The sequence below is a fragment of the Dendrobium catenatum genome, unplaced genomic scaffold, assembly GCF_001605985.2.
Source record: "Dendrobium catenatum unplaced genomic scaffold, ASM160598v2 original_scaffold_86101, whole genome shotgun sequence".
In the NCBI taxonomy this organism is placed as follows: Eukaryota; Viridiplantae; Streptophyta; class Magnoliopsida; order Asparagales; family Orchidaceae; genus Dendrobium; species Dendrobium catenatum.
The window spans coordinates 18,074-126,687 of record NW_021404542.1 but is presented as its reverse complement, the minus strand read 5'-3'; the positions used below and the strand labels follow the sequence as shown (position 1 = coordinate 126,687).

General features: G+C 34.6%; 1 protein-coding gene across 1 annotated transcript; it reads left to right on the top strand.

The window, feature by feature from the left end:
• The first annotated feature begins 15,444 nt into the window (after positions 1 to 15,444).
• LOC110104178 (putative vacuolar protein sorting-associated protein 13A) lies at positions 15,445 to 107,700 on the top strand. The gene is made up of 26 exons (XM_028691902.1): positions 15,445 to 15,713; positions 18,734 to 18,837; positions 21,573 to 21,707; positions 21,785 to 21,835; positions 34,067 to 34,161; positions 34,257 to 34,374; positions 34,587 to 34,688; positions 34,760 to 34,948; positions 35,027 to 35,187; positions 40,753 to 40,923; positions 56,478 to 56,570; positions 56,930 to 57,248; positions 57,349 to 57,453; positions 57,529 to 57,624; positions 57,717 to 57,784; positions 68,670 to 68,790; positions 68,884 to 69,084; positions 69,181 to 69,381; positions 84,046 to 84,155; positions 87,307 to 87,403; positions 87,486 to 87,581; positions 106,164 to 106,328; positions 106,417 to 106,491; positions 106,574 to 107,038; positions 107,125 to 107,472; positions 107,578 to 107,700. The coding sequence occupies exons 1-26, from the start codon at positions 15,617 to 15,619 to the stop codon at positions 107,611 to 107,613; spliced, it is 3,819 nt and encodes a 1,272-aa protein (XP_028547735.1). The 5' UTR covers positions 15,445 to 15,616; the 3' UTR covers positions 107,614 to 107,700.
• The last annotated feature ends 914 nt before the right edge of the window (positions 107,701 to 108,614 follow it).

Sequence of the window (108,614 nt, the reverse complement as noted above, 5' to 3'; positions counted from 1 at the left end):
AAATTTGCAGGCATCAAAGTTAGTATTAACATCATACACTAATCTTGAAAGCAATGGCGTGTGTTGATGTGTTAGAGATGGCAAGCGATGAAGTTGACATACATTAGCACTTGTGCCAACAACATGCATCGACCTTGTGGGTGTGGTGCGTGACAATATTTTTAGTAATAATGGGCAACAAAGTTGAAGGCGTCTACATTGATATTGATAGTGTGTATTGGTCTTGCAAGAAATGATGTGTGTTGATGCTATTAATAAGTGCATGTGATAAAGTTAATGGGCATTAATAGTCTTATCAATGGCATGCATCAATATTATAAGTAATCTCATGTGTCAACATTGTTGACAATTGTGGCAATAAAGTCATTATTAGAAGGTAGTAAGGTGAAATGCAAATGGTCAATAGTTGTCAGAAAATTGTGGTCAGGCTACAGAGATTTGAAGATGATAATCAGGCCAATGTGATCAAATGATGATAATTGAAAGAAAATATGATTGCAGATTAAAAATGATATTATTTCTCATAACTGGAGGATCACACATAAGTGATAAACATGAAATATGGAGGATGTATTCTATGATAGAAGTTGAAATTTTCTTGAAGCATTTGATTTTTTTTCAAAATATTAATTTAGATATGTTTGGTCATTTTTATTTAAGAAAAATTTTGAAACTAAAAAGTATAAATTTTTTTGTTAACATTGGGAATGGGAGTATGTATCAATAGTATGCATTAGCCTTCTTGATAATGGTGTATACTAGTGTTGTAGACAATGGTGGGATAAGAAGTCAGCAAGCATCAAAGTTAGTATTAATAGCATGTATTAACCTTATAAACAATGGCGTGCACTAATGCCTTAAGAGATGGCAATCTATGAAGTCAACATACATTAGCACTTGTGCTAATAACATGCATGGACCTTGTATGTGTGGTGTGTGTCAATGTTTTTTAGTAACAACACACAACAATGTCAAAGGAGTCTACTTTGATATTGATAGTGTGTATTGGTCTTGCTAGAAATGATATGTGTTGATGTTATTAATATGAGCAGGCAATAAAGTCAATGGACATTAACAATCTTATCAAAGTCATGCATCAATATTACAAGTAATGTAATGTCTCAACGTTGTTGACAATTGTGACTATGAAATTGCGATTAGATTGCAGTAAGGTGAGGCAGACAGTAGATAGTGGTCAGAGAATTGTGGTCGCACTACATAGGTTTAATTTGTGGATTATGGTCAGGCAAATTTGTTCAAATGATGATGATTGAGCACACTATTTGCTTTGATCATAAGCATTCAATATTTAGAAATCATTTGATCATTCAATTAATACCATTAGTTTTTCAATTAAACTTCAAGTGCTTAGCCTAGGCTCATTTAAGCTCATATAAGAACACTATATGTGTCGTTGAGACATTCAATGTGGCTATAATTTTGATGAAAAGGGGTTTTACATGATTATGAAATTCATTTAAAAATTTGTTAATTCAAACATTACATTGTGATTCATGCTTAATCAAGCAAAAGTTTTTTTATGAATTATTTAGAATTATGCATTTTGCTTTCGAAAAGTTTCAAATAATTATACGCAAGTTACAGGATTCATGGTTTATAGAAAATTATTTCTCTAAAATTATAAGTTTCATTCTCATAATTTAAGGTTTATTGCCCATAATTTAAGAAAATCATTCACAATTTCTTAGGGCCAATCATATTAGATTTTGTTGTAGATTATTATTTATTAGCTAAATAAATTGCTATTTTAAAAGGTTCTTACTTAGATTATTAAAACCAAATTTTATATTAATATAAATATCTTGCTCATTAAAGTAATAATCTTAACTCCCATTCATAATATGGGATATCATGCAAATCTCTTTTTTTTCTCTTGGAGAGAAGTGATTAATTTGAGCCTATTTAGATACCTTTTTTGCTTGCTTAGTTTCCTGCAAAAAATTTTGATTGAGCTTAGAAAATGCTCATTTTGCATGTAAAATTATTTATATAATAACTGTCTTCATAGGCCAATCTCTTAATGACTCTACTCTGAACTCTGTTCAGCACACATCGTCATTCTCACAATGCTTTTTTTCAACAAATACTGACCAAAACACGCGCCATCTTATAATATGTTCTCCAATAAACTCCATCCAATAGATTGCCACACGTTCACCTATGAATCTTGTATGAAAGATCATGATGCCTTATGTTCTTTTTTGTCAGATCAATGGAGATGTTACAAGTAGTTAAAAACTCCATCCTCCTTCGGCCATCAAATAGATCGCTTGATGACCCCTATCTTTTGCACAAGGCATTGGACCTTTTGATTCTTGAGTTCACATTTAAAACCTTAGTTCAAACCAAGGTTCAAATCTCGGTTTGAATCGGGTTCAAACAAAGTCCAATGCGTTTAAATTTGATCTTGTTCAGACAAATTTCAAATAAGGGGAGCAATTAGTGAATATAAGATGTTTTTTTTTTTTTTTATTGTAGGTAACTTTGCTTAAAGTGAACTTTTAGGCATATTACTCGAAGAAAATAAATTATTAGCTTATTTATTTAATCACGTGCACCATGAAGCATATAAACTCCAAAATTTCTTTTAATTTAATAATGATTTTATTACTACATGTTTGTCTTCAATTTTTATTTTTTTGAAAACATATATTCGTTTGTTATGTTTTATAATTATATTGCTTTAATTTTTGTTTATTTGCTTTCCATTAAACACCAAGAGTGTGACACACGTGCACTCAGACAAACATCACACATATATGATTTCTTATTAGACATTACGTCATATATGTTCAATCCAAATTTATTCATGGGTGATACCTGAATCTTACATATAAGACTGACTACGAAAAATAGAGAGCTAGAATGCGAGAGAGCCAAAGAATAAGAGAGAATTTTTTGCAATTTATTACTCAAAAATAGAGATGTAGCGTAGGCTTGCCTTTTGGGAGAGAGATATTATTACGTGCGGAGTCCGGACATAGACAACTGTTCGGATTTGTGATTGTGAATAGTAAAAGCACAATTATTGTTCATCATTAAGCTTTTATTGTTCAATCATGTATTTTTACAGTTCACAGTCACAAAATTGAACGGTTCTATGCGTCCAGACTTCGCACGTAATAATCTCTCGCCTTTTGGCCCCATATTTATAGGTATGAGTAGATTCCAGCCTATACTAAAAAATCATATTAAAAAGATAAATACATGAATAACATAATAAAATCTTACCATATAAAAAATATGTTAATTATATTAGATATGCATTAAAGTTTTTATATATAAAATGAGCTCATATATAATAATCACTGTTTGGTTTAGTCCAATCTAATTGACTCCCTTTAGCCAACTTGTTTGACACTAACTAAGGATGAGAGATTTCAGGGATACAATATGTTTCTAAAAATCTAAACTAAAGTTTTGCTAATATGTTTCACTTTTATGTTGAAAAGTAATTAAGATAATTGTCATTAAAATGTATAGCAATATTAAATGAGATCTTAGAAAGCCTCAGTAATTACTAATGTGTATAAAACTATATAATTACTATATAATTTTGAGTAATTGAGTTTGTACTAATCAACTTATGGGTAATTGAGTAATGTACAAATTTAATAGTGTATTAGTTCCACAGTCCTTGCGATAAGGTACATGAAATTAAATAATTTTACAGTATTGAATATATTTATGAGGTCAAGAATAATAAAGTTTCATATGTCCATTAGGTATATTTAAACTTTGATTTTGAAAATAAAAAAATAAATAAATAATTTTCCAATATATAATATAATATTATTATATTACTGATTAAATTTATATTTCAATTTCTTAAAATTCATAACTATATAAATCTCATTAACGTTAATTTAAACTAGTTATAATTAGTATTATCTAATGTTTCAAGTAATTCGTAGAAGTCCAAGCATCAAATCGTAGAAGTCCAAGCATCATTTGATGCACAGATAAGTTCATAAATGAACCAAAAAGTCAATCTAAATTAGGGGTGCAATCGAGTTAAGCTAACTCGTTAGTCAGCTCAAGCGTGACTCATTAACGAGCTCGTGAGTCGAGTTTATGGAGTTTTGAGCTCGTTGGATTATCGAGCTCGAATTGGTCCTCAGGATGCTTGGCTCGATTAATCGTTGAGCTCAAGTGCAAAATCATAACTGTGAAACTGCGAAAGGCAAAGCAGAAGATGGAATCGCGATGCGGGAGGCGGAATCAGACTACGGGCTTGGATGCGGAGGATAAGCTCAAACCCCAAAATTGCCCCGTTTGACGAGCTCATTTTCAATTACACAAGCCTAGTTTGAGCTCGACTCGAGTTCGAGGTCGAAATTGATTTGCTCGACTCATTTGCACCCCTAAAGTAAATAATATCCTTCAAATCGGTCGTAATACACTGCCTTCAAAACTTTCTTTTTTGGAAATAAAACTCTCTTTTTAATGAATAACAATATTATCTCTCTCTTATCCAAAAATAAAACAATTAAAAAAAAAAAAAGATGACCACAGAGCGCTATCCACGTAATTTTAAATTATTAGTTGTATTATCTAGAATACATAGTCTTCTGTACCTAAAGCCTCCACCACTTCACATGAAAACACAATTATTGAGTTTTTTTGGGGATTTACATACATACATACATGCCACTTTATAATACTAATATTCAATATTTAACACCATAAACTTAAATATTTCATATATATCACTCAATTACAAAAATAACATCATAATTACCACTCCGTCTCCCCCAAGCCCACTCCGTCTGCAACAAGCCCTCACTCCCGCTAAGATCTGCTCCTCTGGTGAGGTTTTGACGATGAACTCCTCGCCAATGTCAAATTCTCATTTATGGGTGAAGAGAGATACAACAGGATCCGATGAAAAAGCTCTTCATTTCGTTCGTATCGTTTCAAAGCTTCCAAATGAAAAAGAAGTCATTCATGGAGCATTGGACAAATGGACAACTTGGGAGACAGAATTTTCGGTTGTTGCAGCTGCGAGGGTTCTGGAAATTCTTTGAAGGAGAAACCAATGGTTAAGAATCATTCAGGTGAGCAAGTGGTTGCTAAGCAAAGGCCAAGTTCTCACTATGGGAACATACGATAGTTCTTTTGAAAGGGATGGAAGGTTGAAGGAGGCAGAAGAATTGTTTAGGATGATTCTGCAGAGGCACACGAGATTGGTCTTGAAGTGGCTGTTGCAGACAGTGAGGCTGGGGGAGACGGAGTGGTAATTATGATGTTATTTTTGTATGTGAGTGGTATATATGAAATATTTAAGTTTAGAGTGTTAAATATGTAATATTAGTATTATAAAGTGGCATGTATGTAAATCCCTCCAAAAAAAATCTCGAATGTAACGCCTCTATTTTTTTTTTTCCTTTGAAATTCAATAAATTTGCTCAAACTTTATCTGATAGAATAAATATATAAAGCAAAATATTAATTTCAAATAATTTACTTTCTTATAAGCAACTAAATAAGCTCCGTGGACTTTAGAAATTACAAATTAAATTAAAATCTGTCATATTTAGTATTGCATATATTTTTTCTATAATTAATAAATACTTTTCTTGAGAATTTGAATAAATTATGATAGTTTTTACGTGTTAAAATAAAGAGGAATTTGGATATAAATATTTAAGTTTTAGAATTTATATATCTAATATATAAATATTTATATTTATATAATATTTTGGTGTCTAAATGGTAAAAAAGTATATATGAAAATTAAAAAAGCCGTCTTTTATTTTATATAATTTAATATTAATGATCGTTTTTTTTATATTAATGATAGTTTGTCCATCTTTTATAATTAGAATATTACATAATTAAATATAAATATTTTAATATTATTTATATAAAAATAGAAAATTCAGTAATTTGTAAATCTCCTAAATAAAATTGGGGAAACAGAGTGGGGGCACGTGCACCACACATCAGATGAAGTTTTTTTTTTTTAATACTTTTCGTTAAAAACTTTAAATATTTCACGGTCATTATTTTAGTTGCACGTGGACAATGTCTCCATGTGGCAACGTTAAATGCTGCCACTTGGCCGTATTAACCGACTTAATAATGCTTTGAGTCGTCCAAAGAACCGCCCCGCGCCGGAGTCTAGAGCAAGGCTGGCAAACATCCATCTTTTCGCCTAAAATAACGAAAGTGCCCCTTCCAGTCCTTTCTAATATCGCCGCCTGAATATTTTCACTACTTAAATTAAACAATTATTTAGGATTTTTGGGTTCAAAATTTGCTATGTGATGTACTGATGGTAGTGTAAATTTATTTTAATAGGCTCAAATGTCTAAATTTTTTTTTTTAGTTGGCTCAAAAAAGTATGCTGTATAAAATAAGATATAACAAAAATAATATGTTTTATAATATTTAAATTTATTTGAAAAAATGTTAAATAATTATTTTTATTTTGACTTGAAATAAAATTATTATACCAGAAAGCTCACAAATGATGGTGGCCGTAGTCAATGACGGAGAACAATTAATGGTAGTCGTTGATGGTCAGCGGTAACAACAAAGAATTTATGTTCTTGGGTCAAAGCTTGTTTAGCTATTTGTTTAGCTCAAACAATTACAGTATAGAATAAGATATAATATAAAAAGTAGTATATTTCTAAGTATATTTCAGAATATTTAATATTATTTGAATGAATGTAAAATATCAAAAATAATAAAGAAATGTAAGAGGAAATCACACCACCAATGGCGCCTGAAGTGCATGAGAAACAGGCATGGAGGCAAATTTTTAGAATAAAAACGTGGAGGAGATAGGCTTGACTGAAAGGAGAGCCGCTAGTTGTCACACCCCAAATAAAAATTGAAAGGATTATCTAGTTCATTATTTTAATCATCTATGAGAGATGTATAAATTATTAATATAAACCAATATATACAACAAAAATATTTAAATGTCATCAAATTTATATTTACAATAGCAAATGTGATCACTAATAATAATTAATCTATCAATAGCTTATGACTAAAGAATAAAAGAAAATCAAGAATAAAATCAAAAGAAGAACTTGAAGATCTCAAAGAAATTTTTAAAAAAGGAGCATACTGTTAAATAAAATTAGTAATTAGAGTGTAATTTGGCGGAGGCCGATCACAACTTTACAGCTGATCATATATAAGTATTAGTGCCCTTCTAAAAGAAGTTATGCACAACATATGAGGGTTCTTTTAGCTATTTAAAGCGTATTAAAAGCCTTAAAAAAAATAAATGCCAAAATTCCCTTCAAAAGGAATCAAGTAATAGGCATAAAGGCCTAAATTTATTTATACAATTTAATTATCAAATTTAATTGATTAAAATAATTTTTAATCAATCAAATTTATTTTAGTTAAAAAGAAATAAAATTTAATTGAAAAATTTTCTGATTTTTATTTGTTATTTGAATTTTTTTTATGAATTGATAAAATTTTACTTTTTTTAACTTAATTATTAGTTAATTAATAATGAATTATCATTAAACTTCATTAACAAATTTTATTTAAATTTGAATAATTAATCTCTGAATTTTATTGAAATTTTTATGTATTTTTGAATTATATTTAATTAAATATAAAATAAATTATTTAATTAATAAATTAAAATTGAGTTTTTTTAAATTTATTTAAATTGAATTAATTATTCTCTTATTTTGTTTTATTTTTATTTAAATATACTTATATTTTTAATTTATTTTATCTTTAATGAATTTAATTAATTAATATTTAATTAAATTAATTAAAATACTTATTAAAGTTTAATTAAATTAATTATTTTTGAAAAAATAAACTCTGTTTAGTAATTTCATAAAAGATTTGTATGCATGCAATAAAGCCAAGGTTTATTAACGGCGAATCTTCAAAATATAAATTAAATACTAACCTTTGGCCTTATAAATTAAATAATTATTAAAATAAGGCTTAAAATAACTCCATGAAAATTACTGGATGTCATAAATATGCCCTAATTCATCCCAGAAAAATTTATGCTCAATAAAGGATTTTAAGAAAATAATATAACTAAAATTACTCTCTAAATATTTAGTATTTTGCCCTGATTTTATTTTTAAATGAAAGGGGGTTTAATTATGAAGAAAATGATATATTACATTTAATTTTTTGTTAAGTAATTAATTTACTATGATTTTTTGAATGTTTTGTGATTAAAACAGATTTTAATTGATTAACTTTATGTCAAATCAGTTGAATGATTGATTATGGGTCTTTTCTTTTCTTTTTTGGGCCATTTAATCCATTTAAGGCCAGCTCACACATATAGACTCGAAACTTAGACCTCTTAGGTGGAAGCCTAAGCGCACAACCAATAGGGCAAGGAGAGTTGTGTATTATGGATCATTATTGCACAGCGGTGCTTTAATTACCAATGATTGCGTCTCGAGAATCATTGATAGTTAATGCAAACGCGACAGCTGTAGGCCTTTTTAATGATGTGCTTTCCACTTAGCCACGCCAGCAGTGGTCACACCCCATTCGATCGAGCATGGTACGAGATGAATGGCCAGGGTTGTCTTAGACAAAAGACAGTGGCAGTTCTCATGCACAGTTTGAAAAACAAGGCGGAATAATAATATCTAAATCGTTGATCATGAGATCAACAATTCTAATTTTGTATAATTCATGCATAGGTTAGTTAAAACCCTAATGATGAAGAAAGCTTTGTTCTTAAAAAATAAGGAACCAAATCTTACGAAATTTTAAACAAAGCTAGTTAATCATTGAATGAACGATGGGGAACAATTTTCATAGTCTAAAATGCACTATTTTAAAAGCTATTTAAATCTAATCATTATGGACTAGGGTTTGATGTTTACATTAATCCAATGAGTCTCAGAGGTTGACCTTAGGTTTGTTTTGTTCCCTAGGACTTCTTTCACAATCCACTTTAAGAAATTGACGGTTGAAAAGGCTTGGATTGCAAGATTTAAGTCTTGGACAAACCTTGAGCTAGGTTGGTCATAAACTCACTGTCGGTAGCGTGCAACCGGTGGATTTTGGCTTGGGAAGTGTGAGGGAGATCCTTAAGAACCAGAACGATAAGAGAGCTCGGGCTTGGAGGTTGAGAGTAATGAGAGAGTATGCAAAACTTGAAACAATGTTTATTATGCTTTTGGCTCAATTCAATTGAATGGCTATGATTAATTTGGAAGCATTCCTTTATGTTTTACAGATGTTTAGGTAGTTATGAGGGCAGGCCAAAGGACTATACCAATGGACAATGATGTGGAAAGTTACTTTTGTCCTTACAAGCATATGGAGTGATTTGATTTGCTTTAGGATAATTCAATGCTTAAGAGCTAGTTTAGGAAATTATCAAGAGTTTCTAAAAGAATTTTTTAATTTCCATGAGGATTTGATTTGGAGGAAAAAGATTGCATGGGCCAAATTGACCATTTTAGCTCATTTAAGCTTTTTTGACCATTTGAACAGTCAACTTGGTTAAGGGCTGATGAGGCGGCAGATGGAACTACCATGGATTTAGAGCCATATAAATGGATTTTGCATGAATGAGCATGTGTGAGTATGGATTTGATCCAATTTCAATGACTTGACTTGGTCAAATCCACTAGAATTTGACTCAATAATGGCTTAGATTTGTTTATGCCATTGAATGGAGTGGTTATGAGGGTTTGATGAAGTTTGGAAAACTTGATTGGATTGAAGGTATTGAGTTGGCCCATATGGGTCAAGTTTGACCAAAACCAGGTTCAGTTGACCAAGTCAACTATTGACTGAGCTAAAGTGACCAATCATGAGCTTTTGATTAGGAGAGGTAATTAGGGAAGTTTGGTGAAGATCAGAAGCCATTTGGAGTTTGATTGGTGTGTAGGTTGGGTTGATGATCAGTTGAGCTAATTTGTGTTAACTCATTTGAGTCAGACGAGTCAATTGGTGGTTAAAGGGTTTATTGATGGATGATCTACCACCTAGAGCTCCTAATGAATGGATTTGAATCACGACTTGAGGTCAAAAAGGCTAATGCACTATACGAGATAGTGCACTAGACTACCTGGCTACATTGCAAAGAAGTAGCTATTCAGGTGGTTGAGGTTAATATAGATTGGATGATTGAATGTTGATTAAGTATATGATTGATTGCATATCATTGATTAAAGATTGGATGATTGAGGAATGATTGATTGGTTAATTATAAGGCTTGCTGGAAATGCAGGATGAATATATGATTGATGATTGATTGGTTCTTGGGGATTAAATATGTGATTGGGCATTTGTAGGTTATGGATTTGATTAATTGATTACATGCTATATGATTGAAGATTGATGTAGATTGAATTGCTTACTGGAAGATTGATGGGTTGCATGTGGTAAATGTAAATAATTTTATATTATATGTGCTAATTTTTTAGTAAAAATATATTATTTTAGTTGTACTTATGCAAAAAAATAAAGAAAATGAAAAAAAAATTTCAAGTATTGGTATTACGCCACGACATTGGACACAATACCGCCACGACACTATCATTGATACCACCGAAGCATCAAAAGTGGACATGGCGATGCCTAGTCTCTGTCTAAACAGCATCGCAGCACCGGCGGAGTCAACACCATAAAGCCCAATCTCTATCTGTACAACACTGCAGTGTCAAAAGTCAGTGTCACCAAGCCAAGGAAGTGTAACGTGGATGTCGTAGTGCTCAATCATTAGCAACATCGCATCACTATAGTTGTAACCATTTTAAGACATGTTCTGCAAGTGAGGTGACACGTCGATTCATTAAATAATGGGTTCATGTTAGCGAGCATTGCATCAGAGTAAACCCTTCATCGTTGTAGCGTTAGTTTATTTTATAGGCGTCATGGTGTACGTGTCTCGAGTGCCGCGGTGCTAGAATCCATTTTTTTTCTATGAATAACGCATTTGTAATGCTTGTATGAGAGTTCATTCACTCAATAAAAGTCAGACTTCAGATTGTTAGAGCATCTCTCTGAAATTTTCTTAAGAGTAACAACTAAGGAAATTCTGGGAACACTAGATCCACTTCATTAGAGTGTTTGGTCAGTGTTTGTGGAAGAAGTTATGTAAGTTCAAGGAGGAGTGTAGAGGAGATTATCAAACCATCTAGTGATATCTTTTCTTCTATACTTCATTTCTTTTATGCAATTAATGGAAATGTGTTTGCTTCATTTGTTTTTTATGTCTGATTAAATTCTCTAATTTTGAATTGATGATATAAATTAAATATGGAGTACTAATTATTTTTCTTAATCTTTAAAGTGATGATATGATATTTTCAATATATTAGATCTTCACTTAATGCACATAATATCCATATGTATAGTTAATATCAGATGTAATATGGAGCCTAGAAGTAGGTACCACAACAGGGGCGGAACCGGCTTTAATTTTGAGGGGGGGGGAGGGGGGCCTCTGTACCACAAAGTATGTTAGATTGGTATAATGCAAACATAGGCATAATGTTTATTATTAATCAACTTTATAGAAATGAATTGTCATAAGGAGGTAATTAACAATGCATGCCTTACTTACTCTTCTAAGATTTTCATATGGTGATAGACTATAGGAATTTAGAGCGAAATTGAGAGTGAAATGAGTTAGTTTCTTTCTTTGTCTCTTCACACTTAAAATAACGGTTGATGATGCATATGTTCTGAATAACATCACATTAAAAAAATATTAAGAAACATATTAATTTACATTTCATCAATCCAAAATATTTTATTCATGTAAGTGTATCCATTATTTTGATATTGATTTTTACAAAAGTGATTGAATCTCCACCAACACTTATTTTTATTGAGTAGAATAATTATTATAATTGTAGTAGACAATACTAGTGTTTACAAGTAAATATTCTTCCTCGTGGGATCAATATTATACTCTATCGTTATATTACTTGATTCGACACGTATACTTATGTACATTAAGTGTGGTTTCTATAATTTTTATATCAAAGAAAAATATTGTTTAGGGATAGATAGAGTTCTAAATTATATTCATAATTCTTTGGGTTAGTCCACTGCCCTAGTTAGCAGGCTAATGTGATTGACTGATTGAATAGATGATTATCAAATGAAGATTTGACTATATACTAGAAGGTGGTAGATTAGACGATTGCAAGAAATGTTAAGTGAATGTTGAAAGCTGGATAACTATCAATCACTAGATCAATAATTAGGGGTCTGGATAGGTCCTAATGGCCTCATACAAAAAATAAGGTTAACAATAATGACACTTGTTTCCTTCAATCATCTCCATGACATGTGTTTCTTATATGGTCATGTTGGGTATATTTGTAGCAATGTTAAATTGAATTTGGATATGATTGCTAATTTTTATGATCGCATTGTTACATAATAAAAGTTGGTTTATATATATTGTTTTCAATTTGAAGTATTCCAATATAGAAAATTTCACAATGTTTAAATAATAAATATCTTATTTTAAAATAGTAAATTATATTGTTGTTATTAATTGCATTTCAATATTATAATGCACATCATACCAAACAACACCAAGGTATTCAAAATAAAATGTTTTTTACTTTACTCTGCATATACGTCACCAAACATGAAAAATAATTCTCCTATATTTACTTTGCAGATAACCAAATAGCCTCAAAGTATACTAAATACACTGCATTTACTTTACACTGAATTCCTTTTTTAGGCAACCAAACAACCCATAAGTAAATTTGCCTTACATGCAATACTATGCATATGGATGCATTTTTTTCAATACAAAGTTTATTTATGTGAATAATTATTTAGGCAAGAACTTTTAAAGTTAAGTATGTTATGTAAGTTTGGGTGTTACCAAATATATATATATATAAGGAGTATTAATGGCCTACAACTTGTTATACATGCTCTGATCAAGTAAAAAAATTGAATTTAGAATAAATTTGCCCTACAAGTGTAGTTATATAAGTATAAATAAAAACTTTATATATGCATAAGTACGGACATATTTGAGTATGAGTATGTGCAAAGCAACTATTCTGGTTAGGTATAATAAATGACCCAAACTTTGCGAAATGATTTAATAATTACAAATCATAAATAACATGTGTTTTCTACTACACATGATGAGGATGCTCCTTATTATAATATAAATCATCAGATATGAGATTTATAAAAATTTTATGTGATGTAGCAAGGCGATGAGGTAGAAAAGTAATTAGCAGCAAAGATGCCCAAGATCTATGAGAGTAAATTGGATAAGTTTGATCGTGATTCAATTCAAGCATGACTAGTTGACAAGCTCGCTAGTTAGGCTTATTTTACTACAAGCGTAACATCGAGCTTATATATATATATATATAAACTTTGCATTGTTCGGCTTGTCAGGCCTCTCAATTAAATCCAACAATCCCATAATTGCCAATATGGAAAATAAATTCATGCTCACTCTTGATTCCTTGATGAAATCAAGCACTTGAACTATATGTTTCCTCATTTCAAATAATCACATTTCACTTCGGACTCTTAATGAGTTATGAAGGTGACAGTTGGTGATTGGTGGCCAGGTAAGCGTTGATGTAGATTGGCATTTAGCCAATTACGATGATGATAAGAAGGATTAAAAAGATATTTATCTCTATTGTACAAGACAACTTTTTTGTTAGATGTAATTATTTTTTAGGGAATAGCTTTATAGTCATGATTGTTCGTATTTATGAGTTCTAATTCCCTTATCACATTAACCTATTCCTTCTTTATCGGATCTTGTAGACTATCACATTGTATATAACACATCACCATAGTTTTTTTACTGTAAATTTTGACAATGGGGCACCGACAAAGTGATGGGGACACTTCTGTGATTCTAGTCATGCAAGTGCACTAATAAAGTGAATAAGAATAGTGTCAATCCCATGGGATACGAATGTCTCTAGTACTACCTACTCAAGCCAAAAAAATTGTACTACTAAGCAATATGAAGGTGAGGTTCTACTGCTACAAAAATTGCTAAAAAGATGAAGATAACCAGAACAAAATATATTTTGGACTCATGGTAATGAACTAAGTTATGTTTTTTATAAACTCATATAACTAGTTGTAAATCAAACTTTATCCTTAGATCACTATTGAACTTATAAGAGTGTGAAGAAAGGTTTTCACCTCACAATGATTATCTCCATAGTCCCTATAATCTTATTCATCCTATGTCTAGGCATGAAAGTTTTCTATTACAACTCAATATATTCATGTATCATATTAGGTTTTAAGTTCACACATGATCATTGCATGAATTAAATTAAATATAAGAGTAACTGAGAAAAATCATAAATAATTCACATGTAAGAGTTTATATTAGGAGAAGCACAATTTATTCCTATCATAACCCTAAAACAATGCTTTTAGCCAGTTGTAGAAATGATTTTGAATTATCATATTCCATTAATACCATGTAAGAAAGATAAAAAGAGAATAGTGGAGAAAATATCTCCCAAAAAGCGTATGCAAGTAATTCTAAACAACAAACATTTCTTGGATTGATCTCTTTTAAGTACGTCCACTCTCCACCCTCTTTTCCCACTCCCAAATGATATTTTGTTCCATTTACAGATGACCAACCACTCACTACACTTCACCTCCCCTTTCCCACACACAAAAAAAAAAGATTATTTATACTTAGTACACAAACTAGTTCAAACATTATGACGCTTTAAGTATTGGCACTAATGCGTTAATTTATTTGCAGAAATGACATAGTGCATAGCACAACGATGTCATTTTGTGGCACTTAGGCTCTTATTACGCTACAATGCTGGATGATGTTTTGTTGGGGCACTGGATTAATTTGCAAATTAATAGAAAGTTGAGTGCCACATTGTTCTCCTTCTCGCACCGAGGTGTTAAAGGTGATGCAACATTGTTGTCCTTGGTGACACAAAGGTGATGCAGCATTGTTGTCCTTGGTGACACAACGCTAATATCAACTTTAAATTTTAAGACTTTTTTCTGAGACATTTATTCACAACATCAATTAAAACATACATTTTAATTGAAATTTAATATGAAAAAAATCAAAATTTTCACTTAACACAAGGTAATATATCGATATAATAACAATTATGAACATTATCTCTCTACTTTTTTTGTGTTCATTTTAGGTGAATTGATCTAAATTAGTGCCAACTTTGGAGATCCACCAATTCGCTCGGATAAAAAAAAGGAAGTATTGTTTTGAGTGTTGAGATACATTGAAAGTAAAAATAAAAGCATCATATTCAGTTTTTAAGGAAATTTTGATTTTAAATATGCTATAAATAATATTTGCAGAGAAAGTCGATAGACAATGAAAAAAACCGCGAATAAAATAAAAAAGGTTATTTCTGTAATTACGCTCGAATAATATCGTTTTCTTCCCTCCGTGGGAAATATAGGAATAATTTCTTCAACCGGTTTCCCAAAACCGAGCCTCCCCAAAATCCACCGCATGGACGCTCTCTCTCTCCCTCGCCCTCGCTCTCGTTCGCTAGCTCCCTCGTCCACTCGAATCTTAGTTTTCTAAGTGCCTCGCTCATCTCGCATTGAGCATCGCTGCCGACGACCGGAACCCTAAACTGACGCAGATATGTTAGAGGATCAGGTAGCATTTCTCCTTCAGAAGTATCTAGGGAACTACGTCCGGGGCCTCAACAAAGAAGCACTCAAAATCAGTGTATGGAGGGGTACGGTCTTCTTTTCTCATTTCTTTCCCTTTTAATTTGGTGTCGAACAGGCCTGATGAGTTTGATGAGAGAACACGCGGAGTCATGTGCACCAAGGCTTCTTGGGATTGAAACCGAAATGATTGGTGTTCTATTTTGCCATTTATTTGGAACAGAATGATATTGTTCAGGTCAAATTTACTCTGACGTGATCGCGGGATGGTCTTCGCTTTGCTTGCTTCTACGGTTTCAACAGCTATTGGATTCTTATTGTTTTAGGGTGCTCTACTATTTCTGTTTCATACCTTGGCAGCGAAACGGATCTAACAAGTGATCTATGGTCCGGGGCTGCTTTTTCTTGTTCCTTGATATATAATAGTTGATGATGGACAGTAGACCTTACTCGTCACTTGCTTTTGAATTGTAAAAATGCCTGGTCTTAAAACTTGTTGCATCAACCCAATGGTCTGAAGTCTTAAGAATGATTTGCTGATTTATTTGAGAACTCTCACTAGGATGGTTTAGTTATAAAGTTTAAGATAAGTATTAGCAAATCTAAATATAATTAGTTTTCACTCGCTCGCTCTTCCATCTTTATGGTAGAAGATTATTTATCGGCTTGATTTGGTTAATACCAGCCAACATGGGTTGATAATCTTGAATAAGATTAAACGAGATCACACACTGAGAGGAGGTGATTGAATTTGTTTTATTTTTTTTAGTATTTTTAGCAAATAAAAGCAAGCAACAATCTTAAGTGCATAAGTTAAAATAAATTGCAAGAAAGTACATATGCAATGTAATGAAATTTGTCACTAGACAAAATATCATGATATTTATGTTGTTTTGCCAATCCTTGCCTATGCCCAATCCTACTCTCCTTTCTGAATTTGGATTCAACTACCCAAAGCATGCAGCTACAAGGTTCACTCATTTACTCCTCAACTTGGTGGATAAATTGTGACACCCTACACACTCTCCTTCTTATAGGCAAGTGCAACTCAATCTAATTAAAAACATGGCACACGCTAAGCCTTTTCAATTGCTAAGCAAAGGAAAATGAAACGAAACCATATATTTTACAAAATTTGATCTAATTAAATATTGCAAAAAAAAAAAAAAAAAAAAAGAGATGAAAACTTTATTCAATTTGACAAATGACTTATATCGCTTGTTAAAATTCATTATGGTTGCAAATGGTGTGACTTTTAGTTCTTAAGCTTTTAGAAATGATTCATAGTCTTTCGATAATGTGTAAAGGATTTTGCTAAAGGGGATTGGAGAGAACTTCAGGGCTTCAAAATTTTAATGACAGAAACATCAGTTTTTAAGCCTGCTAGTTTTCTTCTATATGCAGGCATATCAAACTCTTTTGAAAACATTGTAGGATTTATTAAATAATTAAATCCCACTTTCTATAACTTGTTGCTCTCAGCGGATGAAACACTACCTGTTGAGTGCAGTTTTCCCTTTATTTGGTGATGCTTGTAACACTGGGACTCCAATGGGGTTATGTCAGAGCGGATTTGGTAAGCTCTATTGTTGTGTGTTCTGGAGGTACGGGTAATGGGATATAATGTAATTAGATGAAAATTTTTACTTGTTTTGCAATATAATGAGTTTTTTTAATAAGTACGTCATATAATAATAAGTCACAATTGTTTACTTCTTCTCATTGCTCTTTTGTTCATTGAGTTATTGCTTGTTGGTTCTCCATTATCTTTCACTTGAGCTGTTGCTTATTGGAGGTTCTTCTCTTCATGTTTGCTCCCTTTTTTTTTCCGGTTGTTCTTATTGTTGGTGCTAGTTATATATATATTGGGATTTCAAAGAGTTATAAATTATTGCTATTGAAAATATCATTATATTTGCTAAAAATTTATTCCTTGATGTAGTCTTAATTTTTCTAATTAAATAATTATTTTATGCACATAATATTCTATTTGAAATACAACTCATGAACGCTCTAATTACTAAAAGTGTCGCTTTGCTGCTTTGTGCATCGAAAGGAAAAAAGAACCTTTATGCATTGCATTGTGTTTAATGCTTTACAAATATTGATTATGATATATTAGTTTGTATGTAAAAAAAAATGTGGCTGTAATGGTAGTAAAATTAGAAACTAATTTTGCATGAGATAATTTTATATCTAATCAAAATAAATTTGATTTGTAAAAAGTTAAAAAAATGATTGGTAAAAAGTAGCAGAATATTGATCAAATTAACATGAGAATTTTTGCAAATGCTTATTTAATTAATTTTCAACATAATTTGGATATTAAAAAATAATTTTGGAGTATTTTAGGATATTTACTAAATAGGTTTCCTGAGGAGAGCTAGAGCCAAGATGTAATCAAATTGCAAATTATAAATCTAAACTTCCTAATGGCTCTAATGACCTCAGTGAGACTTATTGAGCTCCAAATGATCTTTACTTGATGCCCTTGAGCTTGCCTTTAGTTTTCTTCCATTCCAAAATTTCGAGCCACTTGCTTTAAAATTCTTGCTAATTCTCAATCTTGAAATCCCTTAGTATAGGCATTTGTAATTTCAATCATATTTTGGTGTTGTCAACATACGTTCACATATATTTTGAGATCAGAATAAAAAAAAGATAAGGCTAGCTAGTGATATCCTCTTGCTACATTCAGCCCACATGGAGGAGTTGTCATTGTGTTGCTATTCTCAATTTTCTTTTAGAAGGCTGAGGATGATGGAGTGTAATTGGTCTCTTAACCATTTATACTGTCAGCACTTCTCTTCTTCATAGCTTCTTTGAGGCTACAAATACAGACTTTTAGTCTCAATTACCTTTTCATAGGATTTCAAGACTCTTCAGCCTGTCCATTAAAATAAGGAAGGCACAGCTGTTGCGCTAATGCAGTTATTAGAACCGTGTTGGTGAAACTATTGAGAAATCAAATTCATAGAAGTTTGTTAAAATCTATTATTCATTTTGCTTCTTTTGTGCTTTCTTATTTCGTTGCTTTTCCTCACTTATGATCTCATGTAATTCTGCTTTGTTTGAACTTTTGTTGCAGGCGATGTGGAACTAACCAATATGCAGCTCAAGCCAGAGGCACTCAACGCCTTAAAATTACCGGTGAAAGTAAAAGCTGGATTTCTTGGCTCTGTGAGGCTTAAGGTTTGTGAGATCTCATATACTAAATTGCACCACGATTTGCAGTTGATTGAAGTAATGTTGTTATGTTGTGCCTGTGTAAGCACCTCTGTTTATTTGAGTGTTGTCCTTAATCCTTAGGCCGCGTGAAAGTTATTTATTGTTTATGTTGAAATGGATTGGACTAGGTTATGATTTCTGAGTTATGCAGACAATTGAACTCCAAAGATGGGGTTGGGTTTGGGGTGCCACCATTTGGGGTTGGTCAGATCTCTAATTGGGTCTGTTTGAATAGTTCAACATATGAAATTATTCAATACTCACCTCAGCATTAGCTGTGAATGATGCATGCAATGGATATGATTGATCGAGGAAGGATGATCTTTGTTGCGTCCTGGAGTATTCGTGGCGGTAGAGAATTATAAAGTTTAGCGTCTTAGCGTTGTACGAAAATCCAACACACAAATAGATAAGTGAAAGAGGGTGTAGCATTTATAAGAGGCACCAGAGTTTTTACGTGGAAACCCCTGAAAAGGGGGAAAAACCACGGGGCATGGCCCAGTTTGAATGAATCCACTAGTATTTGCAGTTGATTACAAATGAGGCCCTTCTTAGGGAGAAGACCTTGGCCTGATGTTACAAATATATGCCATATAGAGCGCATTACATGGTGGGAGTTACAATAATCAACATAGACATGTTTGTTTGGTTGGAAGGGCCATTGCCGGCAAGAGACAGAGGTCAGAAAGACCGTTGTCTGGCAGGAGACCGGGGTCAGAAAGATCGTTGTCTGTTGATGGAGGTCGGAAGAACCGTAGTCAGCAGAAGCTGGGGTCAGAAAGACCGTATTAGGAGGGCGGTTCTTCAGGAGAACTCTCAGCGTCAAGTGGTGGCCCAGAAGAAGTCTGGGCGTCAGGTGGTGGCCTGGTGAGGGCCTTAAGTGGTGGTTCGGCGAAGCAACGACGTCAGGCGGTGGTCCGACGGAGATGAGGGCCTCAAGTGGTGGTTTGACCTAGCAACGGCGTCAGGCGGTGGTCCAGCGGAGATGAGGGTCTCAAGTGGTGGTCCGGCAGAGCAACGACGTCAGACGGTGGTCCGGCGGAGGTGAGGGCCTCAGGTGGTGGTCCGGCGGAGCAACGGCGCCAGGCGGTGGTCCGGCGGAGGTGAGGGCCTCAGGTGGTGGTCCGGCGGAGCAACGGCGTCAGGCGGTGGGTCGGCGGAGGTGAGGGCCTCAGGTAGTGGTCCGGCGGAGCAACGGTGGTGGTCTGGCAAAACTCCGGTGGTGGTCAAGGAGGCAAGGAAGCAAGAGCGATATCCGATCTCTCTCTTTTTTCCTTAGGCTTAGGGGTTCTTTTTTAAGAGGAGAGAGAGCTCTATTTATAGATTTCTGGAGTGACATGACCCGTAAATAGGTGAGAGATCAAGGGTAAATGGGGAGTAATCGGATGAACGGCCGATGTTGAATCCCTTGATCATGCACCGTTCTTTAGACATTTGAAGACCTTAATGATGTTGGAATTCGGCGATCTTGGGCTTGTTGGATTCGTCTCATCGAGCCGCTCGATTCGAGTATAAGCTTGTTATGTTTGGAAACCGTTTGGTAATCCAATTTGTGGTTTGAACCTTCCAACAACGCTTCGGGTCCTTGATACCCATTTGGGCTCGTATTGAGTCGAATTTGGTGTCTTTGGGTTTGTATTTCCGAGATACTCAGTTCGACTGTAAGTTTGCTGAAATCGGATTTCGGATGGTCTCCGAATTAATTTTTGAAGTTTCCAATTTGATTTTGCATCGAGATTCGCGCCTGATTAAGATAATTTTTTGACGACGTATCAATCGTAGTGTTGGATCTTGGCATTCGAGATGTTAACTTGAGTGATTGAGTTTATGTGGAGTATGAATGGTTGATGAGAACATAAATTATAATGAAATAAAATATAAGATGAGGAGGAGAAAGTTGAAATGGAAACGATGGGGCAAAGGAAGTCTTTTCATTAATTGTTGGTTGGCTTTGATATGTTGTCAATTAGGATAGTTGTTAAGCTGAGGAAGTCTGAAATGGTGGGGTGGCCTGGAGAAAGAAAGAAGCAAGTGGCAAAATGGCACATCGAAGATGTTCCTATGAAAGGTGGAAAATGATGGCGGCAGTTGGGGTATGGCTTTTTTATAGGACGGATGATGTTAGCTCAATGGTATTTTATTATTGGCAGCATTCGTTGTACGCAGGTGCAATGACAGTGGCTAGTTATGGCTTGAGTTGGGCGAAATTATCTGTTAGGATTGGTGCGATGGAATGATTGGCTCTTTGGTTTAATTGGGTGAAGGAAGACTGTTGGATTGAAAGCCAATGGTTCAAGTGCAACTGCACCAGGCAAAGTTTTTGATTTTGTATTGAATATTCAAACAAACTATTGGGCTAATTATTAAATGCAAATGGCTTGGCAGGGCGCTTAAGCTTGGATTATATTGGGTTGCGAGATATGCCCCTTCAATTGTTTTTTTGATATCATTAGGTTGGATATGATTCTTTGTTTATTTTTGTTTGACATTATTGATTTAGAAAATGTACATGCATTGTCAAATTGATAAATATTTAGTGACAAGGTGTTTATTTGAAATTAGGAAGATGTGGATTATTATGTAGATTTCATTTGCTAAGCATTGTGCTGGACAGCCCGTACCTCACCTGGAAGAGTACTGTTTTTTCTAGAAAAGGCTACTCATATAGCTGTTACATTAATGATATTGTGTCTATGTAGGTACCATGGAGCAAGCTAGGTCAAGAGCCTGTTTTGGTTTATCTTGACCGCATTTTTCTTTTAGCAGAACCGTCAACCCAAATTGAGGGATGCTCTGAATATGCTATACAAGAAGCTAAGAAAACTAGATTACGGGTGAGGCACTGAGCTCTCAATGCTGCATCTATTTTGTGATATCTTCTTATCTGATTTTACTTGTTTTTTTATTCAAGGATCTGGAAATGAAGCTATTGGAGCAGCAGCAGCAGTTGAAGTCAGAAATGGTGTCTCCTAACTATTTTTTATATTATTAGTGTTTGTAATGGGTTAGTGCTTAGATGCACTACTACTCGTGATATTTTATTTGTCTTGGATTTTTTAGCCCCTCCAATGCAGTTCTAACTTCTTTCTTGTTGATTATTTCTGACTTTTGATATGGTTGATTGTGGTCCCGTTGATTATTTAAATACTTTGTAAAAAGTTAAGCTCCAATTTCTCGTTTGTAATCTTATTTTTGGCAGTCAAAGTTAGGGAGTTCCTAATTGCATATGGTATGCCATGGAAAATAATTATATATGATTCATGTAATTTATATTTCAATAATTAGATCCACTTGGTATTGCTGCCTAGTTTATCTTGGAAAAAAAATAAAGATGACCTTTTTTTATAGGTTTAAATGACAATGTGCTTCTTAATAGGACACAAAGGTGAAAAATGATTCATGTAGCCGACTACACGTGGTGAGATAAAAATTTGTTGTTGTTGTATGGACATCAACTCAAATAATGTCAGTATGTTGGTATGGATGCCATTGTGCTGTTGCAAATCTCCAGTGAAGTTCTCATTCAAGTGGGAGTTGCTTCCCTATGAAGCCTATCCTTACAGAGGGAGAAATCTAATCAGAAGAAATGGTTGCTGGCAGGCAAAATATATTAAGCTTTAGATTGGCTAAGCAAGTAGTGGAGGACCCCGCCCAAAAATTCTTGGAAGAACATTGTTTAAATTGGCTCTTGTTCAGATCCATTAGTGTCCGTGACTTGAATAAGAGAACTGTTATTGGTAGGGTCATGATAAGTGGTATATGTACATATTTTAAAAACTGGAATTATTTTAGTTCACATTGATAAAATTGGCTGTTGTTCAGATCCATTAATGGTCATGACCTGAAATAAGGGAACTGGTATCATTAGTAGGGTCATGATCAGTGATATATGTACATATTTTAAAAACTGTAATTGTTTTAATTCACATATCACTTCCAGAAGAATGCTACCTACTTGCTTGATCAACATTTTATGATTATTTTGTCAAGTTTTTCTGGTCCATATTAATTCAAGTATGGTTTAAAGTCTGTGAAACAGGCTCTTAATTAAGATCCAGTCTTTTTTTTTGTTTCACCCTTAGCAAGCTATTACATTCTTACAAATTTTCACGGGATCAATGTATTCATGAATTTAGAGAGGGCAAGCATTATTAGTTATGACTGTCTGCTTAAATACACAACTGTACAATAATAATGTAGAAATGTAAAAAAAGAGGACAATTATATTTGAGTTGATTGACAAGTATGTTGAAGGGGAATATTTCTCGAAATTGCTTGATATGGGCTCTGAAAATTCACTCCCGGCCTCTCCGCCCCCTCTTTGTCAGCAAGTAGAGTTTTAACGAGTTTAGTTTTGGTGTGAATTTGTAGAAAGTGTATTGGATTTTAGATAAGATACCACTCAAAGATTTCTCCCAAATTTTGTGAGGACTTTAGTATCTGGGGTCTGGTTTCTCATATGGGTGCAAGCTCCCTATGGTTAACAACCCCTCCCGATTTCGAGAGAACACTTTTAATTAAGGCCCGTCGTTGGATAGACACGAAATACCCAATGTATAGTAGCAGCAATTTTAGGGGTTTAAAATTTGACTTGTGAAACTTTAAGATTTGAAATTCATTATAGTTTAATTAAAGGGAATGATGAGGGAATGATGACGGGCCCGATCAAGATTTCATGGTTATGTTGTCCCGGGCTGTCGTGGTTCCCAGTCTACTTAGTTAGAGGAGTTACTTGACCCAACTTGACCGAATGATCCTTATTGGCAACAATGGGCATTCTAAGACTACCATGTAGATTTGAGGTGAATGATTGCCTAAGAGGATGGATTTGAGTCCATCTTAGCTAACAAAGGGCTTTATGTTCTATCGATTGTAACATATTGATTCGTTACTCAAGGATTTAGAGCAGTTGAGAAACATATAGGCTCTGATCGTGACTATAATTTAGTGGTAGATCCACCCAGTAAGAGGGCTCCGATCATAACCGTTTATCTAGGTTGCATTTGGCTGTGAAACCACTAGTTAGAGGACATGTGCCACAACCTTAATGGTAACCATTGATTTTAGAATTAATCTTAGTGATATTCTTTAGACCTTGTGTTGAGATTAACTTTTAACACGACCATCATCAGAGTGAGAAAAATATCAGTTTAAAATATTTTTATTTTATACAAATTTGGAGGTATTTAAAAGGTAGAATTCATTCCAGTTGAGATTAACTTTCAACACGGCTATCATCGGGATCTATAGATAAATTTTTTTATTATTTGAACCTTATCGATTCTATTTATTTTCCAACAGAGGATCAGATTTTGCTCTTAATTTTCAGCATTGTCGTATAAATATTGGAACCCAGAGTATGTATTTTAAAATGAAAATGTATAAAGTTATCTATTTTGGTGAATTCAACAAGTATTGGTTTTGAGAGTATGTTTTTAGTAGTGAAACTTTCTTGTTAGAGGCCTTTGGGGATTAATGTGAACGTATTTAAAAAAAAAAACTCAGGTTAATTCAAGAAGCATCAGTCCGTAGAATGTGTTTTATTGAGTGAACATATATTATAAGAGGCCTTGAAGGCCTAATGTGACCATATAAAACTAAATGCTCTAGTTGGCGCTATGATTGTGCATTTGTTTGGTGGTTCAAGTCATGTTAACTTTGGTCCATTCAAAGAGGAGGATCAGACTTGAACTTTAAGTTTACTTTTGACCAGCACAATATTCTCAGGCAAGGGTTTAAGAGTGTAACACACTTGTTGGATCGCATGCATGTATTTTAAGTTTTGTTTTAAATGATATGTGTAGGAGTATAAGTGAGTCAAGCCGACTCGTAAGTCGGCTCAGGCTCGACTAGATAAATGGCCTATGAGCCGAGCTTGTGAGCTAGCGAGCAAAGCTTGATCAATCTCCGACTCGACTAGTTAGCTCGTGAGCCCAAAAATATTAAAATAAAATATACTTAAAATATATTAAATTTAGGATTTTAAGTACAAATCTATTAAAAATGTTTAATTTATGTCTCTCTCTTATATTAAGTGATTCTTTATTATTAATTTTTATGATTTATCATTTTTTTATTCATTTTTTATAATAATTGCTTAAATTATAATTATTTTCTCCCTTTCATAATAAATGAGCCGGATTGTGAGCTAGCTTGAACTAGTAAATTAAAGCCTGAGCTTGAGCTCAAACTAGATTAATTAATCAAAACTTAAGCCAAGGGTGATTCGAGCCCGACTCGACTCGTTTACACCCCTAGATATGTGTATGTATTTTAGTGTACTTGTATGATGTTTGTATACACTTTTAGAGCGGTAGATTTAAAATTCATTTATTATTTTTCAATCCTTATAGTATCTTCAGATGTCATGTGTGTGCATTTGTCACACTCGTTAGGACCCATATGGATACGTATGTTTGTATGGTGCATTTGCATGTTATATTTATATTTGTATCGTATAAATAATGCATTTATACGTTGCGTGGCTTGCATGCATAATATATTTATATATCAGATAGTGTATATGCAGGTTATACTATTGGACAATACTATATATGATGTATTTGCATGTTGCATAATACATGTACATGAAACCTCTATATATTATATAGTACATTTGCATAGTGTATTTGCATGTTCAATAATGCACTCATGCAACACATTTGTATGTCTTATAATATGTTCATACAATGTATATACATGAATTTCTATGCATTTTCACAGCACTTATGCATGTTTTATAGTGCACTCATGCAATAAACTTGCATATTCATAGTGCATTTGTGTGACATGCTTGCATGTATTTTAGTGCACTTTATCTGAGGCACTTGTGTTTTACTTACTGCACATGCATGATGCATTTGTATATTTAGTGTGCATGCATGCTGCTTTTATATGTTTGCATGATTGTTGGTGCATTTATAAAGTGCATTTGCATGGTTGACAGTATGTGTGCATGCTACTTAGTGCGCTCATATGATTGACGGTATACATACATGTTACTTGATTTATCTGTATAACGCGTTTGTATGTCTTTGATGTATGCGTATTATACAACTGGAGACTCATAAGAGACACCCCTTTTAGTGATTTGGTATATCACACGTACTTTAATGAGGGGTCGTGCAACTTATGGCATGTAACAATATGATATTTTGTTTCTTTTCAAATATAAGTGTTCACGAGGCCCATACGAGTCTCTTTCCTTTAATAGTTGACATGTACGCTACCTAGGGCACCCCTCCATTTTGTCAATTTGTATTTAAAGTTTGACTCAATGGTTCCCACAAAGGGATCACTCTTTTGGTTTATAAATAAGTAGCTTGATCCTAGTTCATTTCTTTGCACATTTCAATTCAAAGAGCATGTGTCGTTAAGGGATTTGAGTGTGTGCACGAGCTAGGAGCTAAGGGGAAACTCTAATTTGTGCTTGTGTTGGCTACCGTGCAATCAATTCTCCTACAAGTTCACGTAAGTCTTATTTTATTACATTTTGATTTTTGTTCATTTTTATTTTTCAATATTTAAAACTTAGGATTTCATGCCTTTCTTTAATTTTTTTGACTTAGGAGTTGGTTAGATTTCAATTTTATTTAAAATTTATCTTAGTCATTCATTTTTTATTGTAAATTTCAGTAGCTCCTTGGTGCCATCCCCTATATGGGTTTTCATCGGGGTGCTAGGCCTTCCCACCACTCTAAGAAAGTCATGTATGGTCAGTGTTGACTTCCAATAAAGGCAGGCACGAATACTTTATTTTTTCATATATAGCATATCTCTCCGCCTGTTAAGAAAGACAATCACAGGTACTTAAAATTTACTCAAAATAATGTTTCCTCGCCTACCAAAAAAGACAGTCACTAGTACTTAGAATTTTATGCATAACAATATTTTCCTTCCATTAAGAAAGTCGGTCACGGGTACTTGGGATTTATATACATAATATTGTTTCCCCTCCTGCCAAGAAAAATAGTTACGAGTACTTAATTTCACATTGCAATTTATAACTTAAAGCTAGTATCGGGGTTATACCTCAAATACACGGCACCAGAGGTGGCAATGGCGAGGCGACGACAATGACACCTGCAATGCATAAAAGAGGGAAAAATCATGTAACTACGTGGAAAAATCATCTTCATCATTATGTTAAATTTAAAGAATTGGGGAGGGAAAATGTTTCATTTTATTGCACAAAATTATCCCTGTTTATAGATCTATACAAGATATCTTATAAAGAAACAAATAATTACAGAATCATGCATAATTGCCCTAATATAATCCTTCCTAAATTAGCCACCCAAATATGGAAGGAGATCGGTGTGAGCCAGGTGAGCCTCCCATAGATTCACATCTTGGTCGTGGGGTCAAGAATCAAGGGACGACTAGGATTTAACAAAGATCAGCGTGATCCATGTGAGCCTCTCATGGATTCCCATCATAGCAGTGGAATCAAGTGTGAAGAGATGGCTGGGATTTAACGCTCCCCCTTAAGTTGGGGAATACAAATATGTTATTCCCAGCTTGATAATTTGTCCAAAGAAGGTAGAGTTATTAAGTCCCTTGGTCAGAATGTCTGCAAGCTGATCTTTTGACGAGACATGGTAAATGCATATAAGATCACTATGTAGTTTCTCCTTTATAATATATTTGTCCATTTCTATGTGTTTGGTCATGTCATGCTGAATCAGATTGTGAGCTATGCTGATTGCTGATTTATTATCACACTGTAGTTTCATGGGTCATTCCCACTTGAGATCTTCTAGAATCCTCCATAATAGCTCACATTATTCCCTATACCATAGCTCTATCTCTACTTCTATACTAGATCTTGCCACCACACTCTGTTTCTTGCTCCTCCATGTGTTTCCTCCAAAGAATGTGCAATATCCTGAGGTAGATCATCTATTTATTGGTGATCCTTTCGTAATCTGTATTAGTATATGCTTTTGGGGTTATTTCACAGTCTCTTCTAATGAGAATCATTTTACCTGGATTCCCTTTAAGATAGTGCAATATTATGTCTATAGCTTGCATGTGAATTTGCTCTGGATTTTGTTTGAACTGACTGTTCACGCTTACCACAAAGGCTATATCTGATCTAGTATGTGAAAGATAGATCAATTTCTCCACAAGTTTGTGGTAAGCTCCTTTATCTATGTCTAGGTTTTTCTTAGCTTTTCCCAATTTGAGATTTGGTTCTACTGGTGTTGGTGCCAGTTTATAAGCTAGTTTACGTATTTCTTTAAGATCATTAATGTATTTATTTCTGTTGTGAAATGAATATTCCTCTATCGGAGTGGACCACTTTAATTCAAAGGAAAAAATTTAATCAACTAAGTTTTTTGATATCAAACTTCTTGGCAAGACATTTTCTTAGAATCACTTTCTCCATTTCATCATTTTCAATCAAGATGATATCATCCACATAAACTAATAAAACTGTGACTCCCCCTGAGTATGAGTATGGTTCCCTTGGCTTTGTCGATATCCATTGAGTAGCTTAATTTTGAGAATCTTCTAAACCAAACTCTATGTGACTGCCTTAGCCAATATAGAGTTTTTTTTAACCTGCACATTTTGTTCCCCTCATATTTTTTATTTGAATCCTAGTAGAGTCTTCATAAATATTGCTTCCTCCAAGTCCTCGTATAGAAATGAATTTTTGACACCCAGTTGTTCCAGATGTTAGTTATAATTAATTGCTAGTGAGAGCAGGATCCTCACGGTGTTCATCTTGACCACAAGTGCAAAAATTTATTGTCAATGCCGTACGTCTGAGTGTATCCTTTCACTATTAATTTTTCCTTATACCTTTCCAGTATACCATCAGCTTTATATTTCATAGAGAACACCTATTTGTAGTTGACTGGTCATTTTCCTATTGGTAGGTCGGTGATCTCCCAGACATTGTTCTTCTTTAGGACATCCATTTTATCTTTCGTGGCACTTTTTCAATTTTCAGCAGAAAGACCTCAGAAATATTATTAGGAATATGAATATTATTTAGTATGACCATAAAAGTTTTGTGTGAAGGCGAGAAGTTATGGAAGGATATAAAATTGGTTGAGATACACGAGAGGTTTTTTTGGTGAACTTGTGTTTATCTCAATTTCAAGAGATGATTCAGATTTTTAGATCTGCTATGGAGCATAATTTGGAGTTGTACGTATGGAATTTACTTTTCCAAATCTCATGTTATCCATAATAGTTTTAACCTCAATTTCCCTTGCTTTGATTATAGGTTTAGGTTGATTGGTTTGAGGTGGAGCTGAAGGTTTAGAGGAAAGCTCACTTTTCTTAGTTTCAGTCTCCCCTTGAAGGGGGTTTGGTGAAATGGGATTTTTGTTCATTAAAAATAATCTCAACAAATACAAGGGTTTTCTTGGTGGAGGGGTGATAATACTTATAACCTCTATGGGTGGATGAATATCCGATAAATATATATTTGAGTGCTCTTGTATATAATTTTCCTCTATTTTGACTGTTAATGTGAACATAGGCAGTGCACCCAAAGATTCTAGGTGTGAGGTTGTTTTTGGTTAGGGAATTCTGGATAAAAAGAGGATAGAATATTCATTAGTATTTGTAGTCCCAAGATTGTTGAAGGTAGTTGGTTTATGAGATATGTGGTAGTTAGAAGAGCTTTCCTCCAGTAGAATTTGGGTACATTGTGTGGAATAGAAGTGCACGGGTGGAGGTAAGAAGGCATGCATTTTTCTTTCTGTTACTCCAATTTTTGATATGGGGTATGAATGTTGGAAGACTTATGAATGATACATTCCTTTTGAAAGTATGATGATAGAGTTTGGTTAAAGTAATATTTGGCATTGTCATAACGAAATTTTCTTATTTTTACCTCTATTTGGTTCTGGATTATGGTGTGAAAAATGGGAAGGATAGTGCTAACATCATATTTATTTTTGAGGAAAAGGATCCAAGAGACTCGAGTGCAGTTATAGATAAAGGATACAAACCAGTGGGGGCCCATGAGATTTAAGAAATTTTTGATAGTCCTTAGATATCACTATGAATAAGATAGAAGAGGGTATGACATCTATGATTTTTGTATGTAAAAGAAACTTGTTTATACTTGGCTAACTCACAAGTTTCACAAATAAAAGATTCTTTTTTCAACTTATAAAAAAGTTTTGGGTACACATTTTTAATGACATCAAAAGATGAATGTCCTAATCTAAAATGATGAAGCCAAATAATAGATTTTTTTATTAAATAGGGATAAACATAAAATAACCATTATTGATAATAGCGGATTTGTTCAGCTCTGCCAGGTAGTACAATCCATCTCTCTTCTTAACAAGTCCATTCTTCTTTCCTGATCTTTGATCCTGAAATAAACAACAAGTACGGTAAATTGGATTTGACAATTATAATCACTGGTAAGGTTTTGTATGAAGATTAAGTTTGTGGATAATTGAGGTACGTGGAGCACATTTTTGAGATTGAGGGAGGGAGATAAGGGTATGTCTCCTTGACTAGCTACTGTGGTAAGAGAACCATCATCAGTAATGATTTTCTTATCACTCGGGTAAGGATTGTAGTTGATGAAGTAGAAAGTGGAGTGTTATGTGATATGTGGCTCTCGAGTCAATAATCTATACACTTTTGTAATGTTTTCTAGAGGCACTTAATCCAATGAATATAGGAAACTTGTCTTAAAGTGCAAGAGAAGAAGATGGAGGCGATTTTTCAAGGGATACCAGGACTTGTTTTAGCTTATCAATATTTTTTTTGTTGAGCTCTCCGAAGCTAGATTGCGTTTTTGGATTGGGTTGACTTGTTGTAGTGTTAGCTTGTGATATTCCTTTTTTTCCACTTTGATTCCACTCCTTAGTTGGGGGCTTTTCATGTAACTTCCAGCATTTCTCCTTTGTGAATCTTGATTTCTTGAAATAGTTGCACCAAAGAGAGTTTGTTTTTAGGTTTTGAGGAATCCTTACATCTTTCATTTCATGTCTCTTTGGCTGTTACAATTGCTCAAATTTCAATAACCTTTGGTTCCAACATTACGCCTTATTGGTTTTTCTTAGCCCGAGTGAGAGAAATAGTCTCATTTAGTGAGGGTGCCTCCTCTTTGCCAAGGATCTAAACTCTAACATGGTCAAACTTCGTATTTAATCCTGCAAGAAAGTCATACACTATATTTCTCAATAAATCTTTTAGGATAGCGGCATCTTCTGGACATTTGGTCTCTATGCATTTGTAGTGATCAAGTTCTTGCCACAAACTTTGAAGGAGAGTGGCATATTTAGTCACAGTCTTGCTTCTTTGTTTTGTGCTTCTCATCTTGACTTTAATTTCAAAGATTTGTGCAGCATCTCGAGATTTTGAGAATGTTTACCTGGCGGCATCCCATATGTCTTCTGCAGTAAATAGGAAACATGAAAGTATCATTAGTTTTTGGAGTCATGAAATTCCACAATCATGACATGATCATAGAGTATGCTTCTTCCCATGCCCAAAAAATTAGGATCTTCTTTTGGTACTACCCCAAAGATGTGATTCATCTTTCGTTTCCCTTTCAAGTTGGTCTTCACAAATTAAGACCACTTCAAGTAATTCTTCCCATTTAAGCGATAGGAAGGTTGAATATTTTGGAGATCTCTTCCTTGGTGTACAATTGAGTCATCCATTTGGTCAACATTTTTGGTGGAATTTGCTTCAGACATTGTGGTGGCAAAGGGTAGCTATGAAGGCTATATCAAGCAGAGCAACAATGAAGTCTGCGTTGGTTATATAGATAGGATAATAATAATAAGGGAAGGCCAACAATGAATGCACGACAATAGAAAGAACTCAAAATTTTGGTAAAGACAATGAAGACTCATATGCCAGGTTAAATTTAGAGAATTGGAGAGGGAAAATGCTTCATTTTGTTACACAGAGTTATTCCTACTTGTATATGAATCATGCATAATTGCCCTAATATAATCTTTCCTAAATCATCCAAATATAGAGTGAGATCAGCAGGATCTAGGTGAGCCTCCCACGAATTTCCTTCTTGGCCGTAGGATCAAGTGTCAAGGGACGATTGAGATTTAACACATTAGCCTAATGTAAAATATTTGGGGTTGGCTTTAAGAATCCTACCCCTTTATTTATTACTTTTGAGTGCTATATGAATAGTTTCTACTTTTTCATTCATTTTTTGGCTTTACTTCTAGCCCCTTGACATTTGATCTTCTCCTTTTCCTGCCAATTCTGCTCACAGAGATTTTTCTAATTACCTTATTGGTGGATCTTTAGCCGGGCCAATGTTATCTTCCATATTGTCTTCATTGTGCTCTATTCCCACTATCTTTCTTGCCCCATCGTTTCTAGGTTTTCCAGCATTAATCATATAGCACATGAATATTGGTCATTAATAAGAGTACATGTTTTAGATATCTTGGATCTATTGTTCAGAGTGATGGTGAAATAGATGAGGATATTATCAGCAGAATTCAAGTTGGATGGTTGAAGTGGAGGAATGCATCAGGCTTGTTGTGTGATGGAAAAGTACCCCTCAAACTCAAGGGAAAATCCTATAAGATGGTGGTGATGCCTGCAATGCTTTATGGTGCCGAATGTTGGCCATTAAAAGAGAAGCATAATACTAAGTTAAGTGTGGCAGAGATGAGGATGCTCAGGTGGATGAGTGGCTTTACCCTTAGAGATAGGATACAAAATGAGCATATACGTGAAAAGGTTGGAGTAGCTCCAGTAGAAGATAATATTAGAGAGAGTCACCTTAGATGGTTTTGACACATAAAACGGCGGCCTTCTCATGACCCGGTTAGGAGAGTAGATGTATTATATTTGACTATATTAAGAAAGGTAGAGGCAGACCTAAAAAGACTTGGTTAGAAAATATTAGGAATGACCTTTCTTTATTAGATTTAAACGAGAATTTGACTTTTAATAGGACACAATGGAGAAAAAGGATTCATGTACTCGACCCCAAGTAGTAGGATAAAGGCTTGATGTTGGTGTTGTTGTATTTAGACATCTCAACTTGACAATATGTTCTTGTTATTAATGTCTATTAATAATAAAAATATTGGATGAGGGTTTGCTTATGCTAAGCTCTAGCATTTTAAATTTAGATTGGAAAATTTACCACATACAACACAATTTTATGCTAAATGAACCCCCTTAGAGTCTAAAGGTTTTCATTTGAGTAGATCTAAAGCCAAGTACATGTAATATAATTTTAGTAGTAATAGATCTAGTGGGGGAATTGTGATTTTGGGCGATTAAGTCATTAATAAGAGTATGGATTTTAGATATCTCAAAGTCTATTAGTAGAATTCAAGTTGGATGGTTGAAGTTGAGGAATGTATCGGGCCTGTTGTGTGATATAAAAGTACCCCTCCAACTTAAGAAAAAATTCTATAGGATTGTGGTGAGACTTGCAATGCTTTATGATGCAGAATGTTGGCCATTAAAAGAGAAGCATAAAATTAAGTGTTGTAGAGATGAGGATGCTAAGGCGGATGAATGGCTTCACTCTTGTAGACAGAATGCGAAACGAGTGTATATTTGAAAAGGTTGGAGTAGTTCCAGTGGCAGATAATATTAGAGAGAGTCGACTTAGATGATTTGATCACATAAAACGTCGGCCTTCTGATGATTGATTTGGAGAGTAGATGTATTAAATTTGGCCTATGTTAAGAAAGGTAGAGTTAGACCTAAAAACAATATTATAAATTATCTTTTTTTATTAGATTTAAATGAGAAATTGACTCACACAATGGAGAAAAGGGATTCATGTAGCCGACCCTATGTAGTGGGATAAAGGCTTGGTGTTGTTATTGTATGGACCCCCTCTTTCCACCCCTCTGCCCCATCATCTCTTCCTCCCTCCCATGGCTATGCTGTGAAAACATCCATTATGATGTCACTTTCAGAAAGGTAAGAATTCTTTTATTTGCAGTACCATTATGTTTTACCTAAAGTGTGCTTATATTCTATTATCTCTTTAGTTACTTTTGAAGGCTAAATGTTTCTTTCTTCATTTTTTTTTTAATGTCGTTCATACTGAAGAATGATTTATAATTATTATTAAAATAGGAGTATTTTGTTGCATCTTATTATTTAGAAAGAAATTAGAATGTCTTTCATATTTTATAGTATTTGTGCAACATTTGTCTCATTTTAATCGTGTTTGCTTAACTGGCATGTTTTACCATCAAAGAATACATCATGGCTGGGTTCGGTAATCAGTACTATAATTGGAAATCTGAAGCTCTCCATAACCAATATTCATGTTAGATATGAAGACCTGGAAAGGTTGCGATCTATTTTTTGTTTTGTATTGATTTATATACCCACACATACAAATTTGTTTCTGGGTTCTTAGAAGTTCTTACTGCAAATCTTCACAGCAATCCTGGCCACCCATTCGCAGCTGGCTTGACGCTATCTAGGCTTTCAGCAGTGACGGTCGATGAATCAGGGAAGGAAACTTTTGCTACTGGTGGGGCTCTGGAGCACATTCAGAAGGTATGTTGTGTCTTTTGTTATAGAACTTACAAAATTCTCTGATTGCTGCTTTTTAATTACTTTGTTTCCATGATTCTTTCTATGTTCTGAGATATTTTGGTATTATCCAAATTTGCTTCCCAAATCACTCTCCAGATGCTGAAGGCTTACTTTTTATGTGTCTTAGAAAAATGTGTTAGGGACATTAACATTAAGCATTTACTCTTTTGCAGTCTGTGCAACTTGATCGCCTAGCTTTTTATTTTGACTCTGATATTTCTCCTTGGCATATTGAAAAATCGTGGGAAGATTTACTTCCTTCAGAATGGAGTCAGGTATTGTTTTCATGTTAAGTGAATTTCATTTTTCCGAGTTTATGGATAATGTATTGGATCTTAATGTGTAGATATTTGAGCTAGGAGTTGGCAAAGCTCAATCATTTAGTGATGATCCAAGAGAGCATGATTACATTTTACAACCAGTGACGGGAAATGCGAAGTACACAAAGCTGAGAATAGATGAATCAAAAACTTCCGGACAAGCATTACAGCAGGCAGTCATTAATCTAGATGATGTTACATTATGCTTATCCAAGGTGCATTTCAAATAACTCTTGAGTTTTCTTTCCATTAATGCAGATTGATTTTTGATCATTCCTGGGTAAACTTTGTAGGATGGATTCAGAGACATTCTGAAGCTTGCTGATAACTTTGCAGCTTTTAATCAGCGGTTAAAATATGCTCATTATCGTCCACAAGTTCCTGTAAAATCTGACCCTAGAGCATGGTGGACTTATGCTTACAAAGTGGTAACTGATGAAATGAAGAAGGCGAGGTAACCATCCTCTTCTATGTTTTTGGCTTACAGTGCGAAACTTCCCGCTTCAGATGATGAAATTTAATCATGATTATATTTCAGGATGTTGGATCCCATTTTCTTCATTTTCTCTTGGATGCTTTGTATTATGCATTAAAATCTTACATGGCAACGTAAAATTTTTTGTCCATTTGTTTTGATTCTCATGTTAATGTAATATATACATGCAGAGATCATCTTTTAGAAGGCGCTCTTTATTTCATTTTTTTCTTTTACTGTAAAGTGATTTAGCTTGTTTGAACTTATGGAAACGGCAATCAACATTCAACTCTTCCATGATTCTGAATGCTTTAAGGCTTTCAGTGAATTGAATGGATTACGTTTTTAAAAAAAATTACCTGCTATCCTTGTTAAATATTTGTATATGCGCATTTAGAAGCCATGTATCTTTCTCATCAACTGTTTTTTGGGGACAAGTGTTATTTGTTACTGAAGTGCTGGTTATACCTTTGAAGCATATGGCATTTCTCAAAGTGTTTTGAACTTGAAATTTATCAGCAAGAACCGGTTTCTTTTCGCCATTTGCTATTGGAACATGTCAAGTTCCAAACTTTGTTGTAACCTTTTTGCAATATTTTGAAACGAAAACATTGTAGCATTGCTGTTGGTATAAGATTTCTTCCGCAGTCCAGATCTGTTATTTTGTAAGGAGGTTTATGAAGTTGGATGGTATGAGAAACAAGATGAAGTATGCGCAGTTCTTAATCCTTAATTTGTAATATCATAATCAGCATCATCATGAGCTTTATCTTAACTATTTGAGTTGGCTTTATGAATCCTCATCCAACCATTTCAATTGGGTGCTGCATAAAGTGTTAACTCTATTTTGCACAAAAATTTAACTTTTAACCATTATTAAGTTTGGTCAATGCCTATTGGTTCTTAATCTTTTCACATTGCTTTTATCTACCTATATTGCCGATGCATCTTCTACCCTCTATTTTGCATGCTAAGCAACCTAAGTTTTTAAATACTAATTGTATCTTCTATGTGTGCTCCCCTCCCTCTATGCATCCTTTTTTTTAATGAAAAACTTGGGATTAATCTTTCTCATTAGGAACAAGAAAACAATTTAGGAAGAAGTTACAAGGTGAAAAAAAGGCAAAAATTAACAGTGGATATAAGCACCTCACCAGATTTGAACTTTCCAAAAAAAGAACCGGGTTTGAGAAAAGAGATAAGAAATGATCCAATCATTGATCTAATGTCAAGTGATAGCTTCAAATACGTCACTCTTTCAGATCACGAGATCAGAGTCATAAATGCAGCCATAAACTTGAAGATAATCCTGAGATTAGAGCCATAAATATAACCATAAATTTGAAGATGAGCTTTATCATCTGCCACCTCTTTGAAGGATGGCATGGAGATGAGATCAGCTGGTTTATGATAGGAAACACTCGCAGATCTTTAAATATTTCCTATCAATCCTCAAAAAACAGCAAGAAATTTCCACAAATCCAATGGACAATCAGAGAAAAACAGGAATTTTATTGTAAGAACACAAACTAACGAAAGAAAATAGCAAGATACAGTTGATCCTCAATTTGAGAGGAGGATCAATCTCTCCCAACTCTCTACATGCCGCTAGAGCCCAGAAATCTAAACCTAAAAGATCTCAAATTTCAGCCAAATTCAAGATGCCCTAACCCTAGGAAAACTAGCTATTTAATGCATACAGTTCAAGGGAAATCTCTAAACAGTCCCTACATTCAAATTTTCCTCCTAACTGCCTCAAACATCCTTCTAAAATGGCTCCGTCAAACCCGGGCGGTCGGCTCCTACTTATAGGAAGTGGAAAACCTCTGCCGGTTTCGCCGGTAAGCCGGTCCTGTATGGACCGGTCTAACAATATTCCCCTCCCAAAAACCCACATTGTCCGCAAGTTGGAAAGACAACACCCTCCTTCATTTCTTCTTCATCACAAACGATAAGGACTTGAAGAGTTTGGTCCTTATACCTATGACCCGGCATATACCTCTTGTCACATCTAAAACAGAGCCCCTTCACCCTTTTCTCCTGTAATTCTGTTTCTATGAGCTTCTTGAAGTTGTCCCCAGATCTTTACTCCCACAATCTTCTCCTTCGAAGTCTCCTGAAGAGTATTTGATGTATGCTCTTTGGGTCCCATAAAGGTGGTGGTCCTCCTGTTCGGACCTTCTGAGCTGCTGCCTCCCATCACTCTCTCTAGATGCCTCTGATCCTCCACCAATTGAGCTAGCTCCACAACCTCTCTCAAATCACGAGGCCTCATTACTCTAACTACTACCTAGATCTCTGGTGTTAGTCCCTTCATGAAATTTCCCTCTAGCACTGTCTCAGAAAGGCGATCCAGTCGGCTAGCAAGGTACTTGAATATCTCATGGTACTCCGTTACTGAACCCTCCCGTGTCAAGGTGAAGAACTGCTCATAGAATTCTCCTCCTCTGCCAGTTCAAAAACATTATACCAAACAATCCTTGAACTCCTCCAACTCCGAATGGCTCGCCTCATGTCCCGCCATTGATACCATGCCAATGCCTTCCCTTCTAAGCACAGTCCTGACGCTGTCAATTTCTCCTCCTTTGTTAACCCGTTGACTACAAAGTATCAATCCGCTTTGTAGATCCACTAATGTGCGTCGTCATCCTCAAAGATGGGCATCTTCAGCTTTCTCACCTTCGGGTCACCTCCGTTCCCGAATCCTCCATAGTGATGCAAGCAAAAATTTGGGAAGGGCCCCAATTTTTGCAAGCAAAAGACTAAGACTTCCTACATAAAAGAAATACAGAAAATGCTAAAGAAACACACCAAATTCTCAAAAAGACACTTTTTTAATATAAAAATGACATTTACAACTTTGACTTACAAACGATATATAAACAAACATAAAAATAAAAACCTAAACTTGTTCTGCCTTGAGAAGAAGATACAGGTGAGGTGGATACTTGCGGGAAGAAGAATGAGGTTAGAAGCCAAGACGAAACATATGAGAAGCTCGCAAGCATTCCGAAGAAGAAGAGAAGAGAGAAATGGAACAAGCTCGCAAGCTTTTCCAACAAAACCCTTTAGGTTTTCTATTTCAAAAATCACATTATAACACACATTTTTTTTATTCCAAAACATCTACTTTTTATAGACCAAAAGAGGGCAGCTAAACAGCCCCTTAAAGCATTAATTGAACCTATTAGATTTAGGGAAATAAAAGGCCAACAGCCACCAAACAGCAGTTCCCATTTGGTACAAGAAACAGAGAAGAGAAAGTCATGGGAAACCAAGCAGGCAGCCACGGGAAACCAAGCAGGCAACCACGGGAAACCAAACCATCAAGGGAACCGATGAGCCAGCACAGAGAACAAAGGGCCAAGGCACGGGAAAACCAGCCAACACAGGAAACAAAGGGGCAAGACATGGGAAAACCAGCCAACACGCAAGGCACGGGAAAACCAACAAGCACAGGAAACCGAGAAGACAAAGGGGAGGAGAAGAGCAAGGATCACCTCATTGTGTGCTACCAACTGAGCACATAAATGAAGTAAACTTCAGCTCATAATGAGCTATCCATCAGCTCAAACATTAATGAGCTAAAATTAAGTAGATTTTCTAATAAATTAGCTCAAAACCAAGTAGCCAAAGGCCCAAACCGAGAGCACAAGTAGCCCAAGGGTAAAAAAAAAATTCTCATATTATTTTGACCCCCCCTGCATGCATCACATAGCCTCCCATTCCTCAAAGAGGAGGTGCCCAGGTGGCCACCAATCGTCATGCTCTTCCCTTCGACGCTCATACCCAAGTTCTTCCCCAAAATCCCCTATTCTTTTTTCAAAATCAGCACCCCGATGATCGAAATCATCCCCTCTCCTCATCTCTTCCCTAGAAAGTGGTTCTAGAGGAGGCAGTCCGTCTTCTCCCTCCAGGATCTCCACTTCTGGATTTTTCCTTTCCCTAAACGTGTTATAGTTCCCACCTCTTCCATGGCCGCCGGTAGTTTACTTTGCTTCCGATATCACTGATTTGGGTTTGGCTTCTAGCAATTTCTTCAATATTTCTTCCACCATGGCGAACTTTCCCTCCATTCTTTCATTGACAGATGCGATCAGATTTTGAAAATAAGTAATCTTCTCCTCAAAATCTGCTTTGAGTTGCACAAGTTCTCCCTCCAAAACTTCTACTTTCCTTCCGGCCATTGGTTCCCCTTAGATCGATGTGCTTTTATACCAATTTGATAGGAAACACTTGTAGATCTCAAGTATTTTCTATCAATCCTCGAAAAATAGCAAGAAATTTCCACAAATCCACAGATAATCAAAGAAAAATAGGAATTTTATTGCAAGAACACAAACTAACGGAAGAAAATAGCAAGATACAGTTGATCCTCAATTCGAGAGGACGATCAATCTCTCCCAAATCTCTAGACGCCGCTAGAGCTCTAAAACCTAAACATAAGAGATCTCAAATTTCAGTTAAATTCAAGACGCCCTAACCCTAGGAAAACCAGCTATTTAATCCATACAATTCAAAATGAAATCTCTAAACAGTCTCTACATTCAAATTTCCCTCTTTAACTCCCTAAAAAATCCTTCCAAAAGAGCTTCGTCAAACCTGGGCGGTCGGCTCCTGCGTACAGGAGGCGGAAAACCTTTGCCTGTTTCGCCCGACCGGTCTGACAGTTTACAGGATGACTAAGGACAAGAGATCAATCTATGCCTGATGACAACCAAACCAAGAGACACCATTTCCACAAATGCATCTTGGGCCTTGGCAATACCCAAAAAATTGAAACATTGAATTGTGAAATCTTGTAACTGAATGGTTGAGGATTCTGGAAGGCTGTACATGAGGCTTGAAAGAAGAACCAACAACACTGCATAAGAATGATTGGGATTAGATTTAAGTGAGGGACTCACCTAAAAGAAGGCTAACCAGCATCTCTTACAGCTTATTATAATCAATTTTTGGCTAGTCTTACAATTTGCACCCCCAGAAACAGAAGAAAAAAGATAAGCAACTAGGGGCCTAGAAATTAAAATTTATTGTTTGGCTCGGCAAAGAAGTAATTTATACAGTTTGTGATCTATATCAATATTATTTCTTGTTTTAAGTAAACTAATGCATTAATACTAGCGATTGATTCTTCTTTATCTTCTTGGCGGATATCTCTGCATGCTCATTAATCATAATATTACAACATGCTTCCTTTATCCTTTGTACTTGGTTGATTGTGTTGTTAACATGTGATGTTTATTCTCATCATTATTCTATGATTTTATGTAAAACGAATTCTCTATTACCAATTTCCTTGTAGATGATATACCTATACTTTCTTATTTTGCGTGATGCTACAAATATGTAGAGTTTATACTTGTCAATCAAGAATTGGGTAATTTGGATTGGCTTCTTTATTTGTATATAGGAGTTTCCTGCATTGTGTATCAAATTAATTGTATGAAGAAATGCGTGCTAGTCAAAACATATAAAAGCCAATTTTCCTTAAAAAAATATTAGCTCTCTTCCTCGATATAACATTCCACTAATATGGTGCAGTGGGAAACTCTCTTGGGAGGACGTTTTGCGATATGCAAGTATCCGCAAGAGATATTTGTCCCTATATGCTTCTCTCTTAAAGTCAGATTTAACCCGCTTGGTAGTGGATGACAATGAAGAGATTGACAAATTAGATCGTGAGCTTGACATTGATGTCATTCTACAGTGGAGGTAAATTGTTCTATCCTATGCAAAGCTTCAGAATAATTACCCATCTTGCTTGAAAACTAATTCTGATACTCAATTCTCTGAGTGTTTCTTTCAGTGATCTTTTGGCTTGAAAATTCATAATTAGCAATCTTCTGTTTGTAAATAGAATCTTTTAAGATGCTCCATATGTCAATTTGCAGAAAGATGCGCTTATCTTCAGTTTGGTCAATCTTACGCTTTCTTTTGCTGTAATGATAATGCCCCTTTTTTGGTATTGCTCACCTAGGCATGGTGTTGTGTTACAGTTTTCCAAATAAGTAAACTGGACTGTTCGATGTTATTTTCTTCTTCACAGGTTGGGTAGATGAATCCTCTCTCTCTCTCTCTCTCTCTCTCTCTCTCTCTCTCTCTTTGAAGGAATCCAATCCCAGTCTCCCATCTTGAGATAAGGAGCCACACCTCTGGGACAAATCCAGCGGAGGTTACCAAATCCTAGCTCTGATAGTTAGGCCTTTTTGAATTGAATATATATATATATATATAAGCCACCCATTTATTTTTTTTAAATCTTATAATATTGATAATGATTCAGCTTCAAATAGAGTTAATGTTAGCACAAGATTTGCTCAATTCATTTTTGACGGATCCTATTTAAACTTTAAAAAATCAATTAATAAACTATTACATGATGTTAATAATATGGTAAATTTAAAAGAATTATATAATAAATGTTATCTTCACATAAAAAGTTCTTTGTTTCTATAAGCTAAAGATAAAGATAAAAATATAAATATATATAGATTATATTAAGGGCCTACTTAGACAACTTTCTTACTGATTTAGGCTTCGTTTATGATAGCTTTCTTATTACTTCTTAAAGCAATTTCCTAATAAAAAATTAAAAATTTTATACTAAGAAACTACTTTAAGAAGCAATAAGAAAACCGACCCAAACAAAGTCTTACTTTTTAGACGGCAACCATAATTTTTTGTTAGCTGCTAATTTATCAAAACTTTTAAGAAAATTTTATGCTAGAAAATTATTATTTCCAACAATTATCATGAAAGTTACATTTTTATAAGTTATTTAATCTTTTAAATCATAGTAAGCTTAATTAAAATCATACTTAATTCAGCTTAATACGGTATAAATTCTATAGACAGGATTGGCTTCTGAGGGCACATTGTGGGCAAGACATTGCATTTGATGCAAAAAAGTTAACTGGCATGCTGAATGGTTGCAAGATATCTCTTGATGTCAGACACATTAATGTATTTTTCAATGCCTATTAAGATTTCCAAGTTTAGAGTATTTGACCCTTATGAAAATTGGAGTTGGTTGCAGTTCCATTCCAATTTACTTCACCCTTCGTTCATTTATACGCTAGGCTAAGTTATCTCCACCATCACCCTCATCAACTATGACAAGGAGGTTTTTATTAGGACTTTGATAAGCATAATGGCAAAGCAACATACACTTGGAACATGGTCATTGCTACTATCCTTAAAATCATAAATACAATAGAACTTTTCCATGGTATCCTTATTAGGTTCCATCCCTTGAGAAAATATGTGCTTTAGTATACTGTGTGCACGTGTCAACAAGACTCTGTTCCCTTGGTTTAGGCAGTAACTTTACTAGTTTTTGATGTCTAAAACTGCATGAACTCCAAAACAAGTTTGAATGACTTCTCCATAGGATGCACAAGGATGGGTAACATTTCCATTTGTTCTCCTAAGTTAATGAGAATTCTAGATATGGCCTACTTGTGTTATCTACAAATGAAATTGAATAATAAAGTTATCAAATCAATTCAGCTTGTTGGAGATGTACATATTGTGATGGTGAAAGTTTGAAAACTTATCCCATATATGATTTTGATGTTGGGATGTACGTCTTGGAAATTTCTTTCGTAGTGAGTTACCTTTCTATGATGGGAAAATGGGCATTAGCTTGTCCTCAAACTTCATTTTGGAAAACTTATCCTGATGACTAGTTGAAATGTAGTTACACTCAGAATTATGGTTAATTTATAATTGACAATTTGCTATGTAGCTACGGATATGGCGACACGGATACGACACGATACAGATGCGGGACACGTCAATTTTTAAAAATACAGGATACTGGTACGACGCTGACACAACATTATAATTTATAAATCATACATAAAAATTAAGAACACAATCAAAGCATAATATTTAAAATTACAAAAAAAAAAAAATGACAACAACATCATTTGTAGCCTTGTAGCTTATAATATCAAAATATAAGTAAGCATTAAATGTCTAGTACAACAACAAAAGCATAAACATAAATTATCTAGCACATGAAGTTTCAACTATTCAATAGGAATGATATAATTATCTTCTTCACTGGTTTGTCTTTGAACTTCTATATATATATATATATATTTTAACTTCTATATCATCTTCAATAAATATCATAGCTTCTAATTCAGGCTCATCAAGTGAAAGATTAGTAATTTTTAATATTTTCATATCATCAATAGACTCAAATCCATCTTGGAAATGAGAGAATCTTGCTCGCAACCGCGGAAGTAAATACGACACGTTTTTTTTTTCCGGATTTCTTTTGGTTTTTCAACGGTCACGCGTATTGATACGCATGTCCTTTTGAAATTAAATAGTATTTTAATTGGATGCGGCTTTGGCGTATCCGACACGTATCAGTGGAGTATCAGAGGCGTATCTGTGTATCGGATACAACACGCCTTCATAAATAGGTGTATCGGTGCAACATAGACAATTTGAAAAAGTCATTCAGATTTAATTTATCATCAAAAGAAGGCGCCTCAAGCTACGCCTCTTTCATTATGTTATCATCCATCTATTTTTCAAGTATCTTGAAGGCGCAACATAATAATGATAGTGGCTAAAAATTACAAGATATGATTACAAGCTTGCCAACTAGGTATCAATAATGATATGCCCTTATCATATAGTGCCAACCATACATATACATAAGAATGAGAATCCACTATGAATTTGCATGTTTTTTAATTCATACCTACTTGAATCCGAGGAGCTTGAATGTATTTGTAATCAAGATCATCTTTATAGTTGTCATATTTTATTCGAAGTGATCGAGGTGTCACAATGTAGTTTGGATCCACCTAGTTCAAATCTTCATGAGCATGACAAATTCTCCATGTAAGCAACTTTTTTTTGAATGCTAATTATGTGCAGCTTAAAAGGATTCCAAATAACTTTTAATATGCGTGATTTTCCCATTTATGAAATATTGTTGGGGGCTTATTACTTAGGGGCTTATTACATATTCAATGGCTCGTAAGTTCTCACGTGGCTTAGGTATTGAAAAAATTGTGATAGGATTTCTACTTTGAGTGGCCAAAGATAATATTTTCTTTATGTTCTCTTAATTAGGAATTAGTTGTTTACTTTTTTTTAGTTATTAATTTCATGATAGTTAACATGCAATAATCCCTCAAAGAAAGTTTGATTTTTTGATTGGCACGCTCTTTCTAAAATAATCCTTCAAGTTTGTACAAACCTGAGTATGATGAGTTGAATGAAAGTTACTTGTAACTTATATTTTTGGCTTTGTAGTGTTTACGTATTTGTTTTGAGGGTTAAATACAAAGCAATTCATCAATTTAAAAGTTTTGAGGATTCAACCTCTTCAACTTAGAGAGGATTCATTATATTTGTATTTGTCTTTAAATTTTTTTCTTTCAAATTTTCGTCTAGTCCACAATTTAGCTAATTACTTTGCATCAGTATGTCAACCTTAGAAAAATTTTCGTTCGAGTAGATGTAAAAATGATTACTTGGAGTATAATTTTGGTAGTAATAGATCTAATTGGAGGATTGTGATTTTGGGCGATCAAGTCATTAATAAGAGTACACATTTTAGATATCTTAGTTCTATTGTTCAAAGTGATGGGGATTTATTAGTAGAATTCAAGTTGGATGGTTGAATTGGAGGAATGCATTAGGCCTGTTGTGTAATAGAATCCCTCAAACTTAAGGAAAAATTATATTAGATGGAGATCAAACCTATAATGCTTTATGGCACAAAATGTTGGCCATTAAAAGAGAAGCACAAAATTAAGTGAGGTGTTGTAGAGATGAGGATGCTCTGGTGGATGAGTGGCTTCACTCTTGGAGACATAATGGAAACAAGTATATACGTTAAAAAGTTGGAGTAGCTCTAGTGACATATAAGATTAGAGAGAGGCACCTTAGATGATTTAATTAAGCAAAACGTCGGCTTTCCGATGTCTCGGTTAGGAGAGCAGATGTATTGAATTTGGCCTATATTAAGAAAGGTAGAGGTTTAGCTAAAAAGACTTGGTTTGAAAATAATAGAAATGACATTTTTTATTAGATTTATATGAGAATTTGTCTCTTAATAAGACACAATGGAGAGAAAAGATTCATGTAGCTGACCCATGCAGTGGGATAAAGGCTTGATATTGTTGTAGACCTTTGCATCTATATGATATTGTAGCACTTAGCCTCATTGTTTAAAATTGTGCAATATGAGGCTGGCCTTGAGGCCCGCCTCATCGCAATTCCAGTGAAAAAGCCTCGAGGCTTACGTCTCGAGCTTTTCTTATGAGGCTTACGCCTCAGCTTGGCTGAGGCCCGCTTTGAGGCGCGCCTCACCTTATTAGCGTGAGGCGTATGCCTCAACCGATTTATATATTTTTTAATTAAAACATATCTAAATCCTAAACTAAAGCCCCTTACAAATTATTTTCATGTTGTTGTGTTCTTGTTATAGTTGAATTTCAATTCTCTGTCATGCAATTTATCATTTGTCACTTTACGTCTTATGCAATTTTTTGTTTCATATATATATGCCAATTTGTTACTTCATAATCCAATAGAAAGTTAATATGTCATTCTTTAACATATTATTTGAGTATTATATAAAAAATTAATTTTAACATTTATTTTCATTTTACGCAATTTTTAGATTTGAGGCTTACGCCTCAAAACACCTTGAGGGTTATGCCTCATCTCACAAAAGAAAAATGCCTCAATACCTAACTACGCAATTTTAAACATTGCTTAGCCTTGCTTTTAAAAAAATCTATATCAAGCTTGACCAATATGATAGTTTGGGTTGTTGACAACATTTCTTCACTTGTATAAGATACCTTAAATTGTCTATTATTGATATATAAATTATTTCTGTATTACAAATTGGACTATCCTGTTAGCTATGTTTCATATAGCATTTGTACTTGTGTTTGTATTGTCTTATCAACATGAATATTTATGCGGTAGAAGTTGAGTATGAAAGGCACTGTGACCATGTGTGACAAATATGAAAGGCGCTCTAAACATGTGGGATAAATTTAACATATGTTAGAAATATAGAAATTAAGATGATTATTAGTGAAGTGAAATGTAAAAATTTTGTTTATATATGTAATCCAATAATGGTTAAGTTAAATAAAATATTTGTCAACTGTGACCAATGATTTAAATTAAACCAACTTATAAATTTTGGTTAAGGAACTTGCGTTCCTTTCTTGTCCAATGAACTCTATAGAGAATCCATTGCATAGGAGACTCTCACCTTCTCCAGAAAACTAGAGCAGTTGATGAATCTTTTGTAAGAAATCAAGCCATTAAATAGTATTATCAATTTAATTGAATTTTCTAGGCGTAATATGTAATTATATAGTAGGGTACATGAATTATAACATCTACTTTTGTGAATGTATTCATTGTTAAATTAAGACACAATTGCAACTCTTTTAATCAGGGACTGTAGATGGAGTTGTTCGTAAACTGCATCTTTTCTCTAGAAGTAATGCCAGTCGTTTTTTTTCTTGGTCTTCATAAGCAATTCTTTTAGACTTTAGATTGAATAGAATCAGTTGGCATCTTTTCTATGGAAGCAACTTTGCAGAACTCTATCTAGTATTGTGAATTGACTTGCTTGTAGTTGGCTAGTTTTGTGAATTGGCATTGCTTCAATTTGAAGCTCATTTCAAACTACAATTAGTCGTTGAATTAAAATGATGCTCATTAGTCGTAGATTAGTAGACCTATATTTTTTTCTAGAATAACTTAGCAGACCTCTATCTAGTTTTGCGAATTGGCATTGCTTTTAGTTGAAGCTCTTTTTGAACTACAATTAGTCGTAGAATTACTATGAAGCTTATTAATCTAACACTCATTAACCATGATTGAGATCAACTTTAGCAGAACGCCCACCACTATGTTGATAAGAAGAGAAAGAGGGTCCCTTTGTAGCATTTAAATTGTTGCCAAGTTCCATGTTTGATAACCAATTATTAAAATCTAGCTCATCTCATTCTGCCACAATGCCTGTTGCAGTGTCCTAGTTGTCGCCATATTGCGTGCTTTGTGCCCTGTCAATTCAGTTCATCTTTTCGGATTTGTCGCTTGCTTATTTGACTTTGGTGCCCTGCCGCACACAGTTGCACATGCCTTTACACATGCATTCGTTGCTATTAATGATCCCTCTTAAGCTGCCTTGCATTTTAATGACGCACTCTTTCCCTCTTACCAACGATTGCTTTCCTCTCTGGGAAATTTTGTTTCCTATTCTAGATCCATGCTGCTTTTATCCTCACCTATTCTATATCCATGCTGCTTTTATCATCACCTCTTTTAAGCTTCTCTTGCCAGCTCTCCATCGCATTGATCCCTCCTTGAATGTTCTAGTAAGAATGGGGCTTCTTCCATTTTTGCCTCCGTCTCTTGTGTTGATGGTTTTTACTATTTTGGAGGCTCCCACTATCATTTCTTCAAATACTGCCATTCTTGTTATCGTTCTTTTGCTTATATGATGGATGAATCATTGGGTTTAGAATTGCGTGCTTCCCATTTTGCCCTTTTTTCTTTATTACTTAATCAAGGCTGCATTCCTTGCAATATTAACCAACCATCTTCCTTTCTAGGAAATCATGAGCTTATCTTCTCCATGGAGGAAATCTCTTAGCTTGTTACGCCACTCTTTATATATTTTAGGCAAACTTGCATTGGCCAATCCAACTTGGATGCTATTTTTAAATTATTGTTTGAACTACGCTTGATGGGTAACTATTCTATGTAATTAATTGATTCTCTTCACATTATTATAAGAGTTTTTTTAGTTGCAAACTATATATAACTTTTCTCTATACATACGTACTATGTTAAAGGCTTTTTAATGTGTATGCTTAAGTGTGGTTTCCTCATTTCTGATATGTTTCCTCATTTCGGATATGTTCGTGAAACCACCAATTCACCCCTATATTAGTTGTTTTTCCTCAACTTCGATTGCATTTCAATCAATCTTTTTTATACTCTTGAGTTACCTTTGGTAAGCATTTACAAGTGGATGCTGCTACTGCTCGTCTTTAGAGAATTAGACAAATGAGAGCTAAGCTTGGCCTTTCCACGGTAAATGTCATTGAGTATATTCGTAAAAATATGGGTACATAGTGTTTGGAATAATTTAATTTATAAATCGTTAGCTTCTTCCTAACTCCTAAGTCAAATGAGAGTTCAATCAAGAAAAGAAGGGCTGTCAGCCAGGTAGACCTTAAAGAAATCAATCTTGAATGAAGGCTTGTTAAATTTGTCAAAAAGGAAAAATTCAGAAAAATCTGGTGTGATATCTTTTGAGTTGGACAAATTATAGTTACCTGACTTAATGTGCTGAATAAAGTAGCATTTTCTGTGCCAGCTAGCAATTATATAAAATTAGGAAGTATTGTTATCCATGTCTAGGTACCCATGCAACCTTAGACCTTTGGTGACAATAGATTTCCTTCTCTTCAAACTACTTTGAAAGCCATTTTTGGCCAAGGATCCCTTGAATCTTGGTGAGTGCAAGAACCAATTCAACCTTCTCTTTGATAGAGTTATGTTTAAAATCATATTGGTCTTTTATTCTGTAGAGATTATATGATGATGATACTTTTCTCAAAGTTTATCTTCTAATGAGTTTAAGCTTCTTGATTATGTAGTTGACCTGATCACCCGTGGGAGAAAACTTTTCCACTAATGATCGATCATTTCCTTGAAGCCTCTTTGCAAAACTATAAAATTGTCGACAACAAAAAATATGATGCAAGCAAAACTAGAGTAAAGAGACAAATTGGAGAACACCAGGACAAGACTTAAACCAAACTCGATTCAAATGTAGCTTGCAAATATTCAAACAAACTTAGGAGAAACAAAAGCCAAATCGAACTAAACAAAATAAAAATATAAAAACGTTATTCTCAGTATAACCGTCTAGCGGTCTCCTCACATGCAACGAAAGTAGGAAATTTAAGAAAATTGTGCTTAGGCTTGCAAACTAGGGGTGTCAATTATTGACTCGACTCGACAACCCGACCCGAAAAATTCGGGTTTGGGTCGACCCGTTTAACAAACGGGTCGGGTTCGGGTTTCAATTTTCAACCCATTTAAAAGACGGGTCGGGTCCGGGTCACCCGAAAATGACTCGAGCTAACCCGAATACGCCTCTGCCCGTTTCATTTTTCCCGCATGGGAGGGAATCGAGGGACCTCAGCGTCACGTCGCGTCGTCGCAATGCCAGCCTTCCGCGTCAGGCCTACGACGTCAATCCTGCATGCCTACACGGGAGTCGCCAGAGCGCGGGAGTTCGCCGTAGCGCGGGAGCACGCCTACGCGGCTACGCCTAAGCCCAGGTCGCGCTCGCGCGGACCGCGTGGTCGACCGGAGCGCGAGAGTTCGCCTATGCGGACCGCGTGGTCTCCGGAGCGTGGGAGCACGCCTACACGCCAGAGCCCAGGTTCGCGGGTCGGGTCAACCTGGTAACCCGCGCGGGTCGGGTTCGGGTTAAAATCTCTGACCTGTTTGACTAAAAGGGTCGGGTTCGGGTCAACCCGTTTACAGTTGGGTCAACTCGGGTCAGACCCGAACTCGACCCGTTGACCTGAATTGACACCTCTATTGCAAACCAAGGGTCCACCACTGCAAAAGAGTCCACGTCCCTTCCAAACTCCTCCGGCAAATGTCTTCAAATTTCAGCCAACATACACTTCCAAAGTTCAAGAAGAAGGATACAGATGGAGTGGAACTTGTGTAGGGAAGAAGAGGTTAGAAGCCAAGACGAAATAGAGAAGAGAAGAAGGGGATGGAACAAGCTCTCAAGCTTTTCCAAGAAGAAACCCTCAGGTTTTTTAGAGATTTTTTCTTAGATTTCAACAACCTTTTCCATGCCAAAACATCTCCATTTTATAGGCAAAAGAGAGGAACCAAATAGCCATAACACCTCCAACCAAACTAATTAGATTTAGGGAAATGAAAGGCCAACAACCACAACACAGCAGCCCCAACCCGGTACAGAAAACAGAGAAAAGAAGGCAACGGGAAACCAAGCAAGCAGCCATGGGAAACCCAACCAGCAAGGGACCCGAGGAGCCAGCACAGAGAACGGAACAGCAGCACGAGAAAACAGCCAGGGGCCACGGGAACAACAAAAGGCAAGAGGAAACCGAAGAGACAAAGGGAGGAGAAGGGGCAGTCCACTCCAAAATGAATCCAAGACATAATAGCATACCTTTTTGAAATAATGAGCTAGGAAGTGCAATAAATTCCCCAATCATTGAGCTAAACTTCAGCTCAAGCATTTATGAGCTAACACCAAGTAGAATCCACCATTTTTTAGCTCAACACCAAGTAGCCAAGGCCCACCCGAGAGCAACCACCACACCAAAACAGAAATCAGCAAGCAGCCCAAGGACGGAGAGGACCCAAAAGCCAGCAAATCCAAGGTTTTCCATGCCTAGCACATTCCTACCATGATTATTGGAAGCTCAACCATCATAGGATAGCTTAAAAAATATAAAAAACAACTAATATTGTTCAAAATATATTAAAACAAAATAAACTAAAAATATTGGATGCATCAATTCCCCCATGGTGGGAAAGTCTCATCTCCTGATGCGAAAGCTTCCACAACTCTTTTATAAAGCTATGGATGACGCTTTTCAAGTTCTTTTGCATCCATCCAAGTACAGTCCGTCAAGGGGCGATTTTTCCATTTTGCTAAGAACTTCATGTGTTCACCATGCCGAGTCTTAGTAGTTTTGACATCAAGAATATCTTCAACCTGTTCATTATAACTCAAAACAGATGTGGAGAGGTAAAGTTTCAAGTTCCACATGATCGCCAGTATTTCCTTCATATAAAGAAAGATCAGAAACATTAAACACAGGAGAAGGGCCAACAGTAGAAGGAAGATCCATAAGATAAGCATTTGAGACCAATTTTTTTAGAATACGAAATGACCCAAATTTCTTCCTGCTTAATTTTCCAAAAGTACCTACAGGAAATTGTTGGCGACGAAAATAAGCCATAACCAAATCTCCTTCTTTGAAATAAACCTCTCTATGGTGTTTGTCAGTATTAGTTTTGTACTTCACATTAGCCATTCGGAGTTTTTCAAGAACTTGCTGTTGGACAGTTTTAATATGGTCAAAAATTTCAGAAGCTTCAGCATTAATATTATTTGGCAAAGGCAAACAATTTCTATCTACAATGTGAGGTATAGGCTGGCCATAAATGACTTCAAGTGGAATTTTACCAGTAGAGCGATTGACATAATTATTGTAAGCAAATTCAGCTTGGGGAAAAATCAAATCTCATTGGGATGGTTTCTCACCTGCCAGGCACCTCAACAAGTTTCCCAAACTTCGATTTACAACTTCAGTTTGCCCGTCAGTTTGTGGATGATAAGCACTGCTGAGCTGAAGAGGAGTTCTTAATTTTGCCTAAAGTGTTCTCCAAAAATGACTAAAAAATCTAGTATCTCTATCAGAAGTAAAAGTGCGAGGAACACCATGAAAACGAACAATTTCTTTAAAGAACAAATCAGTAATATATGAAGCATCAAAATCAACTTCAAAAATGTTTTCAAAGTTTGGCAAACTAAGAATGGGAGATTAACTCATTTTTTTCTTAATGATTTCAAAAGTTTGTTCAGCTTGAGGTGTCCACTTAAACACCCCTTTTTTAAACAATCAGTAATAGGAGCAATCAGAGAACTAAAATTTCTAATAAACCTTCGATAAAAAGAAGCAAAACCATGAAATCCTCTCACCTCACTTATGCTTTTAGGAGTGGGCCAATTTTGAATTGCCTCTATTTTTATTGGATCAACTTTTATGCCCTCGGCAGAAACAATAAACCCAAAAATGTTAAGCTCGAAGTCATAAAGGAACATTTTTTAAGATTGATATACATCTTTTGTTCCCTTAGAGTTTGCAACACGTGTCTCACATGAATAAGATGCTCAAAATATTGAACACTATAGATCAAAATATACAACAACAAACTTGCCATAAAAGGTCTCAAAATATGATTCATAGTTCTCATAAAAGTGCTTGGAGCATTTGAAAGCCCAAATGGCATTACAAGCCATTCATACAAACTCTCTTTTGTTTTAAAAGCAGTTTTTCATTCATCTCCAGATATTATTCTTATTTGATGATACCCACTTCTCAAATCAATTTTAGAAAAGATTTTTGCACCGCTTAGCATATCTAGCATGTCATCCAATTTAGGAATAGAAAAGCGATATTTAATAGTGATTTTATTTATCGCCCTACTATCCACACACATTCTCCACATACCATCTTTTTTTGGAGTTAATAAATGATGCAATCAAAAATTTGGGGGAGGGACCCAAATTTTTGATCACAAAAAAACTAGACCTTACTAGGAAATAGAACATTACAAAACTTATAATAATTAGACAAATTAAACAAAACAAAACACAATTTTAATATTATAAAAACTATTACAACTTGGACACTTACAAACGACTCAAATGACTCTTACAAATGACTCTTACACCCCTTGCATAACATCAATAAAGCAGGCACATCACAAGGACTTAAGCTTTCTTTAATCAAACCATTTTCTAGCAAATTAGTCACTTGCTTAAAAAGTTCAGCATGTTCATTTGGACTCATCCTATAATTATGTAAATTAGGCAATGTTGCTCCAGGAATTAAATCAATGTGTTGAATATCTCTCATCGGTGGCAAACTTACAAGCAATTTTCAAGAGTTAAATCAGAAAACTCATCGATTAAAGATCGAATTTAAGTAGGAATTTGAAGCACATAATCAATTTCTTTTTCCAAAACCAAGTAAACCACATCAGAGTGTTTCAAATTATTCGTATTCAAAAGCAATTCAGGAGTACTTAATTTGACAACTTTGTTATTTTTAGCAGGTGAATCAGGCACATGTTTTTGCGGATAGAGAGTGAATTCCTTATTGTTTTGAATCAAATAGTAAGTGTTTTTCTCCTCGTTGTGAATAGTTTTGTTATCAAATTGCCAAGGTCATCCCAACAGAATGTGACAAACTTCAAGAGGCACAACATCACAAGTCACTTGATCTTTAAAAGACCCCCCAATTGTTAAGTTAACAACAAATTGCTTTGTGATAGGAACCTCACCTCCTTTAAACGAAGAAATTTTATAAGGTTTAGCAAGCGGTTTGGACTTTAATTTCAGCTTATCGACCATCAATTGAGATACAAAATTTCTTGAACATCCACTATCTATCATAAGAGTGCAGATTTTCCCTCCAACTGTACAAGTTATTTTGAAAATGTTTCTTCTATGCCACTTGTCCCCGTTATAAATTTTTGTTGTTAAGACTTGTCGGATTACCAAAAGTTCTTCTCCTTCATCCCCCTCAACATCAATTTTCTCTAATTCTATGTCATTTTCATTTTCAGATTCTTTTTCTTCCTGTTCCTCTACTTGTTCGTTGTTTTCAATGAAGTTAGTTCTTGGCGGGTTGTTTTTTCTACAAGTTGCAGAAAGATGGCCATAAAGCCCACATTTGTAGCATTGTCCGATTAATTTAGGTTGTTCAGGAGGCTTAGCACCCATAATTCCCTTTCCTTTATCCACATTTTGATTTTCAAAAAGTTTAGCTTTAGTACCCGATGTTCCTACAGAAGTTTGAGTTTGACTCTTAATCCCGCCAGTTGGTCGCCGCTTATAAGTTTCCGTTATCTTTTTATGACCTCTTTCTCATTGATGTTGTTTTTCAATTTTTAATGCCATTCGATATGCCTCGTCAACTTTTATTACATGATGCAAGTTCAGTTGATCATGAATTGTCCATTTATGACCGTTAATGTATCTTGAAACAGTTTTCTCTTCAGATTCGTCTAAATCATTTCTTGATTGAAGTTTGTAAAACAGTTCCATATATTCTTCCACATTTTGAGTTCCTTGTCGCAAATCATTGAATTCTTGAAATAGAGTTCGTGCGTGATCAGTCGATAAAAATTGTACTCTTATTTTTTCTTTCATCCGTTCCCAGTTTTGAATTTTTTCTTTACCACGCCTAAGTCTATTGTTTTGCAAATTTTTCCACAATGTAAGAGCATGACCATTTAATTTTAAGCTTGTAAATTTCACCTTTCGATTTTCAGGAATTTCTTTTCAATCAAAAAATTGATTCATTTTCTAAAGCCATTTGAGAAATAGATCAGGTTGCAACTTACTCTCAAAGTTTTGAACTTCAATTTTAATTCCAAAATACCAGTTTCGTTGTCGCCTATTTTGATTCCTAGGGTCTTTGTTCGCTTTCAGATGTTTGAACATGTTGTTGATTAACATTAAGATTAGCAAGGGTATTAGCCATTTCTTTCATTTGATTTTGCAAATCCGCTAATTGTTGCATACATTATGCCATTCCCCTGGATTATTAGCCATCTTAAAAATCAAAGAGACAAAGGACTCACAAACCAAGGATTTCCTAACTTGCTCTGATACCAAGTTTGATGCAAGCAAAACTAGAGTAAAGAGACAAATTGGAGAACACCAGGACAAGACTTAAACCAAACTCGATTCAAATTTAGCTTGCAAATATCCAAACAAACTTAGGAGAAACAAAAGCCAAATCGAATTAAACAAAATAAAAATATAAAAACGCTATCCTCAGTATAACCGTCTAGCGGTCTCCTCACATGCAATGAAAGTAGGAAATTTAAGAAAATTGTGCTTAGGCTTGCAAACCAAGGGTCCACCACTGCAAAAGAGTCCAACGTTTCTTACAAACTCCTCCGGCAAATGTCTCCAAATTTCAACCAACATACACTTTCAAAGCTCAAGAAGAAGGATACAGATGAAGTGGAACTTGCGTAGAGAAGGAGAGGTTAGAAGCCAAGAAGAAATAGAGAAGAGAAGAAGGGGATAGAACAAGCTCTCAAGCTTTTCCAAGAAGAAACCCTCAAGTTTTTTAGAGATTTTTTCTCAGATTTCAACAACATTTTTCATGTCAAAACATCTCCATTTTATAGGCAAAAGAGAGGAACCAAATAGCCATAACACCTCCAACCAAACCAATTAGATTTAGGGAAATCAAAGGCCAACAACCACAACACAACAGCCCCAACCCGGTACAGAAAACAGAGAAAAGAAGGCCACGGGAAACCAAGCAGGCAGCCACCAGAAACCCAACCAGCAAGGGACCCGAGGAGCCAACACGGAGAACGGAACGGCAGCACAAGAAAACAGCTAGGGGCCATGAGAACAACAAAAGGCAAGAGGAAACTGAAGAGACAAAGGGAGGAGAAGGGGCAAAGTCCACTCCAAAATGAATCCAAGACATAATAGCATACCTTTTTGAAATAATGAGCTAGGAAGTGCAATAAATCCCCAATTATTTATGAGCTAACACCAAGTAGAATCCATCATTTTTTAGCTCAACACCAAGTTACCAAGGCCCACCCGAGAGCAGCCACCACACCAAAACAGAAATCAACAAGCAACCCAAGGACGAAGAGGACCCAAAAGCCAGCAAATCCAAGGTTTGCCATGCCTAGCACATTCCTACCATGATCATTGGATGCTCAACCATCATAGGATAGCTTAAAAAAACATAAAACACAACTGATATTGTTCAAAATACATTAAAACAAAATAAACTAAAAATATTGAATGCATCAAAATATGATGCTTAGGATTGGGCAACAAACTAGAAGTAAAAAATGCTAGGGAAACGATGGGGGAAATGCTACCTAAAGCTTTTAAACCACAATCAGTAAAATGATAACCCTAGTATTGAGAGCTAAAAGATGATGTCAAGTCCTATTTAATTATCCATCTTCCATGCAAATAGTATTGGTGAAATACTCACTGATGATCCATTTAAAGGATCAATTGATACCAATGCCAATCGTTCAATCCAAATTTTAAGAGCTTCTTTGATTCATCCAAAGGCGGTGTTGAAGAATAATTAATGAATTAGATTGAAGATCATATTGTAGCCGTTATGCCACACTCCATAAAATGATAAATAATTACTTGAACTCAAACATTAGAATTGGTAAGGAATTGCTTGAGCACAACTGAAACTTGTTAGGCAATTAGCAGACATGAAATGAAAAATGGTCCTTTGATTGTGATAAAAGGCGACGTGTTACTTCAAATGTTAGAAAATGGCCCTTTCATAATTTTATTTTGGTTATAATTACTATCCATTTTTATGCCCAAGAGAATAAAACTGATTCTGCTGAAAATTCTTTCATTGATGGCTGATCTGTTAATCATGCAGGATGCTGGCACACAAGTTTGTGGAGCAGTCTGTAGAATCTGATGTTTATCAGAATAAAAAGAAAGTGAAGCAATCTTGGTGGTCGTTTGGATGGTTAATATTCTTATCATCATTTTCATCATTATCTTTATCTTTTAGTTAATAGACATTTTATTTTTGATTATTTTATCTTCTATTATATATATATATATACCCAAACCCCTTACGGCCATTTCTCCAATCATTTCTTATTTATCCTTACCACTTTTTTCATACATCCACCTCAACTAACTTATTTTTATCACCTTCAACTTAGTTATTATTGACTTTTGAATCTCCGAACGTTGATATGAATATAAGATGGCCAGTGATTATATAGTTGAAATATTGACCCTGGTCACACTATCTTAAATAATGCACAGTGTCATACATAAAGAAGAATCACCTTTATTTATTCATTTATTTTAAACCAGGAGTGCTTCTGGAAAGGATGATAGTGGCTCAAAAGGTTTCACTGATGAAGACTGGGAGAGGCTGAATAAGATAATCGGGTACAAGGATGGCTCTGATGAAAATTTGGTGACTAGTCAGGAGACGGACTTGCCTCAATTGTTTATGGAGATTCACATGAAACACAATGCATCAAAGCTCATTGCTGATGGTCAGGAATGCCTTGCTGACTTATCGTGTGAGGGACTGGCCTGCTCACTGAAAACTTATTCAGAGACAAAGGTTTTCGATTTCAAGTTGGAATCTTACAGGCTCTTATCTCCAAATGGTCTCCTTGCTGAGGTTTGAGTGATTCATGTACATTGATTTATTTCTTGTGGAGTGATCTCATTCTTTTGACATAGAAACTTATTTAGAACTCCACTCGTCAACTTTCTGCCAGAGTGCATATACTGCTGATTCTTTCGTTGGTGTATTTACCTACAAGCCTTTTGATGCCGAAGTAGATTGGAGTTTTGTTGCTAAAGCTTCTCCCTGTTACATGACAGTATGTTACTTTAATCTATAAATGGTTGTAGTTGTAAATTACCTCCAGTTTATAAAAGCTACTTTGGTTCTACAGTATCTGAAGGATTCCATTGATCAAATTATCTCTTTCTTCAAGAGCAATACTGCTGTTACTCAGACCTTAGCTTTGGAGACCGCTGCTGCAGTTCAGGTATTCCTTATTGAATTTATAATTCAGATGATGGCTGATGAAGTTCTGCTTTAATTATTTTCCGGTGAATACATTTCTTGTTCAATATTTAGATGACAATTGATGGTGTCAGACGCACTGCACAGCAGCAAGTCACTCAGGCATTGAGGGACAGATCCAGGTTTTCTCTTCCAACTTTCATACATTTTTTTAATTAAATTGTGTTGCATCATTACTGATTTTTTTTTTATCTATGAATGATGTGTTTCACAATCTGAACTTTAATTAGCCAAAAGAAACTAATCATATAGATACCATTCTATTGACATACACTAAAGCAGACCAATAGGAAATATTTTCCTTATTTTTATGTCGATTTATTTCTGAGTTGTTTTATTGAAAGAATTATTGGGTTTAACAGGACCACACACCCCACTTGAAATAGATAAAATGTCAGATCCATGTTGGTACCCACACAAATACGCAAGCTATGATATATGATTTTGCTGAGGATTCAGATCGGTCAACTTCTTATCAGTCCTAAGAGGGGATCCACAGTTTATGTCCTTGGAGTATTTTGCACTAGGATGGGGTTTAATTTAAGTCAAGGCATTTTTCCATGTTCGGTAAATAGGCCAAAAAACTAAAAATCAAAGTTTTATATAAAAAATGTGAAGTAAGTGCATGATTATGCACATCTTATGTATAGTTATTCATCCTTGTTAAACAAAAATTGGAATATGACATTTTGTAATTATTCGTTGGTCGCATGTTGCCTAGACCCTACTTTAGGGTCAACCTAATTCATGGGTCCATGCCCCAAACATTCTGTCTTTTGCCAAAGCTTGGAGCAACCTCCTTCACACCATTCAAAGAACTTTTGTCCCACATTATCTAAGAAATAAAGGGGAAGTCTCTCCCCATTTATAAACATCAACTCTCATGAAGAGGTTTGGGAGCTTGTAGGATGGAGATAGCTCTTAGCCTGAGTTGCTATTTAACTGTTGCCTCTTTATCGTTGAATGCCACTTCACAAGGATCCTTTATCCATCTCTCATAGTGGTGGAACATGCAAGATATGCTAGGAAATTATAGAAAACATAGGAAATAGTAAGAAACAAAGGAAAATATATTAAAACAACTAACCATCAAGTTAATGTTAATTCTTTAAATCGTTTGGTTGCCCATCCTCAAGGCAAGAATTCTAAGAATTGAACATACGGGATGATCATCATAATGTGGATTATACAATTCAGAATGGGCTATTTATATAAATAGCCTCAACTAAAACGTCCAAACTACCTTTAAAGCATAAGTATAATAATTCTATAAATTTAAATTCCAAATTAATAAATAAAATCTCATCTAAGTCATTATCAATCAAATGGCATACACCATCCATTTTATGGGGCTGGGAATAACTCTCCTCCTTGGAGTAAAATTGTTGTAATCTATCGAGAAGCCTAAAGGATTATGAATGCATCCCATTTGAAAAATTATGAAATTTGGTAGATGATATCTATATATTGCCAGAAAATTTAGTGTTTTGGTAGGAAGCACCATTGATTGAAAGATGACTTACCTTTATCTACATGAACTCCACTTGTAGATTAAACACAATAAGTATTAGAGGCTTGAAGAGGCCTTAAATTGGTAATAGTGTTACATCATTTAAGAGGATTTTTAGGCTATTAGACATTATCTTAAACATGTAGCAAACAATCTTAATCATTTTGTACCAACTGATAGATTATTTATAGTGTTATGGCTCTTACATAGTGTAAATGCTAACTAAAATATGGGATGGATTATTGTTGACTTAATATATGTAGTTGTGAAGTATGACAACACGGATTTAATGTTAATATACGCAAATAGTTCTTCATCAATTGATTAAACTAGATTAATGGATGGTGATATGAATAGGTATTTGTGGATTAGCATGAATCATTGGTTACACATAAATATATTATTATTTATTTATTTTTGATGTTTGCAAAATAAAATGAGTTCTATAATGAAACAAAACAAGTTTATTAAACAACAAGCAATAACAATAGAAGTAGACTTTATGGGAATTTAGATGCCTTTGCGGCAATGAAAACTTTTCTCTAGGAGTAGGTCATCACTATAGATTGAATCCTTGTTCAAATTCTTCGAGGGTTGCAGTCATTACACTCAATCAATCCTTCACTTGGAGTTCTATATTTATTTAAATGAATATCTATATTTAGTTATTATTATTATTTGAAATAAAATTTATTTTTACTAAATAAACTTTCCTTCTTTTATTTAATTATAAAGCATATCATAATTAATTTATAAATAATCACTTTTCATTAAAATATCTTTTAATTTAAAATTTATTTTCTCTCTCACCAAATAATTAACATTATTAATTAAAATTCATTTTCATAATAATTTATCTTGAAATTACCCTCTTTTAACTTATAAAATATAGAAATATTTTCTAATTTATAATTATGAATTTATTCTTAAGATATTACCTATTTAAAATTTCAGATTTATTATCAGTAATTTCATATATAATTATTTTAAAAATTTCATGAATAAATATTAGGTTTATTTAACAAAATTGCTTACCTTTTCCCGAGCGTACCTTCTCTCTCTCGTCAAGCTCGCACTTGATTCCTTGCTCGCCGTTAGCCTCTTCTAGGACTGCTGCTAAAACACGATCTTCCTCGACTCCTCTCAATTTATAGGGAGAAAACCCCCTTTTGCTCTGTCTATAAGCTCTTCATCTTAACGGCTTGCTCATTCGGCATATGTGATTCCAAGCGATGGGAAACAACACTGATTCACATTGTTCGTCCCTTTTGTCTTCTACCATTCGACTTCTGCGACACCAAGTGACGTCTCCTTCAGCCTCTTCGTCTTTTGTCTAGGTAAGGTTGGGATATTACAAAACTATTGTCCTAGGATTAGATGGGGTATTTAAAGAGCACTAACAATTTTTTTTTTAGAGTAAGATTCAAGATTTTATGATTTTGATTGTGCATGAGAAAGCTGATGCTATGTAGGAAAAATAGCTAGTGATATTAAGAATGTTACAAAGGATATTTCTCGTTTATCAAAAGAAAAAAACTCATAATAATAAAAATAGTTGATGGTGGAATCAAAATATGCAAGAAAAAAAAAATATAAAAATAAGATTTTTTTTTTTTATAAAAATTGTTTTAGATATAAAAGCTTGAAAAATTGGAAAAGATATTAAGGAACTCATAAGGAATCTAAGAAAGCTATATAGATGTAAATGATTTAACTTTTAATGATTTATATAATAGATTAGTTACCAAGAAGGGTGAAAGATGCCATAGAAAGAGATATGAGAAATAAAGATTTAGTTTAAGTGAAATGCATTAAGGATAATGTTAAAAAAATATTTTTATTAAAAGATGGTATTTAACAAAGGTGAGTGAGATATTTTACTATGCTTTTCAATAAAGATTGTGAGAATGCGATTGACTTTAGTGACCTTAGCACTCTCAATGAAAATAATTTTTTTTTTTGTTTTTATCATTATATTGGCAAAACTGAAGTTAGAGAGGCTTTAAAGAAAATGAAGTGTAGAAAGATGTTGGACTTGGTGATATTCCATTAGAGGTGTGGAATGCTTATGAGGTGAAGGAATTTCTTCGCTTGCGAAACTTTTCAATATTATTTTGAAGACAAATGATGCCAGATGAGCGGAAAATAGTGTTTTGATTTATATTTTTGATAATAAAGGTGATGCGCAAGAGTGTGCGAATTATAGATGAATTAAGTTAATGTGTCATACATTAAAACTGTGTAAGAGTTATTATGGAAGAGAGTTATTGAGCATATGTTACAATGTGATATTAGTGGTTATCAAAATCAACTTGGATTCATGTTGGGCAGATCTACTATAAAAGTTTTATATTTTTGGAGAGCTGTGATGGAGAAATATAGAGAGGAAAAGGTGGATATACATATGATTATTATTGATTTAGCGAAAGCATATGATTAATTCTAAGGCGCTTTGGAGAGTTCTAGAAAAGAAAATAGTTAATAATATTTATATTTAATTCATTATGGATATGTATGCAGAAGTTGTTACTTGTGTTCATACACAAGGTGGTTTGACCAAATATTTTCATATTTCAGTTGGATTACATCAAGGATTAGCTGTAAGCCCATACCTTTTTTTAGTCATGGTTGTTCTTACTAGACATTTGCTAGAGGATGTACCATGGTGTATGTTTTTTGGTGATGATATTCTTCTTGTTGATAAGATAAGAGATGAAGTTGAACGAAAACTTGAATTATGGAGGTCAACCTTAGAGTTTGAAGGCTTTCATTTTAGTAGATCTATAATTGAATACATGGAGTGCAATTTTAGTAGTAATAAATCTTGTTGGGATTGTGATATTAGATGATTAAGTTATTACAAAGAGTACATGTTTTAGATATCTCGAGTTTATTGTTCAATGGTTAGTGTTAAATAGGAGTCATGCAAGAAGTTAGTCCATGAAACTAAAATTAGAATAAGAACTTGAAATATAGGCTCAGTTATAGGAAATTAATGGAATTAATAGATATTATGATTCTTAGGAAGATAAATATTATGTGCATTCAGGAAACTAAATGGACTGGAGAGAAAGGCTAAGGAGATTGATAGTTTAGCATATAAACTATGGTATTCAGGTAGGAGTCATGCAAGAAATTGTGTAGGTGTGATTATAGATAAGAGTTTACATGATATTATAAAAATTAATAGAATTTGAGATAGAATTATAGCTTTAAAGATTGTTGTTGATGCTAAGATTGTTTATATTATAAGTGCTTATGCTCCTCAAGTATATTTGAAAATGAGTTTAAAATTAAAATTTTGGAATGATTTAGAAGAATTAATACAAAAAATACCTCTTGAAGAAAAAGTTTTTGTAAGAGGAGATTTAAATGGACATGTTGGTAGAGAGGTATATTTTAAAAGCATTCATGATAGCCATGGGTTTGAAACGACAAATGCAGGAGGTAAAACCACATTAGATTTTTCTTTAGCTTATGATTTCTTAATAGCTAATACCTTATTCAAGAAAAGAGTTGAGCATCTTATCAATTATAAAATGGATATAGTAAAACACATATTGATTGTTTTCTTATAAGAAAACTAGATCGTTTAGATTGCATATATTGTAAAGTTATTCCGAGTGAAAATTTATGTACCCAACATTGATTATTAGTTTTGTACTTTAAGATAAACGAGAAAAGAATAAAAAATAAAGTAAAACATTTTTCTAGGATTAGATGGGGTCATTTATAGAATATTAACAAAAGTATTTTTGAGAGTAAGATTTTAGATCTTAAGATTTTTTCTGTGCATGAGGATGCTAATATTATATGGAAAAAAGTAGCTAGTGATTTTAAGAATATTGCAAAAGATGTGCTTGGAGTTTCGAAGGGAAAAGCTCCTAATAGTAAAAATAGTTGGTGGTGAAATTCAAATGTGAAAGAAAATATAAAAAATAAAATGATTTAGATATAAAAATTCTGATAATTGTGAAAGCTATAAAGATGCTCGTAAGAAATCTAAGAAAGTTATTTGCGATGCAAAGTGCTTAGCTTTTAATGATTTATATAATAAATTAGATACTGAGGGGGAAAGATATATGTATAAGTTAGCCAAACAAAGAGATGAGAGCAGTAAGGATTTAGTTCAAGTAAAGTGTATTAAGGATGAAGATAAAAAAATACTTTTCTTAGAAGATAATATTCAACAAAGGTGGATGATATATTTTGTTAAACTTTTTAACGAATAATGTGAAAATACGATTGGCTTTAGTGACTTTAGCACTCTAAATGAAATTAAAGATTTTTTTTAGCATATTAGTTAAATCGAAGATAGAGAGGCTTTAAAGAAAATGAAATGTGGAAAAGTTGTTGGACATGATGATAATCCAATAAAGATGTGGAAATACTTAGGAGATGAAGGAATTTCTTGGCTTACTAAACTTTTTAATACTGTTTTAAAGATTAAAAGATGCCAGATCAATAGAGAATGAGTGTTATATTTTTAAGAATAAAGGTGATGCACAAGAGTGTGCGAATTATAGAGGAATTAAGTTAATGTGTCATACTTTAAAACTATGGATTGAGTTATGGAGCGTAGGTTGCTGTGTGATACTATTATTTCTCCAAATCAAATTGGATTCATGCCGGGTAGGTCTACTATGGAAGCCATATATTTATTGAGAGGTTTGATGAAGAAATATAGAGAGAATAAGGAGGATCTACATATGATATTTATTGATTTAGAGAAAGCATATGATAAAGTTCCAAGAAAAGTGTTATGGAGAGTTCTTGAAAAGAAAGGAATTAATAACGCTTATATTCAAATCATTCAAGATATGTATATAGGAGCTATTACTTGTGTAATTGTGTTCAAACACAAGGTGGTTTGACCAAGTATTTTCCTTTTTCGGTTGGATTGCATCAAGGACCAGCCTTAAGTCTATATCTTTTTGCTTTAGTCATGGATGTTCTCACTAGACATTTGCAAGAGGATGTACCTTGGTGTATGCTTTTTGCTGATGATATTCTTCTTATTAATAAGACTTGAGAGGGAGTTGAAGGTAAACTTGAATTATGGAGGTCAACCTTAGTGTCTAAATGTTTTCACTTGAGTAGATCTAAAATTGAATATATGGTGTGTGATTTTAGTAGTAATAGACCTAGTGAGGGGATTGTGATTTTGGGCGATCAAGTCATTAATAAGAATACACGTTTTAGATATCTTGGATCTATTATTTAGAGTGATGGTGAAATAGATGGGGATATTATCAGCAGAATTCAAGTTGGATGGTTGAAGTGGAGGAATGCATTGGGATTGTTGTGCGATAGAAAAGTCCCCCTCAAACTTAATGAAACATTCTATAAGATGGTGGTGAGACCTGCAATGCTTTATGGTACCGAATGTTGGCCATTAAAAGAGAAACATAATACTAAGTTAAGTGTTGCAGAGATGAGGATGCTTAGGTGGATGAGTGGCTTTACTCTAGATATGTGATATGAAATGAGCATATACGTGAGAAGTTGGAGTAGCTCCAGTGGAAGATAAGATTAGAGAAAGTCGCCTTAGATGGTTTGGTCACATTAAACGGATGCCTTCCGATTACCCGGTTAGGAAAGTTGAGGTATTAGATTTGACTTATGTTAAGAAAGGTAGAGGTAGACCTAAAAAGACTTGATTATAAAATATTAGAAATGATCTTTCCTTATTAGATTTGAATGAGAATTTGACTTTTAATAGGATACAATTGCGTAAAGGATTCATGTAGCCGACCCCACGTTGTGGGACAAAAGTTTGTTGTTTGTTGTTTTGTTGTTGTTGAGTTTTTTGTTCAAAGTGATGGTGAAATAGATGGGGATATTATTAATAAAATTCAAGTTGGATGGTTGAAGAGGAGGAATGCATTGGGTCTGTTGTGTGATAGAAAAGTACCCCTAAAACTTAAGGGAAAATTCTATAAGATGGGGGTGAAACTTGTAATATTTTATGGCGTAGAATATTGACCATTAAAACTTAATTATAAAGTTAAGTGTTATAGAGATGAGGATGCTCAGATGGATGAGTGGCTTCACTTTTAGAGATAGAATATGAAACGAGTTTATATGTGAAAAGGCTGTAGTAGCTACAGTGGTAGAGAAGATTAGAGAGAGTCACTTTAGATGGTTTGTACCCATAAAACTTGGGGCTTCCGATGACTCAATTAGGAGAGTAGATGTATTAGATTTGGCCTATGTTAAGAAAGTAGAGGTATACCTAAAAAGATTTTGTTTGAAAATATTAGAAATGATCTTTTTTAAAGATTTAAATTAGAATTTGACTTTTAATATAACATAATCGAGAAAAATATTCATGTATCTGACCCCACATTGTGGGATAAAGGCTTGATGTTGTTGTTGTTGTTGTTGCTGCATAGAAAGAGTAATATCCAAAAATATCATTATTTTTGTATGATAGAATCGTGGATATATTTGTAACATATTTGTTACAATTAATGTTCATTACCTTATTAAGGAAAAAATTTCAATCTTGTCTACTATTTAGATGTGGGTGCATTGGCCTTTACTTTTTTATTTATTCATGTTCATCATGATGAGCTTGTATGTGAACCGCATGATCTCTTTAATGATATCTATTGACATTCATCGTGATAATCAGTGGAATAATTATTGTTAGGAAAATCTCCACTGTGTTTGCAATCTCCATGTTTTTATGGTTTTTAATATTTCAAATATAGAGGAAAATTGTTTGAGTGAGTAATTGAGCATAGGTCATGACGTGATACTAATGTTTCTCGAAATTAGTTTGCATTCATGCCGAGTAAGTCTATTATAAAGATATACATTTGTTAATATGTTTGATATAGAAGTATGGAGAGGGTAAGGATGATATTCATGTGATATTTATTTATTTAGAGAAAGCTTATGATAAAGTTTCAAGAGAAGTGCACTGGAGAGTTCTAGAAAAGAAAGGAGTTAATAATTCTTTTATTCAAGTAATTAAATCTATGAATATAGGAGCTGTTACTTGTGTTTAAACACAATGTGGTTGACCAAATATTTTCCTATTTTAGTTGAATTATATCAAGGATCAGCTTTAAGCCCGTATCTTTTTGCTTGTCATGGATATTCTTACCATATATTTGCAAGAGGATATACATTGGTGTATGCTTTTTGCTAAATATATTCTCCTTATTGATAAGACTAGAGGGGGAGTTGAAAGAAAACTTGAATTATGGACTTCAACCTTGGAGTCTAAAGGTTTTCGTTTGAGTAGATATAAAATTAAATACATGGAGTGTAATTTTAGTAATATATTTACTAGTGGGATTGTGACATTGGGCAATCAAGTCATTAAAAAGCATGCACATTTTAGATATCTCGGGTCTATTTTTCAAAGAGATGGTGAGATGGGGATATTATTAGTAAAATTAAAGTTGGATGCTTGAAGTGGAGGAATGCATTAGGCCTTGCCTTAGATCTAAGAAAAAAATTATTAGATGGTGGTGAGACTAGCAATGTTTATGGCTTAAAATGTTGGCCATTAAAAGAAAAGCATAAAATCAAGTTAGGTATTGTAGAGATGAGGATGCTCAGTTGGATGAGTGGTTTTACACTTGGGGATAGAATGCGAAATGATTTTATTTGTGAAAAGGTCGGAGTAGCTTCAGTGGCAGATAATATTAGAGAGAGTCGCATTACGATGACCCTGTTAGGAGAGTAGATGTATTAGATCCCGCCTATGTTAGGAAAGATGGAGGTAGACCTAAAAAAAACTTTGAAAAATCTTAGAAATGACCTTTTTATTTGATTTAAATGGGAATTTGATTTTTAACATGACACGATGGAGCAAAAGGATTTATGTGATTGATTCCACATAGTGGGATAAATGCTTGTTATTGTAATATTTCAAATATCTTCAAGATCTATATGATTTTTAGTCCGATGATGTCGGGGATGGCTGACATCTTACTATAGCCTAAGAACAAAGAGGTGCTCCATAATTTCTTTGGTGTTATGTTCTAAGAGAAATGATTTGCCACGTTTCTGCTAAATAATTTAAGTTTCTTTGAGGAAGTACCTAGGAGGCAGACGCTATAGGGCATTAGGCAAGAAGAAATATCATGAATGGTTGCTTCAATTTGGTTCATTTGAAATCTTAGTTATTCTAAATTTTTTAGAATTCTTTTTACTTATAGTCATCTTGTTTTCTACATTATACACCATATGTTTAAATTTATTTCGCATATTTAAGTGGTCTTTCATATTTACCTCTTTATGTGTTGAAATTCTTGATGTGAAAGTTACTGTAAATGCTATATGCAATGCAAGTAAAAGGCTAATCCTGGAAACAATGTAAAATAAATAAATTGATGATTTCAAATTTCAATTGCATACAGTTCTTATATAAATAAATCAATTAAGTATATTATAGAGTTAGATCAATCTTTAGCTAATTTATATCAATTACACACAATCTAGGAATCTTACATCCCAAGAAATTAAATGCTCCTTCCAATTCATGCGTTAAACTTGATATTATGCTAATTATGAGGTGGACTGAATCATGCATGACACTAGACTTGCCAATTGATGAAAGAAAAGTTAATCAACTTATGATGACATTGATAGCTTATTGCAGATAATGGCCAAACCTTGCCTTTGATGGCAGTTTCTTCTATTAGAGGCATATTATATCGTAAGAGAAATTCTAACAATTTTAAGAAAAGAAGAAAGATCTCTTCTCTATCTTTTCTCTCTTCCAATTTTTGAAGCAATCAACACTTTGGCACACTGAAATCAGAGGAGAAAGAATATTACGTTAGTTTGCATGCATTGTGGTGGGGGGGGGGGGGGGGGGGGGGGGGGGGGGGGTATGGAGCTTTGGGATTAATGCTTTGTTACTTCCATGAAATTCATCTCTTGTCTTGCCCAATTCTTAGATAAGATCAAATATTATTGGCTTAGTTTTAATTATGATTTGGGTTGGCTAATTAGTGGAGGGATATTTGGAAATAGTTAAGGAGTTGAATTAATTTTGAAATTTAAATGCAAATTTCATATTTTGAGATTTTTGTTGACATTTTTTAGGAGATAGGGGAAATCTGGAAGAGAAAGAAAGAACGTGGCACGTGGGATGGTGTTCATGACAAACTGATGATTCTCAGTACTAGTAAATTAAAAAATGAGAGTGATGGCAAGAAAATTATTGGATATTTGAGTTTTTCGCTTAAGCGAGAGGTTCTTCTTTCTTTGGTATAAAGTGAGCTGGGGGAATCGTTGTATGGATGGAGAATACTCACAATAGGAATGTAAAAAAAAAAACGCAGGAAAATATAAAAAAAAATCTGCTGGAAGCCTGCTGACATTAGGTGCAAAAACGATGATATTTTTACTCCGATTCCAAAATGTGGGTTACTCAATATAATTATTTAGGACATGACAATTTGTTATCCGAAGAGAACCAAGACACTTTGTTATAATTTTGAAATAATAATAATAATAATAAATTCTTGTAGGTTTCTTATTGATTTGGATATTTCGGCTCCTAAGATTACTATTCCCACCGATTTTTACCCTGACGACCATCATGCAACAAAACTTCTTCTTGATTTGGGAAATCTGATGCTGTGCACACAGGTAATGTTGGAGCCTTGCCCTAAAATAATTTTTTTATTCCAGCACTTTTGGTAGACTGTAACTTTCTCACTGATATCATTATATTCGTTTCAGGATTATTGGAATGGTGATTCCTCTGAAGAGAACGCCATGTATTTGCAGTTCAGTTTGATTTTAAGTGACATGTCTGCTTTCTTGGTTGATGGTGACTATAACTGGAAAGAAACACTAAGTGATATCTCCTCTAGTCAAGCACAAATTTGTAATTTTTATCCTGTTCTTGATAAATGTGGAATCGCCTTAAAGCTTCAGCAGGTTGACATCTCTTAGACATTGTCTCTTTTTTCCTTATGAAAGCATTGGAATGCTAATGCCTTCTTTTTGGTTCACTTTTTTTCTCTTAAATTTTAGATTCATTCAGAAAGTCCATTTTTTCCATCAATGAGACTTGCTGCACGGTTGCCATCGTTGGGATTTCATGTCTCTCCAGCTCGGTACCATAGACTTATACATGTAGCAAAGGTCTTCCAGGATGAAGGTTCTAGCCCTGATGCTCCTCGGCCTTGGAGTCAAGCTGATTTTGAGGGATGGTTGTCTATTCTTACTTGGAAGGTACTTATTGCCATGTCTTTGTGATTATGGATCTGATACTATTTTTTGTTATTTTCAGCTTAATTTTGTGTCGGGCATTGTAATTTCTATGGCTGCTATTCCCTCAAAATACAGTATTTCCATTTTAGGTAATCTACATGATCGTATTATATAGATTTGCGTGGTCTCAGAGGGATATAACTCTTGCATTAGAATTTTGATTCAGTTGTGTTTCTTGATAAATGTGGACCAATTACAAGAATACACTTTGAGCTTTATTGCTGTAATGATATTTTATAGGTCAAGATTTATAACACCGACAATGTCTTGATTATAACACCCTGTGATGATCTTTTATAGGTCAAGGTTTCTGGCTTACTTTAGTAGCTTCAACTATAAATATAAAATATGCATTGTACGACTATTTTTAACATTTTTTTGGTGCGGTTTGGTTATTAAGAAGCAAACCATTAATTGGTTTGGTCCAGGAGATTATAACACTGACAATATCTTTATCGCTGTAATGATCTTTTATTGGTCAAGATTTCTGGCTTAATTAAGTAGCTTCAACGTGATTTATAAAATATGCATTGTAGGACTGTTTTTAACTTTTTTTTTTTAAATTCCTTATGAGGCCATCTTTCTTGCTTGATGTTCTTTTTTTTTGGATAAATGAGGAACTTATAGTTAAACCATGGACATTAATATTTAGAAGCTTTTTATAGATATGACAGTCCCAATTTCATAAAATGGTGGATCATAAATGTGTTGCATGTATACTTAATGATATTCTTGAGTTTCTCTAAAACTTTATGATGTAGATTTCAAGAAGCTTATGCATATTGGGGTTCGTATTGTCCTGGAATTGTAGCAAACTTGCAATCATTGATGGCTATTTTGAAATTGCTTATGACATTTTTATCCCAGACGACAGTTTCCCCTCTTCTGCGACCTTTCTTTAATTTTGGACTATAGCTGGTTGCGAAGATATTGTTCCAATTCCTCTAGGTTTCTTATGTATGTTTGATGCTTATCGGGCTTGTGTTTCGGTTGTGGTTGGGGTGTATGCTTAAATTCTTGTTTTTTTTTTTTTTTACCTGGTGCAAGAGTCTGTAAATAAGGGTGTTTTGAGTTGTGACTATAATTATAGCAGTGTTGCGACTAAGATATTGTTCCAATTCTATCATGTTTCTTTTCTTATGGTTGATGCTTTATGGGGCTTGTAAGTTGGTTGTTGCTGGGGCATTCATGTTTCTTATTATTTTTACCCGGTACAATTGTCCATAAATAAGAGTGTTTTGAGGCATTAAAATATTTTTGACTGAATGAAATTTTACTTTTCTGGGTCTGAAGTTTTTTTTTTTAAATTTTTTTTTTTATCATTTTTGGATTTTAGTCCTGATCAAGTGAGGATTGAAGTATTCTGGGAATGACGATCTCCTTTTCAAGTGGAAGGCTTTTTGTTTGGTTTATTTTTTTTAACCATTAATGATTATTTGATATCGTAGTTGTCGTATTCTTAGATTTGCTACCTATGTTACCTCATGCTGTGCAATATATTATAATTTCTCTGATTTCAAAGGTTATTATTGTGTAAGGTTAATTTCATTAGGATTTGATAGCTTGTTTGCCAATGAAATTTGTTCTTTTTTTCTTTCTATTCATTCAGTTTTTTTATAAAAAGCTGGATTATACCCTTCTCATGAAGTAAAAGAGCAATTCTCAAAGTGATTACTAGATATGATTAATACTCAAAACACTGTTGGTACTATAGAGAAAGAAAGAATCTAAACATATATGGCAATAACATGCTTTGGATTATTCGGGAAGCCATGGTTTCTCATATTATATTTGATAATATCCTCTTTTCCCCCATATTCTAGAAGTAGGCAATAGATATGGTGGTATACCAAATAACGTTTGCAGAATTTCTTTTTTTTCTCTTTTTTAAAGTTATTCCCACGTTTCTTTCATTCCAAATGTTCCATAAAGTTGAGAGGATGAATCATCTCAAGTATTTCTGCTGATAGGTTTAAATGTTTCTTTCTCCAAGATGTGAAGATGAAAGTGACGAATTCTGTTGTTATCATGATGTTAGCCAAAGTAGAGACCGTAAGAGGAGCACAAATCCACATGTAACTTGCAATGTCCCGAATAGCATAACCTATACACTGTAGCTGATCATATTAATTTGTAGATAGAGAGTGAAATATAATTATCTCAAACTAGCTTCTTGAAATAATTTTCTTAATATTATACATAATCAAAATTTGCATCAATTCACAAGGCCACTATTTTTCTAACCACTTTTGTTAAAATAAACCTTGCATCTTGCTTTCATTTATAAATTTTAAAATCTTACATTCACCGGGCATTATATATCATTGTTCTCTCTAATAGATGTTCATACGGCATTTTCTCTAAAATAAAACAACGAATCTTACATGCTTATTCATATGATCGATTCCTTCACCTAGCCCTTTCGTTAAAGAACACATTGCATACAACAAAGTAAATTACTATATATATTGAAAATGAGTACACTTTTGCTTTTTGTTATGTGGATGGTTGCTTATATTGAGTAGCTGAATCTTGATTAAAAAATAAGGCAAAGTGGTTGGATGAAGGGGGATGCAATCAGGAAACATTTAGCCAACAACAATATTTGTGAAGGAATGAGAAGCGGAGCGACATGAGGCACAATTATCAAAAGTGAGAAATCAGGATAGTCTCCTCAAAAGTAATGAACTACTAGAAGGCCGTGGTGCGAAGATTGAATTGGGTCGAAACCATATGAGGTGCCAATTTGGAATGAGGAATGGGTGTGATCCTCTAAAAATTGATGATGAGTGAAGGCTCTAAACTTGATCCTGGAATGTTAGCATTGGAACCATACATATTTGAAAGAAATGATTGTGCATGGTGTTGAATGTGAGAGGAAGAGCCTAAATCCATGATAGGAAAGAAAAAAAGTAGAAGGCAATGAGAGGGTCATCCTTTTTTAGGAGGAATCAAGCTTGAAAGCCCAAACGTAGCATAATAACGAGATGACAATACCACAAGGCATCAATGCTTGAGAGTGGGTGAGAATCCGCCACACTTGTAGCCTTAGAGATATAGATATACTCGAGTTGCTGAGAAGTGCAATGTGAGCCACGTTCGTGAGGCCGTGCGCCTGTGTTTGGTTGGTCATGCACAAGGTGGAATGTGCATGAGCGCAATGATGAGTAACAGGGTTGCTCGAATGCACAAGGTGGAATTGTGGGCTTGAGGTTGTTTGCTCTATGCATTTGATGCTGCTCTTGAAGCTGTTGCTATTAAAAGCCATCACCGACGCACACCTCATCTATTGTCATGCTTGAGCTTTGTAAAACTGAGATATCGCTTCAACAATCATGATGTCACTTTCGTCGAGCTTAGCTTCCTTGAGTCAGACAAACCAACACAAGGTGATTTGGAGTTTGATGAAAATTAGCTGTGAAAACCCCTCGTTCATCATATTTTTGAGCTGGTTTAGATAAGAACCAAGCCTCCGTGTTTGTTAATTTTAGATTTTGTTGGAATATGAAGAACTCATGTCCATTGTACCTGGCCATCCATTGATCTTTGATCTTGATGTTAGGAGAGATTTCTTAGTTTTTGATTCAAGTGTTATTGACACATTCAATATTTTTGTATACTCATAAGAGGTAAATTCTGTGTCATTGTTGCTTGCTTAAAATTTATAGGAATAAGCAAAAAAGTGTATATAAAAAGAACAAAACTGCTGACCTATATATCTACTCTACAAACTATCTATTCAATGGTGGTGAAAGCGACAAAAAATGATCACTGCATCGTACAAATAGGGTTCGAGATGCATCACACTATCAAATTTATTTAAACATCTCTCTTTTCATGAAACTGACTGCACCCATCTGCAAGATGAACTGCGCCAATGCGTTCGAAATATTAAAAAACCCCAAGGAAGATACCCCATATCTTCTATATAGCGGCATGTTAAAATGATGAGAATTTACTCACGCGCATGAGACGGGGACAAAATTTGATGCACGTGAGCTATGGAAATCTTGCAAGGCGACAAACATTGAGCTGATGATAAGCTTATTTTTTGGCATTGTGGATTTTGAAAATTCTGTCTGCAATGTCTTTAAGGCATCGACTTGCTCAACCTTCTTGGCGAGCATACTTATAGGTGATTTGAAGGCTTCCCTTTGTTCCTAGAACACGTGGAACCTTATGAAATTATGTGGACATAACTTGGAATGGGGAAATGAACTGGGAAAGCCATATTATTTATAGGAGAAAATTGGTTCTATGGTACCAAAATACAAACACAGAAAGTTGTCACTTCATGTAGTACCTACTAGATAACTAAAAGATTCTAGTTCGCTAAACATGTTACTAGATCTGTAACATACTTCTAAGTAAATAGTAGACAAAATAATGGCTTTGAAAGAAAATATGCATGCCTTTTAAAGACAAACATTCATGCAAATAATGAATTCCTAATAATTTTAAGTCTCCTAAGATCATCATAAAATTCCAATGCAATGCACTAAGATTCATGCAAATATAACATGCATATGCACCCAGAAGCATACAAATGTACCATACAAGTGTACCAAGCCCACCAAAAATCACATGAATCAATAAAAAAATGTGCAAGTTTATCGTGCAGATTTGTAGTACAAGTGCATTGAGAAATTTGCAAATGCATCATGCATCATCGAGAATTATTTTGAAGCCCATAAACAAAATTGTCTACATGGGCTTTGATAAACGTGCTAAACATTTGAATTCGAAGTATAAGAATGCTGCACAGATTGAAAATAAGTTGAAACAGAAGTCATCACTTTTTGAGAATCTTACAAACATAAAAAAAAAGAAGCGTGCAATCACTTTAAAAAAAATTTGCGAACTCTCTTTCAAATTTAAACTCTTAATGTTACATGACTCTCTTTTATAGGCTGTAGCCTATACGGTAAGATTTTAAAAACTATAGAAGAAAGCATGTGAGCCTTCATTTGATGATCTTGGTTCGTTGATCTTTGATTTGGTTTGAATTCAAAAGCCTTTTGATGTCATGACCCGGCCCGGAGGCACGACTTAATGAGAAGGGAACTAAAAGTTGGACGATATTAACATTCCATTCTTTTCAATGATCACATTAATATAAAATCTCTCAAAGCAACTGAAGAGCTACTATAACAAAGATATTCAATAAAATCTATTCATTTCACTTTTCAAAGCTAATAATTACAACAATCATAATTTACCTGTTTTTATTGTGCGTCGTCTTTTATAAACAAATTCTTCCCTTCTGGCCATTTTTAATATTTGAAATCTTATATGAAAACATTTATTTAATGGAATGAGTTTGCAAAATAAACTTAGTGGGTAACTGTTAAAACAATTAACATGAAATAAAAATTACTATATATATATATATATATATATATAACCTTTAATCTACATCTTATTTATTTCCCTTATCTTTATTTCATTCATTTCAGTTATTTATGCATATCATATTATATTCCTTTATAACATTTATAAAGCTTTAATATTTATTCCTTTTCTCATTTGATTTATACTGAAGCACCGTCTATATGTACCAAAAGTACATCCATTTCCATTTTCCTTTTCCTTTTCCATAACCTTTTCCTTTTTTCTTGCACGGGTACGTTGCTTCCTGATGCAAGCAAAAATTTGGGAAAAGACCAAAATGAAATACTTCCTAGGATAAAAAGAATTACACAAAACTTCCAAAATACTAGACAAAATACGACAAAATACAACTTTTTATAATAAAAGAGGGCTTACAAACTTTGACATTTACAAACGACACAAACATTAATATAAACTCCTAAAACTGCATTTCATCCGTTGAGAAGAAGGATACATGTGGGGTGGTCACTTGCAGATAGAAGAAAGAGGATAGAAGACTAGACGAAGTATAGCTCGCAACCTATAGAGAGGAGAGGAATGTGATGGACATAGCTCGCAAGCTATTCCAAAGAAACCCGCAAGTTTTATCTCCAAAAATCATCATCATAACCAACCTTTTTTCATTCCAAAACATCTCTAATTTATAAGCAAAAGAAAGAAGCCAAACAACCATAAAACCTCCAACCAAAACCAATCAAGTTTGGGGAAATGAAAGGCCAAAAGACACCACAACAGCCCCCATAAACTGCACAGAAAATAGGGAGAAAAAGCCACAAGAAACCCAGCCAGCAAGCCACGGTAAAGCAGCCAGAGAGGGACCCGAGGAGCCAACACAGGAAATGGGGCAGGGGATTAACGGGAAAGCAGCCAGGGAGAAATCCCAAAAGACAACCAGCCATAGCTTTTATTCTCAAAGAAGAAACCAAAGAGACACAAGAAGGGGAAGAGACAAGATTCACTCCACATACCTTTTTGAATTTATGAGCTAGAAAGTGCAATTACTCCTCCAAATAATGAGCTAAACTTCAGCTCAAGAATTAATGAGCTAACACCAAGTAGAACCCAACAATTTCAGCTCAAAACCAAGCAGCCAAAGCCCACGCGAGAGCAGCCAAGGCCCCAAACAGAGAAACAGCAAGCAGCCCAAGTTCAAAAAGAACCCAACTTGATTTGTCACCCCCTTGCCTAAATCACTTCCCTAGCCAGTACTATACGGGGGTGAACTCCAGTAAGTTTGCATGCATATTCTTTTCCCTTTTTTATTTATCTTTCATTCATTCATATATCATTTATTCATATGTATATTTTTTAATTACATATAAGTAACATATATATTTATAACTGCTTTCCAATTTTTCTTTCTATTTCCTTTACCTTATTTCACATATTCATGCAATCTCTACATACTTTTATCAGGATAATTTATGTATACTATCTTATATACATTTGAAGTTTACATAGATTTATTCATAATAGCCTCAAAATAAGCAAAGCAATTATATAAATCTTTCTTTCAATATGAAAATGAAAATAAAATAATGAAATTTCAAATAACTATAATTACCCACTTTATTTTCCTCTTCCAATATTTTTCCGGTTTTGAAAACTTTTAACTGTTCACAAGAATATAACAATTTAATTAATATTAAATATCAATTAAATATATCAATAGGCATTTGATTTATTTTACAAACATTACCTCACAAGATTTCATTTCTTGTTGAATTCCTAAAGAACTCAATTCCTACAGCTTGCTTTCTTTCGGTCTAAAATTTATAAAATTAAACAATATAAAATTTTCATGAAAATAAGATTTAATAATAATTCTATGAAAAGTTATATGATAGAGATTTTACTTACAACGAGGGGATTTTCCAAATCTCAAAATCTTCCTCTTTCTCCCTCACAAATCTCTTCTCCTTGATTCCAAATGTCTTCCTTATCTTCAATTTAATGTTTCCATTAATTAGATAAAGGATTAAAAAATAATTTATACAAAATTGAAAAACAAACCTTTTTTCCCCTTTCCCTCGGTCGTTCCTCTCATTTCTTCCTAATCACCACTTCTTTGGCGATAGGAATTAAGATGAGTTGTTGATTCTTATCCCCAAACATGATAGATTGCTAAAAATGGTGAATCGAAATCTCCGAAACCTTCCACGTGTGCTTTCAGTTCCGCCCCCTTCCCTGTTCGCATATGCTTTTGTTTCGCGAAAGGCTCCTACGCCTTTTAATAGGTCTTGCCGATTCAGTTGAACCGACTGGACTGAACTGAGTATTACATTTCATCTATGGAATATTTGATTTGACTAGAGCTTTTTTTGCTTGGTTGATTTTGTCCCTGGTTACAGGGAGATGCTCGCCACCGATGACTACATGCTAGAAAACATTGGACAAAACAAAACACTTTGTGTATTTTAATTTACCTAAAAAAAGTTTGGTATAAATCTAAACAATTCAAAAATGTTAGAGGCAGGTATATGCTAGGAATATGCTTATGTCATTTAATGATGCACACACATCAATGATGGTGTCACTAAATTGATGAAACTTGTTATATCAAAATATATTGATGTAGGCAAGGAATGGGTCAAAACAAATATCAGCTCATTAATGTCTAGTAGAGAGCATTTTTAGCTCATAAATTGAGGTTCATTCCCCCATTTATTGTCCCTTTGGTTCCCGTGGATGTCTTTTGGGTTTTCTGTGCCATGGCTCCTTGGCATCCCCGGTTGGCTGCTGGTTTTCCGTGCTTGGTGGCCTTTCCCGTGCCTTGGTGCTTTGGTTCCGTGCGGGCCTCCTTGGCTTTTGCTGCTGCCTCTTCGGGTTGCACCTAGGCTGTTTTCCCGTGGGTGATGGGGGGCTTTTCCGTGGCTTTGGTGCTTCGTTTCCTGGAGTTGACTATTGGCTTTTCATTTCCCTTATTTAATATAGAATATTAAAGGGTTTTTGGGGCTGTTTGTATTCCCCTCCCTTGTCTATATATAGAAGATGTTTTGTGGCTGTTTTAGAAATGTGATAAGAGAATTTTTGGAAAGAAATTTTAGTGATTTTCTTGGAAGACCTTGAGAGCTTCTTCTTCTTCTTCTTCTATCTCTTGGGGAGACTTGCGAGTTCTTTCCACCCTTTTTCTCGGCTTCTAATATCTTTCGTCTCTCCGCAAGTACCCTTCCATCTATATCTTTCTTCTCTTGGAAAGCAAGTTTAGGTGTTTTTTATTTGAGTCGATTGTAAGAGTCTTTATATATCAAAGTGTCTTTTAATATTATGTTTCTAAGTGTTCTTTTTATATGAAAGGTAAGAGTTTGTTCTTCTTATTAATTAGTCGAGTGCGTTTTTCTTTTGTGATCGAAAATTTAGGGCTCTCTCCCAAATTTTTGATTGCATCATAAACTTACCTGGCATGAATCCAAACTGATTTTGAGAAATATTAGTCTCACATCATAGTCAATGCTTAATTATTCTCTTCCATAATTTTAATTACAGTAAGAAATTTTATAAAAGAATTTTCATGAGAAGCAAGAAAATTACTCTTGGAATACAAATAGGTTGCATTTGGGAAGCTTTTACGTAGTTTTATTTTGCAGACTATTGGCACACTTCCATTTGACTATAATTTTTTAATTGATTTTCGGAAATATGTGGTTAGAATGTCACAATCAAATTTAGCAAAGTGTGAGTTGTGACAAATCTACTACCATACAAATTTTGTTGGAGGGGAAGAATTTATAATATTCATAATGATTTTTAAAACTCTGCTTGTACAACAATAGGTTCACAACTAATCTCACAAATGGTTGTATCGGCTCAAAATTAGGGGTGTCAATATTTGACACAACACGAAAACCCGACCCGAACATGACCCGAAAATTTCGGGTTAGACCCGACCCGTTTCCAAAACGGGTCGAAAAATGTTAGAGGCAGGTATATGCTAGGAATATGCTTATGTCATTTAATGATGCACACACATCAATGATGGTGTCACTAAATTGATGAAACTTGTTATATCAAAATATATTGATGTAGGCAAGGAATGGGTCAAAACAAATATCAGCTCATTAATGTCTAGTAGAGAGCATTTTTAGCTCATAAATTGAGGTTCATTCCCCCATTTATTGTCCCTTTGGTTCCCGTGGATGTCTTTTGGGTTTTCTGTGCCATGGCTCCTTGGCATCCCCGGTTGGCTGCTGGTTTTCCGTGCTTGGTGGCCTTTCCCGTGCCTTGGTGCTTTGGTTCCGTGCGGGCCTCCTTGGCTTTTGCGGCTGCCTCTTCGGGTTCCGCCTGGGCTGTTTTCCCGTGGCTGTTTGGGGGCTTTTCCGTGGCTTTGGTGCTTCGTTTTCTGGAGTTGACTGTTGGCTTTTCATATTCCCTATTTAAATAAGCTTAAATTAATGTTTTGGGGCTGTTTGTATTCCCCTCTCATGTCTATAAATAATACATGTTTTGGGTTGTTTAAAAATGTTATATGAATGATTTTTGGAAATGTAAACCTGCGGGTTTTGTTGGAAAAGCTTGCGAGCTTTGTCCACTTCTTCTTCTCTAGGAAATCTTGCGAGCTCTTTCCACCCTTCTTCTTGGCTTCTAATATATTTCGTCTCTCCGGAAGTGACCACCTCACCTGTATCCCTCTTCTCAAAAGTAAGCAAGTTTAGGGTGTCTTGTAAGAGTATTTGTTTGTAAGTCCTTTTATAATATTCAAGTTGTGTTTTATAGTATTTGTGTTCTTTTAAGCATTTTATGTATTTATTTTGTTCCTAGAAGAGTTTTCTTTTGTGATAAAAAATTTGGGCCCCTCTCCCAAATTTTTGATTGCATTAATTTGGTATTAGAACAAGTTAGGAAGTCCCAGGTTTTTTTTAAGTTAGTTTGTCAAGTAAGCCTTGTGAGTCATGTAAGTTTTGAGTTCTAGTGAGTCTTGGTGTGTCATGATAGTTGTGCGTGAGTCTTGTTTTGTGTCTTTCTAGGTTTGTGTCTTAAGTCTTGTGTCTTTCTAAGTCAAGTTGGATAAACACCAAGTGGAAAGCAAGCAAGAAAGTAAACCAATGGATCTCGCCACAAGAAAGTTCTTTTGACCCGATTTAGATCAAGCTTTTCAAGATTCAAGTGCAGCTACACTCAAGTGCCAAAAATTTTGAAGCAAAAAAATTCAAGAGCTGGATGCACCGTCCTTGCCTCCTCCGAAGAAAGCAAAAGCTAACTCATCGGGAGATGAGTTCTCAAGAAGGGGAATTTGTTGTAGGCAAGAAATGGGTCAAAACAAATATCAGTTCATTAATGTCTAGTAGAGAGCCTTTTTAGCTCATAAATTGAGGTTCATTCCCCCATTTGTTATCCCTTTGGTTCATGTGGATGGCTTTTGGGTTTTCTGTGCCATGCTCCTTGGTTTCCCCGGTTGGCTGCTGGTTTTCCGTGCTTGGTGGCCTTTCCCGTGCCTTGGTGCTTCGGTTCCGTGCGGGCCTCCTTGGCTTTTGCAGCTGCCTCTTCGAGTTCCGCCTGGGCTGTTTTCCCGTGGCTGTTTGGGGGCTTTTCCGTGGCTTTGGTGCTTCGTTTTCTGGAGTTGACTGTTGGCTTTTCATATTCCCCATTTAAATAAGCTTAAATTAATGTTTTGGGGCTGTTTGTATTCCCCTCTCATGTCTATAAATAGTAGATGTTTTGGGTTGTTTAAAAATGTTATATGAATGACTTTTGGAAATGTAAACCTGCGGGTTTTGTTGGAAAAGCTTGCGAGCTTTGTCCACTTCTTCTTCTCTTCTCCTCTAGGAAATCTTGCGAGCTCTTTCCACCCTTCTTCTCGGCTTCTAATATCTTTCGTCTCTCCGCAAGTGACCACCTCACCTGTATCCCTCTTCTCAAAAGTAAGCAAGTTTAGGGTATCTTGTAAGAGTCTTTGTTTGCAAGTCCTTTTATAATATTGAAGTTGTGTTTTATAGTATTTGTGTTATTTTAAGTATTTTATGTCTTTATTTTGTTCCTAGAAGAGTTTGTTTTTGTGATAAAAATTTGGGCCCCTCTCCCAAATTTTTGATTGCATTATATATGCATATCATGAGCCTAACCTAGAGGTTATAATAGGCTCTTATGGCGGCCTAAATGGACTATAATGTTTAACTGAGGATAATAAATTACCCAAATGTGCTTCGAAGAACTAAATTGCTATAAAACCCTTGATTTCTTAACTCAAATGCATCTAATGTTGACTTGGCTGATTGACTAGACAGAGTGAAGACATGAATTCAATCTTATTACATCCTAGTTGATTTAAGGGTACTATTGAATTGCCACTAATAGGACGCCTTGCTCACATTGCATGAGTGCAGACTCGTACATATAGTTCTCCCATTTTTTTCGCTATAACGCTTGCACTTGATTGCTTTTAAACCCATGGTGACAAGTCCTGGCGCATTGGGCCTTTTCATAAAAAATAGTCATCGGTTTGAATACATTTTTTATAGTTCATAGTACTATAAACCCAATTAATAAGGTCGGCATAAAGCCATTAAGATCATCAACTAAATAAAAATGCTCTAGCCATGATGCCTGTAGGGCAATGTCATAACCCACTTGAGGTTGACTCTAATAAAGAAGTTGTAAGTGCCATATTTGGGCATATTGAAAGCTGAAGTTAGAAGCTCCAACCTTTTGTGCAACTTACAAATAAAGTAACAATACCCTTATTTTTATTCAAAAATTGGCTTTTTCGAAGGATGTAAACAATAACCTAATAACTTTGGATCTATATGGAGCCACTAAGTCTATTTATCAAAACTTAATCCTTCCAATGGTTGTAAGCTCCAACCTTTTGACCAGTTCACAAATAGAGCAACAAGATCCATATTTTTAATTATAATTTTGTTCTTCCAATAGATATAAGCCCTAAGCCAACTAAATTGTGTTGTCATAATACAATAGACCCATCAATCAAAACTCAAACTTTTTGATTGTGATATGCCCATTGCAATTAAACTCGGGTTTTTCAATAGATGTAACCCCAACTTAAAATATACTCAAGCTATCTCTTATGCTAATAAGCACCTTAATTCATTGAATTAAGCCCCAAGGCTCCTTGGCCATTTGAGAAGGATGAAGTCCGCATTTTCAACGGCATGGTAATCTAGTTTTTTTTTTCTCGTTAAGGTCTTGCTTGTATAGTGGATGAACAACTTTTTATTTATTTATTTATTTTTGGCACTATGATGGACTTGATGCCTATCTCTTCAACCATGAGGGAAGGTAAGATAGGCTTCCGATTATTCTAGCTGCTCATAGTTGGTGGAGATGTTAAATATTTTTTGAATGACTTATCTCATTCTTCTATCTATTTTACTTTCCTAGCTCTCTTTAGGGCTTTGAAAATAGGCATAACATTCCCTCGAGAGGGAGATGAATCGGTAACGCTTACTATCCGATTAGTTAGCATATAGATCTCCTTCACATTATGCAGAAAAGTTCTTTTGAGAAGTGGTTTCTACTTGTTGAGATTAGGCTTGTTGCCTTTTGACCAAATGAGGAAGCTCAATAACTTCCTTGAGCGAGCGCATACATCACGTTTGGATTTCTACTAATTTTGAACTTCCTTAACATTAAGAAGGTACTTGTAAGGATCAAGAGATGATATTAGGTTTTCTCGTTGTAAGAGTTCGTCGATGTATACTTCTAATTTGTCCCTTTTGGAAGATGTCCATGAGGGCACTGATAGGTGTCATCAATGTTTGATAACCTGATGACATGACATGGTTGTTTAATGTGCCTTGATTTTTGATGAAACTTGTCTACTTTTGTCATCTGGATGCATTCTAATTTGTTAGTAGGTGAAAAAAGAAGATATGCATCATATTTCTGGTTTCTTTAGATAGGTTAGCCTCAAAAAAATAGTTAAGCAATTGCATGTACAAACACATGCTCATTCTCGACGATTATAACTATTGCTATCCTGTTATGAAAAGACTTGCATTTATTGATGGAGTTTTAAATTTAATAATCATAATTTATATGTGATTTGGCTCCTCTGAATCTCTCCATTGGATTTTGCTATTAAATAAAAAATGGAAATTTGCATTTTTTTTTGTTTCACAGAAGTTAGTCTATATTTTGAACTTCATTTCAAAAGAACCTTAGGTCACGATACTCTTATGAAATATAATAGAAACTAAATTATATTGTTTGATATCATTTTTGTGGTTTTTGTTTATTTTCAATTAAATTATGGGGTTCTACGTAACATTGAGATATCTTATATGAATCCACATTTGTACATTCTATTTATCACTTTTATCTTTGGAAGGCACGAAGGATTGGCTTTCTTAGTGTTTTTAATATTCAATTCCTTGGAAGTATTTATGGATGTGGAAGGATTCAGGTCTGGTGGTCGGAGAAAGTTATTTCTCTAAGGTTAAAGGTTCGAGTCACACATCGCTATTTTTTGCTCATCATTAAATTTTTTTTTAATATCTATTTTTTAAGGCTTTGCTTGATTGAAGTAAGGAAGTGTGATTTTTTTAAAGGGGGATTTACATAGATGCTATAGTACCCCAATGTATTTACATATATGTCATCTAAAATTTGATATCTATTTATATAATATTTTAGTGTCTCACTCACATCAAAATAAACGCATGAAAAATTAGATATTATTGATGTGATTTAAATATTTAAGTGTTATATAAGTAAAATTTAAAGTTTAGATATTAGATACTAAAAACATAAGAATTGTGTGATATCACATCAATAGTATGTCTCATTCTTTTTGATTGTTATGCACCTTTAGAGAGTGATTTTGGGGCTTTATTATTTTCCATTTCCTTTCAAGTCTCAGTCCTACCATGTAAGTAACTTTTTTAGTTATAGCTATTTTTAGAATGCAGCTTTAAAAACAAGAACATCATCCTCTTTCTATTTTGGTTTAGCAATGTGCATCCAATTAGAAAGATTGTCCTTTCATGGATATCTCAATTCTGTTCCTATATTGAAATGGATGATGGATGTAGATTCCCTTCACGCAAGACTGTTAACTTTAACCGGTTTGTTATAAAACTATTATCCATGATATCACCATAGTTGTGCCATATGAAACGTTGTGATTGCTTTAATATAATTGATTTTTCCCATTATCTCAACTTTTAGTGTCTGTTAATTATTTGTATTTCATAACTTAGATTCCTAGTGCAGATATTAGATGTCTTTGATCTTAGTTTTAAAACTTTGTTTATAATTTTCTGCAATGATTCTTGATAGGGAGTGGGGAATAGGGAAGCCGTATGGCAGCGAAGATACTTATGCCTTGTTGGCCCATTTCTTTACGTATTGGAAAATCCAGAGTCACCATCTTACAAGCAATATATCAGGTAATTTCTCTCTTGTCTACAACAACAACAACATTCAGCTTTTATCCCACTATGTGGGATTGACTTCCCTTGTCTATTTTACTTAATATTCTAAAGGCTGTTTTAATTTTTCTTTGCCAATTTGCTTCTCTTTAAGTGTTATAGGGTCTATTGTGAATAGAAATCTATCTTTTTCCGTTAAGTCATCTGTTGGAAGTCCTAACTCCTAAGCAATTATACATCTTGTTTTTGGCCCTTCTGTTAAAGATATACCAACTGGATATTGTAAAGGAGGCCTTTGAAAGAAATTGGTTATTATGATCTTTCTAGATAAGTTTCCTATGTTTGTTCCGTTATTACTCTAAGATGAAAATTTAGTGTAATTCTCTGAATAAACAAAGTAAACTTTTGTCCAATCCATCATTTGGGCGGTGTTAATACTTGAAGGTTAAATTTATCATTCCAGATGATACGTAGATGAAAAGCAATGTAGGTATAATGAATTACCTAATGTGGATTGTATAGATGATGGAATACAATGAATTCTAAAATGCAAAACTGCTGTATATTTACAATTATAAGAAAATAGATAACTATATCTTGAAAGGCGAAAGGCAAGAAAACTGTCAACATGTTGGTTTATTTGAAATCAACAATCTTCAACTAATATATTTGAAATCAAGATTGCTTTTACCAAAGCTATGTTATCTGATTTCAATGCGTTTTGGGTTCATCCAGTTGAAGCATGCCGTCTTTCATGATGAGATTGCACACATGTATCCACAAGACCTGGAAGTCTATCCCATGAATAGTGGATTGCATTTGATTGGTTTGCTCTTAAAGCTTATTTCAGATTAGAGATCAATTGCCAAAAGAAGTAAACAAGAAAAAAAAAAAAGTTGAAATATGAAGAAAATGGATAAGTAAAGATGATTTATCTTACACCGATTTGCTTAAGTGGTACAATCAAAATTTATAATAGAGAGTTATTTGTAGAATGGTTTTTGGTTGAAGAAGTGTACTATTTTTGTTTGCTGTAGGGTAATTTTGTTGCTTTTACTTTGTTGTTTTGGGATTTGGTTTCTATTTAAATCCGTTCCTGTAGTGTTCTTCATTATCAAATGGGATTTTTTATTTTAAAGGTTGAGGATTCCCAGTTCTTAGTGAGGTTGGGAGGGATGGAGGTCTTAGTGGAGTCTAGAATTCTTCCACAACCGAAAATATTAGTCTGAATGGCCTTCTGACGATTGAGATTGCGGCAGTTGCAATGTGGCATCTGAAAACCTGTGCCCGGATACTAAGAGGGTTTTGTGGTGTTTTTGAGTAAAGTTTTTGGAAGGTAGATTGGATTATATATAAGACATTGTCCAAAGATTTCGCCCTCATTTTGCGAGGACTTTATGACGTGATTCTAAGTTTCCTATGGCATAAGACTATATGGTTAATTACCCCTCAAGAGAAAATTTTTGATTAATTACCACATGATATTAGATAGTTTTTATATAACCTTAGTATTTTACTTAGGTTTTTTGCAATTCGGTATCGTCCAACCTGGAGCCATAAAAAAGCTTATTGTTAACAAACAACTCGTGTTTGACTTGCTAAGAAATTTGTGCTCGACTCACTAAGCATAAAGAAAGCCAAAATTTTGAGCTTGATTATTAAATGAGTCGAAATGATCAATCATTTATTCGATTATGATTGACTTATTAATTGTTAGTATAAAATTAGTATTATATATATATATATATATATATATATATATATATATATATATATATATATAAACTATAAATTTATATTGAATATTTAACTTTACAAGTATATAATAATTAATTATGTGTAGCTACTGGATTCTAATACAATGAATGTGAGCGTTGCTTTTAGATTAGAGCAAGTATGACTTAGGTTATAAATTTTAGCAACCCTAACATCTCTATTTCCCTACCTTTAACCTTCTTGCTTCTCTCTTGCTCTCCTTAGCTCGCCTGTCTCATATTTGTGAGCTCACAGGTCGCGACTCACTTCGATTGCTTCTGCTTAAAAGCATCTTTAATGAGTCTCTCTGTTGCAGAGTTCTGAGTAGGGTAGTTAAAAAAGTTTGTTGTTCGTGAATAGGGTGTATAGAAACAAGTTCATTGAGATTAAAACAAATTTAATCAAAAGAGGACATGTGCATGCTTTTTTGAACATGAGCCAATTTTGATCTAGCTAAAATTTGAACCATTCGAACACAATACACAAGAAGTTCGCTTAAACACAGCTCGTTTACACCTCTAATTCCAATTTGGTAGAAGGTCAGCAGGGTTAAACTAAACCATAATATACTTGGGCTTGATCCATCCACCCAAGTATTTTGATTTGGTTTGAGATGGTCAATCCAGGAAGCTCAGTCAACTAAGAATTGTTGAACTAGGATTGTAGACCAACCAAAGCTTGCGAAGTCATGTGGGTATCCCAAGAGATTCCATTTGTGGAATCCCACATTGGTTTTGGAGAGGACATGGAGACTGCAATGATGCTTCCAACATTGGAGGATCTGTATAGTGGATTTTTGGGAATTAGATTAATCATTATTGAATTAATTATGCTTACAAAAAATAAGATAAAATGAGGTTGTCTTCTTCACTACTTCTTTTGTGTCATTCTTACAAAAAAAAAAAAAAAGGGGGTTTTTTTTTTCCCCCTTTTTTTTTTTTTTTTTTTAAAAAAAAAAAAAAAAAAAAGGTCGTCTTCTTCATTAAAAAAGAATTCTTAAAAGGCTATGATAATCAGAAGCATTTGATATCTACGTTTACCCTTCACCGTGCTATCCACCCTATGAGGTACACAAGATGTGCAGAGGTAGACATGTATCCTTGCACGTCTTTTAGAAACACTGACAGCTGATAATGCTTTGGTGCTATGTTCCAAGCTTTTATTTCCCTCCTTCCCTATGCATTCCGAGTTTGTTATTTTAGTTAGGCTCTAACTTTAAAATGTTGCAATATTCTTTTTTTACGTGTTGATATTCATACCCAGAAGGCTAAGCATTCACTGACTCGTATGTAACGATGTGTATATATATAATGATGTGTTAACATGTTGGAAGAGCAATTTTTTTTAACCTGTGAGATCTTTTTCATGCTTCTTTTTATTACTTTGTGCATTAATAAATTATTTTCTTTGACAGTTTGCGCAGTAAACAAGTGCATCAGGTTCCCAAAGAGTTCACTGGTGATTCACAAAATATGATTGCAGTGTATGATGCTGCCCAATCAAATCTTAAGGTAAACTGTTATTTGCATGCTTGAGAAAGTTTTTAGCTTTTTTTTTTCTTTCTGATAATGATGAGGTTAATTTCTTGGAAAGGTGGAAGATGCTAGCGCATTGGTATTACTTTGTGATTCTGATGAATCAAGAAAAACATGGCAAAATCGTCTTCAAGGGGCAATATATCGTGCATCGGTATGTTTAGGTGTATATATATACACACACACAGATACACACATACCCAGTAAAATTTCTTCAATTTTAATTTTCTCATGTATTCTTTTAGTATTTTAATTTTCTCAATATTTGTTCTTGTTGAATACTTTTCTATTGTTTTGTATCTGGAGTCGGTGAAAATTGAGGTACTTTTAGACTGCTGCATCAAGTATCTATTTAATTGTGTACATCTACGTATGCATACAAGAACATTTGTATGTTGTAGTTATGCTAGATGCATATTTAGTATATGTTGGAGAGAAAAGCTCTATTATAAATAGAGGAATGAGTACAATATTTTAAGGTACATTGAAATTAACTAACCACTCATTAAATATAATACTATCTAATTTGATATTTATATACAAATATATGCATGCATGCATGTTTGCTTATTATTATTGAGAGAAAGGTAGATGATCCAAATCATTTGTCAAAATATGGGCAGTTTATGATGTATTAGAGAGATGAGAGGTGAGAATCTTCTCGAAAAACTTTAGTATATTTGATTTTTTTTCATAGAACATAAGATTGCTGTCAAAATAGGTGATAGCATAACTATTATTGTCAGACCCATAAGATTCTGATTACCTATTATCTTACATTCAAAATTGGTCATAGCTTTGTATTCAACCTTAGCCTTAGACCTGATCACTATGGTTTATTTCTTATTTTTTTCCTAAGTGAGTATGTTACCTCTAATAAAAATATAATATAAAAAATTGAACTTCTTGCTATAATTGAGCTAATATAATCAACATTTGAGGATGCTTTCACATCCAAGTACTCAGTCCTAGGGTAAAATAACTCTTTTCCGGCTGTCTTTTTAACATACCTGAGAATGCATAAAATAATCTCCTAATGCTTATGTTTTAGAGTTCCCTATAGGGCTCATAATTTCTACAACCAATAAAATACTAAGCCTAATTATTGATAAATCAATATTTTGGAGCTTTCGATACAAAAAGGGATCATCAAAGGGACCATCATTAGCTTAAGTGGTTGCGTATAAGGTATTTGCAGGTTTGCAATTTAGATGACTGATTTTTCATGAAGATAAATAATTTTTTTTTTTGAGAGAGATTTTGTTATAGTTAAATTCCACTTCATGGAAAAATTTAGAGTGTTATATACTATCATGATAAAACTGATGAGGACATCAGGACATAGAAAGTTTATTAGAGGCGTGTCCGTCGATCTACGACCACGATTACACCGCTCTATTTTTGATTTTCATATTTATTATTGAGGTATTAGTTTTATTTATGAAGTTTTATTATGCTTTTCCATTTTTGCCCTTAAGGGCATAGGTATGTGTAAGCTTTAGGGGCATATTAGTACTTTGTATTTTCTCATTCTATAGGCTATTTAAAGCCTCCCTCTTCTTCTTTGAGGGTTAAAGGATGATAATAAGAAAATTTCCTGCAACTCTTGTCTTGAGAGCTTGAGAGCATGAGAGCTTTGGAGAGAACCCTTGGAGAGGGAACCAGATCATCCATCAACCTTGGAAGCGTCCGGGTTTGTGGCTTTTATTTTCTTTCTTCCTTTTGGTTTCGTTTCTCCCTTCCCCTTCCTCATAGCTACCGGCCTAGGGCCCCTAACGACTTAGCCGCTGGATTCCCTAGCCACACTCCACCTTGCCTCCAGCCAACTCCCCCCCACCAACCCATCTCCCCTCCACACCCAAACCGGCCCTCCTTCCCCCACCACCAAGCCATTCAACCCACAAACCCTAAACCTACTCGTAGTCTAGCCGCCAGCCATACCATCTCCCCCACACCTCCAAAATTCAAATCCCTCCATTACTTCTTTTCTTTTCCATACAAATCATTTTGGGATAGCTTTCAATCCAATCAACCAATCTATATTTGAAATTCAAATTGTTTCCTAAAATAAAATTCTATTTTAGGAAACTTATCCAATCAAATCCAAATCAAATTTGAATTGGATTGGAATTAATTCTTCCCTCATTAATTGGAATTCCCAAGGAGGCAAGCATTAAAACCCTCTCCCCAATCCCCTCCACTCCTCTTGATGCCACTGGTCCCATGGCCACTTTCCCAATTAATTTATTTCCAAAACTCTAAGCTCCAATCAAAGGAATTAATTCCCTAATTCCTCCCTCCCTCTCCTCCCTCTCCTCCCTCTCTCTATCGGCCACCCACATCAAACCCTAGCCTCCAACGTCAGCTTCCTTGCTGTCCAGAGATTTCTGGATGCTAATAGTGGCTGTCCACCCTTCCAAACCCTAGAGAGCTGCTGTCCAAGACCTCCTGTTTGCTGTCTAGTTATTCTAGCAGGAGTTCGCTGTTGTCCAGCCCCTTTGGGAGCGACCGTTTCTGCCTAGAACTGTCAGGAATCGCTGATCCCAGGTTGGTTACTTGCTGTCCAAAGGTTCGAGCTTGGATTTGTTGATGACTGAGCCGTCCAAGAAGCTACCACTGCTGTCCAAGCTTGCGAGAACGTTGAATCTTAGCAAAGGGTGAACTTTTGCCTTCTTTCATACCTTCCTCGTTGATCCTTACTTGTGGTTTTGATTGATTCATACAAAATCTTGCAACGCTTCGCTAAAGCTTAGTATTTAGTAGGAATTGTGTGAGAGATCTTTCATAGAACTACTCTTATTGTTAGATTAGAGATTTCTTGTTGAAACCCATTTCGTATGCAACATTAAGAGTAATTGATTATTATGTGGTTTTTACTTTTCACGAGTAACTTGGTCTAAGCTTGAGTTTACCGCTCTTTGCATTTTATTTCATTGTTTAACTCACCATAAAGCTTTAATTAACTTGCTCTTAATCATCAAGCATGCAAAATCCTTATCTAAATCATAATTTCATATATGTCCTGCATCAAAAACACTTCTGCTAATAATGTTTCATCTTGATGATGGCTTTTTTGATCAGTGTTAGTCTGACAAAGATGGAATGATCCGCAGTGCTATTGCATAGGCGAATCTCAAGCAGAACTTGGTAGAGCTTTTAAACCAAGTTCAAGGGCTCTAATAAGCGCTATATTAAGCTTATAGATGTCCTTAAGCTGACATGTGGTTCTCACCTCTAGCAATCTACCCAGCTTGGTGCTCCTAAAAACTATATCTTCATGTTAATTGTAGAGGAAAAAATTACTTACATTAATTTGTAGCATAGCTTTCCTTGATTGATGGACACAAATAGATCAGCCAGAACAATGTTAAGCCTTGCAGTTTGACAGAAGGTATTAAAATAATCCATTTCAAGACGTGAGAACTGCCTCATATAGGAAAGCATTACTCAGGCGGTTGCTCCATATAAACTGTCTTTAAGATTTCCATAGAAGACAACAATAATCAAATCCATATGCGCCATAGACCATCCTTGATTGATAAGCACAAATAGAAGAATTAGAACATTGTTAAGTCAAAAAATTAGTGAGAATAAATCAAAATAATCGATCCCATAAACATGTGAATGCTCCTTGGAAATTGACTAAACTTCGTACCATCAACAATTGACTTTGTCATGATTCGGCCTGATAAGCTCAAGTTAACGAGGCGAGAACAGATGGTCGTACAATAATTATTTAAAACATTCATTTCAAATTAACATGATCAAATATTCATCCAAATACAAATAAAAAAGAGCCACTAAACTTTCATTATAATAATTTCTAATACATAAAAAATAACAACCAAACTTAAACGGGTTAAATTTCTACAAGGTATTTATAATATTCTAACAACAGTACATCACATGACATAAAAACAACCACAAAGAACCTATCTCCTTACATTTCTCTACGACGGTAAGTGAAAGGAGTTCTATCAGCCATCACTGCTTAACAGGCTCTCCTGAAAATAATTTCATAATTTGAGTGAGCTAACGCTCAGCATTCATAAAGCAAGGAAAAAAATTTCATTATGCTGCCATTTTTATTTTACAATGCATTAATAACTTAACAAAAAAATAATACAAGTGTCATAAATTCTTATCTGGTATGTTTATTCTATATGTCATCCTAAATGATAATTTTTCTTTTTCATATAGCATTAACCTTTTTCATTTCTTCTTTCATCATTTCATTAATGCTCTTTATGCATATAATACTTATCCATAAACTTATACACCTGTAACAGAAGTATCAAAAATTTGTACTGATCATATACACATTCGATTTTACCGTTGCTTTCTTTTTTATTAATTGCTCCGAAGAGCCCTTTACTAATTGCTCTAAAGAGCCCTTTACCATTAGCTCCAAAAAGCCATTTACCAATTGCTTCGAAGAACCCTTAACCAATTTGGATATTCCGTGCCAACATACACATTCTTTCATGCATTATTTATCGTAAGAGATATAATACCATTCAATCAACCATATGTTTCCATCTAATATGATATTTGTATGCATTTGTACATGTAGGCATTTGAAAAGAACTAAAGGAGCTTGCTACATTATTCATCATTTCTTGCATCAATATGTAGTATGTAAGAAAAGAGCATGCTACTTTTAATTGAAAAAAAAATACTAAAATATAAAGCATTTTTCATAAAATTTAGAGAAGAAGAAATACGAAATTAAAAGAAATACAAGTACCTACCTCAATAAGCAACAATTAAACCTTTTACAAACAAAATATGCCATTTATGATTGTGGCGCATGTCTTCTCCTCTACCCAACACCTAAAATAATGAACACCTTTATTACTAACTCGTTAAAAATAATGCATTTTCATTTAATTAATATTTTAATATTAATAATATTCGGATTTAATTAATTCCTAATTTTTAAAAATTCAAATTATTGTGTAAATCCCTAATTTTCCTATTTTAACACTTTACAATTCCTAAATTAAATAAAAATACTCTCTATTTTCGGTTTTGGTTTTAAACCATAATTTTTGAATTCAAATTTTCATTAATTTCACCATATTAACATGCTAAAACCTCCCCATCACTTAATTAATAATTAGGGCTTAAATATTTTCTGGTTATTTTAAATTAAAAATTAAGGAAATTGAAAATTTGTGAAAAAACCGTAAATTTCACCATTAAAAACATTCTTTAAACTATAAGGAACAATATTCGTTAAGGAGATTTCATAGAAATAAAAAGTTTGGAAAAACCATAATTTTTGGAAACTCAACAAAATTTGGGGAAAATTAAAATTTCATGATTAGAAATCATTATTCAATATTCTCTAACATTCTCCTTCCAAACTTTCAAGTTTTAAAAAAACCTTAACTTTCTCACTTCAAGAAATCTAATAGAATACAATGATTTCTAGGTTTAGGAACTTAGCATTTCTCTTTCTTAAGTCTCCCTTTCGATTTCCTCCAAGATCCTCGTCGGAAGCCGTCACCGTCGCCGCCCCAAAGCTTGGTTGCCGCCATCTTTCCCTCCCTTGCTTGCGGTCGGACAAGGCGTAATCGAAAAATGAAAGGGACCGAATAGTTTCAGTCCCTTAAAACTTAATGAGATTTAGGAAAAGTTCTATTACCTTTTTGCCCTTGCTTGCTTAAGTGAATTTAAGAAAATGAGGGGCCATTTAGTAATTTGGTTTTAAAATGAACTTTATAGATTTTTTAATTTTAAATTCATGCAAAATTAACCCTAAGTTCTTTATGTCAAATCGATCAAAATCAAACTTAGAATTTTATAAAATTTATTTCGTCAAAATTTGTCAACTTTGAAAATTTGACTATTTTTGTCATGGTGCATCGCAAATCGTCGTTATGTTACGATTCGTTATTTTCGGGCTTTACAGGCTTATTCTCAAAAAGGGAACCACTAAAGGTCATGTCTGACCACTAGGTAGATTATTCATCTCAACATCCATATCCTGTTTTCATAAAAAAATTTTAGTGCTTCCTAAATTTTCCTTTGAATGGATATAGATGATAGAGACAACACAGATGTATAAAAGAATAGAGAAAAATGATCAAATGATATAGAAGAGTGAATGGAATGAAGAATATCTATTTGATTATCTTTTGGTAAGGAAATTTGCAGGATTAGAGATCTCATCCTAGGAGGATTCTTAACTGAATCATAGAATGTGGATGGAGGTGTTTCTTTTGTAGGTAGTGGAGATCTTTGAGAGTAAACCTTTAAAGTGCTACATGTTGGTATAGGGATTCATGAAGAGCTTATGAAGAAAGACGAACATGTGGTGAGGCATGTAAGAGGAATGAAAGAAAAAAGTGGTCTCACTAGAAGTATCATTTGAGGAAGTGTTTAAGCATTTGGTAAGGGTATCATAACATCTAGTACACATAAAAAATTTATGCTGAACAAATGGAGGAGAAAACTTGTCTTGCGAGCAAAAAACACAACAAATTAGAGAAGTAAATTGCATAGGTTTAAGAGGGAATTCAGCCTTGCCAGGATAAAAAATATAGATAGGTGAGATTATTGAGAAGAGTAAAGGGAGCTTGATTGATGAGATATCAAACAATCGAGATGGCATCCTCTTAGAGCTGATAAGGAATATTTATATAATACATTAATGTCCTAGAAGCATCATGCAGATGTTTATTTTTTCTGGTCAATGAAACCATTCTGTTGAGATGTACTAGTACAAGAAGTTTGATTAATAATGCAATTGTTAGAACAAAGTATAAGTCGGGACTACATAAATTTCAAAGTATTATCAATGCATAAATGTTTGATTAAAGTTGAAAAATGCACTTTTTTTCTAGATTGTTTGAATGCATTTAGAACTTGTGACTGACATTTAAGAAAGTATAGTTAAATATCGCTCGAATAATCATCAGTGAAAGTGGCTGTGTTTAAGAAAAATAAGTTTAAATAAGGATAGGTTATGGCTACTAGTTTTAATGTCTAAATAGACTTACTAGAAATAAAAATTACAATGAGTAATAGTATAACAACAACAACAAAAACAACATCAAGCCTTTATCCCACTACGTGGGGTCGGCTACATGAATTCTTTTTATCCATTGTGTCATATTAAAAGTCAAATTTTCGTTTAAATCTAATAAAGAAAGGTCATTCCTAATATTTTCTAACCAAGTCTTTTTAGGTCTACCCCTGCCTTTCTTAACATAAGTCAAATCTAATACCTCTACTCTCCTAACCGGGTCATCACAAGGCCGCCGTTTTATGTGACCAAACCATCTAAGGCGACTTTCTCTAATCTTATCTTCTACTGGAGCTACTCCAACCTTTTTACGTATATGCTCATTTCGTATCCTATCTCTAAGGGTAAAACCACTCATCCACCTGAGCATCCTCATCTCTGCCACACTTAACTTAGTATTATGCTTCTCTTTTAATGGCCAACATTCGGCACCATAAAGCATTGCAGGCCTCACTACCATCTTTTAGAATTTTCCCTTAAGTTTGAGGGGTACATTTCTATCACATAACAAGCCCGATGCATTCCTCCACTTCAACCATCCAACTTGAATTCTGCTGATAATATCCCCATCTATTTCACCATCACTCTGAACAATAGATCCAAGATATTTAAAACGTGTACTCTTATTAATGACTTGATCGCCTAAAGTCACAATCCCCTCACTAGGTCTATTACTACTAAAATTACACTCCATATATTCCGTTTTAGATCTACTCAAGCGAAAACCTTTAGACTCTAAGGTTGACCTCCATAATTCAAGTTTACCTTCAACTCCCTCTCTAGTCTTATCAACAAGAAGAATATCATCAGCAAAAAGCAACACCAAGGTACATCCTCTTGCAAATATCTAGTGAGAACATCCATGACTAAAGCAAAAAGATATGGGCTTAAGGCTGATCCTTGATGTAACCCAACCGAAATAGGGAAATACAATGAGTAATAGTAGAAGGAAAATAAACATGATGCTGTTTTACATCTTTTATGATTTATATAATTAAATTTGGAGCGCAATGAGCAGGCAAATTTACAGTCTATTTTGAGGGGGATGACCCAATTGGCAATGTTGTATATATTGTGTAATTGTGGCATTGAGGACATAAGGTTTATTACTTATCTAGGAGTAGGTATCATCAACTTTTATTACTCATCTAGGAGTAGGTTTCATCAACTTTTATTACTCATCTAGGAGTAGGTTTCATCAACTTCATCCCCTGACGCAGGAGCATCCATATAAATAAGTTGTATTTTCTTATTAGTGATTGATGTATCTCTATCTCTTGTGTAGCCTATTATGTGGCTACTTGAAGTCTATAAATATAGACGGATGTCTTGTAATAGAATGGATTGTAATAAGATTTGAGTTGAGTTTAGTTTTGATGCGGACATCAATACAAAAATTTGGCGCATCTATTACAGGCGGCGTCGTAAATCGACGGCCATTATTTAAATTTTCATTTATGTATTATTTTAGCTCTTGTTTTATGTATTTCCTATTTTACCCCTAGGAGAGTTTATGTGAGTGTTTTGGCCCAAGGGGCATTTTTGTAATTTTCTATTTTTTTTCTCATGTTATGGCCTATATATAGGGCCTTAAGCTATTGTAATATGATGGTTGATTGATATGAAAAATTATTTTCCACACTTGTGTTCTTCTTGTGAGAGAGCGTTAGTGAGATTTCTATGAGAGAAATCGATAAGTTTCACCAGCCGCAGGATGGGTCCGGGCTCGTGATGTGAAGTCCCTTGGAGAAGGGCAACGCAATACCCACCAGTCATTGGAAGAGTCCGTGGCTCGTGGTAGTTATCTTTTCCCCTGTCATCTCCTCTCTACCAATTAGTCTTTCGAGAGAGAACCATTAACAAGAATGATAAAGGGTAGAGAAGACATTTGGACATAGATAATAACTGATGGTTCGTGGCACCTTCACTCTAATATACAAGACATACTAATAGAGACAAATGCAACAAATTTAGATGAAAAGACATCATGAGATGCAGAGAGAAATTTCTGCAATTGTTAATGTAGTCGATGATAGTTTTCTTAATATATTGCAACAAATCCAAAGGATGAAGCACCAAATGGGGTCAGTAGAGTTGGATTGGTTGTTAGAAAACATATTTGGAAGTGGAGCCGTACTAGAAATTTTACTATCAACATTGAGGATGATTGGTTCAGTTGTAATGAAGCCACACAAAGCATTATGGCTTTAACCATGTCCGCCACTTGTTCGACCATCACATTCATGGTTCCCTGATCACCCTTAGTGCTAACAACTGAGGTATAGTGGTTAGGTGTCCGGCCATCACATCCGTGGTTCCTTGATCACCCTTAGCGCTAACAACTGAGGCATGGTGGTTAGGTGTCAAAGGCTGAGAGCCAATGACTAGAAGAACTTGGTGGAGAGCATTTGTAATTGAAGAAACCTTGTGGTTTGCCATCGGTTGAGATTGTATACCATATAGGGAAGGATGCAAGATAGATAAATTTGGTGAAAGAAATTCAATATTTTTCTTTTGCAAAATAGTTATATCAATGTTGCATGAGCAATATTGAAGTACCTTTTCATTCTCTCATTGAGTATATTATTCTTGGATTTTTTTTTTTTCTGCTGCAAAGAAAAAAATCTGAAATAAAGTGGGTAGGCATGAGATATTTTTTTCTTGGGAGTAATTAGAATGAAGAAATATCATATCTTTTTTGGAAATTTTGAAGCATGAGTGGATGTAATGGAAAGTTCTAAGCTATTTAACAACCAAGAACACCATAATTATACACTTTCAATATTGAAAACTTAATGGTGTCGTCACAACATGGTGGAGAAGATCTAGGTCTATAATGAAGTGAAATGCCTTAAAACACGATATAATTTATACCAATACAACAACAACAACATCAAGCCTTTATCCCACTATGTGGGGTCGGCTATATGAATCCTTTTTCTCCATTGTGTTCTATTAAAAGTCAAATTCTCGTTTAAATCTAATAAAGAAATATCATTTCTAATATTTTTTAACAAAGTCTTTTTAGAATGAACTTCAATTTTAATATTGATGATGGGGAGAGTTTTAAGTTACTATAAGTTGCGGGGCCATGTTACCATGTTAGAGAGTTGGAGAATTTAAGAGTTTACTTAGATTATTGTGAGTGATATACTATTGTTATGTTTTAGGGAATTAGGCGCACAACATCTAGTGCATTGAATGATTGTTGTAGTTGGAGGTAGCGAGTGGATGCAATATTTTGATCATATAATGACTGAGCATAATCACATGTGTAGGTTGGTGGCTTGTGATAGGGAGCAGGTGTTGTTGCAGTAGGATCATGAGTGGGATTAAGCTTGTTAGGCCAGGTCATGGGAGAGAGGTTGAGTCTCAAGCTATTGGGTGAGGGCTACGGACGGAGAAAGAAGGGGGAGGGGGTGCTGGCCCTTTCTATGGTTAGGACTAACCCCATTTGGATACCAAGTTAGAGAGGAAAGCTCTTTTCTATGTATTATTCACCCGAGAGACTTTTTGTTTAAATATCTGAACGTGTAACATGTTCTAAGATGCAACCAAAATAAACAAACACCACTATATATATATATATATATATATGAATGCACTTTTTTTGTATGCGCACATTAGAGTTCTTGCCTTTTTATTTGTGTTGACTCTGGGCTATCCAAGGGGCTCTAATATGGGATGTAACTTAAATTCACCTTTAATTTATTTCGTAAAATGATCTTCAGATGATATTGTTTTATGGATTTAACATTCTTGGGATTTGAAAAATTCTTAAGGAAATATAAAATGTAAGAAAAAAACCTTAGGAAAAATGAATGAATGATGAAAAAACTAACATGTAATTTCACTAAGGGGTTGTTTGGTTTGGTAGAAAAGGAATGTAGAGAAATATGAATGCAGTGTAAAGGAATGTAGATAAATATGAATGCAGTGTAAAGGAATGTAGTATATTTGAAATGTTTGAAGTTGTTTGGATGAGTGTAGAAAGAATGCATGAGATTATAATTTTTGTTTGACTTGAACTAAAATTAATGTAATGTAAAGTTCACAATGGTAGTGGTTGGCTGAAGGTGGAGGGTGGTTGGCGGAACCGGTAATGGTGGTGGTTGGCGGGGGTGGGTGGTGGCGGCGATCAAGGCTGGAGGCATGTGGCAGGTGTTGATGATGGTCTACGATGACTGTGGTGGCCAATGACGGCGGCGGTGGCCAGCGATGGCTCACGACAAGTAGGTGATGGCCGGCAGGGTGATAGCAATGTAGCTTGGTTTTGGTGAAAATGGTTTTATCTCAATATTGGACGAGTTTACTTTACCTTAAAAATGAACTAGAATACTTTGTATTACATTTAGAATACTTTACACCGCACTTCTTTTTCATTAAACCAAATACCAATGTTTTCAAAACTCATGCAAAAGGAAGATTTTACACCCACTTTACTTCAAATCAAACAACCCCTAAATAATTTACATGCACTCAAAATACAATAATAAAACTTAATATAAGTGGCATAGTGCCATAGAAATAAATTGCTGCATCTCTAAATTCAGGAAGTGGAGTTCCTTTGAACATAGATTCCAGGATTATAAACTTGAAATTCTTCAGTAATTTATAGAAAATTGAAAAAGAATAGTGATTTGGCATTGAGGATAAAGAAAGAAGGAAGGAGTTGAAGAGAAAACATAAGAGACGAGTGATAAAAAATGTTCTCCATGTTTGATTAGATTTTTGGCTCTCTTCAATGTCCACCAAGCATGTACCACAAAAAAGTGAATGAGTAAGCTTAGGTAGAATTGCCCTTTTCCTTTGAAAGAGAGGGTAATGCTAATTCTCTTGTGAAAAAAAAAAGTTTTACTCAACAAAAGAAGTGAGAAAATCTTTGACTTAGGAAAAACATCATACCACTGATTTATGTTCATTAGAAACATTATAGGTACCTAATGAGCTCACATAACAAAATTTCTTTCTGCAGCTTGAGTCTGATTTGTATCGTAGCTAATGTGGAAGTTTCATCAATGCATATCCTACAAAGAAGTGAATGAGTAATTGTCAAAATCTCAGTCATTCCTTGGCATTTGATCCCACGGTCAGGATGAGAATACGTGGGAGGCTCACCTGGATCACGCCAATATCCTTTTATATTTGGGTAGCTGAATTAGGAAGGATTATATTGTGGCAGTTATGTATCAATTAGAAGTTATTTATTTCTTTATTAAGACACCTTGTATAGATCTATAAATATAGATAATTTTGTATAATAAGTAGAAGGTATTTTTACCCTTCTCAAATTCTATGAATTCTAACATGATATCAGAGCCAATCCGCCGGCCTTCATCGCCGAACAATCCAACCTTCTGACGCTACAAGTCGTCGCCGCAGAAGAAAGGCCGCCGACCCAATTCCACAATCGAAGCCCTCGATCTTGGAAGGAACTGCAGCAGACGAAAGCCTCGGTTTCGCCAGTTACTTATGCAGACGGAGGCTCCGATTCCGCTAGGCACGATCGAAGGAGCAAAAGGGAAGTCGACGAAAGCTCGAGCTGCTCCCGATCCGACTGAAAGGGAAGTCGACGAAGGAGCGAAGCTGACGAAGTTGCAAAGTCGACGATGGGAAGTCGTCGAAGGAGCGAAGCCGCAAGCTCGAGCTGCTCCCGCTTGAATCCCTACGTGCGCACCTTAAGCTACCCGGTTCGACTCTTTTAAAAAGTCGGCGGCCCGGTTTGTTTATTAAATTGGGAAGGTACTTTTTCCAAAAAAAAAAGAAATATCGACCTTCATTATCGGACAGAAAAAAATCCTTTTTAGTGAAAAAAGGGAGAGAAAATCTTTATTATCGACCTTTATTGTCGACAAGGGAAAATTTCTCCGAGAAGCCTTCATTGCTGAATTTCTGAGGAATACAAAGTTCCCACCAACGGCCTTCATTGCTGGAATTCTGAGAAATATAGGTTCCCACTACCGGCCTTCATTGCTGGAATTATGAGAAATACAGGTTCCTACTACCGGCCTTTATTGCTGGAATTATGAGAAATACAAGTTCCCACTATCTACCTTTATTGCTGGAATTCTGAGGAATAAAAGTTCCCACAACCGTCCTTAATTGTCGGAATTTCGAGGATTGTTTTCCATCATCAGCCTTCATTGCCGGCTTTCTCTGGTGATTGATATCCTATCCATAACCAATGCAGCTCTACCTCTGAGCGAGTAATTTCAAGCTGGTCTCCAGCTTGAGGGGGAGTGTCAAAATTTCAGTCATCCCTTGGCATTTGATCCCACGGTCAGGATGAGAATCCGTGGGAGGCTCACCTGGATCACGCCAATATCCTTCTATATTTGGGTAGCTGAATTAGGAAGGATTATATTGAGGCAATTATTTATCAATTAGAAGTTATTTATTTCTTTATTAAGACATCTTGTATAGATCTATAAATAGGGATAATTTTGTATAATAAGTAGAAGGTATTTTTACCATTCTCAAATTCTATGAATTCTAACAGTAATTGTTTAAGTTCCATCTCCTTTCTCATTTTGGAATGAAGGAGATATTTAATTCCTTTCCAAAAAACAAAGATTACACCACAGAAAGAGCGAAAATCCTTTTGATTTAAGAAAAAATATAAAGAAAATGGTCTAATTGGTCCCTAGACTGTTTAGGTTGTATTCATTTTGACCGCTTATTTTTCTTGTTGTTTTGTTGTCTCCCAACTTGTCAAAAGTGTCAAGTTGAGGGATTAAAAGAGTCAAATTTTGGTGAGCGACCAAATTTAAGAGTAATAGAAGTTTGGGCATCAAAATGATCACACTAGAATTATGGCAATAAACTTGGTCATTTTCTTTGTGCTTTTTTCACAAAAATTCTTATATATCCAAAGAGTTGTAGTAGCAAAATATCTTTTATTTTAATCATTGCTACATTAAATGTTTCCACCTTAGCACCTGCTGCTTCAAAATGTTTCTATCAATGCTAATTTTTTTCAAAATAATTGAAATTCCTCTTAACTTAATACTATACAATGAGTCAATCCATCCTTTTCATCCTTAGTGTGTAGACTTGATTGTCCTTCTGATGTGAAACAAACAATGGAATTGCAAGATTTTAATAAGAAAACTGTTTTAACTATGAAATTATAGGATTAATGTTTCACTAAGTTAAGACTTTCAATTTTCGTGGTTATTAACTTGCTTCAAGCATGCAATTACATGTTAGATTAACAGAACGATCCGAAATAATAACAAGAAAATAGTAAAACAAATATGCAATTAACGATAATCTGTCACTTAACAAATAGAGCTTTCATCTTAGAGTTTCCCTCTCGCTTGCTCTTTGGAAGTAGGGTTAGCGGAGGACGAATGTTAGCAAGCCAAGTGATGCCACTGAAAGACAGAGGATGCCGACAGTTTTGATCAACAGGAAGTTGGCCTGAGTTGGAGAGTTGGGTGGTCGTCTGGTGATATTCCACTGTCATGTAGGGTGTTTCTCGTCGATGACATCCACCAAAGTAAAGAAAATGCTCTCCATGTATTCCTCGATGGTGCCTTCGGATCCAAATCCGGGATCGAAGAAGGGTGATTGAATGATGTCAATATCCCCTTGAGAATTATAAACGAATCCGTGGTCGACTTCAAGGTCTGCCATTCATGAGCTTGAGAGTATCCGTGTGGTGTTCCTTGATGGGGCCGCCTGTTGGAAGAGGTTGAGAGGGGTGGTGGATAGTGGTAGTTGGCGGGTAATGAGGAGGAGAGGGAAGGGGGCGAGTAGAGGAGAAGGGCGGCTTGGGCAAGGTGAGGTGGAGGTGATTTGGATTGGTTGAGTGGTGGATAATTAATTAGAAAATTCTGATTTTAATTTCAGATTTTCTAAAGGGAGGGAGAAGGATTAATTTGAATTCAAAACAACCCAATTTAAAGCTATGGGGGGCGGCTGTTTTAGGAGTGGATTGTGGGAGTATTAATTGGGGTTTTGGATTTAATTGGAGAGAGAAAAACGAGGGGAAGGGGGCCGGCCATAAGAGGAGGGAGGGTGCATGTCTAGATTCAACTTATGTGGGCCCAAAGGAATTAATTTGATTGAAATCAAATCTGATTTCAATTTCAGATTTGATTGAAATTAGGATAGCTTCCTAATTGTGTTTTAATTAATAGGAAGGTATTTGAAATTCAAAAGTTGATTGAATTCAAATAAATATCCTTTCCTAAATAGCAAGGGTGTATTTAAAGGCAATTTGAAATTTGAAATTCAAATTAGGTTGGCTAGGGGACTGGGTCCGGCAGGTTGGGCTTGTGGAGAGGGACGGGTGGAGGGGTGGATGCCAGCGGCTGGGTAGGTGGTGGCCGGCGGTTGGGGCGGCCAAGGGAGGCCGACGGCGTTGGGAGGGGAAATTCGGTTCAAGGCGGGGATGGGCCACAGGGAGGGTAAGCCGGTGGGTGGTTGGTGGTGGGGTTTGTGTTGAGGTCTAAGGGAAAGGAGAATTTAAGAACCGCGAACCTCGAAATCCTCCAAGGTTGACGGGTATTGCTCTCACCCTCACCTAGGGTTCTCCTCTCAAGAACTCACAAAGAGATCAAGTAAGAAAAGCAGAATTATCATTCATAATCATCATTAGCAAATAATACAATGACTAGGCCTTAATATATAGGCCTCCAAAAGCAAAAAATGTAAAAGACTCATATGCCCTCAGGCTACAACATGAAACAAATCCCTCATAGGGATACAAGTGGAAAACTGAAAAGTAAATAAAAGAAATACACTAAAATATCATAAATAGAGACTATGAATTGTAGCCATCGATCTACGATTCCTCCAATGATAAGTATGTCGAAATCTCTTGTGGATGTCCTCATCACCTTCACTAATTGTGTCTACAAATTATCTCTGTGTATTTATATGCATATGTGAAAGCATAATGCATGTCTCTAACTCGCTCTGTTAGTGTTTATACGTTTTCTGTTTGTGTCCATATTTGTGTTGTCTGCATGTTAGTTTGTTGTTCAGTTTATTTGAATGATCATTCTTCTGGAAGTATAGGATCATTGATTTTAATTTATAATTTTTTGATATGGAAAGAAGCAGAATTCTGTAACTATAGATATACATAAAAATGAATGTCTTAACTTCTTGAAGATTGCAAAGTCATCCATCTTTTAGATTAGCTAATCATAATTTAATCAGGATTGATGGTCTTTTTTGTTATGATTTTCATTCATCTACGACATGAGGTTGAGGTCTCGAGGTGTTTTTTGTTTTTTAGTCATTGTTCGGTAAACTGCGCATACATGGAAAATGTTGAGTATTATTGCTATATGACAGCAAGAAACCATCATATCACTTATCATACAGCGACAAATGATCCTTGTCAAAAAAATATGATCTGTTAGATGCCTCAGTATAAATTTATGTTTTCTGGTTTGTTTAATTCCATGTGACATGCTCCTCCTTACTTATCTGCTGTAAGTTAATTGTAAAATATTCATTGATACACCTCTTCATAGAAAAGTCTCTCTGATTAAATCAACTTTTGTTTATTATCGCTCATAGCATAGCTTTTCTTTTAAGTTCATTATGTTTCTTTATTTTTGCAATGCATGGACTTAGTTGTTTCTTGTTTTCTACCTTTTTTAACATATAATGCATAAAATGTAAATTTGCTTATATATGATGAGAATGCTTCCCGGCATTTTAAAAAAATAGGTTTAAAATTTGATGATTTAGTGAATGCTTGGTTTGTTTAATAATATATATAGTGTATTATAGCGGCTAAAGGTAGCCGGAGCCGGGTTTTTTCAAGTTTTTCTCTTCTTAGCTTCCTTTGCCAAAGCCCCCAGGGGTGGGGATTGTAGGGTTTTTGATTGACCGGTGGGCCACACTATGGTGGGCAGCGGGCAAGAAGAGAGAAGGAGAATTGTTTAGTAAAGTTTTATTACAACTAAGAGGGAATTAATTAGGGAAATAAATCTAATTTGAATTTAAAATCTGAGAGAGAATTATTTAGGGAAAACCCATGGGATTTAATATTCATTATGTAAGGAGGAATTAAGGGGGAATTGTTTAGGAAAGTTTTAATTATAATTGAGAAGGAATTAATTAGGGAAAGAGATCTAATTTGAATTCAAATTTGAGAGTGAATTTTTTAAGAGAAGGGGGTTAATTTGGGAGGGAATTAGGGGAGCCTATTTAAGGCTAACTATGGGGTTATTTCAGATTATGCTTGATTTTGCTGGAATTAGTTTTGTTTAGGTTGAGTGGACTCTAGCCGATGGCTAAGGATTTGGGAGAGCCGGATCTTCCTCTCCAATTGAAGATCCAATTGTATCTTGTATTTTTCTTCTTAGTTCTTTCAATAAAAAAAAAAGGAGTTCTTGTGTATTCTTCTTCCTAATTTCTTATTGCCGTTTACTAATTTTGAGGAACTTGCATCCACTTCTTACCAGTTTTGTTTAGAAAGGCTAAGTGAATGGAGGGATCTATGGAAATGTTGAAAAGAGAACAAGAAAGTTTAGCTGCATTTAAAGCCTTTTACGTGCATTCACCTTCTCTCATGTGCTCAATTAGAAAAGACTTTGATAGAAAGGCTAAGTGAATGGAGTGATCTATGGAAACGTTGAAAAAAGAACATGAAAGTTTAGCTGCATTTGAAGCCTTTTGCATGCAATCACCTTCTCTCATGTGTTAAATTAGAAAAAGACTTTGATATTCATACGGCTTGGAACAACATCTGGCTTGATTATGAATAGGAAGAAAAAAATGAACTACTGTTCCACTTTTGTTATCATAAATCAATAAAAGCAGATAAAATTTTTTATGCGAGTTCCACTCAAAAGCTGCCAATTTTTGAGGAAAATGCTCAATCAGAAAAGAGCTTGACAATCATTCGGCTGGTAACAATGTTTGACTTGATTATGAAAAAGAAGGGGAAAAAAGATTTCGCCTAATTCCCTTTTTTGTTATCATAGATCAAGTAAAGCAAGTCAAAGTTCGGATATGTATTTCAATCAATTAGAGTCGATGTCTATAAAAAATTAATGTTGTTCAGTTTGAAAGAGCTTGTCGGTAAAAGAGAAAATGATGGTCGCTAATGATTTTGAATTTGTATTGGATTGCTGACTTTTTTTTTAAAGCTGACTAAGGAGATTTAGTAGGATTTTTAATTTAGAAAGTGAATATTGGTGTCTGACTGGAAGGGAGGCTCCAGTGTTGGTTTCAGCGATTTGGAAGGGTGGCTGTAGTTAGCTTCAGGTGCTGGTGGTTTCCAGTAGTGTATAGACGAAACATTTGCATGAAAATAGAACCAAAAACATCAGAAAACGGCACACAATAAAGAAGGAAAGCGTTAAAAGAAAGAAGAAAAAAAAAAGCAAAATTTGGAGCCTTGCATGGATCCATGCAGGGAGAGTTTGCCAAGATGCTGAGGTGGTGGCTTAGAGGCTCTTTAGGGATGCAACTAGGGATTCTATTTTTGATAGCTGGGCGGCATTATTAATTCATATAGATTTAACGAAGTTTTAGGTCCACATGTAGATAAAGCTGGCTTTATTCTATTTTATATCATTTTTTTGGTATTTTTTTTATTTCAAAAAAGTTGGCGCAATATGCTTGTTAGCTTGTATGTCATTGATTCAAAATCTAATTTTTAATCTCCACGTGTCTTTATTTTTGTCAACTTATTTAGAAGCTTTAAAGAAGTTTTATATACTATTATTTTAGGGTTCTGCTTCCATCACTGGCTTTACTGAGATGTCATCTACCACTGATGTTACAACCCCAAAATCCTCTGATAGCAAGATATTTCCAGATGTTTGGAATATGGAGAAAATTTTTTTTACTGGTGTCCTTGATGAACTAAGAGTTTGTTTTAGCTCTAATTATGAGGTAGCATCCCAATCTTGTAGTTATAGACTACAAAAAGTTCTAAATAAAGTTCCGACTGTTTATAAAGTGATTCTTTTTTTATTAACAGAGCAATTTGAATTTTAAAAAAGTGCTGCTAGGCAATGAGAGCCAATTGTTTGAGTTCCGTGCATTGGGTGGTCAGGTATCTCGATCGAGCCATATTCATGTCTTCTTTTTAAGATGATTCTTCCTTCACTCTAAACTTTTACTTTGTCCTTGAACAGGTTGAGCTTTCCGTTAGGGAAAAAGTAATTTATATGGGCACCCTATTGAAATCACTTGAGATATTAGATAAATATCAACTTGCTGGAGTAGCTTTGCCCAGATATCTTGCAAGATCTTTCATAAAGAATACAAACCAAGCTATGCGGGACAATGATCAATTAAATCAAGCTGACAATGAAGATAAGTTTTTCGAAGCATCAGATGAACTTGATGATGTTGGTTTGTATCCTACTCAACGAAGTGGTAGTATGTCAGAGTATTTTGCTGCTCTAGCCTCCTCTCCATCTTTAAGATCTTCCATGAAGCCTCCTAACTTTAGACGAGTTCCTGGTTTAATACCCAATGTTGATATTACAACTAGAAGTTCAAATTTGGAAACTACTGATATTATGGATAGTTTTGTGAAAGCACAGCTGATCTTGTATGGCCAGGATTCTCTTCATTACAATAACTTGGATAATAGAGTAAGATTATACTCTTTTACCTAACTTTTTTTTTGATGATTTAATTCTTTAATGTTGAGCCTTTCAAGATTTGATCTTCCAACCAGGTTGTAATTACTCTGGCTACATTGTCATTCTTCTGTCATCGACCAACTATTCTTGCAATATTGGGATTTGCTAATGCTATTAATGCTGTGGAAAACATCCATGATCCTGCTGGGGATGTTAGCAAATCTCCCAAGGCCGGCAGTAGCACTTTGAAATTAGATTCAGTTGATGAACCCTATAGCAACATCGTCCAGGAGCCAGTTGCGAAAGGGTTTCTAGACAAAGGAAAAACCAGAATTATATTTTACCTGTCGCTTAATATGGCCACAGCTCAGATATTTTTGATGAATGAGGATGGGGTCTCTCTTGCTACATTGTCACAAAGTAATTTGCTCGCTGATATCAAGGTTTGTAGAAATTATAATATTTACTGTTTCGTCCTACTAATTTTTTTTTGCTTTTAGACTTATTTGAGATTCTTTGGTGCTCAAGGTATTTTCATCTTCCTTCAGTATAAAAGCTGCCCTTGGAAACCTGAAAATAAGTGATGACACTCTGCCTGGGAGTCATTCATATTTTTGGATGTGTGACATGAGAAATCCAGGTGGAAAATCATTTGTTGAGGTACAGCTCAACTTTCTCCTAAATTTGTTTCCGTTCTTTTTTGTTATGTTAGCCTGTTAATGTTTTCTTGGGAAAATTTATTACTTCATATCTTGTCCTGTTACTCTGTATGACACCCTATTTTATCAAATACTGTCACAAATTCTGACATGGAGGCTTGTTAGACTTCTCAGTCAAACAGCTATGATTTTCTCATCCCACTCATAAATGCAGGCTCCTGAAAATCTGCTTATAAATGATTTTTGTTCCTTTAATTTGTATTGGCAAGCTTTCATCCCATCATGTGTCCAGGTTACAAACTTCTGCCAGTGCAATTGCGCTAGTTATGCATTACAAATGTCTATCACCTTCTAGCTTCGAACTAAGGTGTTATGATTGTGACAAATGATGATATAGGATTTTTTTTTATTATGGCAACTAAAAAAAGCATTAAAATGCAATTAAATTTACATTTAAAAAAATATAAGAAATGTTGGCCTATGTTATGATAAACAAAAATAATATATATATATATATATAACCTAAATCATTACCTGAGCCCAAATGCCACTGCCCATGCCGATATCCTGCAGAAATCCCGCTCTGTCGCTACAGTGTCGCAGCTTGCAAACAGCGCCGAAGGGTCCTTTCACGCACACATCGAGCACCTCAGTCCCGCTCTCTCTCTATCGTTAAAAGCAGACCGAATGAAGCATTCGGCTGCTTCTTCCCACTGGTGAATCCCTCAAGACCTTCCACCTAAGACCTCCAAAGCCTCAGATGCCTTTACCTCCTCCCTCTGAGATCGAAGCCAACCTGCCATTCTAGCTCTCCGATCTGATATCCGTCCTGACCCCGTTGCTCCTCGAACCTAGAGAGAAAGCGAAATAGGGAGAGAGGGATCACTACCTACTGAAGCCGACCGATCCCCTTACCTCCTCCTGCT

What these genes read in the sequence shown, in the direction of transcription:
- LOC110104178 (XM_028691902.1), top strand. Translation starts at nt 15,617, where the DNA reads ATGTTAGAGGATCAGGTAGCATTTCTCCTTCAGAAGTATCTAGGGAAC. An exon ending in CAAATGGTCTCCTTGCTGAG is followed by an intron (nt 57,249 to 57,348) that starts GTTTGAGTGATT and finishes ACTTTCTGCCAG; the next exon opens with AGTGCATATACTGCTGATTC. An exon ending in ATTTGCTCGCTGATATCAAG is followed by an intron (nt 107,473 to 107,577) that starts GTTTGTAGAAAT and finishes ATCTTCCTTCAG; the next exon opens with TATAAAAGCTGCCCTTGGAA.